This window comes from Cibotium barometz, chromosome 6 (genome assembly GCF_041138505.1).
Source record: "Cibotium barometz isolate CiBa-2024 chromosome 6, ASM4113850v1, whole genome shotgun sequence".
NCBI classification, from domain to species: Eukaryota; Viridiplantae; Streptophyta; class Polypodiopsida; order Cyatheales; family Cibotiaceae; genus Cibotium; species Cibotium barometz.
Window position 1 is genome coordinate 42,427,047 of NC_141051.1, and position 144,179 is coordinate 42,571,225.

Below are 144,179 nucleotides of genomic sequence, written 5' to 3' on the forward strand. Positions count from 1 at the left end.
TGAATCTGAGGTGATGAGATGGAAAATGATGTGATTGGATGACAATGAGTACACATATGAATGGAATATAGAATAAGTAATGTGGACTAATGAGGGATAATATGGAAAGACAAGAGTTCATTATAGAAACTGTATTTGGAAAATGATGTGATTGGATGACAATGAGTACACATATGAATGGAATGTAGAATAAGTAATGTGGACTAATGAGGGATAATGTGGAAAGACGAGAGTTCATTATAGAAACTGTATTTGTGACCTGTTTGAAAATGACTGTTTTATGTCAAGAATGCTGGGGAAGCATTTTGACCGTCTTGTATTTGTGACGTGTTTGAAAATGACTATTTTATGTCAAGAATGCTGGGGAAGCATTTTGACCGTCTTGTGATTAGGGTCGTGGAGACCTAACTGATAAAGTTGCAACAGCTGACGGAGAGTCAACGGAGGACGTCTCGCGTAGCATGGTCGGTCGAGGTCTTGACCATCCTCGGTTCAATTTAAATGGTGAGCTTCCGGTACGGTGGATGAGAGGGACCAAGGAAGCGGCCTATGAGTGAAGCACTAGGTGACCTGCGAAGGATCCTCGAGGGTGTTGACTATACGGTGCTCGGGCTTTGGGTCGCCGAAGATACCCACACGTGCGTCGGGGAAGATATTGGATCAAGGAGTAAGAGTTATTTTTTGAATTTGGGTGTGGATCTGGTTGATTGAACTTGCTGGTCCTCAACGGATGAGTCCATGACTCTTTTATATGGATCTGTTGGTTGATCTTGCTGATCTTCCACGGAGATTCCATTTTGTTATGTGAATATATTGCCGGTTACTATGAGCTAGGAACTATCAAAAAGGCCCCTGAGTAAATAGGTGGTGAGCGTTTTGATTGATGCCATAAGTACACCGATGAAGGAATGATTGGAAATAAGGATTCAACCAGAGATTTTGAGGATTGTGATCAGTGACACAATGGTTTCACATTAAAGGATTGTTTTAAAGATAGCTGATGCTGAGAGAAAGACAATATCATATTGGGTGTGTAAGTGGTGTGACTAGTTTTATGTTTGCATGAACATCCGGGCAGGGGACCTAGGAACTCTTTTCCCTGGTACCCGGGACTAAACCTAACCAAATTTCTAATTGGATCCCATCACTACAGTGGTTGGGCGGTTGGCTAACCCATGGGATTAGATGGGGTTACGCTGGATGATGGATCCGTAAATCGAGACTCAATTTCTGTTTAGTTCGATAGATGAAGTAAATTCCGGACAAAAATTGTTCTATGGAAAAGAATCAACGGCTGTGCCTTTCAATGAGGAAAAAAGCGTTGATCTCTATGATCTAAGTACAGTCTTTTTCCCTGATCTGACTATGGGACTTACGAGTTCGATCAGATGAGCTCAGTTAGTTAAGGCTTTTGACTACGTTAGGGAAAAATTATCCTGGTAGAATCGCCCGTGCTTTTCGGACAAAGGAAGTTTTTCCAGGTTCGGTTTTGGAAAAAACCGATGGATTAGTCTCTTGTCCGGATATCCGTGGGCAAGGCCCCGAGTGTGGGACCCTGCCCTGCGCAAGAAGTGCTACTTCCGCTGTTAGCACCCCTGAATTTGTTGCGCGGTGGGGACATGGATCTCACATCTCGGGCCACAATACAAGGCGTTCAAGACGTCTATTCAGACTCGGGAAAACATTCCCAATTTCACAGATTTGGTGTCTATGTTGATTATAGAAGAGAAGAGCTTGGGTAAAGACCAACAGTCTTCACAAAACAAAAACAGTTCAGAGCAACAAGCCTTCTACAAAAGTTCAAGAAGAGGACGAGGTAGAGGAGGCCGTGGACGCGGTCAAGGAGGTGGCCGAACAGGTAATCAGAATTATGGCCACCAGCAGCAGCAACAAACAACAGTCCCAGAATTCACAACAACAACAACAACACGCAGGTGAAAGAGACCAATTCAGAGGCAGGGGGAGTCAAAGAGGTCGTGAAAATTGGCAAAAGCAGTATAATGATACACGTGGATGCTATTATTATGGTAAGCCTAGACATGTGCAGGCAGATTGTTATAAGAAGCAGGCTGACATGTGATCATTATGGGAATCTATGTATCTAGGGCTCTTTTAGGGGGGAAAACAAGTTGAAGCTTTAGCTTGTTCAAATTCATCTCTGTGGATAAATAAATTATCTTATGGTTGGTTGATGATCAACATGAAAATTGAGCCTCTCTCCCTCCCTCTCTCTCTCTCTCACAGACACACAAATCAATCAACAAGACTACACAGTGAAGAACTTGTTCTTTTTAACTCCACATAACTAGTAATAATTTGCATACAAAGCTAAAAGCAGCTTAATGTGTATATTAATAATGCCCGCTTGTGCAAGCATTATTTAATGACCTTAGTCATAAACCAAGTAATTGCCTTCTCTCTCTCTATCTCTCTCTTCCGTAGTGTGTGTAATAAAAGAGGACCCTCGCACTCACCCACAAGTGCGAGGGCCCTTATAAAGGCCATGATCCACCCGAGTTCAAGTCCCGTCATTGGTCGTATATGCCTTCGTGTTGCATTCCACCGACGTTAATACCCCTCTCTCTCTCTCACTGTCTGACACACACAACACAACAACAAATAATCACCTGCTCTCTCATCTCCACCAACAGGGAGAGAAATGAACACCTGCTGCTTCAATGCACTATTCCAGAAATGCTGCTTATACGTCGCAATTCCACCCGTGAGCCATGTTAACAGTAAGATTTCTTACCTAATATTAATCTAAAGGAGATTATAATCAGCATCAGAACAGGCAATAATTCGCAGAAACCCCTCTCTCTCTCTCTCTCTCTCTCTCTCGATCAAAAGAGAGACGTGTGAAGGATTAATTAATGGCTTTTGATGCAGACACAATAATAATACCTGGAAATACATGTGCATGATTAATCAGCACCAGGTGATTAATCCGCTGGGCTGTAAATTTTCCTCAAATCTGATATGTACAAGGGCCATCCAACGCAACAAGCTGCAATCAGCCGCCATAGCATACTATGTACAAAAGAAGCTTGCAACAGGCACACAGCTAATTCCACCCTGTTGCAACAAAATTGATCAATGGGGCACAAGCTGGTCGCCCCGTGTTTTGATGTAAAACAATCTAATGGCTCGATTTGCCCTCAGGCTTGGCCAAGAGGGGAGGGGAGATGGGCGGTTGCCATTTGGGCGGCGGGGGGCGTTTCGCATTTGGGCGCCGCCATAGCTTCAAGGATGTCGTGGGCGAGGTGCAGGGACTCTGCACGCAGCTTCTGCACCTGGCGATGGAGGAATCGACACTCGTGGAGGAGGAGGAAAGAAGGGGGAGGGAAAGGGTTAGAAACCTTAGGAGAAGTCATTGAGAGAGAGAGAGAGAGAGAGAGACAGAGACAGAGAGGCACAGGAATTCAGCGATGGTGAAGCGTCGTTTTAAGAGTGCGCAGCGCAACCACCACCCTCGCCAAGTTTGGCGGCCCGTCGGGCCGAGCCCGCCAAATTTGGCCGCCCATGAAAAAACAAATATTATCCCCCATAAAATCGCCCTTGCTTCTCCACGTGGCACCATGTAATTTCTCCTTATATATAATAAGAAATAAGAAATATCTTTGATGATATCTTTGGAAAAGATTTTAACACCAACAAAATAGCTGATTTTTCTCACCTCAACACAATATATAACACTAACCATTGGTAGACTTACTCTAACTTATTATACTTCAATCCTTACAAATTACCCTCTGAATCCCACATTAACACATGCAAAGTATACATCTCAATGGGTGAGAAGGGTACTTGTTTATTACACTCTGTACACAAGCGAACTCTATATCGAATTAATGTATGTGTGTGCATTGTGATTGATATTAAGAATCGTACATGGCATTGTATAAAATCCATCACCCCTGAAAAATCACAATAGATCACAGTAACTCACAAGTTCATGATATATCCTCATCGACTTATGGAAGTATTAAACTACCATGAAGAAAAGCAAACAATTTAAGATAATCTTGTTTTTTAAAAGAGTTTTTTGGTAGATACTTTATTTTTTTAATTTTATTATATTGTGAATATTGGTGTGTGAAGAAACAAGTTATATCCCATCATGTCACCTTTAATCATCTTGAAATAATATGAGAGAGCCAAAATTATAAGTCTTGTTGACCACATATATCAATTTACCACTATCTTTCACCATTAACAAAAAGGGCAAGGGTTGCCAAAATCCACCCTTTGACTTGGTTAAAGGGCGCTTTGTTAGCCACCCTTTTGAATGTACCTTTTTAAAAAAGGTGGCCATGTATTGCTATAAAGGGTGGCTGGTACTAGATCACCCTTTCTTTTAACCTTGTGTGAAAAGAAAGGGCAACCTTGATGTTCTCATGAAAGGGTAACCATGCAGTGGCAATCCTTACTACTCCAAAAACCATTTCCTTACTGCTCCAAAAAACATTTTCTTGAACCATGTAAAATAAAGATAAACATCTTATGGAGAAATAACATTGTGTGAAAAGAAAGGAAAACTTGGTATTCAAAAAAAGGTAGCTATACTACTCCAAAAAACATTCGCTTAAACTATGTAAAATAAAGACAATCACCTTATGTAGAAAATAACCCTTGGTCAATGGAATGAGTGATGTTAGTGTGTGATTTTTGTTTTATTTAGCATGTTTTTTGTGTCGAAATACTTTTTTAAGCTCTCTATTAAGAACCGGCACCATAAGATAGTGATATTAATTGCTGGATTAATAAAAAATTAAACATGAGCATTGCATCTCTAGCTCAATTAGGCTTTCATTACTACCCAATAAACTAGTTTAGATTCATTAGATATTAATCATTCAAATAATTAAAATTAAACATGAACATTACATTTATAACTTAATTAGGCTTTCATTATTTTATTCCATTCTCGTTGGTTAAGCTTTGATTAGTGATTAATCAATTACTAGTCACAATCGTGTTTAATATTTGGCAGTTTTTCAATAAGCACTAAATTGCTCATAACTTGAGATTCCAGACTCAGTTTGAAAATCTGCGAGACGACCACCATTGGAATTGGGAGATCACTCTCTTTGATCTTATAACCTCAAATTGGGCAAATTAAGGCTATAACAATGTTTATTTTTAGACCCCTAATCATGATTAGTGTTGTAGGTCATGTTAAAATAGGTTGCATGAGCTTTCCCTTGGTGTAATTAGGCATTTGCTTTTTAGGATTAAATTAAGTTCTCTGTTATATTTGATTTTTGATTAGGCATTTGCATTTTAGGATTAAATGCAGTTATGTGTTATGCTCTGCATAGTTTATAGATAACAAAAGAGAATAGAATGAGCTTCTAGCTCGACACGTAAAGAACATTAAACCATAAAGATAAATACATTTTGGAGTAATGTTATAGAAGTGTATGATCTTCTCTTGTATTTTTCCAAATTCAAGAACATTTTATTCCCCTTTAAAACATCTTTTACCCTTACTCCAATCCACTCAACTTGTTAATTCAAGTTGGTGCTCTTTGCCATGCAAGTTTTTGTACTCCTTTATTCCATGATTGTGTGAGAATTTATGGAGCACTAAAGCAATTGTGATGGAAGATCATTCTTTGCAATTTTAGGCTCTCCACTTTGATTGAAGAGGCAGCTATTTTCTGATGGAAAGAAATAAGAGCAATGTCACAATACATAATACTAAGAAAGATATGGGTGAAAGCATAATAAGGTGACCTATTTTTTGGTAGTTTGAGTGAAAGTGGGACACGTTCAAGTGGCCAAAACCCATGTTCTGCATATCTTGGGTGAGATACCTAAGAGGAATCATATATTGCCACATCTTGCCGAGCCGATGCCTAAGAGGAATCAGCTACACATGAGCCCCGGAGCATCTCACACAGAGGACCATTGCCGAGTAGTATGTATGAGGATTAGACATGTTTTTGTATATGCCATCCACCAGTTCTATCTGACATCATGTTCTATATAATGTACTATGACATATTGGTGGTTTAACCTTTCATATATTTGTCTTTGATGTCTTCCCAAACCGGCTCTTTTTTGTATACGAGACCCCTTGGGCCATAAGCAAATAAGAGCGGCTTGCACCACACCACCACACCTCGATGTCCAATGAGGGTCAAACTTAGCAAGTTGGGGAAGAGTAGCCCCATGGACTCACTTGCCAAGTTTCACCCCCACCATTGGACACCGTGGATGGGTACAATGTCCCGCTCTTTTTTGCAAACGTGACCCTCTTGGGTTGTATACAAAGAAGAGCGGGTTGCACCACACCCATCCGATGTTCGACGGGGGTAAAACTTGGGGAGAGAGATTCCATGGACCCATTTTCCAAGTTTCACCCCCATCAGACACGCCGGATGGGTGTGATGTTATGCCCAAACCCGCTCTTTTTTGCATACATAACCCCTTGGGCTATATATGCAAAAAATAAAGCGTGTAGTTGGACTAGACAGCCACACCCATCTAGCATCGGTGGGAGTGTAACTTGGGAAGTGGGGGAAGAGAAACCCCACTTGCAAAGTTTCACCCCCATCGGATGCCGGATGGGTGTTATGTCCTACCCAAACTCGCTCTTTTTTGCATACCGGACCCCTTGGACCCCGTATGCAAAAAAGAGCGGGTTGCACCGCATCCAACATCCGCCGATGGAGGTGAGACTTGGAAAGTGAGGAAGAGTAGCCCCATGGACCCAGTTGCCAAGTTTGATCCCCATCGGACACCGGATGGGTGTGATGTCCTACCCAAATCCACTCTTTTTTTACATGAGACCCCTTGGGTAATATGTAAAAAAGGCCGGGTTGCACGACACTGCCACACCCATCCGAAGTCCCGATGGGGATAATTGGCAAGTGGGGAGAGAAACCCCATGGAACCACTTGATAATTTTCGTATGTCGGGTGGATGTGATGTCTTGCCCAAACCCAGCCCCTTGTGCTGTATACAAAAAAGAGCGGGTTGCACCACACCGCCATACCCATCTGGAGTCTAATGGGGATGAAACTTGGCAACTAAGGGGAGAGAAACCCCATGGACCCACTTGCCAAGTTTCACTCCCATTGTGGACACCAAATGGGTGTGATGTCCTACCCAAACCCACTCTTTTTGCATACAAGACCCCTTCGGGTGTATACAAAAAAGAGCGGGTTACACCACATCGCCACACCTATCCGACGTCTGATGGGGGTGAAACTTAGCAAGTGGGGGAGAGCAACCCCATGGACCCACTTTCCAAACCACTCTTTTTTGCATACATGACCCCTTAGGCCATATGCAAAAAAGAGCAGATTGCTAGGATGACACTCCCACACCCATCTGGCATCTGATGGGGGTGAAACTTAGCAAGTAGGGAGAGAGAAACCCCACTTGCCAAGTTTCACCCCCATCTAATTCCGGATGGGTGCGATGTCCTGCTGCCCAAACCTACTCTTTTTTGCATATAGAACTATGCAAAAGAGCAGGTTGCACCACATCGCCACACGCATCCGCCGATGTATGATGGGGGCAAGACTTAGCAGGAGAGAAACCCCATGGATCCACTTGCCAAGATTGACCCCCATCGGACACCATATGGGTGTGATGTCCTGCCCAAATCCATTTTTTTTTTGTATACGGGACCCCCTTGGACCGTATACAAAAAAGAGCGAGTTGCACCACAACCACACCCATCGAAAGTCCAATGGGTGGGATGAAACTTGGCAAGTGGGATATAAATAATATAAGAAAGATTGTCCCTGAATCTTTGCCAAATTATATATATATATATAAGAAACTTGGCAAGTGGAGGGAGAGACCCCCCATGGAACCACTTGACAAGTTTCACCCCCATCGGATGTCGAGTGAGTGTGATGTACTACCCAAACCCGGCCCCTTGGGCCGTATAAAAAAAAGAGCGGGTTGCACCACACCGCCATACCCGTCCAATGTCTGATGTGGGTGAACTTAGCAAGTAGAGGGAGAGAAAACTCATGGACCCACTTGCCAAGTTTCACCCCCATCAAACATCAGATCGGTGTGATGTCCTACCCAAACCCGCTCTTTTTTGCATACAGGGATCCTTGGGTTGTATACAAAAAAGAGCAGGTTGCACCACACCACCATACCCATCCAGCATCGGATGGGGGTGAAACTTGGCAAGTGGTAGGAGAGCAACCCTATGGACCCACTTGCTAATTTTCATCCCCATCAGATGCTGGATGGATGTGCTGTCCTACTCAAACGTGTTATTTTTTACATATAGGACCCCTTGGACCGTATGCAAAAAGAGCAGGTTGTACAACATCACCACACCAATCCAGTGTTCGCTGATGGGGGTGAAACTAGGCAAGTGGGGAGAGAGAAACCCTAGGACCCACTTGCCAAGTTTCACCCCCATCAGAGTTTGGTCAACCTAATGTGAAAACTAGTCACTTATAATATAAATCAGAGTTTGGTCAACCTAATGTGAAAACTAGTCACTTATATATAAATCATTTTTTATAATAAGAAATACACAATCATTCCCTTGTAATAGTTTTCTTGTGAGCTCTCCTTCTTCCCTTTTCTTGCTTACTTACATGCTATTGTGTCCTTACGTGCTTGATGGATGCTTGTTTGGATAGGTGTGATTGTAGGTTTCCCTCTTGCATTAGCCTTTCTTCTTTTCTCATCTTTTGTAGGTGTGAGAACCATCACGAAGGACCATCTCTTCTTGCCTCCATCTAGTTATTGAGAGCTCTCCCTGCACCCCTTTGGTAAGGAGCATTTGGGTGTGTGACATTCGAGTGAGGACATGATGGATGAGCTAGTGCACCCACATGGGAAATTGTAGATTACGGCTCCTAGGCAAGACCCAATGACACATGCTTTGACAAGGTTAACATAAGCTCTTGACTTGAACATCCATCAAGTAAAGGTAAGAATAAAATAGCATGCAAGCAAGCACAAGAAGAGGGAAGAAGGAGACTTCACAAGAAAACTATTGCAAGGGAATGCTTAGGTATTGCTTATTGTCAAAAATGACATATACAAATGACTAGTTGTTACAAGGCTCGCTGACCAAACTTATCTCCTCATCTCCCACTCTCTCTTCCACTTCCTTGCCTCTCCTCTCTCCTTTCTCTTTAACTCTCCCACCTTTCCCTTCTCCTCATCTCCCACTCTCTCTTCCACTTCCTTGCCTCTCCTCTCTCCTTTCTCTTTAACTCTCCCACCTTTCGCTTCTCTTTATCTCTCTCCCACTCTCTCTTTCACTCCCTTGCCTCTCTCCTCTCTCTCCCCCTCCTCTCTCCTTTATCTTTAACTCTCCTTTTCTTACCTTCTCTTTATTTCTCTCCCTTTCTTTCCTCCTCTCCTCCCCCCTATTTATTTTCTCCTCTCCCTCTTGTTTCTTTTCTTTCTTATTTTCTTCTCTCTCTCTTTCTTGTTCTCTTTACACCTCTCTTTGTTGCTTCCTCTCTTCCTTTTTCCCCTTTCTCTTCTCCTCTCTCTTGTATTTTCTATATGGCATCTTCACAACTTGAAAGAGACACATGGGTTTTTCTAACATTGAATGATACAAAGTAGCTATTGTTACCATGTCACATGTAAACTACAATCTTAATATCATGCATAGAGTTCCATTACTGTTAGGAAATGTTGGAGTATCAATCAAAGATGTCAAAGTAGGAGAAGTGCCTCTTCCTTTTTCTCTCGAAGATGGTGATATCTCGACCTTAAATCAAACTAAAGGGTACATCATTTTATGGCCCACAAGAGATTGTGTGAGTAGTTTTATATGTGTTCTTTTCTTGTGAATTATATTTATTTTTTAATTTTATTTAAACCAATTTATCTTATATATATCATTGTGTTTAGATTGATCCACACATAAAGGAAGCACAAAATATAAAAAAATCTCAAAAGCGTGGACTTGAACATCCATCAAGTAAAGGTAAGAATAAAATAGCATGCAAGCAAGCACAAGAAGAGGGAAGAAGGAGACTTCACAAGAAAACTATTGCAAGGGAATGCTTAGGTATTGCTTATTGTCAAAAATGACATATACAAATGACTAGTTGTTACACTAGGCTGGCTGACCAAACTTAAAAATGGTTTTGCCTCTATTACTAGTCTTAAGCAACTATGTACACTAAGGCCATAAAATTTTCCTATTTAACATTAAGTGCATGATAAGGCATCTTTATATGTTTTTGCATTGTCTTACAACAACAGATAAGTGCTCGTTCGTGTAGGTAAGATGGCAAAATGCCTTGCGACGATGACTTGAACATCCATCAAGTAAAGGTAAGAATAAAATAGCATGCAAGCAAGCACAAGAAGAGGGAAGAAGGAGACTTCACAAGAAAACTATTGCAAGGGAATGCTTAGGTATTGCTTATTGTCAAAAATGACATATACAAATGACTAGTTGTTACACTAGGCTGGCTGACCAAACTTAAAAATGGTTTTGCCTCTATTACTAGTCTTAAGCAACTATGTACGCTAAGGCCATAGAATTTCCCTATTTAACATTAAGTGCATGATAAGGCATCTTTATATGTTTTTGCATTGTCTTACAAACAGATAAGTGCTTGTTCGTGTAGGTAAGATGGCAAAATGCCTTGCGATAGCTTGGGGGAGCGAAACCATGTTAACCAACAAAGTGATTAACATACCCTCCTTCCTAATAGTGGTCACATACTCACATTACCCAAGTTGATGGTGGTGAAGTTCTGGTGAAGTTATTATTAAGAAATGGATGGTGGATGGTCAAAGATATGCCAACCAAGGTTATGTACTTAGTTTCGGGATCGATCCATGGCCAAATGGAGGGAAAAGTGATGATAGCCTTGGGCAACCTTGATGACAAAAAGCTTCTTGAGGCGGCATGGAAATTGATAGGCAATGTAGAGATGCTTCATATTGGGAGGATCCTTTAACATGAGGGGGTCTGCACTCTGTGATTTGTGGAATGAAAGTGCCATGACTCCATGGAATGATTAGCATTAGAGGTCCAGGAGGGCATCTTAGCATGACAAGGTATTGCTCACCTTTTGAGAACTTTTGAGCCTTGCAAGATACAGAGAAGGAGAATGCAAGGGTCTTACTAGCTTCCACCTCTAGCCACTCTTGGTAGAGTAACCCTCTCTTATGAAGAGCTAGGGTCCTCAACCTTGCCTCCTTTATTGTCACTACAAAGGCAAGTGGAGTGATTAAATTTGTAAGAGTTTGTGAATAGTGGAGAGTGAATGGTGGAAAATGACAGTGGATAAAATTTGCAAGTGCTTGTGAATAATGGAGAGCAAATAGTGGAAAATGAGAGGGGGGGCCTTCGTTCATATAGCTTTTTCCTAGGAACATACATATGTTCACATGCCATTCTTGGCAAGGGGCATACGCAAAATGACATACATATGTTCACAGGCCATTCTTAGGAACATGCATACACAAAACGGCATATGTATGTTCACAACTTTAAACATATGTGCGCAGATAGAATATGGAAATGGCATGTGCAAATGTGAATGTGGGTACCTAGACGAGAACGTGTGTAGATGGTAGAAATGTGCATGCGTAGATGTGAACGTGCATGCACTAGATGTGAACGTACGTGTGCTAGAAGAGAGCGTGTGTGTGTAGAAGAGAACATGCATGCACAAATGGTGGAAACGTGTGTGCACAAAAGATTCGTGAAACATGCATGCATAAATGTGAACATGCATGCATAGAAGAGAACATGCATGCATAGATGAGAACATGCATACGCAACTTGTACATGCAATGTTTTTAGAGATTTTACATATAGTTAGGCCCTTAGTGTATATGTAGGTGCGGTGTTGGGCCATGCTTGATGGAGTGCCATTATTAGTGGTATTTTGAGCACTAGTAATCAAGGCGATGCACCGTACCATGGACCAGGTTTTTACTCACCATGGCCCCCCATCTTGAGATGTACCTAGAAGGATAAAGACTAGATAACCTTTTTACATAACTAGTATTGACTTCCTAGTGGATTCCCCTTCTCAATCTCCATCCCTCTGCTTTCTTCTATTTCTGCATTCTTCTTTGCTCCATTCCTACTTTTTTTTTACATTCTTTGATAGTTTTTATTGGTTTTTCTAACTGGTGTGTCCCTTTTCATGTGGCGAGGGTGAGGTACCTATTTTTAGCCCATTTAGCAAGGCTTGCAAGGGATGCAAGTTTTACATTAGAGAAGTGGGTGGTTCTAGGACTTCAACTACATCATAGGCTTTTGAGTTCAATGTGGAAGGAATATCCTATTCATGGTGTGGTTGGGAATGGTCATGGGGCTCAATGAATTCTTCAATTTTTGCCTTACCCTTTGCTAGGGTTATACATGGGGTTTCAGTGGTGTTGGTTGGTTTGGGTTGCCATTGCCATCTCTCCTCGGTACTTTTTGTTATAAATACTAAAGAGGTTGGGAGTAACATTGGTGTGACTTTAGGTACCCAAATGCTTCTGCTACCTCCATAATACCCTTGGGCCACTAGAAGTGTGTTAGGTACCCACCATCCTTTCATAGTGTTCCTTCCTCTCAAGGTTGCCCTCTTTGACTGGTTGATTTTGACCGCATGTTGCCTTGGGTAGCCAAAGTTGTGTGCGACTTGCATAGTACCCTTGGGCTTCCAACAACTCCTTTTCGAGGAACCATGTTGTTGGTTTGGGATTGGGGTTTGGTGTTTTGCAACATGGTTTGGTTGGTGGTGTGGATGTGAGCTGGACCTTTCTCTTTGGTATCGAAATTCTCTTTTACCCTTCATAGTAACCTTGTGCTCGAAGCATTTCTTTTGGCATCCACCATTTATCACCCCCATCATGGAAACATTTGTGCTGGGAACTCATGGGTAACAATTGGGTTCTGATTCTACAAGGTTGGAAATGTTGGCAGTATTGGTGTTAGTTAGGTTAGTTCTTGGAGAGAGGTTGTCGGGGGGGGGGGAGTACTTGATAGCGAAAGTTTACCCTGCTTGGGTGAGGCTTTTGATGAATCTTGGTTACTTACCCCTACGACCAAGTAAAGGATCCTCTTTTTTATTAGCATGGTTCGAGTGTGGGTTACCTTCGGAAGCTTGATGGTTCTAGCACTTCTTTGATTAGAGAATGGTTCTTTGGTGTTAAGGTTTTGCAAGGCATGCGCTCCTCATCAGCTGCTATCATCAGAACAATTACCTACTGATATAGTCTTTGATGAATTCTTTCTCTTGCTAATTGACATTGTAAAGTTGATCAACTAGGTTCCATCGGGTTCCTTGACGAGAATGCCCAATCGTGAAAGCAGTCTTCAAGGTGTCAAAGCATGCCTTGTCTTTTGGTTTTAGCAATCAAAACCACTAACTTGCCTTCCCTTCCATGGGGAGGCCGAAGGTGCTCACCCTTACCAGGTCATCAAGTTGACCATATGTGTGGCACATTTAATCAAACACTTTCAAGTGTGAATGGGATCTTCATTCCTGTTAAACTTTGCTATCAATTTGGTGATTTTGATCATAATATTTTGATGTCTAGGGTTTGGCCCAACTATTGTTGTAGTTGGAGGTGGTATTATTGTGAGCCCCCATTCGTACCCCCTCCCTATACCTAGGCTGCTATCCTTAAGATATCTTCAATTTTTTACAGGTAGTGGTGTAGGTGGACGTTAAGGTAGTGGGCCTACAAGTGATAGTATGGGTACAGGTAAGCCAGTGTGGCATGACATATGTAGGATATTATCCTTTCCCTTGAGGCAAGTTAGGGTATTGCGAAGGGTATCCATGTAAGGTTGGGTTGTACTAAGGTGTGTACGTCCCTCCCGATGATGCTGGGTCTATTCCAAAGCTCCATGCTATAAGGTTCCCATCGTAGTGTACCCAATAGCTTGCATAAACTCTTTGGGCCTAGAATCTTGGGTTATTGCTACAACCTTAGTGATCATATTAAACCTGAATCCCCTTGCACTATTAGGTCTAATGCTGCTAAGCTTGAAGAGACTGTAGGCCTGTAGGCTATTCCAAGCATTCCAAGGTTTGTATTTTGAGGGCTCACTGAGTAGGTGATGTAACCGTTGTCTCTATGCCCATGCCAATTGTGGTTCTAGGAAGGATCACTCCTTCCTCTTCCGAGTCGGTGCTTCTCATTCCCGAATTAGACTAGTTAGGGTCCATATTGGGAATGGATGTCTCCATGTTTAGCCTTTCCAGTGTTTCCCTAGAGAGAGCTAGTCAAATTTGGACATCTAGATGGCCAATGATCGAGAGGATCGAGGGTACCATCCCCTTGCCAGGTCCAGCTTTGAGAGATCCTTTGGCGATGTGCACCACCCTGAATTCTGGACATAGACAGCGAGTACATAATTACAAGTACAAAGCCTATTTCCTTGTCAGTAGACCATCTCCAACACTTGACCCTACCACACACTTATTGCCCCCGTGGATTGTATCTCTATTTATGAGGATGTATTGCACTTTTACAATTGAGCCTCGGTGTAGCACATAGGGCTTTTTTAAACAATTTTAACAGTGATAGCTCAGTTTTAGTTTAGTTCTTTCATTTTCAGTTTGTTATTCCATGATTCCATTACTCATGGATTCATTTTACTTTTTGGTGTCATGGACCCTTGTGGTCTTTTGCAAACATATATATATATATATATATATATATATATATATATATATATATATATATATATCTTTCTCTCTCTCTCTCTCTCTCTCTCTCTCTCTCTCTCTCTCTCTCTCTATGACTATTCTTACAACTAGTTTGCCCTCTCTCTCACCACCACTTTCTCTCTTGTCTTGTTTCTTGAGACCTCTCTCTCTCTATATGTGTGTGTGTGTGTGCAAATAGAACAACAGGACCCTCTTTGTCAAGTGCAAGTTAATTGACGCTTCTAAATAAATAAATAAATAAATAAACCAAAATAATCAAGTAATGAAGTAGTGCAAGGTTCATAAAATAAAAAAGAAATGATTGAGGTAATTACTTTTATATAGTCTTGGATTGCAAAGAATTCATGAGGTGTGATGAAGGCCATGTAGTTCTTAAGAGTAATAAGTGTATGGTGAAGCTTTGGAGCCAACACAAAATCAAAGTTTGTAGGTATTGTACATGATACAACATATGGTGTATATAAAAGAACACTCACAAGAAGTAGGATCTTTCATAGCACAAAACTTTTAAACTCAAACCACACAGTAATAACAAAGATAGAGAATAATATTGTATGAAGTTATACAATAGATGACAAAGCCCAAGTGAGCTTCGATGATCCAAAATCGCTAAGATGTATGCTAGTAGAAGCTAAGGAGTAAACTCACGGTGATGTCTGATGAACTATGTAGTTTTGTATACATAGGGTAACCATGACATAATATTTGATGGTAACCATGACATAGTATTTGATGGTAACCATGACATGACATCTAATGAACTACATAGAGAAGGGGATGGCCATGTATCAATATAGGTTTGTGTATGCATGGTAGCTATGACGACATGACCATAATCGGTGTCATCATCCATATTAGTGTAAACTCGGCGGCCCATAAAGATGAACTAGAAACTGCTACACCATCTGCCACCTCCCATGGCCATCATGCCCATCTTGGGCCCCCTTGAGGCCTCACAATGTTAGGATTGGAGGTGTCCATGAGTAAAGCTACCTACTATATGTGTGGATCATTATGGGATAATGGTCTAGTCTAGCATGTAGCCGATTTCGACTATGCTTTGGGCTGCTACTCCTCACAATGAGGGCCATATAAATATAAGCTAGCCCCGGTGTGCCTGTAAAATACAACTTGAGGGTCGATCATTAATATCCAACACCCTCAATGTCCACCAAAGGTGAACTACCTCTGTGATCCGATGCCTCAATGAATTTATCACTCCATCTAGTCCCTACTCATCAGAGCCTTTATGTGCACAATTCTTTATTGGCAACCTCCAAAACATGATGAGCCCACGTAGAAAATGATCTTGTGTTATGTGAGTGAACCTTCTTGAAAATTGAATTATATTTATTCAATAAAAATTATAGTTAGAGATGAGAATATATGAATATCTCTAAACAATTAAAAAAATATAAAGAAAATAAATGTGATAAAAATAGCATCTTCATGATAGAGATCCCCAAAAGTAGGTCGGCTTTTTCATACAACCTAATTTAGCAAAACTGCTCTCGCGAGAAGTTGTAGACCAGGCTAATTCCCATAATTTTAAGTACCAACTCGACTATATTCTAACGAAAAACCAGAGAGATACAACAGTTGCAAGTTGTAAGCTTGTACTTATATACAGGGAGCCAGGATAGGCTGAGACAGGCAAACGTCTATAGGAAGTATTAGTTCTCTTATTGTTTTTCGTACATGGTTTAATTACTTCATGAGAGAGAGAGAGAGAGAGAGAGAGAGAGAGAGAGAGAGAGAGAGAGAGGCAAACGTCTAAAGGAAGTATTAGTTCTCTTATTGTTTTTCGTACATGGTTTAATTACTTCATGAGAGAGAGAGAGAGAGAGAGAGAGAGAGAGAGATTAAACATGGTTTGTAAGAATTGCAGGTTCCTTGGATGAAGCACTCTTTTCTTTCCATCTTTTATTTTCTCCTTTGATGAGAAGATGTATTGATTGTATCAAATTACTTCATACCTTAATATATCATTGAAATACTCAGATGTGAGATCTCGGGTCTCGCATATGGGGGGGCCAGATTGGACCCAATGCTTTTGTCTTATGTTGATAAATATTTTTCCAGTTAAGTTTTTTCGTTTAATTCTTCTTCTAAGATTGATGTAATTTGTGAAATTTGTTGAAAGCTTGTACTTGGAGTAAAGGCCCTATAATATATTGAATCTCAATGTGCATCGTGTGAATATGAAACACGCGATTCCAAGCAATGGGCCATGTAACTCTAACTATTGCATTGCAACACTGTCTACCTCAATGTATACCTCAACCATAATGCCTTGCATGGTACAAAGCATGTAGCTTTGTACTCGTACTCCAGCTTCTGTCAGATGAGAGTGTGGATGAGATTACAACAGTGTGTTGTTTCTTACTGATCCAAAGAAATGTATGCTAAACTAAGAGAAAAATGATACCGTGTTACTAAGCATGTACAAATTACCCACCCAATCTAAGTCATGATAGTAACCTCTGAGGGTCTTGCCCGTAGCATAAGTGATGCGGTACTTCTGAGTACTTTATATAAATCTCAAATCCCATATACCTAATTCTCCTAATGCCGTACTTCTGAGTACTTTAGATAAATCTAAAAACCCGCATACCTAATTCTCATGGGGCTTATTGGACAACTTGATCAAAACACCAATATCAAAACTAATGTGTCTATTCTAGTATTACTACCAACCAACTTCTTGTATATAAGAGGTCTCATTCATAAGGGATGGAATTTTCTTTGATGAACAACTTTAGATCAACCTCCATCAAGATATTACCCAACTACCTTACATTCAGCCATGCCAAATGTATCGAGTACCTCATCTTTATACTTCTGCTAAGAGATGAAAATGTTATCTAGCTCACCTCATCTGCAAACAATAATGCATAAGACAAAGATCGGTAATCTTAAACTTTGCATTAAGCATCTACTATGTGTGTGGATCCTTTTATGGTGATCCCCTGTAAACACGAGGTCGTCTACATTAAGAACAATGACTATATACTTTCCTTGTTTACGAAAGGTATATAAATTTTCATAGGATGGGATACATAAAAGACCAACACTAATAAAATAAGAATCAATCCTTTGAAACCATGCTCATGGGGCTTGTTTTTAGCCTCTAGAGTGCCTTTCGTAACCTGTAAACTTTACTTTCGAAATCAGGAGAATCATGAATCCTAGTGGCTACTCTACATATATCTCTTCCTTGTGGTTCCCATTGAGGAAAGATGGTTTTACATCTGTTTGGAGAACATGCCACTCCCCTGTACTATCAATGCAAGGATGGTGTGGATTATGGTTAACCTAGTTATAGGAGAAAAAGTATATTAAAAATCAAAACCCTCCACCTTTGAAAAACCTTTTGCCAAGCCTTGTACTTTTCTAAAGTACCATCAAATCTCTATCTTGCCTTGTAAACCCACTTAGTGCCAATTACCTTGCATCTCGAAGGGTAATACACAAGATCCCAAGTGTGGTTTTCGAAAATAGAGTCATATTTTACTTGTATAATTACCATTCCTTAGTCTTGAGAGTGTTATTCTTGGCATCTACCTACTTTTTCATGCATTCTTTGACTGTGTCCTTTCTTACAATAAAAGCATTTAATCTTTTTCTTTTGGTTCAAAAAGTTAAAACCCTTACTTCTTTGTGTTAAAGAAGATAACCTTGTTGCCAAGCTTGGTTACCACCATTGCAACTCTGTATTCATATATCCTTATCATCCTAAAGTTAGAGAAGAATGTCGCCATCATTGTGACTCTAGAAATGTCATGAAGTAATGAACTGAGAGGAATAGGCCTCGTCATCTTGAAGTAATGAGCTAAATGTAAGTAAACACAATAGTGGACCTAAATCTTTGTAATACAAAGCATTGATTTATAGAAAGAAGTGGAGAGTAAACAATATTACTCCTTGCAAACTTTGATTACAAATTGATAGTTATTTGCCCACCCATGTGCTCTAGGTAAGGAGCTTTGATGGCGATCTAGACATATTATGCATAGAGGATGTCTTGCTTACAAGAGTTTTTGAATACAACGCTTCACACAACCAACTTGAATATGAACAAAGGTTGCCAAACTAGTCTATATATAATGCCCAAGGTTTGTATGGAGGTACGTTGGCAATATCGATGTCCAAAATGACCAACTAGCCATATCATCCAACTAGGACCATATTAGAATTAATCATGGTCATATAGGGACTTAGTAGAGCTCCCATGACCATTTGAGACCGTTTGAACAGGCCCACAACCCGAGAACAATGTGTCCTTGGTTTGTTGCTCACAAATGCGGTCACATCGCTTATATGCTCTTGTTGAAGCGGATTTTCAAGATTTTGAACCCTTGTGGGATTCCTAGGCTCATACTGCCTCTGCCAATAAAGATCATGCTTGTGTATTTACGGAGACATGAATGAACTATGGTCATCTCAGCATGGTATCTTCCACGCTAGTGAAATGATAGCATAGAGAGCATCTGCTTCCCTTCATCTCCAAGCTTGGATAAAGTTGGTAGCAAATGGTACAAGGTTGCCATTTGCATCCCTCATTGGTCATCAACACCAATGAGACGATGTCGCAAAGTTCAAAGGAGGATAGGATAGGAGGATAAGATAGCCTTGATCTTGAACTTCCATAGAGGATATTTGGTGTCATTAAGCTTTCTATCAATATCGAATAGTGGTGGGCATGGTCTTGATGTGGGGAGGACATCGTTTCACCTAAGGGGACTGTTAGACACAATAACTAGAAGTTTTATACCATGAGCAGGAGATCTAATACCATGTAAGAGGATACAAAGTGCGGTGTATACAAGAGAACGCTCACGAGAAGTAGGATCTTTCATAGTACAAAACTTGAAAACTTAAATTGCACAATAACAAAGATAGAGAAAAATAATGTATATTACTCATGTGATACAATAGATGGCAAAGCCCCACACCTATCGTGTGCTCATATGAAGGGAGCTTCAATGGGTTAATCCGAAATTGCTAAGACAGAGGCTGCATATGTTAGTAGAAGTTAGGGAGTAAACTCATAGGTGATGTAGTGTAGAGAAGTGGCTGGCCATGTATGCTAGTAAAAGTTAGGGAGTAGACTCATAGTGATGTGGCTGATGCTGTGTAGAGAAGTGGTTGGCCATGTATGACATGATTGCGTAGGTCCATGGTCATAGTCTCTGCCCTGACCATGGTAGACAAAGATAAACTAGGAATTGCAACATCATTCCTAGTTCATCTTTGTCACTGTCATAGTTCGTGCCACCGGCCACCCATAAAGATGGACTAGAAATTGCTACGCCATTTTGCCACCTCCCACGACCATCTCTGCTCATCTTAGGCCCTGCAATGTCAAGACAAGTAGGATAGGTATCCCAGAGTAAAGTCTATCTACTCTATATATGGACCGTTATGGGATAATGATATAATGTAGCATGTAGCCTATTCGATAGCGTGTAAACCCCATTTCAGGTTAAATATTATGAGAAAGTTGGCCATATCCATGTAGCATGTAGCCTATTCGATAGCGTGTTAACCCCATTTCAGGTTAACTATTATGAGAAAGTTGGCCATATGCTTCCTCACCTAGTTAACCCCATTTCGGGTTAACTATAAAACAACTTTATGAGAAAGTTGGCCATGTGCATGCTCACCTAGTTAAGTTATGAGTTTTGTGTGCCCAAGTGCGAATAAGGGCCAGATGTATATAAGCTATTTTCTCATAATGTAAAGATACAACCCCCCTTTGTGCCGATAGAGTTGGCTCCTTGTCAAGGAGGTGGTTAGCCAACTAAACTCCTTCCACACTCCATTGAAACCTCATTTACAAAGTCCCTTTTCCCTTTTCCGTTGTTCTCTAAGTGATGTGATTGAGAATTGGATAAGATATGGGTGGAGGATGAGAAAATGTAAAAAGATTTATGTTTTGATTGTTTGTTGTTTTGTAAATTCTATTTGTGTTTATTGGGAGTCCTAGAGGAAAGCCAACATGTTTTTTTAATTTAATTTGTTCTATTTATTCATGAGTTTGTAGGCTTTGCTATGTATTTTATGTTTTTCTAAAAATCTAAAAATTTATAAAAATAGGCGAATAATTGAGTCCATAGCATAATTACATTCTTCACATTAAGAGGGCCTAGTCTGTACCATTTTCATTTGGGTAAGGGAGACTTCATAAAATGCCAAATGTTTTTTTTTTAGCTTGATTTTTTTTTGGGGGGTTTTTGAACTTTTTCTTAAAAAAAGGCTCGCGTGCTTACGTTTATTCTCTTACGTCTCTTAGCTCATAGCTCACACTTTCTGGCCTCACGTCTTTTTTATATGAAATAGGCTCACATGGGTTAGGTGAGCTAGACTCACGTCATGCCTGGAAGGATAGCATTTGTTGGCTCACAACTAGTAGACTCACGCATGTTGGCTCATGCCTTGTGGGCTTATGGCTCACACACCTAGTTGGGCTCATGGATTTTTTAATGAAATAGTTCACCGATTTTGATTTTTTGAAATGGACACACTTGGGCATATGATTCCAAGTGGTGCAAGGGGCTCTAAGCCCTATGATAGCATTGGTGAGAAATTATTGGCTATTATTGGGTAAATAATAATGCTCTCCATTGTCACACTGGAACGCTTCCTTTGCTAAGGGGGTGAAGGTAGAGCTTTAATCATCTTGGAGGTGAGAAGAAGGTTGCCTACTCTATGGATCAATCACACAAGAGGAGAAACTCATGCAAGAGAGATTCTACAATCAAACCTATCTAAGCAAACCTTCTTCTCACCTTGGAGGTGAGAAGAAGGTTGCCTACTCTATGGATCAATCACACAAGAGGAGAAACTCATGCAAGAGAGATTCTACAATCAAACCGTTCATCGAGCAAGCAAGGTTTAGTAAAAGAGGGTAGGGAGAAGAGGGAGAGGTTAAAGTATTCTATTGCAATGTGTATTTCTCAACGTAAAAAAATGTCTTATATATAAATGGCTAGCATTCACACTTGGCTTAGCCACCATAACTTATATATAAATGGCTAATATTCACACTTGGCTTAGCCATAACTTAAAAATAGTCCTGGGCCCCTAGTTCTAGCCTTAAGCAAGTACGTACACAAAGTTGGTGACTTTCCTGTTTGGCATTAAGCTCGGGTTAAGGCCACTTTATAAACTCCAATGCTGTTTTACAAAAGTTGGCTTTTGTTTACAAGTGGGTAAGATGGTGAAGCATGAGTGAGTGAAACCATGTTAACATACAAAGTGGTTAACAACCATTCCCTCTTTTTTTGCATTTAAAAAAAAGTTGTTTTTATAAAGGTGGCTTTTATATTAAGAACACAAAAGGGAGAAGAGATACACAAGAGAAATAAAAAGGGAGAAGAGATACAGAACTACCAACTGATCCTTAAAGCCTAAATCCTGGCCAATACATCTTGGTATTCTTTATTCAAGATCCATAGCTAGATTGCAGATGTACGAGACCACTACGATGTTATTCCTTCGATCATTGCTTGAGTGTTTGCATAGATAGCTTCTCTTTTGTTGTTAAACCCTTCTTGTGCTTCCCGGACTTTGAGAATCTCTTTAGATTTGTTCAATAGCTTCTGGGCTGTGTGGGATGCGAAGGATACCTCTATGTCCTGAAGCATCTACACAAGATGGCCTTCTCTGAGACTCACGGCAAGATTGACTTTAATCTTACTAAAACCTTTAGCATTCCTACTGATCCACATTGCCCATAGATACTCAGATCTGATCAAATTCTCCCAGACTCATAGCAATATTGACTTTAACCTTATTGAAAACTTTAGCATTCCTATTGATCCACATTGCGCATAGATACTCAGATTTGAACAAATTCCATATGACTAATGATATTCCTTTAGATTCTCCTAAAAGAATTTCTTTTGAGTGTAACTCAAAGTCAAGTGGTGGTCTAATGTATTTATGGAGTAGCCTGAGGCCATTTTGGTTCCCCTCACATGTGATGAAGAGATCACTGATGGTTTCCTCCTCCCTTTTCCAACTTGTGGGCCTTAGCATAGAGCTTTGTGAAGAGTGAACCACAATAAACACCACTTTTTCAGGAGGATAATGGGAGCCCAGATTTGAAATTTCGTTGACTTCTATCCTAGAGGATGTGCCATCGATTGTTGTGGAGAGGGAAGGCATCAGCCTAGAGTTGGGGTGAAGTTCCCTCTCTTTGTTCTCACTGCGTATTCTCTACAATTCTCTTTCTCCAAGATTGCCTTGTGTGTTTCTTCTAGCACTAGAAAAATGGTGGAGAAATAATACTTATGTGTGTGTGTGTGTGTGGGATTTAACAAGAGCAATACGTTGTAGCCGAGAGTCCTTGCTGCCATTGGCAACAAGGTTTTGGAGGATTGGGAAATAATTCTTATGACATCATTAATTGCTAATTTTTCTATAGATAAAGCCACCGGTTTGATCGCGGTGGTGGTATGATTAGGGATGGTGATGATATTTTTACTTATCATCATGGTATAATCAATGAAGGTGTTGCTATGATTAGTAGTTGTTGCTCTCAAATAAAAAAAGTTATATAATTATTATCAATGCAAGTGAAAGTAATATGGGGGGCAATGATGATTAGCAAATCATGTATTTACTTCCCTATTGTGCCATCGCTTGATGTGGTTTGGAGAGCAATCGTTTGCTGATTAGCATAATTTAGTTTGTACTCCACAATTTCTTAAGCATTTGGAATTGCAACAATTCATATAGATTAATTAGTGCTAATTAATTTTATCCTCCACAATTTCTTAAGCATTTGGAATTGCAACAATTCACATAGATTAATTAGTCCTAATTAATTTTATTCTCCACAATTTCTTAAGCATTTGGAATTGCAAGAATTCACAGAGATTAATTAGTTACTAATTATTCTCCACAATTTCTTAAGTATTTGGAATTGCAGCAATTCACATAGATTAATTAGTACTAATCAATCTTATTCTCCACAATTAAGCAATGATAACAAGTGCGTGAAGTTCACTTAGATGGATTAACACTAATTAACTTTCTTCTCCACAACTAAGCAAATTAAGCAATTGTAAACAAGTGTAAAGTTTATAAAGATATATATAAAGCTTTTCTGAGAAGGTTTTTTCTTGCAGTAGGGCGATGTCTGCAGTGGCCACGCCAGGAGACGTGGGTTCCCTCACAGGCTCGCAGCAGGTTTGCTGTCTGGTTTCCCTTCGCCAGCCCCCACTGCCCAATGCCCAACGCTACAAGGCGCCTCACTTCTTCCAGGTGTGGTTTCACTCTCTTTCTGCACTTCCTTCTTGTACAACTTGTTCACTTTGCAGGACCAGGCCACAAGACACAGTGCCATTTTGTTTTTTCCGTTGGAGATACTACCTTCACATGCGTCTTGTACTGCCTCCGAATGCTCCACAGTGGCGGACCTTTGCTCTCAGGCATCCAGGCATCAGACCAGCTTGCAGCTGCCGTCTCCCAGACCACCTGCAAGCTGCTCTTCTCAGAAAATAGGGCTGCATTACCGACATCGAACCAGTTGGCTGTGGCTTTATATTGGTCTAGTTCACCTCCACCCGGTTGTACTGTGGTGGACCAGGTGCAAGCTGCTTGCCCAATGCTTCTCGAACTTCGAAGCTACAAGCTGCATGCAACAATTGCATTCCTGACATCCAGTTCATTTGCCCCTGCTATATCAGGTTTGAGTTCAACTCCGCTCGCTGAAAAGAGTTTGCAGGTCGTCCCTGAGATTGGGTCTGCTGCCTGAGATTCTGCACGACCAGGTGCTGCTTGGGCATGCCAAGGAAACTAACCACAAATCCAACATTTGCGGAGAGAAAGGATTGTTGTCGCATGTGACATTGTGCTTGTCTAGAGCAAAATATGATAGGGCACTGAGAAATGAAGTGGGGTTTCTCTGGAGAAGGGTACTGGATGATAAAGCCTTGTAGTCGAACTCAACCAGACATAGCCTTGGCCAATGAATTCAATGCAGTGATGCATCCCTGCAGCTGCATGAGCTTTATCAGTCTTATCTAGTCCATCCAAGTCCAAGTACTGCCACTTGCATCTGCACCATCATAGGATCCATTCATTCCACTTTGGACACAGTCTGCTTTGAGGGAAACAAAGCTTCTCGTGTGAGGTATTTACATCTAGCTCCTCTATTGTGTTTCTTAGAGTGGCAGAAAAATGTGTTGTGGGCTCAGATAAATGTGATGAAAATGAAAATGAAAATGAAGATCCTCTGGAACACATTTTCTGTTATGTGATGCTGGAACCTCTACCATGGAATATCACTGATGTTTCAGAACAACTTGTGATCGCATTCTTTGTATGTAAATTAGTTTGGTGACCGCCCTTGTGATGGATGGGGAGTTGAATGGGCAAGACTGCATATTCGTCTCTAATGCAAGCAGCTTGGACAAGGCTGTAGCCATATACCATCTGGGCAGTGATGTGTGTGAACGCACTTAGTAGCTAGGGCACTTTTTTTCCTCACTAGGAGGTTTTTTCTCCAGCATCTGAACATCCTCTTATTTCAGATTATTGGGTATTCTTATCACATTGTACTTGCACCACTCATAATCAAATGCAATCACTATCGAGTTGTGTGCTTCTCTCTCATGACTGTGCACTTGCTGAACTGTGTGTGTGGGTGTGTGCTCCTGCTGCTGCAAACCCTAGCCCAACATTTGGTATTAGAGCTTCGGTCAACATCCTGATTCTGGCTGCCACTTCAGTTCCCCTATGTGATCTCATCAATGTTGGCTAACTGCTCACAAAGGTCTTTTAACCTTCGTCATGTACTCATCCATAAAGTCTCCCTCATGCAACATGTCCAGCTGCTTCTTCAAATAGGCCACACGCGCCTCATTGTGCACTTGATAAAGTGCTGCAAGTGCATTCCAAGCCAAATTAGGTGTACGCACAAATGTGCGGTATAATGCTCCTTTTCACCGAAAGAGCAATCAGCACATGAGTTTAGGCATCTCGGGCATCCCACCTTTTCTGGTCCTGAGAAGGAGGTGCAAATGGTAGGCGAGACTCATCACGTGAGACAAGGCTCCACAAGCCTTTAGCAAATGCCTCATCATGTAAGCTCACAACAGGTAGTTAGTCTTGTTGAGCTTTTGCTCAGCTGTAAGCATACCAAATACATCATTGCCAGCCATTGTTCGTGCAAACAACTTCTCTAGCCCACACACTACAAGTGTCCAAATACACTGCAACCAAAATGCCTACTAAATGCAACCTGTATGGCTGGCCAGTAGCTCACTGAAAGAGCAAACACAAGGGAACACTGATTGTAATCTCATGACTGCAAGCAGCTCACTGCCAAAACAAAACAGAATAGTGTAGAGATAGAGAGCTCACAAGGGCTTCACTGCTGCACACATACACGACAGTTCCCTCATCATTTCCATTCTCAACACATTACCTGATTCGTATTAGGGTTTTGCCACCACACTCAGGTTATTGATGAAGGGCAATCCCAACACATTTTCTTTTGTGGTGTCCTTACCCTTGCAAGAGGAGCAATCTAGGGTTATCATGTCTGAAAGCATCTGGTACTAGTGGCTATAAGCCAAAGGGTCCCCTCTTCTGGTAAAGATGTTGACAAGGGTGACAGTGAGAAGCCCAAAAAGAAAGGAAAATGCAATTACTATTGGAAACCAGGTCATTACATCAATGAATGTAGGAAGTCCCTTGCAAAGGAGAAGGAGAATAAAGAATTAGGCATGGCTGTGGTGGTGGCTGATGCATCAGCACTAGGTGCTAAGAAGAAGGAATCTGCGAACTATGTAGAACGATTGGACTTTCAATTTGTGATGTAGTTTTTTTTTTCCTAGGGAAAAGATCCTTCAATTAGTTAAAGAAAAAACAGCCACAAAGGGCTAAGTACAACCTCAACGGGGGCTAGATACAAACTCGCCTCGTATAAGGGTGGGAAACAGGAAGAGATGCTTCTCCTCCGGCTGGCCACTCTGTGAGGAGAAGGCTATCTCATAAGAGGAGGGGGGGGGGGGAAACAACCACAGGTGGTTTGTAATGCCAAATGGGGTCCCCCATCCTCCTCATAAGTTATGACCACTCCAGTCTCGGTGGCCCAAGCAACAGTACCCCAAGTGATGATCCGGGTTGATGCTCTGTCCATAGCGAAGATGCAGAGAACTTGCTTCCAAATGTGCTGAGCCTTCGGACAATCCCAAAGGCAATGTCGCTGAGACTCCTGGGGGTGGCCGCCCCTCGGGCAAGTTGCTGACCGACCTCCAACTGCCAGCCAAGTATCGACTGCCAAACTCCTGTGTGCTATCAGCCAAAGAAAGAGAGTGATCTTCCTCGGCCGAAAGTTGTCCCAAAGCCTCTTCCAGAAATCTGAAAGAAAGCACTGTGATAGGCCCTGAGACTTCCAATGTGCTGTTGGTCGGTGTGCCATCTATCTCAGGCATCTGGATCCTGCCCAAGCCGCATTGTATATGCAAAGAAGGGGGCATCCAAAGTCTCCTCCCAATCCGTAGGATCATGCCAAGTCCTCTCTCCCGGGTCCCACTGTAGCCGCGTGAGAGGTTAGCACTCCCAAATCCATAGCCGCCATAGTCTCTCCCTGGCCACCTTGGCCGGCGCTGGATCTATGTGCCATTCGCATGCCCGAAAATCAATCACTCTCACCCTCTGCAAGGTGCAGCCTCTGAAATCCTCCAAGGGAAGCTCTGATCTCTCTAGTCTGCCATGGGATCCAATAGAAAAAGTGAGTAGATCACTGTCCTCATCTGCTCCGTGGACTGCCACGAGGATATCGTGTCTGGTAAACACGTATAGCCACAACGGAGGGGGTTGGGTCTGGAATAGGAGGCAGCCACTCCTAAGGAATAGCTGAGTCAATGTTGATGCTGAGCCTGTCTCTACCTGGATCCCTGTCAGGCCTCTCTCTTGCTCCTCCTGAGGTAACTGCCTGTGTGCAATCCGATCTCAGAGAGACCTGGCTGGTCCCATTCTCAAGGCGCCCCAGGATATATGTGGTCGGGCCCCTAGCATGTGGCCACTGGGTAAACGGATTAGGGGGTTCCAGACCAAAGGCTGCCGAAGCTGCTCCTCTAAGGCAACTGGAACAATCTATCTGAGGGCTGGCCTGAGATGATCCCAAGCACGAAGTAGACTGGCTGCGAATCTGTCCTAAAACCACAGGCTCGCATCTCTGTGAAGATCCATCTAGTACTTTGCGGCCACGGCCCCCCAAGCCTTGGAGTGCGGGCTGAAATCCGGGCCAAGAGGAAATCCTTCCAAGGCTCACCACCGGGTAGGAGTCCTCTGACAATCAATTTGCCTAGCAGGGCACAGCTCTGTATAGCGGGATTGATGAGGCCAAGCCCCCCTCTGCTACGTGGCTGAATGATCACTCTCATGCCACCTTTGTCCTTGTTGGCCTCCTAGCACTTCCGGCCCACAAGAAGTTCCGGATCAAACACTGTACCTGGCCAATACATGCCCAAGAAAAAGCCCAACACGAAGTGATGTACCACATGGTGGCAAGCAATACTTGGTTCGCCACCACCACTTTGCCTGCTAAGAATAGCCTCGCCGAGCTCCAGTATAAAAGCTTCTTCCAAATACTTAGAAGAAACAGAGCGAGTTGTTGCTCGGGAGAGATATCAATGCCAACTTGGCAACGGAGGTAGCGGATTGGAGTGCCCCTCGGGATCCACTGGATTCTGGAAAGTCTCAATTGGTCGCCAAGTCGGGGCGGGTGCCGACCCTACCCAAAAACCACACGACTTGTGCCAGTTAATCTGTGCTCTCGATGCACAACAGAAAATCTCGATCGCCTCCATGAATCTCTGGGGATTCCCAACATCTCCTGCAAGGTAGGCTACTGTGTTTGCAAACTCTGAGTCCAACAGCTCCTCTTGCGTTTGGAGGGGAAGGTGCAATCCTTGAAGTCCGATCTCTTGGGCGGAGAGAAAAGTACTCATGGTCTCGACGACAAATAGGAAGAGGCACAGTGGTAGAGGACAGCCTGTCGAACCGAGCGAGAAAGGGGGTCATCTGTCACCTCGGGCTCCCTGAATGAGAACCTGGCTGTGATGCTAAATAAAGTCTTGAGACTCCACGAATCCACTCCATGGGAAATCCCATCCGGCTCATTGTGCCCTCCAGAAGCTCCAATCCACCTTGTCATAAGCTCTCCCAAAGTCTAGGAGTAGCAGAATGTGGTCTTGCTGCTGCATCCTAGCCGAAGTTGTCGCCTCCCAAAAGGTAAAGATGTTGTCTAGAATGCTCCGATCCTGAACAAAACGAGTCTGAGTGTTGTGGATCAAGTCTAGGAGAGAAGGCTGAAGTCACCTGCTGATGGCCTTGGCCAAAATCTTATAGGCCGTCCCTAGAAGGGTGATGGGTCTCCACTGTCGGATCTCCAATCTATCACCACCCTCCTTGGGAATCAAATGTATCAAGCCCTCTGTGAGCCTCTTTGGCGGCATGGCACCTGTGAGCTTAATCTCATTGAAGGTAGCGCAAAGGCCACCTTCCGTGAGGTCCCAATTGTGAAGAAAGAAAGAGACCAGAAGCCCGTCCGCCCCCGGGCATTTGCCCTTTGGTAATGCTGTCATCGCCTCCGCCAGCTTCTTTGAAGTGAAAGGGGTCAATAAGAAAGGCCGAAGGAAGGAGGGAACCACCTCTCTTGCATGCTGCCAGACTCTCGCGTGCGTCCATCACGTGCGGAGATAATGGGGCACCAGTGAGAAGAATTCGGAAGAAATCCGTGGCGATGGCTCTCACATGTGGGAGAGAAACCTTTGAGGTGATCAAACAACTCATCTATCCTGGGAATAGGAAAGTTATTTTTTATTGTGATTGCATTCAATCCACGATAATCTCTGCAAGCGCATAGATCCATCTTTTTTCTTCACCAATAATATTGGTGAAGCCCAAGAAGACTTACTTGGTTAATAAAGCCTTGTTCTAAATATTCAGCCAACAGCTTTTGAACTTCTTGTCTTTCAGTTAAACTTACTCTATAAGGTGGCTTACTAATTGGCTTTGAATCCTTTAAAACTTCTATGGGATGATTTATCCCTCTATCCGTAGGTAAACCTTTTGGCAATGTTTCTATGGGATGATTTATCCCTCTATCTGGAGGTAAACCTTTTGGCAAGGTTTCCAAAAAAAACATCTTTAAATTCTTCTAATAAATTGTTCAAAGAAGAATTAACTACTTCACAAATACTTGAATCAAACTTTTCGCAATGGTTTTTAAATTGAGGCATTGCATAACAGAAAAAACATTTGTTCTATTCCATTATCTTGATGAAGCTTTTGGAGCTCAATATTACATATTAAAGGAGAAGATGGTACATTGTGCTCTCCTTGCAATGTAATAAATTTTCCTTTATGCTCAAATGTTAGTGTATTATGCAAATAGCTTCTCGAAAGTGTTTCTCCCAATGAAAATAACCATTCTCTCCCAAATTACATCTGCGGTCGACAGACGCATCACTTGAAAATCCAAAAGTGCTTCATACTCTTGAAATCTATCCCAACTTGGTTTACCACAACGTCCCACTCATCTTTATCATAACCATTGGCTAATGATACTATATACTTATGAGAGCTTGGGACTTGAGGCAACTTAAGTTTCTTAACCAATTTGTAATTTAAAAAGCTATGTGGCCGTATTATCTATGAGAATTGTAACTTTTTTATCTTTAATATTTCCATGCACTCGAACCAAATCATGTGGTCCAAATAATGGTGCCCACATAGATTTTACCACCATACAACAATGCTTTTCATCCAAAATGGTAAACCTCGACCAATTTATACTTAGGAGAATCTTTAAGTGTTAATTACCATTTCCAGTAAGTTCTTGTCCCTGGGACTTAGGACAATGCAATTTATCATGTCCCGGCTCAAGACAAGAGAAACAAAGTTTTTCTTTAACCGTTCTCTCAAAATCTTGCTTTTTTAGAAACTTACTAGGATTGGATTTTTGCTTTTTTGAAGGTTCATCGACACAATAGCTCCATCCTGGCCACGCAGCCTGTGAAAATACTCTCTCCTCTTGTGGGAGCGAGCTATCTCAAAGAAATCTCTAGCAACTTTGTCACCGGCCTGAGTCCAGAATGAAGCCCTGGCACAGTATCTGCACTCCACCCTCCTCTCCTCAATGGACCGATTCCGTGTGGGCAATAGCAATCTGACTCTCAATCCACGGGCTGTCTGGGGAACTCTCCTGAAGATGCTGTAAAGAGGCTAGGCCCCTCCTCAGACTCCTCTCTTGCTCCCGAAATCCCTCCAGTCTAGTCTGGGTTGCATCCTATAAGAAAACACTGATCTCCCCTAGGCCATCATCCAAAGTGCACGCTGCAGAGCCCGAGGAAAAGTCGAGTCCCGTCCATATCTGCTCGATCCGGCTGTAGATAAATGAGGCTGTCTGGAATCCTGGAGCTCGCATGCCTATCATGCCTCCATGGGTCCTCTAGGGAAAAAATAACTGGGGCATGATCCGAAAAGGTAGTGCCTGCCAATCCTCCTACGGCTGCAAGCCCACTCGTCGACGTAGAACCTGTCTAGCTGAGAGAGGTTGGGGCCAGTGCTCCTCCTATCTGATCGAGAGAAGCTAAGACTCCCAGGGCTACGCCCAAACTCTGGGAGATGCCAAGGGTCCTGTCCCCTAAGTATCAGTATCATCTCCTCCCAGGCAAAGTACTCTGCGCCTAAGATTGTGGCCGTGCCACCTCCAAGTCTGTCCTCTGTTGCCTTTATCATATTGAAGTCACCGCCCATGCACCAAAAATCAACCTGGGGCAGGGCCTGTCGAACAGTGCTCCAAAAGATAGCATTCAGGGCATAAATGTTGAGGAAGCCAACGCTATCCTCACCAATCAGAATGGTAACCCATTGAGTACGTCCTGGAACTATGACTCCTGAGCCTGTCACAAACGGTAGAAGCTACTCACTGACAGAGAGAGACACTCCTCCCTGCATCCCTGAAGGGCCGAAGGATTGAGACCAAAAAGTATGACGCCTGCCTGGTAAAATCTTCCCGTAGAGCAGCGGGTGTGCCCCTCAGTAAGGTGATGCTCTTGGAGGAAAAGAACGTCGATAGGTCCCCCCACCATAGCTCGTTGAAGCTCTCCTCTAAGGGCGCCACGTCTCTGAAAGCACTGAGGCCCCCCTAAACCCTGAATGTTCCATGAGACAATCCCTTGATGTACCTTTTGTTTCACATGTAGTACTTGTTGTACCTAAATATACAGCATTTGTACCTGCTGTGCATAGGTAATTTGTAAAATTTGGGGCTTTTTGTTAATTTCTGCTTAATTGCAAAATTGAAGCTGCAGGATACACAAAAATTTGGGGTTTTTGGATTTTTGTGCAATTAGCACACATTACAGCCCAATTGCATACAAAAATTTGGGGCTTTCCTGTTTAGGAGCCCCATTGCTGCCCCTTTACAGGTTTTTGGCACAAATTTGTTGTGTATAGTTAATTTGCAGACATTTTGTGGGTAATTCATTTGCACAGGATCAGCTGAGTTGCTTGGCACAGCACATTGGTGATTGGTAACTTGATTTTGAACTCTTATGCCATTGGCCATTTTGGCCTTCGACGACTTGACTTAGTACCCACTTCCTTACACAGAGCATGTATTAGAAAGAGTAGCAAAAGGAAAGATACCTACACTGGGGAAAGAGACCTTACACAAAGCATGTATTAGAAAGAGAAGCGTGGGGAAGGAGAACTGCTCATCAAGAGGATTTAAGAATCTCTCATTTAGGCACTTGAGGAAATAGTCAAAGTCCCTACCAGATTGATGTTCTCACCTCTTAAAGTAAGACTTATAGATGAAGTTCATGAGATTTTTGAAGAGCATCATGACTCCCATGCCAAACTCATCCATGAAAACTCCACCAAGGTGCCTTACCACATAGTACAAGTGGCCCTTTGGATTGAGGTCTGTCGGAGGTGGAGAAGTGGCTTTATCACTCCCACTCCCAAAACATCCACCTAGGCAAAACCCTCCCCCACTCCTACGTGAGGACCTTTTATAGGAACTACTACTACGCCTACACTTACGGAAACCTACGGTTGACAATCTCAAAGTTTTTGGTTGCCTTGCATATGCTCATGTGCCTTCACACCTTAGAGGCAAGTTAGATGAAAAGGTAGTCAAATGCATATTTGTGGGCTACAATAGTGGTAGCAAGGGATACCGTCTCTACAATCCATGTAGTCAAAGGATTTTTGAAAGTAGAGATGTTGTATTTGCTGAAAATTCAGCACAGCCACTTGCAGAGTTTAGCAAACACTTTGAAAATGGTCCACATGATATGTTTTGAGGGGCTGATCCCACAGGGCATAGATGGAACATCAGACCAACCGCAAGAAATGCATATTGGACAGCCTATGGGTGCTGAAAACCAGCCCCCAAATCAGCCTATTACTCCTCATGTTGTACAGGAAGTTGTTCAAGAAGAGCGGACAGCCAGGCAAGAAGCTAGAACAATGCCTCGTTGGTTGGTTTGTACTTTCAAGAGAGCAAAATTTCAGCTCCTCTATTTGGGAGGACACGGGTTGGCTCTAGAAGTGCTCAAGAACAGGCAAATGTATTATGCATGAGTACTATTTGTGACGTAGATGAGCCATATTCATTTGAAGAGAATGAGCATTGGATGGAAGCCATGCAATCAAAGATGGGTGCTATCAAGAGAATGAGCATTGGATGGAAGCCATGCAATCAAAGATGGGTGCTATCCAGAAGAACAACACTTGGGATTTGGTTGACTCGCCTTTAGGCAAGAAACCCATTGGCACAAAATGGGTGTACAAATTCAAACGGAAATTTGATGGTACTATTGAAATTTGATAGGTACAAGGCCCATCTTGTGGCCAAAGGTTATGCCCAACAAAAAGGCATAGACTATGATGAGACTTTTGCACCTACTTCTTGGCTTACGACTATTAGATGTGTTGTTGCATTGTATCATGGATGGAAAGTGCATCAATTGGATATAAACACAGCTTTTCTTAATAGGGACTTGCATGAAGAAGTTTATGTAAGTCAGCCTATTGGATTTGCGATGCATGGTCAAGAAGGCAAAGTGTGCATGTCATGATTGTGACTTAATCTATGTTAATTATCCCTAATTACTCTTAATCATTGAAGGGACACCAGTGAAGGTGTAACATGCAAAAGCTTCGAGGGAGATCGGTAACTTCAATGCTCAAAAATCAGCACATGTTTCACGACGAGAATGATGCACAAAATTGAAAATAGATGTGGAGAAAATAGAGAGAGAGAGAGGGAGAAGAGGACACAGTATTGGGTCCCGAATACCCTCTGTAGGGCCCCCACCACGAATGGTGTATTTGCTTTTATTAGAATGATGCAAAATCTGAAAAAAAAGACTAAACCTGAACCTTCTTGGTTGAGATAGATCTCTGCCCTTGACCTTCAATCCTTCACCCTTGCGTTAGCTTCTCCCGTGGCTGTCCTGGCCTTGAGTAGCTTCAACACCTTGTGAATTATGAGATGTTTGGACTGAATTATGCCTTGGGTTTATATACCCCTTCCTAGACTTGGTCGGCTGGTTATCTGGGATCGGTTTGCAAAAAAAAGATCCACAACAAGTGAAAATAGCATTTTAATGCTATTAAAGCCAACGTTTTTACATTGGCCCTTCAGACTTGGCCTGGCTGCCTTGTGGGCTGTTGTCCAGGCCTGTGCAGGTTGTTGGGCAGCCCTTGGGCATTGGCCGACTAGCTGCTAGGCAGCCCTTTGGCCTCGCCGCCCTGCTGGGCTGGCCCAAAGGCCGTGTTGGCTGCCTGGCCAGGCCCCTTGGGCTGGCTGACAGCCTGCCCAGCCCATACTAGGGCTGGTGGGCAAGTCTTGGGGCCTTCTTGGCCCCCTTGGGATGGCCCATAGCCTTCCCCAAATACACGACATCTGGTCGCAGACCAAATACACAGAGCAACTGACATCATTCCAGAGGGAGACTCACAGGGCGGACTAGCACCTGCTTCATGTGTAGGACAATGCACACCTGACCTTGGACGCATGTGCAAGACAATGCACACTTGACCTCAGACGCATGGAGTGGAACCCTGGCTGACTCGTCCCGGACTGGGCTCACATGGGACCAGTTTTCCACCCCAAGTCTTGCACCACCTTGTTCAGATATGTCTACGTGGCGTCCATGTTGGTCATGACCACTCCTTGTTAGTTTAGGTGTGAACACAGCTTACTCACGGGCACTTTTTCCCTGTGAACACAGGTTTTTTCCCGTGTGAACACACTTATGTGTGTTGGGCACCTTGCCCTAGGCTACTTTATGTACTCACATTGTACTTTCATTAATTATTGAGTACGTCTTTTCCAGCACTCTTGAGCTTCACTCGTTTTCTCTCTCTTGCAGCTGTGTGTAGGCTTCTCCCCCCATACCCAACATTGGTATTAGAGCTTGGCTAGGGTTAGCATTAGGGTTTGCCCCCCTGCTACCCGTCAAAGCTTTAGCTTATTGTCCATACACGCCCCTCCTTGAAGCGCCTGTACCTGCTGCCCGTTGATTGTACCTGCTGCTAGTCGACTGTACCAGCGTCGTTGACTGTACCAGCTGCGTCGTACAAGCGCCACCGTCGTGCGCCGCCCTACCCTTGCCTATTGTACCTGCTACCCGACTGCAGCCGCCCCACTGTACCTGTGCCGCCCGTCTGTACGTGTTGTTTGTTGCCCCAGATCTGCGTCGCCTACACTTCGCAACCCCAGATCTGCTCCGCCCTGCACTTCGCCGCCTTAGATCTGCGCTGCTGCCGACTGTACCTATTGCCCGTACTGTTGCCTCATGCCTGTACTGCTGCCCACTACAACCTCAGTAATTTTCTTACTGATTTTTTTTGCAATTTCTTAAAAATTCAGAAATTGCTAGAAAATGAGCAAATTAATTGCAGTATTTTTGGGGCTTTTCACCATTGAGCCTACAATTGCAACATTTGCACACATTGGCATTGATTTCAGCAGATTTGGTGCGTAATTGCACTAGAAATTTGGGGATTTTGTAGAAATTGGTACTATTTTCAGGCAATTGTGGGTATTGCAGGCACATTTGGTTGGCATTGGAGCATTTCCTCCTATTTTTTTGGGAGTTATAGCATAATTGCAGCATTACTACTTGTTTGAACACAGTTGTGACCACCATGTCTGGGAATACTGGTGATTTATTTGGTATGCTTTCCGTTGAGGATAAGTTGGATGGCACCAACTATCCTATGTGGGCATACATGATGAAACATGTACTTGTTGCAAAGAATTTGTGGGTTTATGTATCAGGGGATGATGTTAGGCCCATTGCTCTTGCACGAGCAGCAAGTACTTCAGGAACCATGGATGCAGGTGATGATGTATCTTCAGGTGGTGCTACATCTTCTACACCTTTGCCACCCACTCCAGAACAGCTCAGATGGGATGCCAAGGATGCTCAGGCACATGCTTTGATTGCCCTCTCATGTAGAAGGCAGGTTATACCGCACATTCGTTCATGCACCTCTTCTAAGGGTGCATGGGATGTACTTGCTTCTTTGTATCAGGTTTGCAATGATCCGTGTTGCCTATCTTCACAAGAAGATTGAGTCTGAGCATATGGATGAGGGTGACTCAATGGACAAGTTCCTTACCTGTATCAAGGATTTGCGAGAGCAGCACATCAATATTGATGAGGTCATTCCAGATGGTTCACTTGTATCTACAGTGCTTCAGGGTTTGCCAGAATCCTATCAGGGTTTTGCTACTACTCTTCATCTACTCATGAAGGGTAATCCAAACTTGTATACCTTTGATGAGTTGGTGACTCTCTTACTCTGCAGGAGGAGCAGTCTCGTTCTAATAGGACCACTATGCTTTCTGCTGATCAAGCATTTGGTACCTTTGATCGAAACAAAGGTAAATCTTGGGCTTCATCTAGTGGTTGAATGGGAGAATTAGGGTTAGGTTTTCATGTGGGAGACATACACAGAGAAGGGAGAGAGAGAGAGAGAGAGAGAGAGAGAGTTGTGGGGATAAGTCAACTCATGATATGAGTGTGTGACTCCCCTATCACACATGTATATTGCACTAGTACACATAGTGCACTTAGTACATTAAAAGTACTAAGTGTACTATGTACTATAACTTATGGGCTTGTACACACTACAAGGGTGGGCATAATGCCTTTACCCCAACAACCTCCCACTTAAAGGCAAAGTGCCCTTAAATGAAGGAAAAGAAAAAATCAGCATGTACATGATAATATACAAGGCCATATCAAGGCTGAAACTGGCCTCATCCAATGCCCATCAAGTGTCTGCAATGAGCAAACCGCTCTGGAGGCAAACTCTTTGTCAACAGATCAGCCGGGTTGTCATCCGTATGAATCTTGACAAGCTGAATTTGCTTGTTCTCTATCACCTCTCTGATGAAGTGATACTTCACATCCACATGCTTCGTCTTTGCATGAAAGATAGGGTTGTCTGGTCTGCGATTGCTCGCATCATCTGCTGGAACATGTCTTGTACACTCAAGCCGGGTGCCCTAGCTGGGCTGCCTGGTGCACTCTGGTCCCATGGTTCTGGTTCTCTCTCGTCGCCGAAGTTTGCCATAGCGGGAAAATGCAGTTCCTTTCCGGAACGCAATCTGACCATCCACTATCTGTGTGGGAGACTTCCGGAGGCTTCCGGAGGCTAAAAACCAACCGTCCTTCGAGGGACAGGAGTCACTCTGAAAGGGGTAGTCCACCGGCGTCTAAAAACCAACCACACGAGCGAAAAAATTTTCTGGTTTTCTTTGCTGAATCTTCGTCCGTGAAGTAGGCTCTGATACCACTGTAATACGCGGAAGCTCTGGGTAGTCTTCTTTCAGCCCTAAACACTCTTGAAGACCTTCTGATGCAAAAACGCACCATGATGCAAAAACGCAGGTAGAGAGAGAGTAGAGAGAGAGTGAGAAGTGCTGGAATTTCAGTATATACTATGTACAAAAAAGGTACAGATCTTTGCAGCCATGGGCTGCCTTCATAAAAAGGTTCCTAACCCTAAATTCTGTCCCCTATGGGACCTCTAAGTGACCCACACCCCTAGTGGGTGGAATGAATACAACATAGAGCAAAGGTGCCCTTTTATAGGCCTTGGAGCTTGTGGGGAACTGGCCGACTGCTGGTCGGCCAGTTGTTAAGTCATAAAATCAATTTAAATGCTGCCGACTGTCTTCTGGATGCGCCTGCTGCCAGCACCTTCAGTCCTGCAGCCGACCGCCTTTTGGTACTGCTGATGTCAGCCTCCATGCAGCCGACAGCCCTTCTGATCCATGCTTTGCTACAAGTCCTGCTCCATGTCCATCTTCTACTGGTTCATAGTCTTTATCTGCTTGCCTCTTCTGGATCTAGCCCTGGAAATGTCCATGGCATCTGTGATGCACATGACAGTATGAATCTTGACAAGCTGAATTTGCTTGTTCTCTATCACCTCTCTGATGAAGTGATACTTCACATCCACATGCTTCGTCTTTGCATGAAAGATAGGGTTCTTTGCCAACTGGATGGCACTCTGACTGTCACAATGCAACAATGGAATATCCCCTGTATAGCCCAAATCAACCACTAGCCGAGATAGCCATAATGCCTCCTTGCAAGCCTCTGTGGCTGCAATATACTCAGCCTCTGTAGTAGATAAGGCAGTGCACTTCTGCATCCTGGATATCCATGACACAGCACCTCCTGTGAATGTAAACACATAACCGGTAGTAGACTTCCGGTTATCTGGATGACCGGCATAATCCGAATCCGTGTAACCATGCACTAATGCATCCTGTTTGCCAAAGCAAATGCACATATCCTGTGTGCCCTTCAGGTATCTCATGACACCTTTCACTGCTTCCCAATGCTTCTTGCCAGGTTTAGCCATGTATCTAGAAACTACTCCCACTGCAAATGCAATGTCCGGCCTAGTAGCAACCATGGCATACATGAGACTGCCACAAGCTGAAGCATACGGAATCTTGGCCATGTCAGCCCTGCCACTGTCTGACTGTGGGCTGTCCATAGCACTGAGTTTCACATATGGAGGCAAAGGAGTACTAGTCTTCTTCCCCCCGTCCATATTGAACCTCTGCAAAACTTTGCCAATGTATTCCTTCTGAGACAAATACAACACACGCTGATTTCTGTCCCGAAGTATCCGCATACCCAAAATGTGATTTGCATCACCCAAATCCTTCATATCAAAGGTTTCATGCAGCCTCTTTTTCAAGGCATCCATCTCTTCACGAGATTTTCCAGCAATCAACATATCATCAACATACATGATGAGAATCAATAGACTGCCATCCAAAGCTTTCTTGGTGTATAAGTAGTGATCTATGTCACTTCTCCTGAAATCCTGAGATTTCATGAATGTATCAAATTTATGATACCATTCCCTTGGTGCCTGTTTGAGCCCATAAAGACTCTTTTTCAGCTTGCATACAAGCTTCTCCTTTCCATTCACTGCATAACCCTCTGGCTGTTGCATATATATCTCTTCATGGAGATCACCGTGAAGAAAAGCAGTCTTCACATCCATCTGAATCAAATCCAGATCATCATGAGCAACCAAAGCTAATACAGCTCTAAGTGTGGTCATTTTGACCACTGGAGAGAAGATCTCATCAAAGTTCACACCATATTCCTGCTTGAAGCCCTTAGCCACTAACCTGGCTTTGTATCTTGGCTTTGCATCAGGTGCAACTTTGAGCCTGTATACCCACTTGCATGGCAAAACCTTCTTGCCTGTAGGCAAATGCACCAACTTCCATGTTCCATTTTTGTGCAGAGAATCCATCTTTGACTTCATAGCACGCTCCCAAAGAGCCTTGTCTGCCCTCTGTAAAGCCTCCTTATAACATGAGGGCTCCCCACAGTCAGTGAGCATCAAGTAGTCAACCCCTGGAACAAACCTGTCAGGGGCTCTGGAGGGTCTTGTGGACCTCCGTACCCAATGACCATCATTTGCAGGTTGCTGTCCAGCCTGCATATCACCTATTGGTGGCTCCTGTTCCATGCCATAAGGTTGAAAAATCATACCCGATATCTCCTCTAACTGTGGTATATCCATAGGGATATCTTCTGCCATCTCTTGCTGTCCATGTGGACCATTTTCAGCACCATTTAAGGGCTGGTTTTGATGCTGTAATGGCTGATTTACAGCCCTTGGATGTTGTCCATGATGTCCATCATCATCAAAGATGACTCTGCCATGCTCCTGTTGCCTTGCAGGCTCCTTATACATGCATGTTTCATAAAAAATGACATCATTGCTGCGTATAATCTTTCCATTCACGGGATCCCAAAGTCTATACCCCATTTCACCTCTGTCACCATATCCTAGGAATATGCATTTGTGAGACTCAGGATCAAGTTTGGTGCGCATTTCCCTGCGTATGTGCACGTACGCAACGCAACCAAACACTCTCAAGTGCTTGTATGACGGAGGCTTCCCTGTCCATACTTCTTCTGGCACTTTCCCACCAAGCCTCGTGTTAGGTGACCTATTTATAAGATGAACGGCTGTCATAACAGCTTCAGCCCAAAAACCATGAGGTAATGCAGCATGTGACAACATAGAACGGACCTTCTCCTGAATGGTCCTGTTCATCCTCTCTGCTGTCCCGTTTTGTGGAGGATCATAAGGAGTAGAGAGCTCCCTCTTGATGCCTTTAGCATCACAAAAGTCCTGAAATTGTTTGGACATATACTCTCCACCATTGTCGGAACGCAAAGCCTTCAGTGTTTTGCCAGTTTGATTCTCAACAAGAGCAACAAACTTCTCAAACACTGAGAATGTATCACTCTTCAAACGAAGAGGATAAACCCACACCTTGCGTGTGGCATCATCAATAAAAGACACAAAGTATTTTGCCCCTCCCAAAGAAAGCTGAGGCATCTCACATACATCTGTATGCACAAGCTCTAACTGAGTATCTTTCTGTCCAAGAGCTTTCTTGTGGGGGCACTGGAGTTGCCTGCCATATATACAATGCTCACAAAACTGAAAACTTGAAAACTTTAGCGAAGGCAAGTAACCAAAACGAGACAATTGCTCCATTCCTTTGACACTCATGTGTCCCAACCGGCTATGCCACATAGAGATTTCCGGCAGCTCGGTTGCATTTACATTAGCATGGTGACAAACACCTGCATGCATGAAGTAAAGAGTGTCCACCTTAGAGCCTCTGGCAACAACCAACGAGCCCTTACTAATCTTCCACTTTCCACGACCAAATGTGGTAACATAATCAGCATCATCAAGCTGTCGAGTAGAAAGCAGGTTCTTCTTGATCTCAGGCACATGCTTGACATCATGCAACATAAGCTGTGAGCCATCTGAAAACACAAGCCTCACATCACCTCTGCCAAGAATCTTGCATGCATGGTTGTCACCCAAATAAACTACTCCTTCATTGCCAGCAGTATACCTGACAAACAAGTCTCTGCAACCTGTGACATGAAAGGAGGCACCTGAATCAATGATCCATGAGTGCATACCATGACCATCTCCTGTAAGAAGTGAATGGGCATCAAGTGAAGACGTGAATAGGACTTCATCCTCACTGTCACCTGCATGTGACACATTGACTTCTTCAATCTTGACTCCACTTTTGCCCTTTGGCTTTGCATCTTTGGCTTCATCTTTGTCTTTGTCTTTGCCTTTTCCCTTTTCCTTTTGATCATTCTTCCATTTGTAGCATTGCTTTTTGAAGTGTCCCTTCTTGCCACAATAATGGCATTCCAAGTCCTTTTTGGAGCGGGACTTGCTCCTTCCCCGTTCTTGGCTTTTACCCCTTTGCTGGGATCTCCCACGTGCATTCATTGCATTGGACTTTCCAACATAGTTGTTTTTCCTGTTCATCTCCTCTTGAAGGAGAGCACCCTCAACATCTGTATATGACAGCATAGCATTTGAATTGCTAGTGGCTGTCCTGAATGTGTCCCAACTCTCTGGCAAAGTGCATAAGAGAAAGGTGGCTTTGAACTCATCGTCCATTGCCAACTTTTGATTTATAACTTGGCTGACAATACCATTAAACTCATTTAGATGGGCTGCCATAGATGCCCCTTCCTTCATATGAAGACCTATGAGTTTCTTCAACCAATACACTTTGCTTGAGGCATTTTGCTGGGCATACAAGTCCTGCAATCTCTGCCACATTCCCCAAGCTGTCTTCTCTTCACGAATGCTGAAAAGTAAAGAGTCTGACACAGACAACATGATAGTAGATCTTGCCAGCTCATCCATATCTTCCCACTCTTCAGCAGTAAGAGAAGCGGGCATTACACCCCTTTCTTTGATAGGCTTGTGCTGCTTCTTCTGGAGCAACACATTATAGCACTGGGTTTGCCAAATATCATAGTTATGTGAGCCTTCAAGCTTCTTGATGTGAAGCAATGAAGAGCTCTCACCTGTGGTTGCCATAGCAATATGCAATCTGTCACAGTCAATGCCTGACTCCCCTGCAAGATGTGCAAACACTGCACCAAAAGCACACAAAGTGCTCACAGTTGTTCTCCCAAAGTTTATCTCCCACTGCGGAAGCAAGAATGCAACTTTTCTCCCACTGTATGTGATGAAATCACCAAAATCTGGTTGCTGCAGATTTAGGACAGCACCTTAAATGTGCTCTGTTCCCCTTCCAAAGTACTGTACAGCAGTACTAAGTGCTCACCAATGATGTACCAAACCTGTACTGGCAAGTACAGCAGCTGAAATTGAGATTTTTGCTCACTCAAATCAATGTGCAGCCATGCCAAAACTTGTACAAAGCTGTACCAAATCTGTACCAGCAAGTACAGCAGCAATAAATGCTCTCTTGGCTGTCCAAATGAGTGAAAATCAGACTTTTACAGTCCCGAACACTGCATACAACAGTCCCGAACAGAAATTGGGCAAAAGCCCCTTGACTGCAAGCTGATTTCTGAGGATTCAAGGCGTAAAAGTCTTGCCTGCTGCTTTGCCAAGCTCAACAAGCATAAAATCTTGAAAAACCCCTTGATTTAAGATCAATTTCTGATCATACATGGTACATTAACGCACATGAAGGCATCCAGAGTCTTCACAGTGCTTCCCCCTGGCCACATATACATCCAGTACATAAAAGCCCCTTGATTTACAGGCACATTGAGTGCTTGACAGGCATCAACACATTGCCCAAAGCATCAAATGCGAGTGCCTGCATGCAAATCGACCCAATCGGCACAAAAGCCCTTTGATTTGCACTGCGATTTCCAGCAATTTTGGCCTGAATGTGAGATTGCTCACATCATACAGCATGTATGAATGCCCAAGTGCACAATTACATCAAAAGCCCCAAATTTCGACATCCAATTTCCTGCAAATTGATCCTGATTGTGACCAATGTCACCCAATTTTGCCAATTTCGCTCAAAATTTGAGCAATTTGGCACCTGTACCTGCGCAATTGATTGAATTGATAAGAAATTCCCAAAGAATTGAAGCAAATACTTCTTAATTTTTGAATTTCTCTGAGATTTGTTGACTGAATTTTGTTGTTGCAGGAGAGGGGGGGGGGCACGTCTGATGCTGATGCTGATGCTGATGCTGATGCTGATGCTGATGCTGATGCTGATGCTGATGCTGATGCTGATGCTGATGCTGATGCTGATGCTGATGCTGATGCTGATGCTGATGCTGATGCTGATGCTGATGCTGATGCTGATGCTGATGCTGATGCTGATGCTGATGCTGATGCTGATGCTGATGCTGATGCTGATGCTGATGCTGATGCTGATGCTGATGCTGATGCTGATGCTGATGCTGATGCTGATGCTGATGCTGTTGTACGGATACGCCTGGCTCCTGCTGCTTTGCAAGCGCTGGCTGCGCTTGGTGTTGCTTCTGCTGCTGCGGGCGCTGTAGGCGCCTGGCTGCGCCTGGTTGGCTGGGCAACCTTGAACTGCACAAGGGACGAGCTTGGTGGCAGAGAGCAAGTGGCGACGCGAGAGAAGGGGCGGTAGGCTTTGATGGGCCACCACTCGAATCCGGATACCACGCCGATGCCCCCCTGGAGGATTTCGACGAATTGGGTTGTGATTTCGGAGACAAACGACGAAGGCTTCTCGGCCACGCACGCCACCGTATGGAGGTTTGGGCGCAAATGTAAACTCCGCTCGGTGGTTTTACGCCGTCTAACGCCCAACTCGTTTGCTGCAAGCGCACGAGCGGTGACTTCCTGCCTCGCTTCTTTATTACGCCTTGTGGCCAGAAAGTTCCTCTGCTCGTGCCAAGCTCAAGGCTCCATAGCCGAGCTTCTTCTTTGCGATGAAGATGACTCCGCACACCCGCACACACACGGACACAACCGTGGCTCTGATACCAGTTGAAGGGGAGAATTAGGGTTAGGTTTTCATGTGGGAGACATACACAGAGAAGGGAGAGAGAGAGAGAGAGAGAGAGTTGTGGGGATAAGTCAACTCATGATATGAGTGTGTGACTCCCCTATCACACATGTATATTGCACTAGTACACATAGTGCACTTAGTACATTAAAAGTACTAAGTGTACTATGTACTATAACTTATGGGCTTGTACACACTACAAGGGTGGGCATAATGCCTTTACCCCAACAGTGGTAAACCTAAGGGCAAACCACATGCCCATTCAGATTCTACCTCGTCTAAAGAGGGTGACAACAAGAAAAAGAAGAGATGCAACTATTGTAGAAAACCTGGCCATTTTATTGAGGAATGTAGGAAGCGCATTGAGAGTGAAAAGAAAAAGAAGCAGCAAGGTTTGGCTGTTACTGTGGACACTAAAGAAGAGGCAAACTTTGCTCATGAGGGATATGCATTAGTGGTTACATGCAATTTGCCTGTTTCTTGTATGTCTATCTCAGCTGGAGATTGGTACTTTGACAGTGGTGCTTCTAAGCGCATCACTTGTTGCAGAGATCTCTTTGCCAATTTGCAGGATTCACCTCCAGGTGGCATAGTTATGTGTGCCAATGATGCCTCTTACTCCATTAAAGGCATTGGCAATGTGGAGCTAACAGCATGTGATGGGGATAGCTTTACTCTTTGTGACACTTTATATGTACCGGGCATTAAGAAGAATCTCATTTCTGTTTCAGCCCTTGCATTATCTGGGTTTAAGGTTCAGTTTTCTCATCATTGTTGCTCAGTGTATGACAGCAGAGATTCAGCTTCTCTTATGCTTTCTGGGACATTATGCAGTGGCTTGTATAAGCTTGATATGTATGACAGGAGTACTTATTCTCATGATGCTATGATTGCCTCCACATCCCTTGTGATGAGTGACACTGAGTCATGGCATGCTCGGTTTGGTCACTTGAACTTCCCATCTCTTGTACGCTTGCAGAAGCAAGGTCTGGTGCATGAGCTTCCTCCTATGCAGGTTCCCTTCAAGCATGTATGTGAGGGATGCATCCTTGGAAAGATGCACAGGAATTCCTTTCCTAAAGATGGGGCTATGAGGGCTGTCCGACCATTACAGCTTGTTCATAGTGATCTTTGTGGCCCCATGAGGGCTCCATCTTTTGGAGGACACTTGTACTTCATCACGTTCATTGATGACTACACTCGGTTTTGTTAGGTGTATGGTTTAAAAATGAAGTTAGGTGCCTTTGCAGCTTTCAGAGACTTCCGTCCCATGGCTGAAAAGGCTTGTAGACACAAGCTTGTCACATTGCGTACAGATCGAGGGGGGGAATATTTGTCAAATGAGTTCACAGCTTACGTGCAGTTACATGGTATTTCTCATCAGTGTACTACCCCCTATACTCAGCAAAATGCAGTTGCAGAGAGACGTAATCGTACACTCATGGAGATGGCACGTTGCATGCTCAAAAGCAAGGATCTGCCCAGTAAGTTTTGGCTTGAGGCAATTATGTGTGCCAATTATGTGCTTAACCATTGCCCCATTAAAGCCTTGAAATCTAAGACAAGCATGGAATGGCAGGATTTCAGTGGTGACTCATATGAGAGTCTTTGGGTGTTTGGCATATATGCATGTGCCCACACAACAAAGACACAAGCTTGATGCAAAGGCAATCAAATGCATTTTCATTGGTTATAGTACTGAGAGTAAAGGATACAGACTCTATGTGCCTAATACAGGCAAGATCATTGTGTCAAGAGATGTTATCTTTGACGAATATGCATCTCAACCACTTGTCTCATGTACCAAACAGCCGTCTATTGGGCCGGAAGATGTCTTTGATACTTTGTTGCCTTTATTCAATTCAAATGTGAACAATGTAGAGCCAGTTTCAGCTCATTTACAGCCACCTATGCCTGCTGAAAACCAGCAAAATCAGCAGTTGAACTTGCCCCAAATTGATCCTGAAATGCCTCAAATTCATCAAGATACCTTGGGTGATGCATTGGCAGAGGAAGATGCAGATACTAGGAAGTCAAAAATTGTTCCTAGATGGCTGGTTGACACTTTGCGTGATAGCAAACAGTCTACATTTATGCCAGGTCGTACACGTGCTGCTTCTCGCCATGCATCTTCACATTATGTGGATACAGCTCTTGTTGCCACCGCTTGTAATGAGGAACCCATTTCTCATGTTGATGCATTGGAGGATGACCATTGGGTGGCAACCATGTGTTCGGAGTTAGACTCCATTGACAAAAACAGTACTTGGGAGTTATGTGACTTGCCCTTGACAAGCGTGCTTTTGGCACAAAATGGGTTTTCAAACTTGAGCGTAAGCGTGATGGTTCAGTTGATCGCCATAAGGCTCGCTTGGTCGCCAAAGGGTATGCCCAATGTGAGGGCATTGACTATGAGGAGACCTTTGCTCCCACTTCACGTATGACTACCATACGTACTGTTATTGCATTGGCTGCCCACAAGCAGTGGCATGTACATCAGTTGGATGTTAAAACTGCTTTTCTGAATGGCGATTTGCAGGAGGAAGTTTATGTGTCTCAGCCTCCTGGCTTTGTTCAAAAAGGTGCAGAAAATAAAGTATGCCGTTTACATAAAGCACTGTATGGTCTTAAACAGGCCCCTCGTGCTTGGTACCATGTTCTCATCCTTATTCTTTATGTGGATGACATGCTCGTCACTGGCCCTGAAGAGGGTGATATTTCAGCTTTTAAAGCTGATTTGCAGCATGCATTTGATGTCACAGACATGGGGCATTGACATTACTATTTGGGCATACAGTTTATACCTTTTGAGGGTGGTATCATGTTATCTCAGTGCAGATATGTTGAGCAGCTCCTTGAGCGTTTTCACATGATAGATTGTAAACCTGTTTCTACTCCTATGGAACCAGGTCTAAAACTGTGACTTGAGCATGCTGGTGAGCCTTTTGATGTTGCCACCTATTAGCAAGCTGGGGGATGCCTTATCTACTTATACTCTACTCGTTTGGACATACAGTATGCTGTTTCCCAGTTGAGCAGATTCATGCATTGTCCGAGCACTATGCATTGGCAAGCGTGTAAGCGTGTCTTTCGCTATCTCAAAGGCACTGCAAACTTTGCCTTGTTTTATGGCAGTTCTTCTACACTATGCTTGCTTGCATTTACAGACAGTGATTGGGCAGGTTGCTATGACACGCGAGTGTCAACCAGTGGTAACTGTTTTCTTCTTGGTGACTCATGCATCTCATGGCTCAGTAAGAAGCAGCCTACAGTGGCCACTTCTAGTTGTGAAGTTCAATACAGGGTGTTGTGAAGCTGAATACAGGGTAGCCTTTACAGCTACTGTGGAATGTGTTTGGCTACGACGCCTTCTAGCCGATCTTGGTGTTGGACAACAGTCCCCTACCACCATTTACACTGACAGTCAGAGTGCTTTGGCAGTCGCACGAAACCCAGTATTTCATGCCCGCACAAAGCATATTGAGGTTCACTATCACTATGTCAGGGAAAGGCTCCATGCAGGAGAGATTGACTTGGCTTATGTGTCTAATATAGCAGATGGGTTTACAAAGCCTCTTTCGAGGGAAAAGTTTGAAGCTTTCCGCGAAGCTTTAAGCTTATAGCCTCTTACAGGGTAGTCGGCTACACCCTGTCCCCGTTCACACCATTCACTTGAGGGGGGTTTGTTGGTCATGACCACTCCCGGCTAGTTCAGGTGTGAACACAGCTTACTCACGGGCACTTTTTCCCTGTGACTGGATACAGGTTTTTTCCCCGTGTGAACACACTTATGTGTGTTGGGCACCTTGCCCTAGGCTACTTTATGTACTCACATTGTACTTTCATTAATTATTGAGTACATCTTTTCCAGCACTCTTGAGCTTCACTCGTTTTCTCTCTCTTGCAGCTGTGTGTGTGTGTGTGTGTGTCTCTGTGTAGGCTTCTCCCCCCATACCCAACAGTCCAAGTGCGGGATGCACGTGACAACTTCTGCCTAACTTGACGGAAGCTACATAGCCTCCAAACAGTCCGTTAATAAAGCCGGATAGTCGTCGAAGAACTCTTTGTCAAGCCATACCGCTTCGTGGGTCCCTCAGTCCCGAAACTTTGTGAGAAACTGTCTTTGTCTTCGGCTTCAGCCATGCTTGAAGCGGTGCAAAAGGATCCATTCTCGAACCATCACTTCAGCTTCATCAATGATATCTGGTTCTGCTTCGTCTTTCACTTTTGAAAGAATCGGACCTGTATATGGTTTTAACCAACTGACATGGAACACATCGTGCATAGTCCAGCTTGGAGGTATCTTCAACTTCACTGAAACCTCATTGATCTTTCTCTGGATGGAAAAAGGTTCGAAGCTCCTGAATGACAACTTTGGGCATCGCTTGCCCACCTGTTTCAACCTTTGCTTCATAATCTGAAGATAAACCCAATCACCTTCCGAAAACTTCATATCCCTTCGGTCTTTGTTGGCATGTTGAGTGTAGGCCTCTTGTACCTGTCTTTTACTGACTCCAAAATCTCTTGGTAAGATTCCGTCAATTTGTTTGCTTTAGGTACTAAAGACGAGGTCTTGGTCAATAGCGACTGGAATGGTCTTCCAAACGTTGCTTCATATGGAGTCCTACCAATAGCTGAAGAAAAAGAATCATTCAAAACAGCTTGAACTAAAGGCAAATATGATTCCCACTTACCTTGCTGATCGTGGACCTAACACTTCAGCACATCAAAGGCCAACTGGTTGTAGATTTTTGTCTGACGGTCCGGCTGTGGGTGAAATGCACTGGAAAAATTCAATTTAGTACCAAAGTTATCAAACAATGCCCTCCAAAAATGATTGGTAAACTTGGCATCTTGGTCTGACACTATGGTCCTAGGGATCCCACCAATCGGGTACCAATGCGGAATGAACAAATGGACAACATCCTCGGCGGCCACATTGGCCCTGTACAGAATAAGCATAACAAATTTGCTAAATCTATCAACTATAGTCAAGCACTGAGTATTACGCTTACCCGAACTGGGAGGCAGGTTCGTGACAAAATCCATCGATATATCTTGGAAAGGTCTCTCAGGAATTGGCAAGGGTTGTAACAATGTTATCTTCTTCCCACGAGGAGCTTTCACCTCTTGACAAATATCACAGTGTTGTACATATGAAAACACATCCTGCCTCATCTTTGGCCAATATTATTTCCGTTCTAACTTCTCCAAAGTCGAATTCATGCCTCTATGACCACCAATAATGGCATCATGGGCGTCATGGAGAAGAGCTGTCCTGAACGATTTCATGACACACAGTTGGCCTTTGTAGAAAAGCCAACCATCACGTATCAAAAAGTGGCATGGTCCTGTGGCTCCAATGCCTGTTCCTATTGTGTACTGAATTCCTCGGAATCCACGTACACGTGCTTCATGTCGTTTAGTCCCGTACCAACAAGGTCGAGTCTAGTGGTTTGAATCAATGTCACCTGTCCCTTCCGGCTTAAAGCATCGGCCACTGGATTAGCCTTTCCTGGAAGGTACCCAATCATACCACCAAATTGCTAGAATATCTGGCTCCAACGGTGCTGTTGGTCACTCCATTGTGCACTTGGCATTGTCTGAATCCAGCGTAATGCCTGATGGTTAGTGCGAACTTCAAAGTCACGGCCATAAAGAAAATGTTTCCAATGTTTCAAGGCATGAATAACTGCGAGGAGTTCCCAATCGTAGACCAAGTAATTCTTTTCCGCGGCCAGTAACTTACGAGACATTGCGATGTTACTCGCATCGGTGATCACTTGGAACGGCTCGTCCCACGTGGCAAGCGCTAGACAAGGCGCTTCTGACAAAGCCACCTTGAGGTTCTTGAATGCCTCTAACGCTCGTGGAGTCATTCGAATCCGCTGCCTTTTAGTCTTGTCACCCTTTAGCAGATCGGTGAGTGTAAACGAAAGGGCAACTGTACACGGAAAATCTTATCAATCATGAAAACTGAAAATACAAATGAGTATGCCAGACAAAAAGAGATGACAAATCTGCACAATACACCACACTAGGGGCCAGAAGATGGGTTGACCCTCCCCCTTTATGGTTAGATTACCAAAAAGGAGTCTGCTTCCAAATACAACTTCATGGGTGCCCAAGGATTCTCCACTGGCTAGCACTTGTCTCTTCCAGTACAATATGAAAGCAAAACAAAAACATATGCAAAATTTTGTTGACAATTCTCAACACAAGAAGGCACTTCCGGCGTCAAGCACATGCAGGACAACTATTGACAGCCCATAGCACTCCCGCATCAACCCGGAACAACCTTGTATCTTCACCTTTCTCTTGTATGGCTCACAGGACAAGTTGACCAGCCATGAGGGGCTGTTTACAATAGTCGATCAGCCTTCAGTAGCCACATAAGGATGCAACCAGCAGCAGTACACAAGCCTGCAAGCCCCCGATTCGAAGGAAAACTGTCCAGATGCACTCGACCAACTCTTTCTCTCTGTTTTTATGGTCTGTCCAATCTTTGTTCAAGCTGTAAATCAGCCGGCCAGCAGTGGAGAACATGTAGAAGGGGTCGCGGCCAACACCTCTCATGCACTTGTTAGGCTTTTGTCGCAGTAGAAGGCTGTAATAAACAGCCTGTAGAAGCAGTCGACCAGCTCCCATGCACCAGGAAAAGCAGGCGCCTACCCAAGAACTGGAGTTTTTCTCCCGTAATATGGTTTCCTGCTAAAATAGCCTACACGTGTGCTAGTCTGGTCTTGAAGGGGGCGCCTACCATCAGTTGGTTCAAATCTAGCCCGGTGCCCTCCTTATGGCTGCCACATGTATTAAAATAGTCCTACCCAGTGTGAATACCTTATAAGTTGTCCGGTCACTTATAAGCGTGTGTGAACCTACACCCATAATTATTAGTATATGAAACCATAAAGCTGTAAATTGGGTTTTTGGGTACAATTACCACTTGCAAAACACATGTAGACCACTGGTCAGTCCCAAACAGGTGTGCACATACACGTCCACAGGGTGCCCAGGTGTCCCCGGCCCCATGGACAACGTAGGCAGAAATCTCAAGCATTGTCCAAGGAAACAATACAAGTCATCCAAAGATAAAATCAAAGTCATGCACACACATGAGTGCAGCTAGACTGGTATGCTGAGTTGTATCCGATAAAATGTCTAGGGCTCATGATCCTTCCGGAACCTTCCCAAAACATAAATACAAAAGATCTCCAAGATAGCTAGTCCCAGAGAATTACATCATATCAGGCTCCATGAGCCATACGTGTACACCATGTCAGGCCCCACAAGCCACATATGTACTATCATGTGAGGCTACACCAGCCATATATGTACTATCATGTCAGGCTCCATATGCCACACAGACACACCATGTTAGGCTACACCAGCCATACATGTATGTCATGTGAAGCTCCACATGCCACACATGAACAGTAGAAAAATAGAAGTTGCAAAGGAATTTTGTGACAGTGAGATCCGTCGAGAGGTTAGAAAACTTGTCTATGTGGGTGGAGTATGCCTGGCATATACCCACAAAGGATCTGATGTCATAAGCAGTCTGTGGTACTTCCCAATTGACAATCTCGGCCACCTTGGCCGGATCAAGTCGAATGCCTTTTGCACTAATTATATATCCAAGGTAATGAACCTCGAACAAATAAAATTTCGACTTCTTCTCATTGACGTAGAGCTCGTTGCTTTCTAGCAACTTCAGAACTTTCTCCACATCAATGTCATGTTGAACTGTAGCTGAAAATACTAGTATGTCATCCAAAAATATGAATACACACTTTCCAATCAATTCCCGGAACACCCGTATCATCATGCGGTTGAATGTGGCTGGGGCGTTCGTCAAGCCAAAAGGCATGACCACAAATTCATAGTGGGCCCGTTCCGTACGGAAGGCTGTCTTAGGGATGTCTCCCTCAACAATCCTCACTTGGTGGTACCCACTCTTTAAATCGAGTTTCGAGAACACCTTAGCCCCATTTAGCCTCTTGAGAATATAGTCTATTCGAGGCATCAAGAATCTACTTTTGATAGTCAGCTTATTGAGTGCACGATAATTGACACACAATCGAGAAGACCCATCTACTTGACAAACATGATCGGTGTGCCCATTGCCTTGGAAAGGCGATATGGAAACTTGCTCAGGGGTTCCGAGCTTGGGAGGAGGTCGATCTTGTGGTCCTCCGGTCTGGACGGGGGAGCTGGGGAGGGAGATTGTCCTGAAGAAAAATCTTCTGGAACTTTTCATGGAGAGCCAAATACTTTTCGGAAGCACTGGCCACCGTCTGGGAGTCTCAATGTAAATCATTGCACAATGTGTGTCTTTCTTGATTGCTCGTTTAGTCTGCAAGTGGCTGATGCGGGAAAGTTCGGGATTCCTGGCTCACACTTAGTGGTCACTGGGGTGTTGGACACATTCCGGCTAATTTGGAAAGTGTGCTTGTCCCACGTGACATCAGGAAGGAACTTGTGAAACCATTGAATGCCCAAGATTATGTCGGCTCCTACAATAGGGGCAACCATAAAATCACGCACAAACTCTATGCCCTGAATAACCAACTTAGCACCTAGAGCTTCATACTTGACGCTCGTCGTCATGCCTGTGCTAAAACCCTCAACTTGCTTGTCCATCGAAGTTAGGACGAAACGGGCACGCCGAGCGGCGTGTTCCGTGACCACATTCTCCGAGTTGCCGCTGTCAAACAAGACGACTACACTCTAGCCACCTATGTAGCCAAAGGTCTTGAGCAATTCGTTGCACTCATACTCTTGGTCATGGGCACCCTTCTGCTTATCTTCGAGCTCCCGGCTAATGATTGCTCCAACCGAAGCATTGGGATCCGAAGAACTAGGGACATCCACTGGGGTCTGTGTGGGAGCTAGGCTCACCCCACTGAAGCCGTGGAGGTTGAGGCGGCGGTCTTTGGAGCAGTTGTTAGAAGTCATCTCCTGTCTTTCTGTAGACACCAGGGTCTTTGTTGTGGGTGTGCCCGCCCTTGTAGGCGTTGTTCTCATTTTTCCCCACTCTCCATATTTTTTTCCCATTTTTCCCTATTTGTCCACGGTTTGGGTGGCTGCCCTATGATGGCACCCAGTGGCTGGCCGACTGCACTAGTGTGCACGTGTTCACCTTCTGGAGCAGGTCGACTGGATTATACAGGTTGTGGACCTCTTTGATGATGGCCGACTGGATGACACGAGTCGTGAGGTAGTCGGCTGCCTTTAGCACAGGCCGACTGGGTATTTGGGGCCATATAAAATGGCCCCATGGCCCCCATTCCATTTTGTATCATTACGGGATTCTTCTTGTGTATATAGAGCAGAGTCACATGCCTCTCTCTCTATCTCTCTCTCTCTCTCTCTCTCGTGCTGTTATTTTCTGCATTGCGTTTTGCTCGTGTTCCCGGATCTGGTCATCATCTCCGCTGCGTATTCTGACATGGTATCAGAGCCTAGGCTCTAGATAGTTCTTGGGATTTGTGTGAGCAAGAGGGGGACTGTTGTGTTGCTGATTGGTGGACTGTTCGGGACTGTTTGGGAAGAGGAGAAGCAAGAGGACGGCGGGCTGATTTGCTGGACAGCCACTTGCAAGTGTAAGTTCTTCTTTGTTCCCACCCACCCACCCTTTTTTCAAAGTACATCCCCACAATGGCAGATCTGTTAGAGATGGCCGAGAGGCATGTGAAGATCGCGACACTCCCCACGTTCTCGGTGGACCGTCTGTTTTGGACGGGAATAACTACGGCATATGGAAGGTTATGATGGAATCTGTTCTGGAGTCTTATGACCTCGTTGATTTTGTCGTTGTTGGGGTTCCACGGCCGGAAGTAGAGGAAGGGAAGTTACTGTCGATCCGAAGAAGGGACTGGGAGGCACAGGCACAAATGTGGGATCGTGTCAACGCCAGGGTCCGTTCGTTTATCTTCCTCAACTGCACACCGCAGGTAATCAATCATGTAAAGCATATGACACTGGCCAGAGGTATATGGTAGCATTTGGCTTCTCTTTACAACAGGGTATCGCCCATGAAGAGGATTTCCTTGGAAGTACAGATGCGGGTTATGAGCCATGCAAAGTTGTTGACGATGCGGGAGCATATTAACAAGCTGTAGGCTCTTCAGTAGGAAGTTCTTCAAGCTGGGAAGGAGATATCGTCAGAGGACATGGCCATAACGTTGCTGTCGCATTTGCCCTCTCAGTACTCAGCATTTTACTTGTCTTTGATTACTAGTGGCAGGCTTAGCACCATCACGTAGGAGGAGCTTGTGCCCATGGTCTTGGACCAGGAGGAACGATTCACGAACCCTCCTCAGGGTGGAGGTTCGGAGGCCTTAACTGGCCAACGGTTGAAAGGCCGTAACACGGGCAAAGGGAAGGCTTCATCGGAGAAGTCTTCTGAGAAGAAGTCCGTTACTGACCGCGAGAAACTAAAGGCAGAGAGTACCTGTAATGATTGTTTCGATGTATGTTCCGTCACTTGGTTTTCATGTGTTGTCAGTGCATCAGGTTTGCAAGACTGGCGTACGGGTGGAGTTTGATGAGCATTTTGTTGCTCTTCGGGACAAAGCAACAGGCCAGGTGGTTTGGGAAGGCGGAGTGGAGATTGGAGTTTACAAGTAATGGCCACTTAAGTGTGGATACGTTGCAGGTGCAGGCTTTCCGAGACCAGATGGGGGATAGCTTGCCAGTTGATGGCAGTAGTTGGCAGGAACTTTCCAGTACTGATGTTGGTAGTTCTTGTGTTCGTTAGTCAGAGGAAACTGAACAGGTAACTTATGCTCTGATGTCTCGTTGTATTCGGGACAAAGAAACTCCTGTAGATGAGGATGTTCTTTCCACCACGGGGACCTCTCGGAAAGCCAGGCAGGCGGCAGTTGATTACTTGCAGAAGAAGGTGCATACTCCAGGCTTTGTGGTTCCGGATTCAGAGGGGGTGGTTGACAAGTTTCAGAATGCCTTGCGTGGTCTTCAGCAGGTTTCCAGGACTAGGCTTTGCACTGTAATAGGTGTTGATCCTTGTGAGCACTGTAATGCCTCTTTGACTCAGAAGCAGAATGGTTCATTGATCTGGTTGATGGACACCAGATTGGACGGGAGCTTCCTGATGAGGCAATTGCGCTCATGGTTGTAGATGACTCTTTGGGAGGCAGGATTGCGTATCTTGTGGTTTCTGCGGCATGCGAAGGATCATGGACTCTTTTACACAGGAGGGGGATTGATGGATGGAGTCCGACTCCACGGTTGGAGTGACTCAGTTTGGGGAGGAGATCCGGACATGAGGAGATCTACTTTAGGCCTAGGAGCAGTTTTATGGAGTAGTAAGAGGCAGTCATATTTTGCCTTGTCGTCGACAGAGGCAGAGTACCGGGCTGCTTGTGACGCTGCTTGTGAGGTTGCAGAGGTTGCATTGCAAGATTGGGCTTCCACTGGAGGAACCCATGGTCATCCAGAGGCACTTTGTTCGTGAACAAATCGTTGGTGATGACATCTTGCTAGAGTTCTGTTCGACGGAGGACAGTACGGTGGACCTCTTCACGAAGTCGCTATCTCAGGATTTGCTCAGGCGGCACCCTAGCTCCCTGTGGTTGGTTTCACAGCCAGGAGCTGAGAGGGGTTGCTAGTAGTCATCTCCTGTCTTTCTATAGACACCAGGGCCTTTGTTGTGGGTGTGCCCGCCCTTGTAGGTGTTGTTCTCATTTTTCTCCACTCTCCATATTTTTTCCCCATTTTTTCCCATTTTTCCCTATTTTTCCATGGTTTGGGTGGCTGCCCTATGATGGCAGGATGACCTTGTGGCTGGCCGACTGCACTAGTGTGCACGTGTTCACCTTTTGGAGCAGGCCGACTGGATTATACAGGTTGTGGACCTCTCTGATGATGGCCGACTGGATGACACCAGTCGTGAGGCAGTCGGCTGCCTTTAGCACAGGTCGACTGGGTATTTGGGGCCATATAAAATGGCCCCATGGCCCCCATTCCATTTTGTATCATTCCGGGATTCTTCTTGTGTATATAGAGCAGAGTTACACGCCTCTATCTCTCTCTCTCTTGTGCTGTTATTTTCTGCATTGCGTTTTGCTCGTGTTCCAAGATCTGGTCATCATCTGCACTGCGTATTCTGACAGCAGTAGTCTTCTTAGGACATTCCCGAGAAGTGTGTCCTTTTGTATGACAAAAGAAACACCTACCCTCCTTGTACTGAGCGATCTCCTCAGCACTCAACTTGCCACGGGTCTTGCCTGTGTCGGCTTTCTGGTCTGGAGTAAGCTTGGGCGCATTGGTCGAGTTTTTGGAGCCAGAGGCTCCCGTGCTCTGTCCTGGGGAAGATCTCGTCTGGTTCTGGTCTTTTTCCCCTGAGGTGTTAGCCTTGGGAGTAGCCGGCTGGGAAGTCTTGGGCTTTCCGCCATTGTGCTTCATTTCAACACTGATTGGTCTAAATATACACACCTCCCATTGGATTTGCGTGTCAAGACCATACAGGAATTGCCTTTCTTGTTTGTATTAGATAAGCCCAACTGCAAACATAAGTTTGAAATTTTATTGGCAAATTGAAGGACTGGTTGCGCGTTCTGACGCGCTCCCCTAAACTCGTCTTTGAGTCGTTCAAGGTAATGGGACAGTAGAAACTGTTGCTTAAGATCGCGGACAAACTGGTCCCAAACATAAGCTGCCATACCTAATCTGGTGTGGGCATGAACCCACTGGGTCCACCAAGGAACGGCCTCACCTTCCAAGTACCAACTAGCTGAGATCACCCTATCAGTATCACTTTTTAAAACTGCAGCAAAGTAAGCTTCAAATTGATGCAATCATGAATAAAGAGTTGTGGAGTCGAGTTTACCATTATACTTACTGAAATTCATTTTCTGAGGAAAATGATTTGAGGAAGCCGCTGGTGTCAGTCTTGCATCCAAAGCTGCAAGGTATCGCTCATGTTCCACGCGTCGCCTGGCGTCGTCTTCACATTGTCAAATCTCCCATGCACGCAGTTGCAACTCAAGCATCGAACTTGGCTGTAGTCGCGTGAACCTTCGAAAGGGTCCCTGTGTAGAGGATCTGGAATCTGGGAAACGGAAGGAGAGGGAGGAGGAGACGGAAAACGCGGAGCTGGAGAATGGGTGCGCTCTTCCAGAGCGAGTATCTGCGCCTTTTGCTCTTCCAACTTGGTACTCTGGTCTGCGATTGCTTGCATCATTTGTTGGAACATCTCTTGAACACTCATGCCTGATGCCCTAGCTGGATTGCATGGTGCACTTCTGTCCCAATGTTCTTGGTCTCTCTCACCATCATAGCTCGCCATAGCAAGAAAATGCACTACCTTTCTGGAGCGCAATCTCACAATCCACTGTGTGTGTGCGAGACTTCCGGATGCTGAAACCAACCGTCCTTAGAAGGACAGGAGTCACTCCGAGTGGTCAACCGGAGTCTGAAAACCAACCACATGAGCGAGAAAAAATTTATGGTTTCTTGCTAAATCTTTACACTTGAAGTAAGCTCTGATACCACAGTAACACGTGGAAGCGTCGGGGGAGATCGGTAACTTCAATGCTCAGAAATCAGCACAGGTTTAACGATGTGAATAACGCACAAAACTGAAAATAGATGTGCAAAAAATAGAGAGAGAGAGAGAGAGAGAGAGAGAGAGAGAGAGAGAGAGAGAGAGAGAGAGAGAGAGAGAGAGAGAGGGAGGGAGGGAGGGAGGGAGGGAGGGAGGGAGGGAGGGCACAGTATTGGGTCCCGAATACCCTCTGTAGGGCCCCCACCACGAATGGTGTATTTGCTTTTATTAGAATGATGCAAAATCTGAAATAAAAGACTGAACCTGAACCTTCTTGGCTGAGATAGATCTCTTCCCTTGACCTTCAATCCTTCACCCTTGGCTGTCCTAGCCCTTGAGTAGCTTCAGCACCTTGTGAATTATGAGATGTTGGACTGAATTATGCCTTGGGTTTATATACCCCTTCTAGGCCTGGTCGGCTAGTTATCAGGGTCGGTTTGTTGAAAAAGACCCATGACAAGGGAAAATAGCATTTTAATTACCATTTCTGGACGAGTTCGTGATTATTTATCTGGATGATATTCTGGTATTTAGTGCTTCAATCGATGAGCACAAAAAGCATCTACATGAAGTTCTCCAGGTTTTGCGAGATAATGCACTTTTTGTCAATCCAGATGAATTTTTCAAGACATCACTAGAGTACCTTGGACACATCATTTCAGCTGATGGCATTTCCGTGGATCCTAAGAAGATCCAAGTTATTCAAGATTGACCAACACCGCAAAACATTCATGATGTCAGATCATTCTTGGATCTTGCCAATTTTTATCACACAAAGGTCTTTAAGTTTTTAAAAATTGGAGCACCTTTGACAGAGGTTTTAAAGTCAGTCCCTGCATTTCGATGGACAAATGATGTTTCTCACGCCTTTGATAAGCTAAAGGTTGCTTTGACAACAACACCAGTAATGGCAATTGCAGACCCCAATCTTCCTTTCAAAGTCATGACAGATGCTTCTGATTTTGCAACCAGCGCAATTCTCATGCAACAAGGTCGTGCCATTGCCTTTGACAGTCATAAACATTCAGCAATTCAAACACGCTATCCAGTATATGATAAATAATTCTTGGTAATTGTTCATACTTATCGAGCTTGGAAACACTATCTTCTAGGAGCAGACTCTGTTGTGAAGACAGATCATCATTCCTTGAAGTATATCTTCACTCAACCAGACCAGTTATGAATGCACGACGACAAGGCAGATGGGTGGAGTATTTGGTTAACTACCACATGGCTATTGAATATGTTCCTGGTCTTTCTAATGTGGTTGTCGATGCTCTTAGCAGAATGCCTCAGGCCTTAGCAGTGGCGATTTCTACAGTTTAAATCGACATTACAACATCTATGGTGGATCATTATGCAAACGATTGAGATTTTGCAAATGCTTTTCGAGTGATTACGACTCCGTAGTCTACTGCTTTTGATTTAAAGATCTATGCAGCTTATTCTCTCGTCAATGGATTATTATATTATCAAGATCGCAAATGGGTGGAGTATTTGGTAAACTTCCACATGGCTATTGAATATGTTCCTGGTCTTTCTAATGTGGTTGCCGATGCTCTTAGCAGAATCCCTCAGGCCTTAGCAATGGCGATTTCGATAGTTCAAATTGACATTACAACATCTTTTGTGGATCATTATGCACACGATCGAGATTTTGCAAATGCTTTTCGAGTGATTACGACTCCGTAGTCTACTCCTTCTAATTTAAAGATTTATGCAGCTTATTCTCTTGTCAATGGATTATTATATTATCAAGATCGCATTTGTGTGCCTCATAACACAAGTATGCGTAAACTCTTGGTAAAGCAACATCATGAGGTTCCTTATGCAGCTTATCGTGGTATCAATAAGACTTATCGGTTGCTGACAATTTCTTATTATTGGCCTCAAATGAAGCAAGATGTTATAAAGTTTGTTATAGCATGTTTCTCTTGTCAAATGAAAGCAAAAGCTCCAGCCGGTCTTCTTCAACCACTTCTAGTACCAAATGAACGTTGGGAAAGTATCAGTATGGATTTCATTACATCTTTACTTCCTTCGTCAAAAGGTAATACATAGATAATGGTGGTGGTCGATAGATTATCCAAAATGGCACATTTTATACCATGCAAGAAGATAGCTCAAGCTCCGGATATTACTTCGTTATTTCTTCAATATGTTTTTAAGATACATGGGTTGCCAAAGTCCATTATTTCAGATTGAGATCCTAAGTTTACAGAACATTTTTGGACTTCACTTTTCAAGTCACTTGGCACAAATTTATTGTTCAGTTCAGCATATCATTCACAGATAGATGGCCAAACTGAAAGAGTTAATCAAATTCTTGAAGAGATGCTCAGACATTATATTCAATCTTGCCTAGCATCTTGGGAAGATTATCTACCATTGATGGAATTTGCTTATAACAATTCTCATCTCACAGCAATTGGAATGAGTCCTTTTCAAGCCGCTTATGGTCATACACCAATTGTGCCATCAAACTTCGTTCTTCAACACAAGGTGGCATTAGTAGATCAGTTAGTTCAAGAAATGCAAGATGTTCTTCTTCAAGTTCGAGATTAGATGATTTGAGTTCAGGAACAATTTCAACAAGCCGCTAACCGACGTCGCCGTCGCCGACATGATGAATTCAAAGAAGGTGATATGGTTCTTTTGTTCGTGGCTCCTCATCGATATAAAACAGTGAAATCAGTTTTTCCAAAGTTACGACCACATTACTATGGTCCTTTTCTTAAGAAGAATTCTCCTTTGAGTTATAAGTTGGAGCTACCACTTTCATGGGGAAAGATTCATCCGACTTTTCATATATCATGGATCAAGAAGTTTGTACAAGGAGATTCTCCCAATTCTAGACATTTCCGATTATGTTCCAGAGATCGAAGATGAGCATATGATCTTAATTCTAGAAAAGATCTTGATGTACGACAGAAAGAAACTTGACAGAAGATTATTATAGAATTCTTGGTATAGTGGAAAGATTTGGATGATTCAGATTCAACTTGGCAAAGTGATGAAGATCTACAACAGTATCCATAATTACTTCAAGAGTTCTTTCAACAACAACAATCGCTTATATAACCATGGATCTTATTTTAAGTGGGAGGGAATGCCACGATCGTGACTTAATCTCTCTTAATTATTCCTAATTACTCTTAATTATTGAAGGGACACCAGTGAAGGGTCACACCCTGCCACATGGGTCATTATCAAAGCACACATCTCTTCAAAGAGACACATCTATTGATCTAAAGACATCTCTACATCCAAAGGACATAACTATTCATTCAAGAGTCACACACTTTCGTCAGGGATGTGCCTCTTCATTTGTACCTCTTCAGGCTCTATTTAGCAAGGCCTTGTCTCTCAATGCAAACAACACTTAGCTTTCCGCTCTGTCTTTAGTTCTTGTATTCAATCTTAGTCATGTCTCTTAAAATATTAATAGACTAGGAAGTCCTCACAGTGCAAGCTTTGCAAAGCACTTTATGGTCTCAAACAAGCTCTAAGAGCTTGGTATGAGAAAATTCATGCATACTTGACCAGCCAGGGATTCAACAATGGTCCAACTGAGAGCACCCCCTATGTCAAAGAGGATCATGGTATTTTGATTATACTCATACTCTACGTGGATGACATGCTTTTGATTGGAAATAATGAGGATGCAATTTCAGCTTTCAAAGCTACATTAAAGACCTCATTTGAAATGTCCAATTTGGGTTTATTGCACTATTACTTGGGCATACAATTTGTGCAGATGGATGAAGGCATTTTTATGCTTCAATCGAAATACATATAGAACCTCCTGCATAAGTTTGGCTTCCAAGATTGTAAGCCAATTTCTACACCTGTAGAACCTGGGCTCAAATTGAGCATGTATGATGCAGGAGAACCCTATGACATGAGCTTGTAGAGCCAGGCAGTAGGCTGCCTCATATACTTGTGCAATACATTCCCAGATATTCAGTTTGGTGTGTCCCAGTCAAGCAAATTCATGCACAGGCCAGGGACAGCATTGGCAAGCTGTGAAACACATTTTTCGTTATCTTCAGGGCACCGTGGATCTTAGATTGTTCTATCTTAGGGGGGCAGTTTGCAGCTCCATGCATACAGTGATTCAGACTGGGCTGGTGATTATGACACTCAGCAATCTACCAACGGGAATTGTATTTTTATGGGAAATTCATGCATATCATGGTTAAGTAAAAAGCAACCCAGTGTTACCACATCTACCTGTGAAGCTGAGTACAGGGCAACCTTCACTACTACGGTAGATTGTGTATGGCTAAGAAGGTTACGTGCAGATCTTCGTGAGTGTCTCTTGTACTTGTACTTCATATTCTTATCACTTAATATACGTGCAAGTACTTCTCCCACTTCTGCCCCCAGTTTTGTTGCTTCCTGTGAGTGTGTGTGCGCTTCATTGCTATCCATACCCTAACTCTAGCATCCAAGAGGACCAACAACTTGGACAGTGGTGCCAACAAGCACATAACTTCTTAGTGTGGTTTGTTTTCCTCTCTTGACTCTGCCCCTCAAGGAGGTACTGTCACATGTGCAAACAACTCCTTCTATCCGGGTGAAAGGAGTTGGAAAGGTTGTGCTCACTGCTGCCAATGGGGGGACAACCACTCTCTCAAAAGTCTTGTTTGTGCCAGGCATTCAAAAGAACTTTTTGTCAGTCTTTGCCTTTGCTAGGCCCTCCCCTTGCACGGGCAAGGATTTTTGTGTGTCCGGCCTTGGTGCTTGGCTGGCCCTTCCTTGCCACCACCTGTTTCTGAAAGTTTTGGTGGTTGTTTTAGCTTCTTTCCCTAAGATACTAGCTTAAAGGACAGATCTGATTTTAGGAGTTTTCTTTTTGGTCTTCTTGCCTTTTTGCTTGTTGTTTGTAGTGGTGTGTGCCAAATAGTTCATCTTGTCATGACCTTAGAATGAGAAAAGATCAAGGATAAGCTGTTTGAAGGAGGCCTCATATTGTTTCCACTGGGTGGCTGCACTACCTATCATGTAGATATCGGCATTGCGCATGTCAGTTGTTTGTGTGCTCCTGGCCAGTTTGTAGTATCATACAAATCGACTGAGTGACCTCCACATGAGTTGCTTCTCTTGAGAATGTGTGGAAAGTAACTTTGTTTGGGAAGCTTTGGAGCATCTCTTGCCAACGACCAAAAAAGCCAGTCTCACGAGGGCTTGTTTGGGAAGCTCTAGATTCCTTTCGTCTTCTGGTGGTTGGCCTCTTTGGCTTCTAGCTGATTGCGCTTGGCCTCTTCTATTTCTTCATGTCCAAGCCTTTGCTTCCCTCTTCCTGTCGTCTGTGATGGTCTTCTTCTCTTTTAGGCTAAAGTGTATGGTCAGCTGGATGGGCTTGTCATGCATCCCCCCTCTTTCGAAATTCTTGTGCCCATCTAGCTTCCCATTTCCTCTGATCAACGGCTTCCCTTTGTTCTTTGAAGTGTTTGGCCTGTTGTTCCTCCAAGATTTATTGGTTCTGTTAGCAGTCAGCTCCTGTTTGTAAAGTGAGGGCCTTTGTTGTGGGTGTGCCCGCCCAGGAGCTCTTATCTTTTTTCCCCATTTTTTCCCATGTTTTTCCTATTTTTCTGGTTGTGGGACAGTTTTGTGCTGGTCGACTGGTGTTTGTGTCTTGGCCGACTTGATGTCCTCTGCTGGCCAATTGTACCTTTGCTGGCCGACTGCTTGTCTTCAGTCGTGGACATCATTAGCACCTTGTTGGCTGTTTTGACCTGGCCGACCAGCACTGGAGGGTGGTAGCCCCCACACCTATTTTTGTATCGGTTTCATGTGTATATAGCAGAATTTATACAGCTTCTCTCTGTCTACACTTCTGCATTTTGTTCTCCAGAGCACTTGTCTCATTTTCCGCTGTGCATTCCGACATGGTATCAGAGCCCCAGGTGGCTTGAAGCTTGGAGAGACAGTGGGAGCTTGAGGGTTTGCTGATTTCTGATGCTGATTGGAGATTTCTTGGGCTGTTCGGGACTTGGAGATCGGGTAGAAGGCGGCCACCACCGTTGGACAGCCACCTTGCATATTGTTTGCAGCCTCTTCTTCATTTTTTTCCACCTCCCTTCACAAGACCTTGTGAACCCTTGAGATGGCAGATTTGCTTGAGATGGATGAGAAGCACGTGACGATCCCTACTCTCCCCACATTCCCGGTGGCTGGACAATTGGACGGGACCAACTACGGCATCTGGAAGGTAATGATGGAGTCTGTCTCCCCTTGATCTCATAATACACCGGGCACTAATAAATATAACGCTCCTCAGAAGGGAGTGAATGAATCTGGTTTTTTTCGCTCGCTGAAGCTCCCCGCCTCACCCTGCTCTGCGCACCGTCGCTCCCCCCCCCTCCTCGCGCCTGTTTGCCTTCCGCCCCCCGCTTGCTTCCCTCTGCTCGCCGCTGCGCCCCCCCTCTCCTTCTTCGCTGCTGCGCCGCCCCCCCTCCTTCCTCGCCGCTGCCCCCCCTCTTCGCCATTTTGCCACCCTCCCCCCGCTGCCGCCTGTTCGCCTCACCCCCCCGCTGCCGCCTGTTCCCCCCCGCTGCCGCCTGTTCGCCTTCCCCCCCCCGCTGTCGCCTGTTGCCATCCCCCCCCCCGCTGCCGCCTGGTCGCCCCCCCGCCTTTTCGCCTGCTCTCGCCGCCTCCTATCAGCAGCGCCCCGCCTCCCTCCTCCTCCTCGCGTTGTCGCCGCCCCCCCCTCTGGGCCTTTCCTCTTTTCGCCGCCCCCCCCTTCCCTGCTTCTCACCCCTTGGGGGTTTTTGTGTTTTTTCCTCTTCGTCTTCCATCCTTCCGCCTCTTGGTGTGCAGCCCGCTTCTTGCAGGTTTTCCGCTTTCGCCTCGCCTTCGCTTGAGCTTCAGACTCTGATGGAGACTCCTCCCGCCTCGTCTCAGAGGGACTCTTCCGCAGCCCCCTCGCCCGCCACCGAGGTCCTCCCCATCAGGCTTTCTCTTTCGCCGGAAGAGGAAGCGAGCCTCACCGCAGAGGTGGAACGCCTTCAGGCTCACTCCACCATCTGCCGTATAGTCGGCACTCGCCCCAGCAGAGGGGAGATCAGGGATCTACTTCAGGCTCGCCTTCTTGCAGATGTGGGCAAGATCCTTGATGTACAGCTCTTGGGCCGGGGACATTATCAGATCGAGTTCGAGGCCGCCCAGAGCGTTGCCAAGGTCATTGCCATGAGTCCTCTGGATATCAGGGGTGCTCGGGCTTTCTTCAGGCCTTGGCAGCATGGATTTGACCCAGCTGCGGCGGAGCAGGGAGAGCGCCTCTTCCACATTACAGTTTGTTTCCCTGGTCTCCGCCGGGAGTATCTTCCGCTCCTCTCCAGGCTCGGAGCACTGGTGGGCTCGGTTCTTGAGACGGGCCCCTCAGCAGCTTCAGTGGTGGCCAGAGCAGCTGGGCTACCTTCGGTCAGAGTGTTAGTATCTGACATCTCCTCCCTTCCTAAGGTCATTCAGCTACCTAGGATAGGGGGGGGGTGGATAGATCAGAGAGTGGAGTTCTCGGGGCTCCCGAACCAGTGCTTCATTTGCAGGCAGGTCGGTCATTTGGCCAAGGCCTGCCCTCGCAGGAGACCTCGGCCCTCACCACAGCAGCAGGCCACGGATGGCCCGCCCACAGATTCGGCTCGGCAGGCTGCCTCAGGGACACCTGCTCAGGCCACAGAGACCTCGGAGTGGCAGCCTGGACAGGGGCGCCGTCGAGGGAGACAGCCACCGCAGCACGCCCAGGTACCGCTGCAGCAGCAGCCACAGTCTCAGCCTCACTGGGTTCCCGTGAGGAACAGATTTGCTCCCCTTCAGGAGGAGACCCCTGCAGCGACCGAGGACCAGGAGATGCCAGCTCCCCCTCCTTCACCTCCTCCACACCCATCCCCTCCCACCGCCTCGCTTCCACCATCGCCTCCTCCCGCCCCCGCTCCGGTCTCGGCAGCGGCTCCCTCTCCTCCTCCCTCGCCTCCCCCTCCTCCCCCTCCTCCCGCCTCGCCTTCCCGGGAGGTCCTGGCAGCTCCCTGGCGCTCACCTGCAGTCCGGAGGGCGCTGAGCACTGACCTCGCTCGAGCATCACAGAGGAGACCTATGCCGATTAGGGCCTCACGGATTTCTTCTATTCGTAGTCGGCTGAGTCGCCTCGGCATTCGACAGCGCTCGGCGGCGTTTGATTATACCTTCACACGGCTTTTTGGAGCAGAGGGCCCCCATGAGCCAGCACCCATCCGAGTGCATGTAGTGATACCTCCGGCCCGCGGGGAGGAGGCACTAGACTCAGCAGTGGCCTTCTCGTTCCCTCTATGTGGACCTTGTGACCGGGAGTGGACTCTAGAGCTCGCTCTCAGCACGTTGAAGACTCAGGCAGTTGAGTTTTCACATCACATGAGCGATTTGGAGGTTACAGATGTGCTAGGCCGACTTTGGGAGTTGGCTCATTTTGTCTTGGATCCCGAGGGTGTGGATACATCCGGGATTCGACATTTGGTCGTGCGCATAGTTGCAGATTTGGCGCGCGACCCAGGATATGTGAGCATTCACGAGGTTACTATGTCAGAGGAGGAGGCAGTCGCCATGGGTCACAGCCACTGGCGCCTGATCCGGGATTCTTGCAGTACACCGGGTGGGCAGACTCGCAGCCGTTCGGATGGGGACTACTCTCCATCCAAGCCGCTTGCGAAGGCCCGCCGTACGGCTGAGACAGCATCCACCTCAGTAGGACATCCATGAGGATCATCTCATGGAATGTACAGGGCCTTGGCGGAGCACACTTTATACGCTATCGAGGCTGCTTGAGGCAGGAGCTACAGAGATGCATGGTTGGTGGCAGCATTGACATTCTGATGATGCAGGAGCACCACTTGGGTGAGAGCAGGATCCGGAGATATGGTTCGGTGATGCCTGGTAGATGGGACACTTTCTGGTCTGCAGGGTTTGGTCCGTTGGGTGGACAGGGAGGAGTATGCATGGTTATTGCAGATGCATGGCGGCAGGCCATTGTGGACCGAGGGATCATTGTGCCTGGTAGAGCACAGTATGTCATTCTGAGGATGCATGATGAGCTATTGGGTGTGCTCAACATCTATGCGCCCAATCATGCTAGTGCCAGAGCAGAGTTCTGGACTCAGGTTACAGATGCATTGCCAGAGGCCGCACATTGGTGTGTTGGGGGAGACTTCAACATGCTTGAGGACCCGGCAGATAGGGTGGGAGGCAGTCATGTTACAGTGCACGGCACGGAGCTTGCAGCTTGGGACCGGTTTTGTATGACACTGAGGATCACTGATGCATGGCAGCATGGGGCTTTCTCCCGGTCTCAGGACAGTCTTAGTTTCTCTCGGTCGGATCGCCGGCAGGGAGGGACTAATCTATCTCGGATTGATCGCTTTTATGTGGGCGATTGGTTGGGGGAGCGAGGGGGCTCCGTCGGCATTCTTGCTGGCACCTCATTTTCAGATCATGCGCCAGTTATACTGACTTTGGAGGAGGGGACACGGGAGCCCAGCTTGCAGTTGAGGATCCCAGAGAGGGTACTTGCAGACCCCAGTCTCGCTGAGGACATTGAGAGGATCTGGCATGATAGTCAGTGCTCTGACCAGGATGCAGCGGGCCAGTGTGCCCAGGGACTCATTGATCTTAGCTCCTTTCTACACGCTGCAGCTTTGACACGACTGGGAGAGATTCGCGAGCGGGAGCAACGGCTGAGACGCAGCCTTGCTTCGCTACAGCGCCTTCAGGAGCAGCAGCCTGCATGTGAGTGGGTGGCGTCCCAGCTGAGCCAGGCACGCCAGGAGGTTAGAGAGGCAGAGGAGCAGAGACATGAGTTTTACTATCGTCGTCAGGCCTCTCAGTGGACGCAGCTTGGTGATAGAGTGACTGGGGAGTTTTTTGAGATCACTGGACCCCGTCATGCGCGAGCAGGGGTTCGCCAGCTTGCTAGACCGGATGGATCGATAGCTACTGAGCTCGGGGAGATCAGAGCCATTGCCACTGCTTTTTATCGTGACTTGCTTTCAGCGGAGCCAGCCACTGAGGATCGAGATGTATGCAGACAGACTGTGTGGGCCCATGTGCAGAGGAGGGTCACAGACCATATGCGCACAGTTCTAGGTGCGCCTCTGTCAGAGATTGAGCTTGCCGAGGCCTTGAGGGTCCTGCCGCGACATAGTTGCCCAGGGGAGGACGGACTGACGCCGGCCTTTTTTATGCGCTATTGGGACCTTTTGGGGCCAGGCCTCCGCAGGGGCTTTCAGCATGTTTTGGACACTGGGGTGATGCCGCAGAGCTTTTCAGAGGGCTTGATCTATCTTATCCCCAAGGGGGAGGGAGTATCGGATGACATTCGGCATTGGAGGCCTATTACGATCCTCAATACTGTATACAAGGTCTTGGCAAAGGCCTTGAGTTTGAGGATCCAGCCCTTCCTGGGGGAGTTGATTCATGCTACTCAGACAGGATTTGTCAAGGAGCGCAGTATCCTTGACAACATCTTTACTTTCTGGGAGGCGACGGCCCGAGCTAGGTTTCTTGGCGAGGACTTGGTCGTGATGCTTCTCGATTTTGAGAAGGCATACGATAGAGTTGATTGGGGATTCTTAGAGGGCACTATGCTACGCCTGGGCTTTGAGCCAGGATGGATCAGAGGGGTGGCAGCTTTGTATTCCACAGCTCGCAGCCAGGTGCTGATTGCAGGAGGTCGGGGGCCGAGTTTTGAGCTGACCAGATCAGTCCGTCAGGGGTGTCCTCTCGCCCCTTTCCTTTTTCTCTTCTTTGCGGAGGCTATGAGTATGTATTTGACGGCAGAGGAGGTTGGTTTGAGAGGACTTCAGCTCCCAGTCCGGGGGGAGGATTTGCTTGATGCTGAGTTTGCAGACGACACGGGCTTATTTTTGCATGGCCAAGAGGCCAATCTTATTCGGGCAGAGCAGTCGCTCCAGGTTTTTAGTGCAGCTTCGGGAGCATTGATCAATTGGCGCAAGACAGTGGCCTTTTGGATCAGTAGTGCTCCCACTCCGGCATGGAGTCCGGACCCCGGTTTTAGATGGATTCCTCCCGGCACAGCAGTGCGGTATTTGGGATGCCAGATTGGCCTCGATTTGTCACCTGAGCAGCAGATTGCCCCGCTTCTTCTGAGCATTCGGAAGAAGCTATTGTATTGGAGTACAGCTCGACTATCCTTGGCTGGGAGGGTGGTGGTGGCAAATCAGGTGCTGTTAGCGACCATGTGGTACATTACGTCTTGCTGGATTTTTTCGAGCTCTTGCATCAGCCAGGTACAGAGGCTGATCAGGAACTTTCTGTGGTCTGGGCGGGACGGTCAGCCAGCTCGGGCAAAGGTTGCATGGGCAGTTATTACACTCCCGCTGGCTCAGGGCGGTTTGGGCATTATAGATCCAGTTGATCAGAGTAGAGCCTTATTGGGGAAGCTTATTGTTCGGGGGTTGCTTCCAGGCGCTGAGCCTTGGAAAGAGCTCCTCTTGCAGCGATTGCAGGCCCGGGCGCCTCCTGCAGGGGGTACTTGGGCACCAGAGATTCGCTGGATATTCATAGAGATGAGGAGGACAGGCCTCAGTAGAGGATGGGAGGACAGATTTGCTTTGAGTATCCTGAGAGCTTGGGAGTTGCTGAGACCGGGGCTCTCTCAGCGGCCTCCGTCTTGTGTTGAGGAGCGGGCCAGGCAGCCGCTCATCTGGAGCCCAGCGGTTCGTACAGAGCAGGGTCATATGCTGGGTTCTCGGCCTCGTCTAGCCTGGGGACCTTTAGCGGCAGGCCCAGCTCGTAGTTTTGGAGACTGGCAGGCTTTCTGCAGTCTACCAGAGGAGACCCAGGTGGAGAGGCTGAGTCACTTCAGAGGGGGGTTGATTATGCGGGATGATATTCAGGAGGCACTTTCAGAGGAGTGGTTCACACCTCTCGAGCCAGTGGCCCCACGGTGGATGGGTGCCTTCACACAGTTGGAGATCCTGATTGCTGTCAGAGCTAGCACTGAGGATGGCAGATGCCTCTATTATGAGATTCAGGATGAGGGCCGACTCCAGAGAGTGGAGGTGGAGTCGCCCTTGGTTGCAGAGTGCACCTTTCAGAGGATTCGGGTAGTAGCTGCCGCTTCTCGGAAGTGGCATATTGACCCCGACCCTGCTGACGTGCTCCCGGATTGGCGTATATGGGCATATGCAGCACGCCCCTTGGCCCGGCTACAGTGGGACCCCGGAGAGTACGAGTGGCATGATCCTTATGCATCCCTTGAGGCCACAGAGATCACTTTTTTCCAGTATACTGTTCGGCTGGGACGGCATATTTTGACGGCGAGGAGGACGGTTTCTCCAGCGGCAGCTGGGCATTGGCGATTGCAGGGACTATCACAGGAGTTCCTGGAGGATTTCTGGGCTCGACTCTGGGCTAGTCGACAGGCCCGCAGGATCTCGGCTTTTCAGTGGCTGGTCGCCCACAGGGGCTCAGCAGTTGGCACTTGGCTTGTTTATAGCGGTCTTCCGGCGGCCTGCGTCCGATGCGGCCACCCTATGGAGACACAGAGACATTGCCTTTGGGACTGCCCTCAGGCACAGCAGATCTGGCTGCGGATGCTGCGTATTCTAGCCCCCCTCTCTCCAGAGGGTATGTTTACGTGGGGTGCCGCTGCTTGGTCGACTTTGTCAGGGCCTGCTATGGGCTATGAGATGGAGCAGGGCAGTCAGGCCATCAGATTTATTAGGGGCCAGCCTCGCCTGGTTCCGGCACCGGATTTCTCGTCCGACAGCTGGACACAGGAGAGGGATTTACGATGGGAGCTCCTCAGCAGCCTCACCATCTGGTTCACCTGGAGGGCCCGGTGCTTCACGGCCTTTGAGGGGAGATTAGAGCCACCAGCAGAGACTGTTCGGGGGATTTGGCAGGAGTTGATCCACACCCTGCGAGGACAGTACGACCGCATCCGGGGAGACTCGGATGAGGCGATTTTACGGCGCCAGGCCTTTCATACCACTTGGCGCTGCGGCCCGTTCTACACCCTACACACGGGATCCCCCCGTTGGCACTACAGGCCACCTGTTTGGCTCTTCCCCCCCCCCATTGTATGATTTAGCCGCTCAGTCCTTTAGACTGATGCTTGTATTTTGCAGCACCTAGGGAGAGTCTCCCGGGCTGCCATGATGTATTCACTGCTCTTCTCTCTGTTAGGAGCAGGAGAGATCTCTTTTGTAGCCCTACGGGCGTTTTTTCTACATAACTAATGAAAGGATCTTTTCTCGGAAAAAAAAAAAATAAAAAAAATGATGGAGTCTGTCTTGGAGTCTTATGACTTGGCTGATTTCATTGTGGTTGGTGTTCCACGGCCAGAGTTGGAGGACGGGGAGCTTTTACCCTCTACTTGGAAAGAACGAGAGACTCAGGCACATTTGTGGGATCGTGTCAATGCCCGTGTGCGTTCTTTCATCTTCCTTAATTGCACACCATAGGTGATTAATCATATCAAACATATGACGCTGGCCAGAGGGATTTGACAGCATTTGGCTTCTCTATATAATAGGGTATCACCCATGAAGCGGATTTCCTTGGAAGTGCAGATGCGGGTGATGAATCCTGCAGAGTCTTCGACGATGTGGGAGCACATCAAGAAGTTGTAGGCTCTTCAGTAGGAGGTTCTTCAGGCTGGGAAGGAGATATCTTCAGAGAACATGGTCATCACTTTGTTGTCTCATCTAACCTCTCAGTATTCATTTTTACTCCTCTTTGATCACCTGTGGGAGGCTCAGCACTATCACATGGAAGGAGCTTGTGCCTATGGTGGCTTTATGCATTGTGTGAGAAGGGAGATGGCTTCCCTCTATGGTTAGGGTTTGCAATATACATTAGGGTTTGCTCCCGTGTGTGTCTCCTCTCCCTCTACCTGTTTTTCATCATGGTATCAGAGCCTGGTGCTCTCTATTAGGGTTTATGAGTGAGTGAGAGAGAGAAGAGGGAGAAGAAGCTGTGAAGCTTGCCATTGATCCTGTGAAGGTTGGAGCACACCGATTTCTATCAGATCTGAGAGCTTGGCCTACCGGGTAAGGACTACTAAACACCCTTGAGCGGATTGCAGGTGATTCAAGTACAAACAAGGCAAATTAGGGTTGCCCAAAGCAAAAGAAAATTTTGGTTTTTTGCAAGCTTTCCATTGGAGCTTGAAAGCGGTGATGTATTGTGAAAATAGATGCAATCTAGCAAAGGAACATGTATGTGACAAGGATTAATGTATTGGCAACTCATGTGCAAGCCCTAAATTGAATTTGGAGCCAAGACGGCACTATGTGGTCTGACCCAGGAGGGATGAGTGAGAACCTCACAGGAGAGACATCATCGTCTACGCAGAGACACAACAGAGTCCTGAGAGGGGACTACTGTACATAGCGGGTTATAAGTGGGAGTCAGCCTTTCGGGGTGAGACCCGCATGCTAGGAGGGGTACGAGGCTCAGTCCTCGACAGATCACAGCTCAAGCCACCGATTCTTAGAATCGTCCGGAAGGACGAGGAGGCACAACACCTATGGGTGCGGCTACAACTGACTTGAGAGAGAGCTATCTATATTGCAGTATGCTTTTTCCCGCTGAGCCACTCCCCTTATGCTGAGCAGCATAGCTAGTCACCTTTCCTACCACTCTACATTGATATTATGGAGTTCTCTTGCGTGGGTGAAGTCCTCTTATTGGGCGACTTCAACACCAGGACCAGGAGCCACTAGGTTCGTCTCATGAGATCATCACATGATAGGGAGGTGACAACATTTGATAGATACCTCCTAGAGCTCGGAGCTGCACATGGTCTCGTTATCCACAGTGGGACACTGGCCCTCCTCGGGTGCCTTCCACACCAAGGGGGCTCTAGCACCGTGGATTACCTACTAGGATCTTCGGCTTTGGCACACCTTATGCCTGACTTCTCCACCCCACCACCCCCAATCAATGCCGACCACACCTATCTCCCCTTCACCCTCATGTGCACACTACCACTTTTGCCACCACCACCACTGTCACATGCACTCTGCACTGTAGTGCATGGTGACAAGATGGCTCATCATCAGTGCAACACTGTACAGCAGTAGAACCCTTTAGGATTTCATATTTGTCGTCCTCTTTCCAATGGTGCCCTCAACTTCTTGGTCAATAAAGTTTGACTTTTGCTTTTTCTTGCTTTTTGACCAAGACTGATGCTTTTACCAATGCCAACATTAGGAACTATGTTTCCATGTGTCAATCATCCTGTCCATGTGTCCGGGCATGAGTTCTATCATGTGAAAAGAGCTTCGAGGACCAAATAGTTACAAGCTCCAAATCCAAGACATGCTCCACCGCCACCACACCACCTTCTCATGTACCGTGAGAGAAGGGGATCTCTCGGCCTTACTCAGTAACTCCATGCTCGACATACTTGAGAGAGGTGTACCCTCTCGAGGATGATGTGCCCCTGGTGCTTCATACTCTTAGGCAATCCATGATGAGATTCTCTTGTAGTAGTGCTTATATATCCTATGTACCCCCACATGATGATCATTGTATAAGCCTCTACTTTCAAAGAGCTATGTTAGTTGTATTTGTTTTGTTTTCCTTTGCCATGATGAGACATACATGGATAGCTTTGTATCACTTTGTTCTCATAGACCCATTGGGTCTTTTTAGAAGACATTTAATATAACTTGCTTTCTATGCGGCTACCATCGAACTCTTCCACCATTAAAATCTTTTCTCTCTTGTTCCTTAACCACTGTATGCAGCCATAATTCACCTCTTTGTTTTTCTAACATCTTCTTTCTTGTCATCAAACCACTCTATGCATTCATAATCCACCTCTTCCACCCTCAAATCTCCTTTTGTGTTTCTAAACCACTTCTCTAGCATCAAACCTTTTTTTTCTTGTTTCATGCTGCCATAATCCATCTATTTCTCCACTAAACCTCTTCTTTGTGTTCCCAAAGAGATGACTTTGTTACCATTTCAATTATTTTGATTTGATTCTGAGCCTAGAGCTTAATCTTTGAGCTTTGATATCATAGTATCAATGGTATAATATGGTGATTGATGATCCATGTTAAGATTTACTATGGCATGGATACATATATTGTCTAGATCATTTTGTTAGGTTGTGGGTCATGGTCATCTATTTAGAGGCATACTGCTTATTCTTGTTATGTAGTCTAATATCTCCCCATAAATTTACTAAAATTCAAAATTACTAAATCTTATGTACCTAAATGTCTCGTATTTGAAGGTTCTAACCAGCTTGTGTGGTTTTTTTTTTTCAGGTGTACTTGAGTAGTGTTGAAGGAGTGTGTGGTTCAAGAGAGTTTGGAAGTAAACTTTCATACAGAGGTGCTGTACTTCTTAATACCCCTCATCCAAAACCTGTGCAGTGCAGAGAGCTAATATAAGATCATTGCAAAAGTACTATTTGTTGATATAAGTATTCAAATGAAGAATACTATCTGTTTTTCTGTATCATATTATGCAAAAGTTGAAATGCCAAGTAGGCACTTTCTGGTATGTGCCCTGTAGGACCAATTGAAGTAGATACTCCTGCTGTATTGTATCTCTTCTGTGTTTGAAAATCACTTAATTAAGATTTGATAGTAGCTTAGCACAATGATTGATTTATAAGTTGCACACATACCTCTGTGTGTGTGTGTGTGAACACAGTAATAAGTGATGTAAGAACTCCTTGGAATCTGTGCAATTTCATAACAAGTGTGGAATAGTCTCATTCAAGCACAAGCACCATACACATTTAGTAATAGCAATTCTTTTTTTTGCCAAATATGTGCCAATAGCAAGTACTCCTACAATACATCTCCATGGGAACAGTCTCTGTTTGATGGGGAGTTTACTATTCCATATCGCTTGCAAATTTTGCTTCCATTGTTTTTCTATTTTGTTCAATTGCCATATCCCATTTGCATGCTATGAAAACCATGGGTGAGGGATGATCAATCTGTAAATCTTTGATGCTGTAATTTGAGCAAAAGGAATTGTAGTAGAAGCCTGAAGCCCTACTTTTATGTAATGTCTAGTCTTGCAATCTTTTCTATTGAGGGTCATGCAATACATCTTGAAAGCGTTGCATTTGATTGTTTATATGCTTCCATGTAGTCCTATAATGCATATCCAATCCCCGTCTTATTTGTGCTTGTGGAAATGACAATATCCTTCCATCACAAGATATCACATCCTACCCAATGTTCATACCTTTAGTGGATAGAAAATAGCTCTTCTAGGAGTTGTAATTGCCAATGGAGCAGTAAAGACTTTACTCCAATATTTGTTTTCTTGTCTCATAGAATTTCCTATTTGTGGAGGTCTCCGAGACCAATGTGAGTATTGCAACACTTCTTTCCTATCAACAATCAATTTGCTTGTGTATGGGCAACCTGGAATCTTGCCTTGCACAAGCCCAAAGAATATGTCCCACTATTGTAGCTGACATTTACCAAAGGAAGTTGCTTTAAATTTTTTACACATTTCCACTACCATGAGCGTCCAAGGTTGTTCATGAGGCAGGAAAGTATGTAACATTGTTGCTTTTTTGCCAACACATGATAGTGAATATTTAGAACATTTAGTCCACCATACATTTTAGGTGAGCAAAGCTTCTGATACCTTAGCAGCCTCAATGTTTTTTGTGCTTTTTTTTAAAATCTCCATAATACTTCCATTGTCTATGACATGAAAGAAGAAATTTGCTTTTTTGACCATATCAACAGTGGCAAGAAAAACTGGATGTATGCCTTGAGAATAGATTGTACAATGTGAAGCTTGACATGAAGCGGCCATGTAGGCAATTTCCAATAATCTAGTTTCATTTGTATTTTTTGCATTACCCATTTAGTAGCATCCCGATGAGAGACATTCCAACCCACTGAATATCCAAACTGACAATTTAAGTGGGTGTGGGAGAATTTGCCAAGGCCATAAAATATTGTGCCAGTCTTCTTCCCTTAAAGGCAACAATTTCGATTATTTGAAGTTCATAAACAGCCCTGCAGCCTCACCAAATAGCTCCAGAGCCTGCCTAAGTATACATAGATCATTCCGGTTATTTTTCAGAAAGGTGGAGTCATTGGCATAAGCCTGTCAGATATCCGGGCATATGTTTTCTAGAAACTTTTGGATCTTTGGCAGATTGGCAAGGAAATTGACAGACAAAGCTCCTTCATTGGATGGACAAGATTTTGGGCACTTTGGACAATCTGGATTGGTCACAATCGGTTGGCTTTCCAGTCGCCTCAGATTGAGAAGTATTACTACTTCCGTCAACATTGCGTCACTCTTTATATTAGTGTGTTCAGCTACAACAGCTAGACCAATTGCAGTTGGACTTGTTTTTTCACTGCTTTTAGTTGTATAAGAAGTGCCCTCACCTTGGAAGCTCTTCTCTTTATACAGTAAAGAAATAGAAAGTGTGGTTTTACAAAAAAGAAAAAAAGTGTGTGTGTGTGTGTATTGACAGCACTTCTAATTTTGAAGCAGGAAAAAACAAGTTGGTAAGCAGAAATTATTCAGATGTTCTCTTGGGTGCCTTCATAAATTTTCCTGCATTCTTGAGCTTCACAGATGCTGCTCATGCAGAGTCTTCAAGGCAGGAGTTAGATGTGATATATGGTGACATAGGTGCTGGCTCAGAGCTGGGTGTACAAGCATTGTATCTTGCAGCCCTACTTGGCTTGGTCGGAGTGGGCAGTTTCTTTGTTGTCCGACAGCTTTTGATCCGCAGAGAACTCGAGTCAGCAGCGAAAATCTTGCAGGTGCGCTGGAAATAGCAATTGGTTTTGCATTAACTAATCATTGCCAAAATGGATCTCTTCAGATCAAAGGTGGTGAGTACTGTAATATGAGTTAACCTAGTGGGGGGATATATGCTAAAATTTAAGTGCATGCACATGTGCACACGCCAGCCCACCCGCCTGACCACATCCACATGCACCGCACGCACGCCCAAGCGCTAGAGCCTGGCACCATGTGCACACACCCGCACCCCTGCACCACATCGACAAGTGCATCAGGGGGTTGTGCACGCGCACACATATAAGCTTGATCCTTTACATAATGCTGTACTTTTTATTGCAGGACCGAGTTCGGACTGGTGAAGCGGTGCCTGTGGAATACTTTGAGCTTGGAGCAGTTATGCTGCGGAAAAAGTTCTTTGTGCTTGCTGCAAAATATTTGGAGCAAGCAATTGAGAAGTGGGATGGAGACCCCCAGGATCTTGCGCAGGTCTTGTGATCTTTTATTTTGTCTGCTTAGCCTTTCTTTGCAATCAATTCCTTTCTGCTGTATGCAACTGATTTCTGTATTGCCCTTGAACTCTGTTATCAGTTCAGATTCCAGTACAATTGTTTGTGAGTCTCAAGCTTTCACTAGAATGGTATATGTATGAGCTTTTAGGGTTGCAGTGTTGCTCACAATTGCAGGGGTACCTGTTTTTTTCTCCAGGTACACAATGCTCTTGGATTTAGTGTGGTTAGTGATGGAAAAATTGACAAGGGTATAGCAGAATATGAGAAAGCTGTGAAGCTTCAACCAGGCTATGTTGTAGCATGGAACAACTTGGGCAGTGCGTATGAGAAGAAAAAGAATCTGCCCAAGGCACTGAAAGCTTATGAACAGGCACTTTTTTTTGATCCAAATAATAGTGTGGCCAGGGAATATCGGGATGCTTTGAAAAAACGACTTGACCGGCTTGTAGGAGTCCCTGTAAAATATGATTGAAGCTATTAGCGATGTGCATTTTCTCATGCCTCTCCATTATCTTTTGTTTCTAAATGTGCCCACAACTAAAAGAAGGTTTTAATATGTGGTCAAGAGCATGTATGGTGTGTAAGGTTATTAATGAGTTTTTTTTACACACCTTCAGCCTTGTAGAAAGAGCTTTCAACCCTTCCTATAGTTATGACAGATTATAAAGCATTTGTGTGCTAATCGTTTGTGTTGGTTAAATAATGTGTAACCTTCATATGTGAACTATGCCAGCACATTGAGGCATAAATCTTTCCACATGGGTCTTAGGCGAGGTGGGTCCGCATCAGCCCGAGTCCAAGGTTGGTCCACGGATCCACCTTATGGGTGTCCTCCTCCTTCTGGGTCCGGAAGAAGCTGGTGATGGTCGGCTGGTGTGAGAGGGGTCAGGGTGGTTTTGGGGCCGAAGCTCTCTCAAGAAAGTGTCCCTGTGTTTGCAGCAGAGCTTGAGCAGGAAGAGCCCTAGGTAGTACTGGTCCGGGAAGTCGATAATCCTGAAAAGTGGGACAAATCCTTCATGGAACCCACAGTGAAACCTCATAGTATACTTGGTAGTGATATATGTAATGCTCCTTTGTCTCAACCTTGTGTGGCATAATCGGCAATCCTCTCCTGCTGCCTAGGTCTCCATATGAGCTCTCCAGCTTTGGTGCGCATTGAGGATATTGTGAGATAGATGGGCATTCTATTTCTTGACTAAAAATGCTGCAGGAGAAGAAACTGTTAACTGGATCTAGGGTTGACAATCTGTTGTTAGGTCGAAGACCAGGATGAAACTATGTGATGTATGTAGTGTGCAATACTCTTGTCTATCTTGTGGGCACAACAAATTGAAGTTACAAACAATAAGGAAGCCTCCTGCCTATAGTTGCCTTGAGGGAGCATACAGTGGTGGAGGGGGCACACAGAGATGCTCTTGTGCATGTCCTCCATGTCTTTCTGGTGTAGTGCTGTCTGGCCCTGACTGTTGCAGCTGCCCTATGGTTGCCTTGAGGGAGCATACCGCAGTGGAGGGGGCACACAGAGTTGCTCTTGTGCATGTCCTCCATGTCTTTCTGGTGTACTGCTGTCTGGCCCTGACTATTGCAGCTGCCCACTGCTCTGCGCTGTCCCATCTAGCGACAAAGGAAGAATTCAGCAGGGTCGAACTCTCTTTCACAGAGAGACACACAAGCAGCAGATCAAGAGGTGCCGAGGAAGATTCTCTGGTGAGGGTATGATCAGTCAGATGGATGGGAGGCCTGCAGCTCGAGCCATGACAACTGCTGTTATTTTGGGAGTCTCAATCACCCGAGAGAAGGTCATGACACACTTGCAGGAGGCTTGAGAAGCAAGCCGTGGTGCCACCTAGCAAAGGAGTGCATGCATTGCGTACTGCGATGGGGCTCAGATACGATCCACAATCTGTTAGGGCGTCCATGTCAAACTCAACCCGTATGTATCCCTTGCTGAGGAACTGAATGTTCAAAATTTGGCAGGTTGTAGGAGATAGCAAATTTGCCATTGGGTGAGTCTTCTGCCAGCAGACCTGCAGATGATGGTGGTGGCCTCCAAAGAGGCAACTAAGGGAGACAGGAGCTGGAGGTCTGCTTCAGAAAAATGGCAAAAGAGGGTCGCCTTGGGTGGTAAAGATGGAGCAGCTTCCGGGGGTTGTTTGGGGGTGCTCTTCCACAAAGGCCTAAATAGGGAGCACCCATCGCAACTGGGAAGCAGCAAGAGGCATGACGAGGGGATACGGGCAGGGTGAGGGTGATGGCAGCAGGGGCTGCTGAGGGCGAGAAGGAAGGGGAAGCGGGGCAGGAGTGGGCATGCGAGGCAGGCAATGAGGGTTGGAGAAAACACACATGGCAGCGGATTTCGGCGCTGAGGATTGTGGTGGGGCAAGGGGCACAGCAGGCAACTGTGTAGGTGGTGCAATGGGTAACAGGGAAGAATACACACCGTTGTGAATGCCAACTGCCCCTTCAATTCCTGAGGCTGTCTGGCCAGTAGTCTCTCTTACCCTATTATTTATATGTAAAAGGTTTGTATATACATAAGGTTCAGGGGATTTGAAATTGGAAATGCCTAAAGCAATGGTCGATGGGCATTAAGGTTAAAGTAAAAGGGAAGTAGATGGTGCAAGCCCAAAGGCCACAGAAGTAGGCGTTCCAAGCCCAAAGGCCACAGAAGTAGGCGTTCCCTTGAAAGGGTAGTTGAGGAGGCATTGGAGAGTGAAAAGGCCATGCCCAGTCAATGAAAGGTCAAGGGGCTGAAGTTGGAAGGTCATACATCACTTAGGCTTATATAACCGTGTGTTTAGGGTCCATTTGGGATATTGGTAGGTGGAGAATCAAAGTTTTAGTCTTACAAGTTCTCAAGCTTATAATGCAAAGAGCATTACATTGGTATCAAAGCTAAGTTCTATCTCTTCCATGTTTCCACTGAGCTCTTCATTGCGAACTTTAATCTCTTTTCTATTCATTTTCATAAGCTAATCCTTATAGTTTTCAAATCTTCTCCATACAAATATCTATTGCTTATTAGATTGGGCATGTCTCTTGCCTAATAGATTGAGTATACTTTTTGTCTAATAAATTGGGCATACTTTGGAGATTTTACATGAAGCAAGTGGAGTATATGAAAATCTTAAGGAATCATTGAAGCAAATATCAACAAGGAGGAATTAACGGAATTGTTCTTCACATCATTAGAGATAATTCATAATTACCCAACTAAGTAAGGTCGTTGTGTTGTATCTTTTTTTGTTTGTAAGAAATTTTTCATTTTGTTATCTTTCTTAAAGAAATATCTTCTTGAAAATGAAGAAGATTGGAATTGGGAGGAGTGGGATGATTGTTCTATGGAACAAAAGAATTTAAATTTCACTCAATATATATAGCTTGCTATAGAGAAATTGTCTTAAAACTTAAGGGTATAGACAATTTTTAAAAAGTAAGGCTTCATTAGAGGCCTAAAAAGAGAGCATAAGAAGGAAGTTCGCTTCAAAGGGCCAAAAAACTTAGATGAGGCTAGAAGATTTGTAAAAAAAATTAACGATACCATGAGTAATAGTAATCATAAAGAAAAAGATAAGAATTTTTCATATAAGCCTCATGGAGAACATTTTGGCTTTCAAAAAAGAAATGGTTTTTTCTTTAAAAGAGAGAACCTTCAAAAAAGCAAAAATCTAATTCTAGTAAGTTTCTAAAAGAGCAAGATTTTGGGAGAACGGTTAAAGAAAAACTTTGTTTCTCTCATCTTGAGTTGGGTTATGATAAAAAGCAGTTCTAAGTCCCAAGGACAAGAACTTACTGGGAATGGTAATGATAAACTTAAAGAAAAATTAGTGCATACTATTCAAGTGTTAACACTTAAGGATTCTCTTAAATATAAATCGATCGAGATTTATCATTTTGATGAAAAGCATTGTTGTATGGTGGTAAAATCTATGTGGAAACCATCATTTGGACCACATGATTTGGTTCAAGTATATGGAAATATTAAAGATAAAAAAGTTAGAATTCTCATAGATGATACAGTCACATATAACTTTTTAAATTACAACTTGGTTAAGAAACTTAAGTTACCTCAAGTTCCAAGCTCTCATAAGTATATAGTATCATTAGCCAATGGCTATGATAAAGATGAGTGGGACATTTTGGTAAACCAAGTTGGGATAGCTTCAAGAGTATGAAGCACTTTTGGATTTTCAAGTGATGTGTATGTCGACCACATGTAATTCTTGGGAGAGAATGGTTATTTTCATTGGAGGAAACACTTTTGAGAAGCTATTTGCAGAATACACTAACATTTGAGCATAAAGGAAAATTTATTACATTGTAAGGAGAGCACAATGTACCATCTTCTCCTTTGATATGTAATATTGAGCTTCAAAAGCTTCATCAAGATAATGGAATAGAACAAATGTTTTTCTGTTATGCAATGTCTCGATTTAAAAACCATTGTGAAAAGTTTGATTCAAGTATTTGTGAAGTAGTTAATTCTTCTTTGAACAATTTATTAGAAGAATTTAAAGATGTTTTTTTGGAAACATTGCCAAAAGGTTTACCTCCGGATAGAGGGATAAATTATTCCATACAAGCATTGCCAAAAGGCTTAGCTACGCGGATAGAGGGATAAATCATCCCATAGAAGTTTTAAAGGATTCAAAGTCAATTAGTAAGCCACCTCATAGAGTAAGTTTAACTGAAAGACAAGAAGTTAAAAAGCAGTAGTCTTTATTAGGCCAAGTACTTAAGTCTTCATGGGCTCATCAATAATATTGGTGAATGTTATGGCTCACCCTAACTCTCCTTGAAACACATCAAAAAAGAGATCACCTGGTGAACCGCAACTGTCGTGAGGATCTTTCCAATGGCCGAGCTCGTAACCCTTGAGGTCTCCAAGCTCTACAACTCCTTGAGAAGCAATTCTACCGCGTCTCCCGCGAGCGTTGTCACATCGTCGTATTGCACTACAGGTTCTCGTCCCTCCTCTCACCTCACTTCATTCACACACACTCACTAGCATGCTTTAGGGAGAGAGATTAGCAAGAGGATTAACAAGAGCAAGACTCAATTGCACAATGGGAGAGTATGTTGTATTATGAGAGAAATTCACTTATATACATGGCCATAAGTGTTCACACTCACTTAAACTATGGCTAGCAAGCACTTTAGGCTCATAGAGGCCTAATGCTATTACAATGACTACTCTCACAATATATCCATGAAGTACATCACTTAGGACTTCATCCTAACTTGCTACCACATGCTCTTGAAACGAAAATTGCCATAAATACTCCGTCAGACCATTATTACGGGCGCCCGTCCAAGTTGTAGCTTTGGATACTATTGCTTCATATCTTGAATGTATGACCCTTTGGTGTATCTACCATGACTCCTTGATGTAAGATAATGGTGGTAGCTCTTGTTAATCCTAGAATTGGATTAACAGTGAAGAAAAAGATGGATCTATGCGCTTGCATAGATTATCATGGATTGAATGCAATCACAATAAAAAATAACTTATCTATTCTCAGGATAGATTAGTTGTTTAATTAACTCAAAGGTGATAAATATTTTAGTAAGATAAGAATATTATCAAATAAGAAGTAAAATTGAAGATGTGCCAAAAATAGCATTTAGGAAATCTTTTGGGCGCTATTTTGGTCTAACTAATGCTCTTGCTACTTTTATGACCATGATGAACACTATACTTCATCCTTATTTAGAGAAATTTGTAGTTGTTTTTATTGATGATATACTAGTCTTTAGTCAAAATGAACAAGAACATATTGAACACCTTAGAAAAGTATTTCAATTATTGAGAAAAAATAATTTATTTGTTAAAAAATATAAATGTGTTTTTTTCAAAAAAGAAGTGCAATATCTTTGACATAGTGTGTCTGAGGAGGAAGGGATTTGTATGGATCATGATAAAGTTGAAGCTATATTGAGATGGAAGGTCCCATCTAATATAGATGAGTTACAAACCTTTTTAGGACTAGCTGGGTTTTATCAAAAGTTTATAAGGAATTATGTTAAGATAGCTATTTCAATGACGAACCAACTTAAAGGAAAAGGAAAATAATTTAGTTGGTGTTGAAAAATCAAAAGTAGTAATAGCTACTGCTCCTATTTTGCAAATAGTGGATCCAAATGAACCATTTGTATTGGAAACGGATGCTAGTAAATTTGATGTAGGAGCAGTATTATTGTAGAAGGGAAGGCCAGTTGTATTTGAAAGTAAAAAGTTCGACAAAGCTCAAAGTAACTATTCAACTTATAAGAAAGAACTGTTTGCAATTGTGCATGCTCTTAAAAAGTGGCGTCATTATTTATATGGTGCCAATTTTGAAGTATTGTCTGACCACGAAAGTATTAAATGGTTAAGTACTTAAAAGAAGTTAAAAGGTAGGAAGGCTAGATGGGCTAAAATCCTACAAGAGTTTGAGTTTCAAATCAAATATAGAAAAGAAAAATTTAATATCGTGGTAGATGCTCTAAGCTCACCCATGATAAATGAGTTGAGTTTTACTCAACTAGAAAGTGAGTTGCTGGCTCACTTAAAAGAAAAATGTGCTAATGGTCATAGCTATCAAGTAGTTTGGAATTACTTGATTAAAAAAGATAACTCTCAAATAGAGAGTAAAGAAAATGCAACTGCTAGTAATAAAAGAGTGTCACTTAAAAAAGATAGTGGTTTAAAGAAATCACTTAAAGAAGGGTCAATAAGTGAAAAAGATCGTTGGAAATTTTTTCCATTTATAATGGTTACTTGTTATATACATCTGTGTACCCAAAGAAGAAATTATTCTCGTGAGAATATTTTACTAGAATGTTATGACAATCCAAGTGCGGGGCACCCGAGAATTTCTAAGACCTATGCACTTGTTAAAAGACAGTTCTATTGGGCAGGGTTAAAGAAGAATGTCCAAAATTATGTTATAAAATGTCCTAAGTGCTAAGTCAATAAAGCTAAGCGTCTAAAAGTAGGTGGAATATTACAACCACTACAAATACCTGAGGGTAAGTGAGAAAGTATTTCTATGGATTTCATAGTAGAACTATCTCGAACTAGTCGAGGGCGTGATTCAGTGTGGGTAGTAGTGGATAGGTTAACCAAGTTAGTATAATTTATATAAACTAAAATAGAAGTAAAAACACCAAAATTGGCTAGAATGTTTATCCATCATCTATGTAGATTGTATGGAGTGCCAACAAGTATAGTAAGGGATCGAGATACAAAATTTACAAGCCATTTTTGGAAAGAAGTGTTCAAAAAGTTGGACACCAAACTTAGTATGAGTATGTCTGAACATCCACAAAGCGATGGATAGACGGAAAGGGTTAATCAAGTCCTAGAAGATATACTTCAAGCATATGTTAATCATAAACAAAACAATTGGGATGAGTATCTTCCATTATTGGAATTTGCTTATAATAGTGTTAAACATTATGCTACTGGTTTTAGTCCATTCATGGTGCTAATGTATGGATTTCAACCTAGAGCACCCATAGCTGTTGGGTTACAAAAAGAAAAATTATAGGGTGTAAAAGACTTTCTCAAAGACATGCAAGACATGTGAACGTTACAAGAAGCAAGGTTAAAAGAGCGTAGGATCGTTCTATTAATTAGGAGAAAGATAAAAGTAGACCAATTAATTTTGAGGAAGGTGATTTAGTCTATGTAAAAGTTTCTGAAAAGTCAAAAACTTTAAAAAGTGGAAAAGTTTCAAAGTTAAGTCCAAGATATTGTGGTCCTTATACAATACTTAAAAATGGAAGTATAGCTTACAAGGTAGCTTTACCTGAAGGATCCAGAGTGCATCTTGTGTTTTACATTAGTCGACTGAAACGCAAGATGGGAAACAATGACAACATCATTGGAAAAGAAGCAATAGTTGATTTCATAGAACCACCTATTCTTCCACATGAGCCTGAAAAGATTCTCGAATATCGAGAAAAGAAAACTAGGCATTCTATGTTTAAAGAATGTTTAGTAAAGCGAAAAGATAGACTACAAGAAGGATCAACTTGGGAAAGAGTGGCTACACTAAAGAAAAGGTTTCCTGTGTTTGTTTTCGAGGACGAAAACTTTTCTCTCAAGGGAGAGGAAATGTTATGAGACTGACAGGAAACACTATAAGGTAAGACTAGAAAATATTATTTATATGTAAAAGTTTTGCATATAAATAAGGTTCAAGGGATTTCAAATTGGAAATATCTAAAGCAATGGTTAATAGGCATTAAGGTTAAAGTAAAAGGGAAGTAGATGGTGCACAAGGGAAGCCCAAAGGCCACAGAAGTAGGTGCCCCCTTGAAGGGGTAGTTGAGGAGGCATTAGAGAGTGAAAAGGCCATGCCTAGCCAATGAAAGGTCAAGGGGCTAAAGTTGGAAGGTTATACATCACTTAGGTCTATATAACCATGTGTTTAGGGTTCCAAATGATTGGGTGGAGAATCAAATTTCTGGTCTTACAAGTCCTAAAGCTTATAATGCAAAGAGCATTGTATGCCCCCTCTCCCTTTTCCCTCCTACATTATGGGGGACCTGAGTTTTGGTCCTTCCAAGTCCCAGCGACCCCAAAGGACTCCCCTCCCTAACTAGAAAGATTGAGCCACCCTACCTCTGTTACCCCCTTGTGTAGTCAGTTCCCCTGTCTATGTCACCTCCCTTCCCATTTGCTAGTGCCAAAGTCCTCTGCCAAAGTCCTCTCCACTTCCTTTCTCAAGGCACAAAAAACAACATCTCCCCCTTAATTATTAGCTTATTCTCTTTGACACCCATTGAATCAACCACAATTCAGGAATCATCATCTTTCAATCAGAATCCAAATTAACTCATCAATTCTCAACCAAAATTCTAAAATCATATCAACCAGCATTCGAATTTATCCTCGGATACCATTTTTGCTTATAACTTAAAGGTCTTAGATTTACTCATTTATATTGTCACTAAAGAGCTGTAGATAACTTCACTTTTCCAAGAGGTTTGGTAAATATATTCAGTCCCACTTCCTTTGCTTGCACTTTCTCATGAACAAAATGATAATGAATTTCATTGTTTTTTGTTCGAGCATGTAGAAATATTGTATTTTTTGCAACCTAGATGCAACTTTTATTGTCTCACAATATGTGGGAGTGGCTCATTTTCAATCAAAAGAGTTCTCCAAGTAGTCTTATCAGCCATAGGCATTCACAAACCACATTCTTTGCTGAATTATGCTCAATGTTCATAGATGGTAATGCTATAGTTGATTGCTTCTTACTTTTCCATGAAATGGCTCTCCCGAACCAAGAGAAATGATATAGGCTAAGATAGATTTTCTATCATCCACATTTATTGTGCCCAATCGGCATCACAAAACGAGATTATTTGACATTCAATGCTAAAATTATATGTTCTTAAATGCTCAACAAACGTTTGGCTACTCACCAATGATAATTTTTCGGATTAGCCATGTGTTGACTAAGCTTGTTCATTGCATAAGAATTATATGGTTTGAGTGATGGTTAATAAATGAGACTTTGAAGGTGCTGCTTGCATAATGTTCCATCCGCATCTAAATCATGATTGAATGCTGAAATTTTCTAGTTTGGCTCCATTGGGTTATGCAAGTGGCTTGCAATTATCCATATTAAACCTTTTCAATAGCCCTTTGATATACTTGGATTGAGTAAGAAGTAAACTAGTTTGCTATCTCCATATCTCAATACTAAGAACGTAATGAGATCCAAATCTTTTATATCAAAATAATTAGAAAGCATTATTTCACCTCACTTGTGAGTGATTTGCTGCTACTATTAATGTCACGTAGGCTGTAACGCCTGTGAGTGACCGATGGCAGACCGGATGGCCATGTCCGGGGTTCAGTGGGAGAGGACGCCCATGCGGAGTCGTAGGTGGCCAGGCTAGTGTGGACGGTAGGCCACACACTATATAGCCTGGGGGATGAGGGGCAATCCTCATTCTTCCTCTATGGCTGGGTGGTGAGCCAGAGGCCGTCCCCTCCTGTGGTAGCGCCCGTAGCGGCGTTACGAGTATTTAACACTGGTATCAGAGCGTCGGTTCGATTGGGTCGTCAGAGTTCGCGCGTGACGGGAGCCCACTCAATGGTTTTCAACCATTCATCTTCTCATCCTTATCTCCAATGGAGTGTGTGGAGGGAGGCAGCTAGAATTGAAGGAAAGAATTCTCTCTCTCTCTCTCTCTCTCTCTCTCTCTCTCTCTCTCTCTCTCTCTCTCTCTCTCGGTAGCACACACCAAAGCAAAATGGCAGGTAAGCAATTTTCGTTTTTTCTGCGTTGAAGCTTGTCTACGAAGCATTTTCGTTTGGTAGAGAGAAAGTCGCCTAGTGAAACGTTGAAGCTGTCTGCGAAAGACGTTTTCGTTGAAGCTTGTCTGAAGCAAAGAGAGAGAACGATGCTGCGTGAGGAAAGTCTACGTTGGCAACACGCTTTCTCTCTCTCTCTCTCTCTCTCTCTCTCTCTCTCGGCTGTGAGACGCCGGCTGCGTGAGGAAAGTCTACGTTGGCAACACGCTTTCTCTCTCTCTCTCTCTCTCTCTCTCTCTCTCTCTCTCTCTCTCTCTCTCTCTCTCTCTCTCTCTCTCTCTCTCTCTCTCTCTCTCTCTCTCTCTCTCTCTCTCTCGGTTGTGAGACACCGGTTGCGGCGGCCAGGCCAGCTAGGCGCGCGGCGGCCTGCGCGGCCAGCCAGGCCAGGCGATGGCCAGCCAGGGGAGGCGGCGGCCAGCCAGGTGGTGGCCACCAGAACAGCCGGCAGCCAGGCCAGCCAACCAGCGCAGCAGGCGGCCACCAGAGGAGAAGAAGAAGAAGAAGAAGAAAAAAATCATTTGTTTTTTAATATATTTTAATTATTCATTTTTAATAAAATTAAAAATGAAAGTAACTTCAAACGGATCCTCTCTCTCGCCTAGGGAGGAGGGATAATCCCGGCAAGGGATAATCCGACTATTTCAGGCACAGCCTCCTGAGCAAATTTATTTTTGTTTTATGAGTTGCAGGCATTTTTTTCTCTCGGATGGGAGCATCCCGGAGAAGCGGCGCTGTCTGGAGGCTCACAGCGCAACACAAATCGACAGGCGACCGTAAAGGGGGGTGACTATTCTCTCTCCACCACTGCTCATTTTATTAGCGTTTTTTTTTTGTAATTTCTGAGTTCTCCCATTGTTTTTTGCAAGAATTAAAGATGTCTGCTAGGCGTAGTGTGTCCCCACCACCTTCTACTTCTCTAGGTTTTTTAGGTCTAGAGCTGATTGAGGACAACTGTCAAAAGATTTGGTTATCTTACAAGGTGTCTGTGTCAGCAGTCTGACACTGGTGATCAGCTAATTGATTCCAAGGCTGGGTTTTGGATTTATTTAAGAGTTTTGAGACTGCTGTGGTGGTAGCTGACTCAAGGGAGAGAGATTATGTGTCAGCCAGGTCAGTTTGGTTAATTGGGTGAAAACAGTCCATATAGAGGCAGCTCTGAGCTTGTAATAGTCAGCACAGAGCTTGGGAGGTGATATCTGGTTAAGTTGAGGGACATCTGAGGGTCTGTAGTTATCAGAGGACATTTTGGGAAGTTTCAGTTTGACTGTAGATTTCGAAAGCAGACGATTATGTGGCAGAATTCGGAAGCAGAACTCTGTAGGAGAGGAAGGTGAAAAAAAGGTCAGAGGAGGGTCAGCAGGAAGTCAAGAAGGTCTAGGGAGTGTGTCTATAAGTCCGCAGATGCTGGAGGATCAAAGCAAATACTACAGATTTGGACTAGAGTAAGCTATTTGATTTCAGAAGTAGAAGACAAATAAAAACTAACTTGTTTATGGTAGCTAGGAGAGTTTATGGTCAGACAGTGTTCAGGTGAGGGAAGCTACTTAGTTCTGAGGGGTTATAAGACAAGGATTTAAAGCTATTTGACAATGGAGGACACTTTGGAACTCTGGAGAGCAGATTTCTGATAGGATACATAGGACTTTGAAGGAAGAATCTGAGCACTTCTGCATCAGCTAGAGATGAGTTTAGTCAGCTGGATGTCAGTTATGGTCAGGAGAGGCTATTAGGTGGTAGGTCAGAGTCATTGGAAGTAGGAGCTAACCTTAGAGGACATTTTGAGTCACATGCTGCTAAATTGATTTGGGAGGTTGGGAGGGTCTCGAAGTATCCCGTTGGGGCAACTGAGGACCAATAGATAGTGGCTGGGTGTTTTGCTACCTTCTATTGTTATTTTTGATAGGCTGTGGTGTTTGTGATAGACTTCTCTCACGGTGGTGTGCTTCAGAGATGGAGCTATAGAGGTAGTATCTCCTGAAGCCATCAATGTTTAATTTGTATTATTATTGGCTCAAAGGTAGTTTATAGATGATGAAGTAAAAAAGAGATGTTTTTTCACATGGTTTGTGTAGGGGTCCCGTGGAGTGCGCTTACACATGGAGTGTGTGTGAAGGTTATTTCTTGAGATTATCTTTATCTTAATCTTTATTTATATGAATTTATTGATTAAATTTGACCCACCATGATATTTAACAAATAAAAGTCTCGTTTAAGGCCACGTTGTGGAGTACAAAATGTGAGTAAAGAAGGAGAGAAACTTTTCCCCCTTACACCTCCATTAACACCCTCTTCACCCCCCTTACACCCTCATTAATCCCTCACCCTCATTTCATCTTTCAAGAAATATATCAAATATATACATATAAATATTAAACCAACACCCCCTTGCTTTCTATTAAAAAAAACTAGCCTCCCTTTTTTATATTTTTAGCTTTTTTATGTTTTTAACTAACACCCTTAGCCTTTATTTTAAAAAAATATAAAAAACATATATATATATATATCTTAAACTAACCCCCTCCTTTTTATCTTTCAAAAGAAGCAAAAAATTATATTTAAATAACTCCTCTTTTTTTTAGCTATCCCTAGCACTAACTAAAAAAAAACTAACACTAAAACCTTTTTAGTTTCTAAACCCCCTAATTAACTAACCTCCCCAACTAACCCTTATATATATATATATATATTCAAAACCCCCCTCTCTTTTTATTTTTATTTTAAAAAATAAAATAAATAAATAAATTAAAAACTCCAAAAAAGGAGTATTCTTTTTCGTGCACACACACCCAATCTTTTACGTGTATTTGTGCCTTGATTTACCATAGGCACATTTTTTTTCATCATGGCACATCCACTAACACATGTTCTCGACACCATCTCGTCACCATACAATGAACTTCATGCACATTCTTCAGTGGTACGAGGATGGTGAGGTGTTTTCTCATCCCTTCATGTGTACATACTTTATCCTCTTTATCGACTTTTGAGGAGGCTCCCACCTCTACTTTCGTTACATCTTTCAAGGGGGAGACTCTTCATCCCTTCTATTCCACATCACATTTTGATACATTAGCTCCACCTTATTCCATAGTCCCTACCTTGCATATTTTTTCTTCATCATGGGACTTTTCTCAAGCACCTGTCTAGAGCCACTTTGTGTGTGGGATCGTGGATTAGTCAACATTTACTTTCCATGGGCCTCATTGATGCCACCATATCCATCGACATAATTTTCCTTGGCGTTTCCTAGAGCTCTAACTCTAGCCTCGTACACTTGAGATCTCGGCATATACCTTTGGGAGTCCCTTGAGTTACCTATTTTCATTTGGAATCATGGCGGATGGATCAACTTTCAAGGTGGGGGAGCACCTCTCACTTCCATGGTCTACACTCTCAAGGTGGGAAAGTTTCCCTTGCTGGTGCATGGAGGATCCTCTTCACCAACACATCTTTAGGCTTGGGGCATGCTCTACATTAAAACATCTTTGGCATGATCCTTCCTTCCTTTTGGGCTTCATCAACTTTATCTCCTTTCCCCCTCCATTTTTATATTCATTGTATTACATATAATCCCTCTATGATTCATCGAGGACGCTTGATGTGTCATTATGCTTAAGCAAGGGTATCTCGGGTGACACCAATTTAATACTAATTGTTGAGTATATGCTTGCACACCTATTGACACTAACAAAGTATCATGGGTGAATCCATTTTAATACTTTCTATAATGGGTGGCCTTATGTTCATATGTTCGTGTTTATACCTTGCTATATGTGAGAATTGATTGTTGAGTGAGTCTAATTGATCCAATTGTTTGTGTTTATACCATGCTATATCTGAGAATTGATTGTTGAATGAGTCCAATTATTTATATGACACATGTAATTGTGAGTGATTCCAATTGTTAGCACATGTTAGAATTAATTATTGAGTGAATCCAATTGAATGATATGTGCCAATGTGGATTTAATGAGTATAGGCTATTAGGTGTTTACCATATTATTATTTCTCGCCACGCACATACGAGCTACATTTTGGTTTTACATGGCTAGGCCCATTTGTATATATAAGTTTGGGCAACGCTTTTATTTACACTTTTAAACATTGGAACAAGGGCTAATTTTTGTATTCATCATAATTAGCCCTTGAAGCCAAAATTAGCCCTTAGACTATGGTTAATTTTTGTATAAGCCCAATTTTGGAAGTAACAACTAATTATGGCTCCAAGGGCTAATTTTGATGAATACAACTTTAAATTCCCACATGAGAAAGTGGAGATGCTCATGTTGAGGGGGGAGATTCAACCCAATGCTTTTGTGAATTTATATCTACTATTTTACTTATATTATATTCATGTCTATGCTTATCTCAAGTTATATGATTATCTTATTCATAGTTTATTGTGAAAAGATGCAGGGGGGAAGAGAGCTTGAGCTCTTGCAAGCACACACACACACTCACAAAACCCTAATAGAGAACACACAAGGTGAGAGGCTGAAAATCTTCTCCTTCTTCACTCAACACTCAACACACCATATACAAGAATAAGAGTACACACAATATGAAAGGTACTCAACCAAATACATACACGGGTTCTCTATAGTGTGAACCCGACTAAATGAGCTGGCGCTATAACTATGCCAGTCTCTAGAATGGCTGTCTCACAGCCGTCATCCCACTGGCCGCATATCACCCAAGATCTCACCAACCATGCCAGTGGTGTAAGTGTGGGGCCTATCCCCCAGGCGGGTCATCAGTGTCCACCGCCTCACTAGACGAGCTCGATATCTCAACACTCCCCCTCGAGCTCAACTCCATCTCATGTACACCAAGCGAAGCCCTGAATCTGCGGAGCTTCTCTGTACCCAATGCTTTGGTGAAGATGTCAGCTACCTGATCCTCTGTGCTGACATAAACAAGGTCAAGATCTCCTGCCAAGACCTTCTCTCTGTTGAAGTGGTAGTGGACCTCTATGTGCTTCGTACAAGCATGAAAGACTGGGTTCTTGGCCAACTATATACTACTAATGTTGTCACAGAAAATGGCAACTTGTCTATCCTCCACTGATAGACCCAAATCTGCAAGTAGCTTTCTCAACCAAGCTACCTCACATGCTGCCATAGCAGCTCCTCTATACTCGGCCTCTGTACTCGATAGAGCAACCGTAGGCTACTTCTTGCTGCTCCAAGTCACAGCAGCACTCCCCAAAGAAAGCATGAATCCACTGGTAGATCTTCTATCTGAGATACTACCAGCCCAATTAGCATCTGTGTACCCATGTACACATATCTCTGTCCCAGTCTCATAGAATAGTCCACAATGCAAAGTAGACCTCACATACCTCAGTATGCGTCTCACTGCATCCAAATGCGGTTTCCGTGGAACCTGCATAAACTGACTCACCAACCCAACAGCATAGCTCAAATCTGGTCTGGTGATTGTCATGTAGATCAAACTTCCTACTATGTGCCTGTACATAGTAGGGTCCTCTAAGATCTCTCCTGAATCTGCACTCAACTTGCCATTCTGATCCAATGGCACAGAAATAGGCTTACAGCCTATCATACCATACTTGGACAACATGTCCAAGCCATACTGTCTCTACAGCAATCCAATACCATGTGGTGACCTAATTACCTCAATGCCCAAGAAATATCTGAGCTCCCCCAGATCCTTCATCTCAAACTTCTGTCTTAGCAAGATCTTTACATCAAAGATCTCTGCATCATGGTCCCCCGTAATGATCAAGTCATCTACATAGATGACAACAAGCACAACTCCTCTATCACCATGTCTCACATACAGCGAGAAATCTGCATTGGCTACATGAAAGCCAATAGTGACAAGATATTCAGAAATCTTGTCAGACCATGCTCTTGGTGCTTGCTTTAAGCCATACAAGGCTTTCTTTAACCTGCAAACATGCTCGGGGTGACTCACATCCTCATAACCAGGTGGCTGCAGCATATACACCTCTTCTTGCAAATCCCCATGCAAGAATGCATTCTTTACATCCATCTGATGTAAAGACCATTGCTTTGACGCAGCCACTACTATCACAACTCTCACCGTTGCCATCTTGGCAACTGGACTGAAAGCTTCCTCATAATCAATCCCATATGTCTGCGCATATCCTTTGGCTACCAATCTAGCCTTGTACCTGTTTATGCTTCCATCACTGTTATGTTTAACTTTGTACATCCACTTGCATCCAATGGCTTTCTTGCCTTCAGGCAATTGCACTAAATCCCAAGTTTCATTTCCATATAGTGCATCCATCTCCTCATCCATAGCTTTCTCCCAATATACATTTCCAACAGCCTCATCAATGCATGTGGGCTCTACAACCTGCACAACCTTTGCCATATATGCATAGTGATGTGCCACATAACCATCATATGTAAATCTCTGCACAGGGTTCTTCACTCTCCCTGATCTTCATAGCTTTTCATTCATGGCTTCCATAGCCTTCTTTACACCAGGTGTTCTCATAGCTGGGATCCCAAGCTCCTCATCAAGGCTCATATCTGAGCCACTAGACTCTCCATCAACATGAGAATGCCCTGCAAAAATGTCAGGCATACCAAGGGGCTCAACCACTTTCTCTTTTCCTTTACGTGATGTACTAATCACATTTGCAGGACTGGTATTATGACGCAGTCTACCACTCCATGGTCTATCAACAGATCCACTAGATGAGGACTCTCTTGGTCCACTCAAAGACTGTGATTGCTGACCTGCATTCTGTGCAACCACACTTCCACTCACATCAGCCCCAACAGCTTCTTTTTCAGCAGCATACCAGCTGCTCATCTCATCAAAGACAACATCCCTGCTTACCCTCAACTCACGTGTAGCAGGGTTATAACACCTGTATCCCTTTTGCTCAAGGGAGTATCCAATAAACACACATTTTTCAGCTTTTGGATCCAGCTTAGTTCTCAGCTCATCTGGCACATGCACATATGCAATGCATCCAAAGACTTTCAGATGAGATAAATCTGGTTTTCTGCCAGTAAACCTCTCCTCTGGAGTTACATCATGTATGGCTGCAGTTGGAGTCCTGTTCATGATGTATACTACTGTAGAAACAGCCTCAGCCTAATAGCAATGCGGCATATTCTTCTCTTCCATCAATGCTCGCGCAATCTCAGCAATGTGCCTGTTTTTCCGCTTAGCAACTCCATTTTGCTACGGAGTGTATCTGCATGTAAACTGTCTCCGAATACCATTCTTCTTCAAAAATTCAGAGAACTCATTGGAGAAGTACTCTCCCCCTCCATCTGACCTTAGGCACTTTCCATATTTCCCTGTTTGCTTTTCAACCAAAACTCTGAAATTCTGAAAGTGAGTGAACACCTCACCCTTCTCCTTCATGAAATATACCCACACTTTCCTTGTGTGGTCATCAATGAAAGTCACATAATAACTGCAGCCTCCCATAGATATGGTCTTCGTAGGACCCCATACATCTGAATGCACAACATCTAGTGCATTTTTGCTCACATATTTGTTACGTGGAAACACATGCTTTGTTTGCTTCCCAAATTGGCATGCTTAACATATTTTCTGCATACCTTCCACTTTAAATTTTGGCAGCCCTGTCACAATTCCTTTTGTCTGCATAGACTTCAATCTATGCACATTTACATGTCCAATCCTTTTATGCCAAATGTCTGTGTCTGCAACAATTCCTGAACCATTTGCAAACATCGCAGCACTCATTTCAGGCATGTCTACATTCAATGTAAACATTCTGCCCACTCTGTTGCCTTTTGCAACCAACCTGCACTTGTCTTTAAAATCTTCAACATAAAACCCTGCTCAATCATCTGGCCAACTGAAACCAGATTTTTTGTTATGTTTGGTACATGAAGTACATCTGCAAGGTACTTCACTTTGCCATCCTGCATAGACAATGGCACATCTCCAACATGGGCAATTGGATGAGCAGTGTCATCCCCTGTTTCCACAAAACCTGGTCTTTCTGGGTTTTTCATCTCCTTGAACCACTCCCCATGACTCGTCATGTGGTTCGAAGCGCCTGAATCCACATACCATACATTATCTTTTTGTGCTGCATCAACATTTTCAGACATGGCATTCACGACATGCTGCATAACAAACAACCTTTCATTATCCTCATTATTTCTGCTTGAGGATGCATAGTTGTTTTGCTGCACTTTTCCATTTTGCATGTCAGCTTGCTTCTTATAACATTCTACCTGCACATGTCCAGGCTTACCATAATAATAGCATTCACATGCATCATTATATTGCCTTTGTCAATTTCCACGGCTTCTTTGACTCCCCCTGCCTCTGAATTTGCCTCTTCCACCTGCGTGTTGTTGTTGTTGTTGTTGATTCTGGGACTGTTGTTGCTGCTGCTGCTGCTGGCCATAATTCTGATTACCTGTTCGGCCACCTCCTTGACTGCGTCCACGGCCTCCTCTACCTCGTCCTCTTCCTGAACTCGTGTAGAAGGCCTGTTGCTCTGAACTGTTTTTGCTTTGTGAAGACTGTTGGTCTTCACCCAAGTTCTTCTCTTCGATAATCAGCATAGACACCAAATCTGTAAAGTTGGGAATGTTTTCCCGAGTCTGAATGGACGTCTTGAACGCCTTGTATTGTGGCACGAGACCACGTAGACAGACTTCCACCTTGTCATCATCATCTACTGACACACCAATAGATGCAAGGGATTCCACAATACCCTTTATCTTCAGCGCATAGTCATTCACAAACATGCTCTTTTTCTCCATAGTATGAAGTTCATTCTTCAACTGTATCTTACGTGCCTTGGTATTTGTTTCATAGAGCTTTACCAAGGTGTCCCACGCCTCCTTGGGGGACTTGGCATCCTGAATGTGCCCAATCATGGTGTCCTGTATACTAATGGAGAGCCAATACATAACCTTCCTGGCTCCTTGGTTCCAGTCTTTAAACTCTTTCACGTCTGCAGCAGTCAGATTTATATCCGGTATCTCCGGTGCCTCTTCATGCTCACCTTCTATGTAGTCCCAATAGCCTTTTCCCATCAAGAAATTCGTCAACCTGAACCTCCAAGCATGGAAGTTATTCTTATCCAGCTTCTCAGCCACAATCTGTGTTATGCCATCATTAGACATCTTGCCAAACACACAATTTTACCAGAAACTGCACTCTGGTTTTTCCTGCACAACTGCTGTATTTTCTGCACAGCGGTACTGTAGTACTCTCAAGTGTCGCGACCAGTGACTTCAAAGTGCATACATACACCCAATGGCAACTGTAGACCTCTTTGCAGCACCCACAGTGTCTGCACAGGCAATCTGTCTTCCTGCAGTTCTTAAAACAGAGTTCTGCAGAGAATCGATGACTTATCCGCAGTGCCAGTCTCTAGAATGGCTGTCACACAGCGTGTCATCCCACTGGCCGCATATCACCCAAGATCTCACCAACCATGCCAGTGGTGTAAGTGTGGGGCCTATCCCCCAGGCGGGTCATCAGTGTCCACCGCCTCACTAGACGAGCTCGATATCTCAACATATTGATTCAATCCTTATCTTGGAAGAGAGTGTGTGTTAACCACTTATGGCTAACATGCTTCTATGACAACTATATTCGCACACTTATGTAATGGGTGCCCTTACTGTATTGTAAATCCCATCATTTAATGAGAGAAATGCCCTAAAGACGCTCCCAAGTATTGAGCTTTGAAGGACAGACAAGAGGATCTCGGTCAGTTCGCCAAACCATAGAGAAAAGCCTTGTAACTATGTTTTGGGAGCCTCAAGTCACTTACTCCCGGGCGGCCTAGTGGAAAAAGGCTTGGAACTATAAAAGCTATTTTCTTTTGTTTGTAACTCATTCTCCCATTTATGTAATAGAAGTGGAGTGTTCTCTCTCCCTCTCTCTTACAACTCTAATCTAGCATGTCTGGTATGCTTAGGATTTGGGTTTGGGTGTGTGATTAGTGCTAGTCACTCGTTCTCTCATGCTTCCCTCTTGCTCCTTCTGTCCCTCTTGCTCGAGTGATTAGGCTATCACCGCGATCATCTTCCACGGAGATCCCACATGATCTTCACGAGAGGCACTACCCGTAGTATTTGGAACCACCTCGGTGTTACAACGAGTGCAGGAGGATTGTGGTGACGAGCGGCTATCCACCACACCACACATGACAGTGGAGCTTGTATCCATGTGAGCAATTACTATCTGTGATATCCTGGAATGTGGATGGTGAGAAGTGAGAGAAGTTGTAAAACAGACATGAGAGTCTCATTGCTTTGCTTCGTGGAATTGGAGTGGAGTGTGTCATCTTTTGATTGGCATGAATAATGGATCCACTCATTGTGTTGGCAGGGAGCACTACTACTGAAAATTGTATTTTGGGACCGTCAAATACTACTTGCACCAATCCGGCATGTATGCCAAAATCCACTAGTCAGGGGTTGGTATCATCTATTCTGATTGCTATATAGCCTCCCCCCTTGTATGTATTGGGTATTGTTTGCACCATCTGCGAAAATAATAGATCACGAATGTTACAATTCAGATCTCCAGCAGATCGGTCGAGTGCAGATTGGCCAGCTTGGTGTGACGAGCAACATTCTCGCACAAGGTCCCCTCTCCTCCCATTGGTAACAGCTCTTCTAATTTTGGCATTGGGGCTCGGAGATGACATGGTACATAAGGCTGCCTCTATGATTGCATGTTAGAATATGCGTTTGGCATGATCCTTCTCGTAGGCTCAAATGGTGTGATTTGCACGAGCACCTTGAACACGAGTTTAGTCTTCAAGAGGGGGTTGCCTACCCGGATGAAGCTTTCGTACTCAGCAGAGCAGCAGCTGACAAAGACTCAAGAACATTTACATCAATAAAAGCTTGGATATCATCCTAAGGGTGATGATCATGTACCTCATCGACCGGCCTTGGTGGACATAGAGTTGGTGCCAGGGGCGAGAGTGTTAGTGGAAAAATCAACGGAGATAGAAGAGAAGCGAGAGAAGATACAATCACCTCAGTTTTGTTAGTAGGAGATACACTAGGAAAGGGATTTAATAACTTACTAGTGATGGAAGAGAACACTGGATAAGTAAAAGAAGTGGAAGTTTGTGGTGTTTCTTTTTGACCCTCCTCGGAACTTGGGGGCATTAAGATGGGCTTGTTAGTTTTCATAAACTCTTGGAGGTCAAGTATATCTATTGTGGTTATATTAGGATATTCAATATGCTCCTTATCAAAGATATAAACCACGTTAGTGAGTATAGCCTCTAAATGCTTATGGATCTTTCGATAAAGTTTTATATTACCAAAAGGATGACATAATGTGGATTCTGAAAGGTTTAGATGTAGATGGGTATTATAAACTTCAATCCAGCCGGGGCTAACAACCCATTGGTAGCTACATGCAACAACTTTGGAGTTGGCCAGTGTTTTTGGAATATCATTTGGTAGAAATAGGTCGAGTTTATCACGACACTATCATCTAGGATGTCCGATTGTTCGTAGCACGTGACACCAACTACGAAGGTTGAGCACTATAGGATGTAAGGGAAAAAAGAAAATATCAATTGGGTCAGTTAAGAACTATATCCCCCCAAGGGATTCCCATTACTATGGTTGGGTCTGCATCCCTTTCCGTGTTCTGATGAATTAGTGTTAGGTCTCCTAAATTGAGGTCTCAGGCTATGTTAATCTCATATTGAAGAAGAGAGAGGGTTGGTGTAGATTAAAACAATGTTAGAGTTTATGGAGGGGCCCGAGGAGTTACTGGCAAACGAACCTATCTCCGAGGTGCCTCCGAGGTGCCTTCGATGAGTTGTTGTAATTCAGGGCGAGTTGGCATTCCAATTCCTAAATCTTGGAATCTTTAGTGGTAAGTAGTGTGGAGATGGCTGCTTCACACGCATCTCAATCATCTCAATGGCCAACTCTTCATATCTTCTTGTAGCTTCTTCCTTTGCCATCCTGGAAGTGGTGGCTTGAGCATTAGCCTCTTCAACCTACTTTAGCCGCCCCTCTACCAAGCTTTGGCTACTAGTTAGTTGCTGGTGTACATGTTCAAGCACTTGTTGATGGGCTGACCAACATCTAATCTATCTCCATTGTCCTTGCAGTCACCTCATTGAAGACTTTCAGCTTCTCAGTATGTGCTTTGTTCAGTTGCTCTCTTTTGGTTGGAAGGCTTACCACTTTCTGTTTTTATTTAGCCATGGCTTCATTGAGTGCATTGATCTGCCCTGTATATCCTTCTTCCTTAGCTTGGAACATGACATGGGCTTCCTCTAACTACTGTGTATGTTGCTCCTCTTTCTCTTTGGTATGTGCCACTTCCTTTTGAAGTTGTTTCATTGCTTGGTCTACTTGTGCCTTGAGCTCTGCATTTTCCTTGGTGGTGCAGACTATCGTCTTGCTAATTAGCTTGTTATTTCCTCCAAGGTTTGGAGCCGTGCCTCCTGTTCTTTAGCTTCCTTTAAACCCTTCAGTATTACCTCTCTTTGTGTGGCATTAGCTCTGCAACTAATTTCTCCGTAAGTGCCTTCACTTGGTCAGTGTTATCTTGGACCTATTTCTAGAGTTTGGCATTCCTATCATGCAGCATATGAGCAGTAAGCAAATGACATTAGTGTTGAGGTGGCCTCTTCATTCCTTTTGCCCACATCTTCTTGTGGAATTGTTGTTCCACTGGAACTTGTGTTGCACCAATCTCTGCTGAGGTGGGAATATATGAGATTACTGAATCATAGACTGGGGAGAGGTTTTTGAAGACCAAATGGCTAGGGATGGAAGGTGGTGTGTGTAGTGTTGACTCTAGAGCAGCACTTGCTGTCAAGCTTATATTGTCCCTTTCTTTTGCTTCCTATTTCTCTAAAACCTGTTGAAAGGATGTGATGTCCTAGGCTACCTCTTCTTCTAGACACTATGTCTGTGGTTATACCTGTTGGAGGCTTCCTCGCATCTTTCTATTTTTCTTTGACTTCTTACCACCCTTTAGCTCTTGAACTAGCTCCTTAGTCTCCTTCAAGACTGCTTGTCCCTGCTACAGCTCTTTTCAAATGAGGGCGAACAGCTCCATGATTCCTTCAGCCGCTTGAGGTACCTCAGCCTCCTGAGTTCCTTGGGGAATGGGGAGATTTGCTGCATGGCTGAGTGCTTTGGTCACAGGAGGTAAGGATTACACACCTTTGATTGGTGCGACTTCTTCATTTCTCTATGTATATACCAAGCCCAATCCTCCTATTTCTCCTCATGTACCTTTGCTATGCGATTGAGAGGGATGTTGTTATATCTATCCACTAGCTTTACTTGCATGAGCATTGATATTTCTCTGCAAGCTCTCTCATCTTCTTCATCTCTTATATTTCGTACTCTGCCCCATTCGAGTTATAGGAAACCTTCTTCAGCATGTCCTCCATGGGCATCTGATCGATTTTATGGACATGTCTTGGTATGGGGGGGGGGAACTATAGAGATTCCTGGATCATTTTTTTGTAAATGAGGACTTGGTCAGTCGATCCATCAGACTTCGTGACTATACCTCTCTTGGTATTTCTGTTGTCTAAGACTTCATAAATTTCACACATAAGGTTGGGTTGATGGTGCGGGGGAGGACCTCTGCCATTCTGCCAAGTCCCGCCTTCTCCAGCTTGCACTTGACATCGATATCTTCTAAGATCTTCAGACACTCTGGGTTGCGATACTAGAACATGATCTTCCCTTAAGTTGTCTGGATGTCAGAGTGGATCATTGTGCCTTTGTAGCTCATGTGCATACGGACAAAGGCAAGTGAGCTTGGTGCTACGCGGTGCTCTTTTCCTCTTTTCCTGTCGCGGTGACCTTGTGGCACTGGCCTGAGTTACGGCCAAGTTTCCCTCAGAGGTTAGAAGTAGTGGAGGAGGCCATCTGTAACATTTGAAAAGAACATCAATCATTGTGGTTGGTAGGAGCTCACGGCCCTTTTTCTTCTATTTCTTCTTTTTTGTGTGTCAGTGAGTGTGTTAGTTATTTTTATACATGTATGTATGATGGGGAAGAGTGTTAGTGTGGTGATGAGCAATGAATCAAGAAAGGATGTGTGTGAATTAGTGTTTGTTGTGAATTAGTCTTATTTCGTGAAGTGTTAACTCATGAAGTAGCAGTGCGTGAGTTGCTAGTTCGTGAAGTGGAAGGGCGTGAAGTATTTAAACCTGAACTAGCAGTCCATGAAGTGTTAACATGTGAAGTGTTAGTATGTGAAGGGTTAAGTCATGAAAGCTTAACCCATGAAGGGTTAACTCGTGAAAGCTTAACCTGTGAAGGGTTAAAGCGTGAAGTGTTAGTATGTGAAGGGTTAACTCGTGAGGTGTTAACCTGTGAGGTGCTAACCCATAAACTAATAGATTTTTTGTTCGTGGACTAGTATATTGTGGGGTTCACGTGATTAAGAGTGTGGTATGAGTGTTAGTGGGTTGCCTTTGGTGTGAGCAATATAATTTTAGCAATTCATGCATTATCCCCCAAACTGAGGTTTTAGCTTTGACTTCGTGAAATAGCAGAATGCTATTTCATGGGTCCATTCCCATATGCCTTTGTGAGGGAATTTGGTGGGAGATGTCACTTTGAAGAATGCAAGTGGAGTGATGATGAAAACAAGAAGGAAAAGGAACAGATGCAATTGATTCCAGTTTGCACAAGCGAAGAGTTGTATTCAATGTTTTACAAAAGAGCTTCAACAATGGTTTTATGCTTAATGACTGAAACAAGCAAAAGTGCGTGTTGAGCTCCTACCTGAGAACCAATGGTTGCACACAAGCAATTGATGATGGAGAAGAGCAAGGCGAAAGGCGCGCTGATGATGGAGAAGTGCAAGAAGACGATGAAGGTGGAGAAGCTTGTGAAGAAAGCCAATGAAAAATGCACAAAGAAGGAATAAAGAAGTATTTATGATCTATCCATCGACACCAACAACCATCTTAATTGGGTATGCCACATGTTCGCCTACGATTCGTGGAGGTTTTTTGATCGTTTCATGGCATGAATAGGCATGAGTTGGTTCACGACGTGAACTAGCTTGAAGTGTTTCATGATGTGAAATAGTCCGGAGCATTTCACAAAGTGACTAGCCCAGACCAGTTCATGACGTGAAAGCATACCCCTTTACCTTGTACCTAATTGCTTGGAGTTGGGTACCCCTCATCATCGTCCTTCCTTTTATTTCCACGGGAGCCAATGTTGTAATTTGGAGCCTGTGGGTATGTGTTGTTTGTAACTACTTAAGTTCTAAGTGAGAACTTTTGATTTTTCCTTCCATCCAGTGGAGGAGTACATCCACCGAATCCTGGTGAGCCTGTTTTGTGTCCTGTGAATGTGAGTGCACATTTTCATTGCCCTGGTCCACAACTTGGTTCAGCTTTTTCTCCTTGGTGGATGACATTGGCATGTCGCACTCCCTTGTTTACTTGGTTGAACTGGTTTCTTTCTCCAGACCAATGTTGGTGCTTCCTTAGCACTTGATTTAGCTAGGATTTGGACTTGTCTGTGCTTATAGCTTTCTTCTGTTCTTCTGGAGGTACATATGGAATTGAGTTTTGGATTGGTTTTCGGTACCCATATTGTTTCATTTCCTTGATAGTAGCCCTGTGTTGCTAGTAAGTCTTTTCTGACTCACCGCCGCTGATGAGTGTTGAGTTGTGTGTGCGGGCTTGCTTGGAATATGGCTTCATGTCCTTGGTTGGATTTCCTTCTCTTGCCTATAGCATGGCTTTTTTGCCTTGATATCCATGAGGTTTTGTTTGTATCAGAGTATCCTTGGGCTTGAAGCTGGGCTTTGGGAACCCACTATTGTTGGACTAGATACTTTTGCTGCCCTTTTTGTGGTTTTCTTGAATGGAGATGAGGTTTTGACATGGACGCTTGTTCTGTTAAGTCCTCTGTTTTTCTTGGCATTGGTGGTTCCATATGCCACATCTGCCTATTTTTTGTTATTCAATGGACACCATAATGGCACGGTGATAGTGTTCTTGCCATCATTGAGTTGTACGGCCCGTTTTTCCCATTGGATATGACAGTTTGCCTAGCGCAAATCCAGGATCATCCAAGAATCATCTCCTCTTCCATGGATCTTGTAGGCATAACAAATACCTTTCCAACCAAGGGATTATTTCTAACAGAGATATTAACATTAAAAAATCCCATGGTTTTTGTAGTTGATAAATGCACATTGCTTGAAAACCTGTGCATTAGTGGCCTCAAGGTGGGGTTTGTTTAGAGCTACCCATGTTTCATAGGAGATCAAGTTATGACTTGATCCCATATCAATCAATGCAATGCTCTTAGTGTGACTATTCTTTGTAAAGACTTTTACATTGAGGTGTGCAAGCTTACTGTCCAGGTCATCCTCATCAAGCAAGGTAAGTGAAGCCATGTTCACATGTAGCATTATCCCTAGGAGTCTCTGCTTTGCTTTGGTTTCCCTTGCCTTGGCTTCCTCTTGAGCTTGTCTAATTTTTTCCTTGCCTAGCTCTTTCTTTTATTTTAGGAGATGCTCTTGTGTGAGCACTTCCTAGGTCAGGGGTCCATAATATTTCTTGAGTTTTCTTTTGTTGATATATCCTTCTATTTCCACCCCATCGATAATTTCTTGAGTTTTCTTCGTAGTTTTTCAACCATAAGCCCATGTCATGCAATCATCTAGGTTTCATCTAGGTTTTCTAAGTCAACCAGCCTCTCGGATCTCATGCATTTTTTAAAGCCTTTAATGTACGCAGGCTTGGAACTAAGAATTCCATAGGCATTTCCGCATCAATGCCATAAGCTAGACGAAAGGGAGTGTATCCAATCGCTACCTTATACGATGCACGATAGGTCCATAGTGCTATAGTCAGCTTGTGTTCCCAATCCATGCGACTGAATTCTGTCCTTCTATTGTGGAATAGCAAATTGTTGACATTCTTTGCATCTTTTCACAAATTCTATGGCATCCCCGAATAATGTAGGCCACCATAGTCCTGCTTGAAGCACTTTGTGAGCTATAACTTCTCCAACAAAATGTCCTTCAGCTATTCTTGAGTATGCTTCTTCTTATATCGTGACAAACTCATCTTTCGCACACATCTCCTAAGGATATCATCCTTGCCTAGCTTATATAGTTATCCCGTAATCAATTGATATGGTGCAGCTAGCTTAATAAGCCGACGCATCTTATCTTTGTTCAAAGGTCGATCTTGTGGAAAACCATGAGCTAGATAGTCGGATATTTCCTCACTCCATTTAGACACCATGTTAAGTTTGAACAAATAAGCATCTAGGAGGTCATCATCAATGCCGGTTTGCAGATTCTCCATTTGGAATTCGAAACATATGGTCCACCAAAACATGTGTTCCTTTTCTCACCATGATCGTAAAGTCGAATTCTAGGAGTAGAAGAAAAACCAGTGTGTGATTCTCCCCATGGTGCATGGTTTATTCACTAGATATAATAAGGTGTGGTGATCAACAAAGAATACAAACTTGTTGGCCAACAAGTCATGTCAGTACTTCTTTTACAGCATAAACCATGGCCAACCCTTCACGCTCAGTGGTGGTGTAGTTTATCTTTGCATCGTTTAGTTGACGAGACTGGAAAAGCAAACTGGGTAATCCAATTTGAACTCCCCAAGTTGCGCCAATACGCATCCTATCGCAAAATTTGATGCATCGATGTGCATGTGGAATACAAGATCCCAATTGGGTGGTCTCAAAATTGGTGCACTAGCTAATGCTTTCTTCAACTTATCATATGCCTCTCTTGGCATTCCTCAGTCCATTTAAAGATGATGAGTAGTCTATATAATGGCCTAGAAATTTCAACATAGAATATGATGAAGTGTCGACAATACTCAACGTGTCCCGTAAACTGCCTTTGTAGTTTGTTGGTGGGGGTATTCCAAAATTAATTTTACTTTGCTCTCATAAGTGGGAATACCATTCTTAGACAAAATGTGCCCTAAGATTACACCATGTTTGACCCAAAATTGACACTTTAAAGGGTTTAACGATATACGATATAATCGACATCTCTCAAACACCTTCCTCGAGCAAGCCAAGTGTTTAATTGACACTTTAAAGGGTTTAAGGATATACGATATAATTGACATCTCTCAAACACCTTCCTCAAGCAAGCCAAGTGTTTAGTCTAGCATGAGTGTGCACACAGATTGTCAATGAATACCTCTAGCCAATTTTGCAACAAGTAGTCCTTGAAGGTCATGCACATTAGTCATTGGAAAGGGGACATTGATGAGGCCAAAAGGCACAACCTTATAAGAATATGTCCCTCACATTGTATTGAAAGTTGTCTTCTATTGGCTTTTGGTGCGATGGACACCTGATTATGGCATGAAAACCCATCTAAGAAGATGTAGGCTTCTTCACCTCCGTATATGGCAGTGGGTAGTGGTCTTTCCTAGTAGGGCTGCACTGACCTTTTTGAGATCAACACATACTCTCAATTTTCCATTCTTCTTTGGCACAATCACGATTAGCGAAAGATAATCTGTGTGCTCAATTTCATAGATGAAATCTGTAACAATGATGAGTTTATCAATTTCCTCCTTTACAACGCTGCATATTTTGGATTCATCTGATCCGGTTTTTACCTGGAGGGTCTCGATCCTTCCATGATTGGAATAGTGTGTTGAACCACCTCGAGTGGTACACCCTTCATTTTCGTGTATTTCCAAGAAAATAGTCTTTGAATTCTTTAAGAGAGCAATGAGCTCTTCTTCTTTAGTCATAATTAAGTCCTTAGTAATGTAGATAGGTTTGGTATCCTCCCTTGGCTCTACAATATCAACCTCCTTAACTTCTGATGGGCCGTAAGATGTGGATTAGCCATCTTCCTTTACTCTTTTAGCCATCAATTGGACCAGTCCGGCACTGAGAGAGGTTTGGCTTGTCTTACTTCTCATCTTTTGTCTGAGCCATTGCCTTCTTTGCTTCATGCTCGGCTTCGGCCGGAGCCTTATTTTGTTTTCTACATCCTGCCTTAGAGAGTTTTGGCATATTCGGCTCTTGAGACGTGGCTTTCTACTCTTATTTCCCTGCCAAGGTTATCTTACTCGATTCCTCATCCCAGTTCTTAGAAAAATCCTCATGCACCTTAGTTACTTTGAGATATCTTAGCCACTGGGCGTTCGTGGGTTTATTGCGCAAGAGGTCATTTCATCGAGAGATATACCTCTTTTGTTTCTGCCATTTCTTGAGGCGTTGGGTTTTGTTGTTGCGACCTTGTGGCCTTGACCCTTCTGTGTTGAAGGCTTCATCCTTGCTATTTTCTCTTCTCTTGGTTGCACATCTACCATGTGCACGGAGGTGGTAGGAATGTTTCCCAATTCAACGTACTGGGTTCCTCTAGGGGGCAACACATCTATAGTGGCAAGCACGTGCATCCAGTTTTCACTAAAATCCGGAGGTGGAAGCGACACGTACATTTCGGCCTCTTTCTCTTCTCATGAATTCTCCTCAACTGGTTTGACAGACTTGTAAGGATGTGATTCGTTCTGTGGTGACCGAATCATTTCCAAACAATTTTCCTTCCATGGGGTGTGCCTTCCATGTATGTAGATCGATTTTCAGAATCTACAAATTCTTTCAAACATACACTTGATCTAACGCCTAATCATACACCGATTTGGCTTCCCTCATGAAGGGTCTGCCCAAGATAATGTCATATGAATCCGACTGGCGCAAAAAGTCCATTACAACAAATGCATGATGGTAGCGGAACAAAAAGACCTTAAGCCTAATGTTTTTCAACAGCCCCATTGGTCTTGAGAATATTCCATCTACCATCTTGACAATTAGATCCACTCTTTCCAATTCTGGTTTTCCCCAGTTTTCCCAACATGGTTTGGTAATAATGCTCACACCCTCACCTCCATCCAGGATAGCCAGTGCTTGGTACCCGTTATGGTGAATTGGAATTGTGGCATTCGTATCATCACTCTTGTAATACCGGCCCAATTGGTTACTAGGTATTTTGACGAATTTGGGTGTTTCTTCTTCCTCATGCACTAGGTATTTCTCTGCCACCATAGGTAACTGGCTTTCCTCTCTGTAGTGGAAGTTGGGTTCAATCTTCCCTCTACCCAGTCCTTGACATCTTCCCACAATTCCGGTGTGTTGCGTAACAATGGTCCCAGCGGCATTTTAACGGTTGTGGACAATATTGCTGCGAGACTACCTAAGTCTCTAGGTTCTCTAGCAACTGAGGGCTCCTTCCACATCTTTGTCGCGTATTCAATCCTTAGTGAATGAATGGATTGACAAATGTTGATCTGCTTCTCAAACATTCTTGCCATGAGGTCACTATGGGTCCCTTCCTCGAACACTTTTGGAATTGGAGTAGGCACATCCAATCTCCTTTTCTTCAACAGCTCATTTCTTGTGGATACATTATCCCTAGCCTGATTAGCGCTCATTTATTGTGGATACATTATCCCTAGCTTGATTAGCGCTCAATTTGGCTTTGTGATTGCGTTGACACTCCTCAACGAGGGCCTTAGCTTCTTCAAGCCTCCTTATTTATTCTTCAGCATTTGGATATTCTCCAATCCCCTTAGGGGTTACTGGTCTCTCCCTTGCAGTTTCTTGGGCATGCCCATCCCGTTTCGGCACTTGGTCATCTCCTTCCTTTGATTGGGTGGATCATGTGTGTCAATGGTAGCTTCTTCGGATTCATCCTAAATTATGACCATGGTATCACCCTTGCCCACCTTTTTCACTCTTCTCCTTCTCCCATTCTTAGAGGTTGCAACACTTGCTGGGTTTTTCCCTTTGTCTACTTGTTTTGCTTGTGCGTGTGTTAGGACATTCAATCAGTGGTGTGATGTTTCCATGCTGCACACTTATAGTCTTGATAGTAGCATGGTTAGAAGTAGAAGCAGAACCACTAGCACGATATGGGCAGTATTTGATCAAATGATCAACCCCACATTTAACACACGACAGTGTTGGCATGGCGATGGTCTGTGTTGCCATTGGTTGAGCTTGGTCAGCATTAGCCACATTCTTAAGAGGGCACTCCGCTATTCAATGAGGTCCATTACAATGAAAACATTGTATGGGTCCCCTTCTCAGTTGAGTTTATGTCTTTTCCTTTCCATTGTATCGTGGTTTGAAACATTGGTATTGGTGTGTTGTTTTGTAAGATATAATACTCTAGTGTGATCTCTGTGGGCTCCTCGTAGTAGTCGTTATTGACTTCTACCTCACGCATGATTTCTCTCGCATCTAAGGGCTCCTCAATTAACACCTGGTTAATTTTAGCCTCTGGTGGTTGTGGTGGTAGGACAGGTGGCGGGCAATGGCGACATATCTTGCATTCTAAACATCCCTCTTGGCAAGTAGGAGGTATTCAGTTGTCTTGCAGTCACATTGGTTTGCACTGGTGGTGCTGGTAAGGCTAGCGGCACTCTAGGTACTGGCAGTTGTGCTAAGGGATGGACCCTTGGATATTTGCACATGGCAGTGTCATGGTTCCCCAATCTCTGCACAGTGAGCATAATAGAGTAATTACCTTAGTCTTAAGTGAGGGCATTTGGTGCTCGTGTGATTTTGTTTGCAAATTGAGGACTAAATTAATTCTCTCCAGGGGGTAGAGATGAGCATTCCTTGATGCTTCTCATTCATCCCTGACTTTTAACTTTTCCAAGATGGCATTACTAAGTTCCTCAATGTCATGTTGCCAACTTTCTTGTTCTTGGATCCTGTATCCTGATGACTAGATACTTGATGTTGCCACTACCGAGGATGCCTTGGCACCTTCCGGTTGTGCAACTCAAGCATGTTATCCTCATATTCAATTGCCAACTTACAACACGTATCTAGAGTGGTTGGTCAGGCTAACACCAGATAATCATGCAACTTTTGATCTCGAACTCCTCTCCAGAAATAAAGCAATAATTGATCTCATCACTTAGCCTTTCCCTCAACTTGCATCTTGAAATCACGTGCTTGAGCTAAGAAACATAATCCCGCATGGACTCATTTTCCTTTTGCTTGATATTGTGGAGCTAAGCCACAAGATTGCATCTGTCACCACTTTGAGAAAAGCTTAGTATGAACACATTTTTAAGCCAAGTGAAGTTGACTTTATCCTCCGACTTTAAGGTTCAATACCATTGGTGAGCCTTCCCTTCTAGGGTTAGAGAAAAAGCATGTATCATGGTTACATCTCGCTCACTGGCCCACAAGTTTCACAAGTAGACTCAAAGTCCTCTATATGTTGGATCGGGTCCCCATCTCCCGAAAATTTTTGCACAAGCTTTGAAATGATATGTGGCTTCATCTGGGATGGTCTAGATTCCATGGCAGTGCGTAGTTCCCTAACCATACCTCGGCCCATTTTCGCAGTAATATTCAGCAGATCCGCCCTTGTGACTACGTTTAGATCTGTGTTGGGATCTAGAATTGGCCTCTGAGGAGCTACCCCCCTACCTAGACCTCATCCCCTTCCTGCATTGGTTCTTCTAGTCTAGGGCTGGGTCCTGGCAATTCCTTATTTCTTGGCTCAGTATTAGTGGCCTTAGCTTACCTATGTTGGATTAGGAGCTCCATGCTCTGCAAGAATGTGGGAACATTGATCATTTCTTGTTTATCCTCTCTTGTATAGAGATGATCCTCACCTCCTGTAGGTGCCCTAGGTAGATTGTCCTCTTTTTCTTGTGTTTCAAGGCTTTTGTCAGCCTTTGGTTCCTCATTGATGGGTTCTAGAGTTGGTATCCCTCCTTCTGTTATTCCCATCCACATGCTGTCAGTGGCATTTCTAGATGTTTTTGGTTCTTTGCCACATGGTTGAAATGGATTCAAATTCTCTATTTCCCTCTGTTCCACCCTCGTTGAACCCTCTGTTCCACCCTGTTCTTCGCATATCAAGCTCTTGTTTTCTCAAGCTCAATAGCAGTGATTGTCACTGTGCCTCAGCCATCTTCAAGTCCGTTTCCACTTCCTCTGATGTTTATGGGGAAGAAGACTTGACCTATCCTAGCGGCGTTTTCCTTATCCCTCCTAACTCGGGGGGTCATCCCACTAATCCTCGCTATGTTAGCATTCCTGGGACCAGAAGGTTAGGTTGGTAAATCTGGTCAGACCATGTCCCATGCTTGTTGACAGGCCTGTGACTTTGCAGATTACACTTCTTCCATGCCGTGTGCTGGAGACCAAAAAATCCCCTAGCGATATCAAAGATTCCACTAGATCTCGCAAGAGAAGAAGGTGTTTCTTCCTCTTCAAGGCTAGAGAATCTTAGCCCTTCTTCCATGGATTACTCACTACTTGTTTCTTTCTGCTTACTAGAAGAAAAGCCAGCTTTACCTTTCCCGCTTCTCTGACTAGCAACGAAAGCTTGATCTGCGACACGCATAATATTCCTGTTTTGCCTTGACTGGTCTTCTTGTAGCAAAACAGAAACTAACTCCTCAAATGATAAGGCATTGGGATTGCCTTTCATCATCAAGCGAAGAGTGGAAGCAAAACCCTGATAAGAATCTGGTAGACCATTCAAAACAGTCTGCACAAGTGAACTGTCTGACAGGATTTCATCTGTAGAAATGAGCTGCTCTTTGAAATCCTTGATCTTTGTCAAAAAGCTATCCATAGAATCACCTTCGTTCATATGCTCACTCTCCAACTGTTTTCGGAGGTAAGCAACACGAGCCTCATTTCTTGCCTGATACAATGTGGCAAGTACATCCCAAGCATCCTTAGAAGTCCTGCAGGAGCGAATATGTGGGATAATGGTACGTTTGACAGACAGCGCAATCAAGGCATGAGCCTGCGCATCTCTACCATCCCAACGAATCTGCTCTGCTGAAAGTGGTGGTTCTCGAACAGCTGCTACAGCACTTGTGCCTGCACCATCATCAACAGTACCTGTTTCTGATGTGTTTGCAGCATTCCCAGCCACAATAGGACGTGCATCAATACCCTGCACAATGTTCCATAACCCCTTTGCTACCAATACATGTCGCATCATATATGCCCACAATGGATAGTTGGTGCCATCCAACTTATCCTCAGCAGCCAACATGCGGAATACATCATTGTTGTCAGCCATGGCCAATGACTGTACTACTAGATGTAAATGCTGTCTGTAAGAGGTAAACCTGTATAAAATCGACCTGTGCTATGTAGCACAGCCCAAAACAGACGAATGGGCACCTGTCCTGCAGATTTTAATCTTGACAGAAAATCTGCACAGTAGGACGATTTTGCCTGCGCAGTACTTGGAATGCAAAAACGGAGGGCGAAATGACTTCAGATCAAAATTCTGAAACGACCAAGCCCTACGGGCCCTCCCACGGCATATACTAACCTGCAGACGCTCGTGAAACCTCGTCGCAATCGGAGGAGATGAAGCGGCAGGTGCCGGTGATGCTGCCCGGGAGGAGGAAGCCTGCTCTGATACCAATTGTTGGAATTAGGGTTGCAGGAATGCACACACAACTTCAAGAAGATGAGGAAGCTTGAGCACAACACAGTAGTGTATTATGAGTGCCAAAAATGAAAGATAACAAGCCCTAGAAGATAATGGGCGTATATACAATGCACGGGGGAAAAAACCTCCTAGTGAGGGAAAAAGTGCCCCGGCGGTCCTAAGTGTGTTCACACACATCACTACTATAATATGGTAACAGTACTATAACTTACAAAGGTCGGTCCATAGTGTGAACCTGACTATATGAGCAAGTGCTATACCTATGCCATAAGTCTAGTACTCCCAAGTGGCTCTCACATAGCTTCTCACATAGCTTGTCATACTGAGTGGCATAACAACCATAATCTCACCAACCATGCTAGTGGCATAAGTGTGGATGCTATCACCCATTTCATAGCACTATTTGATCTCAACATCTCAACACTCCCCCTCCAGATTTACTCCACACATTGTACTCCAAGTAAGCTCCTAAACTTGCGAAGCTTCTCTGTACCAAGTGTATTCGTAAAGATGCCAGCCACTTGATTCTCTGTGATGATATATACCACATCTATAGCACTTGTTGCTCTATATACTATGCTAGTAAGATATACTTGCTTCATTCTAGTAAGATATACTATGCTACTCATGTTGTCACAATAAATAATGGACCTATCCATGGGCTCACCCATATCACCAAGTAGCTTGTGAAACTAAGCTACTTCATAAGATGCCATATCAGCACCTCTTTGTACGCCTCTATACTTGACAAAGGCAAAACCTGCTCCGACTCACATCAACACTCCCAAAGCAAAACATAAAGCCGCTAGTAGATCTCTTATCTATGACACTACTAGCCCAATCAGTATCTATGTACCCATGTAGTTATATCTCTATGCTAGCCTCATAGAAAAGTCCATAATCAACTATGGATGTTATGTACCTAAAAATCCATCTAGCCACATGTCAATCCCATTTTGGATTAACAAAGATTCTCCTCCAATTGAGGACATTAATAAGTGTTATGTAAAGGCACTATAAAAGCTATACATTTTGAGATACTAGCCACCCAAGGCCTTAGTTAGTAAGTTTTGGGCACCCAAGTGTGAATAAGGGCCAGATGTATAAAAGGCAATTTCCCATAACAAAAGAACACAATCCCCCTTTGTGCTATGAGAGCTCGTGCTTTGTCTTGTGTGTGTGTGTGTGAGAGAGAGAGAGAGAGTGAGTGAGTGAGAGTGTGCTCTAGTGCATGTTCCTCTTCTATGCATGTGTGTGGGAGAGTGAGAGGTAGATTGCCTTGCATTGTGGGTGAGAGCGACTCTACGGAGCATGGAGGTGAAGCTTCCAACAGTGAGCTTGGGGAGCCTAGGGATGTGAGCTCAAAGCATTGGTAAGTACCCAATGATAGTTGTTGTCTTGGCAGCCCCAGCCTGCTTCGGCGAGCAAGGAATTGCCAATGCTCATCAGGCGGGTGGGAAACCCCTTCCAAAGCTAAGTCTGGTGGAGCGGTAGTTGGGGGAGAGAGGGGGAGAGGGAAAGGACAAGGGGGCTCGTGACGTCGGGCTTCCCGAGCAGGGGCTGGGGCTCCTAAGACGTCCCCTCCCTGGGCACGTAGAGCAGCCTCTTACCTACGCGGCAGCAAGGGCAAGCTCTTTGCGAGGTGCCCCATTTGCCGGGAAATGAAGCACTGGCCTGATAAGACCAAAAATTCAAGCCTTTGAAGGCATATGGTGTTGTCCAACCTAGTAATCAATGCAAGTAACATCTTAGGGGATCCCCACTGCCTTGCAACCCCGGTAAAAGCCATAGGGGGGAATCCAGAACCTTGGGTGTGAGCTCAAAGCATTGGTAAGTACCCAATGATAGTTGGGTAGAGTTCTCTCCTGGGAGGTGTGGTAACCCATAACATTTTTCGTGCCACTTGCCGAGGAAACACCATTTTTTCTTCCATCCCTTAGAGCTCCATCTCCCATTATACAAGATTCACTATTGCCTTTGCATTTCGAAGGTGAATTGTGATAAAACTTGTAGATAAGGTTTGTGTGGTAGAGAAGGAATTAGAGTAGTGGAAAATCGTGTGTTGGAAGTGTGGGTGAGTACTTGGTAGTACCTAGAGGAAAGCTACACTTAGTTTTACTTTCAATATTTTTTTTTCCATCACCAATTTCTAAAGCATGAGCTAGCAATTGGTGACATGCCTTGTACTGTTTTTTCTAAAAATCACAAAAATTACAAAAACAAGGAGCCATTGGTTGTGTTCATGACTTGCATTGCATTCCTAATCCTTGGCACAACCTTTTTGAATCATTTGGATAGGGAAATCATCCTCTAACCATCATTCTGTTGATGCGGATGTTAAACATGTGAAAGTACAGGAAACAGTTCATGACGTGAACTACAATCTACCACTTCACGACATGGAACACTTTTCGTAAAATCAACGCGGCGAGAATTTCAAGATTACCTTACTAAAATTAGGGCATCTTATCCTGACACATTGACACAACGAAATAGAAAAATCTTATCTCATGAAATAGGAGCAAAGCACTTCACGACGTGAACACTCTGTTTCATAAAGCATAGCCTATTTCACGACGTGAACCATAACCTGCTACTTCACGATGTGAACTATCATTTGCTAGTTCATGGAGATCTACTAGTTCACAGAGACCTTCCAGTTCACGGATTAGCATTTCACAAAATAACATTTCACGGATTGCTAGTTCACGGATTAAGGATTGTCAGACCAGTGGTAAGATAGGTTCAAAAGTGCACCATAGGAGGTGCCCCGACTCGAATTAAGGAAATTCTAAGCTGAAAATTCGAAGCATGAAACATAAGTTGCTGGCAGCTTGAAACAAAGTTCACAAAATGCTGCGCAACCAAAGAAGGAAGACAAAGATGAGAAGAAGGGTGACAAACAGAAGACATTTTGCAAGTACTGTAAGGGAAATGATCATGTCATCAAAGCGTGTCCTAAGCTGGCTGCGAAAGAGGCTAAGAAGAAAGAGGCTGGTATGGCTGTTGCAGATGCCTCTCCTTCTAACAATGAATCTGCTAATGTTGTTCAAGATACAGAATGGGCATTCAATGTGCAGTGCAGTTATGACCCATCTTTGCATGACACATGTATGTCTGCAGTAGATTCAGATGTATGGTACTTTGACAGTGGTGCCACTAAGCATATCACCTCGCAGCGCAGTTTATTCACTTTCCTTGAGTCTGCTCCCACAGGGAATACTGTCACTTGTGCCAATAACTCCTCTTATCCCGTTAAAGGAGTTGGACAGATTGTGCTGAATGTTGCAAATTGCAACACCTTTATACTTTTTGATGCATTGTATGTGCCAGGGATCAAAAAGAATCTGCTGTCAGTCTCCGCATTTGCCAAAACAGGTTTGGTTGTAAAATTTGTGGATGACAGATGTACTGTTCATGATCTCTCTTGTGGTGACATCATTGTAGCATCTGGTTCACTATGTCGAGGGCTGTATAAGCTCAATATGGATGGCAAATGTGTAGAGGATTCAGCATGTGCTATTATAGATACGCAGGCTATTTCAAATGCAAAACTGTGGCATGCACGTTTTGGCCATCTGAATTTTGCAAGTTTGCTGCGCCTGCAGAAATCTGAAATGGTGTCTTCTTTGCCTAAGCTTGAGGCACCTGTCAAGCATGTTTGTGAGGGCTGCATATTGGGTAAAATGCAGCGTGCTTCCTTTCCCAAAGATGGATCAATGAGAGCTGAACGCAGATTGCAGCTTGTTCACAGTGATGTTTGTGGTCCCATGCAAACTCCATCATTTGGAAACTACCTTTACTTCGTGACTTTCATTGATGATTTTACCAGGCATGCATGGGTATATCCTTTGAAGGCAAAGTCCGAAGTGTTTTTGTGCTTCAAACAGTTTTTGGTTATGGCTGAAAATGTGTCAGAAAGTAAGATGGGCACCCTCCGTTCAGATCGAGGGGGGGAGTATATGTCTTCAGAATTTAATGCATTTCTGGCTGAGCGTGGGATAAAACACCAATGTACAGTGCCGTATACACCACAGCAAAATGGTGTGGCTGAGAGAAAAAACAGGTCTCTCATGGAAATGGCAAGATGTATGGTTAAGAGTCAAAGTCTACCACATGGTTTTTGGCTTGAGGCTGTCATGTGTGCCACTTATGTACTAAACAGGTGTCCCACCAAAGCATTACAGGTTGTCACTCCATATGAGGCTTGGCATAGCCGCAAGCCATCTGTTGGCCATTTACGTGTTTTTGGTTGCCTGGCATATGCATTAGTGCCTGTGCAACATCGCAGAAAATTGGATGACAAAGCTGTCAAATGTATTTTTGTTGGATATAGTGCTGAGAGCAAAGGCTATCGTTTGTATCATCCACAGACAAAGCGCATTTTGGTTAGCCGTGATGTTGTATTTGTGGAAGATGCAGTTCAGCCCTTGGTTTCATGTACTAAGGAGACAGATATCAGCTCACGTGATGTCTATGATACATTGTTGCCTCTTTTCAGTGGTGCACAGTCAAGTGCAATACCTCATGAGGCAGTTTTTCAGCCTATGCAGGTTTTAAATGATGGCACAGATCAGCCTATATCTGATGCAGATGTGCATGATGCACTTGAGGATGAGAGACAAGAGATTGAGGGCTCTAGGAACATGCCTAGATGGCTGGTGCAGACTTTGCGTGACAGCAAGTTGGATGCCCCTTTGTCTAGTCGCACTCGTTCTGGCTCTCATGGTGCCTCTTATGCGTCAGATTGTTATGCATTGGCTGTTTCTAGTATGTGCGATGAAAGTGAGCCTGTTTCATTTGATGAGGCACAAAGTTCAGAAAATTGGATGGCTGCTATGCAAGCAGAATACGATGCTATTATGAAGAATAGTACATGGTCTTTATGTGACTTGCCCCCTGGCAAGAAGGCCATTGGCACTAAGTGGGTATACAAATTGAAGTGTAAGCCTGATGGCACAGTGGATCGCCATAAGGCTAGGCTTGTTGCAAAAGGTTATGCTCAAGAGAAGGGCATTGATTTTGATGAGACTTTTGCTCCCACATGTCGTATGAACACTGTTCGTAGCATCTGTGCATTAGCAGCTCATAATGGTTGGAATGTACATCAGCTGGACATAAAGACTGCGTTCTTAAATGGAGATTTGCATGAGGAGGTGTATGTATCGCAGCCTCGTGGTTTTGTTCAAAGAGGGCAGGAAAACAAAGTGTGCAGGTTAAAAAAGGCTTTATATGGTTTAAAGCAAGCTCCACGAGCTTGGTATGAAAAAATACATGCATATTTGACTGCACATGGGTTTCAGAATAGTCCAACAGAAAGCACTTTGTATGTTAAACGTGTGGATGGTGTACATCTAATCATTGCTCTCTATGTCGATGACATGCTGCTCACAGGACCAAATGAGAGTCATATTGCTGATTTTAAGGCTGATTTGAATGCCTCTTTTGAGATGTCAGATTTGGGGCATTTGCATCATTATTTGGGGATACAATTTAAGCAGTGTGATGGAGGTATTGCTTTGTGTCAGACAAAGTATATTGAAACATTGTTGCGGAGATTTGGCCTTGAAGACTGCAAGCCTATTGCTACTCCAATGGAGACAGGTTTGAAGTTGAGTCTTCATGATGCTGGAGATCACTTTGATGTCACACTCTATCAGACAGCTGTTGGTTGCCTCATTTATGTATGCATTACGAGACCAGACATTCAGTTTGCAGTCTCACAGGTGAGCAGATTTATGCATAGCCCAGGCATTAAGCATTGGCAGGCAGTGAAGCGTATCTTTCGCTATTTGAGTGGTACTCGGCATCTTGGGTTGTTTTATCCCAAGGGGGGATCATTGCCGCCAGATTTACATGTTTTTTCAGATTCTGACTGGGCTGGTTGTTATGACACACGCGTGTCCACGAGTGGTTTTTGCTTCATGCTTGGAAGCTCATGCATATCATGGTTGAGCAAGAAGCAGCCTACTGTGGCCACTTCTAGTTGTGAAGCTGAGTACAGGGCAGCTTTCACAGCTACGGTTGAGTGTGTGTGGCTCAGACGCCTTATGGCTGATTTGGGTGTTGGGCAGCCATCTGCCACCACCATCTTCACTGACAGTCAGAGCGCATTGGCAGTTGCGCGGAACCCAGTGTTCCATGCTCGTACGAAGCACATTGAGGTGCACTACCATTATGTCAGGGAGAGACTCTCTGCAGGAGAGATCAGTTTGGCTTATGTGCCAACACAGGATAACCTTGCAGACCTTTTCACAAAGGCTCTGCCTCGTGAGAAGTTCGAAGCTTTTCGCAAAGCTTTGGGCTTACTCCCTTTTGTGGATTCGTCCACATAGCTAGACACTTCCCTATACATGAGTGCTAGCTCTTGTTCACCGCATCACTCCAGGGGGGATTTGTTACCATATTATAGTAGTGATGTGTGTGAACACACTTAGGACCGCCGGGGCACTTTTTCCCTCACTAGGAGGTTTTTTCCCCTGTGCATTGTATATACGCCCATTATCTTCTAGGGCTTGTTATCTTTCATTTTTGGCACTCATAATACACTACTGTGTTGTGCTCAAGCTTCCTCATCTTCTTGAAGTTGTGTGTGCATTCCTGCAACCCTAATTCCAACAAGTACGAGAGTACTTTCCCTTATAGTATGTACTCTTATCTCTTTAGGTTAATGGTTGTAGAAAACAGAAGAAGATAGAAGAAAATTCAGCCATCCATCTCTCTTATGTGCTTGTCTACTCTTGTGTGTGCGCATGTTTGCCTGTAATGAACTCAAGCTCTCCCTCTCCCTCACATTCTCTTTACATGTCACTGGGGCACCAAAGCCATTGGGGCCTCTAAGCCCTCCAGAGCTCTAGAGCCTTAAGATCTCTCTGGCTTTTCAATGATCAGCCAACTTAGGGGAAACGAAGCATAATGTGGCCTCGATAGACACTATTTGTGGTGTCATGCCCTCTACTATGGGAATTTACATAGACTAAAGGTGACACCTTCCACTACTAGAGGATGATATGACCCCTAGAATTGATGTGGAGAAGAGACATGAACAACAACTATGCAATGTTCTCAAGGGGTGCCACCACTTGGTACCACCCGCAGATTCCAAATACAAAGGTGGGAGAGGGGAATTGTTACCTCCTCAAGATTGGATCATAGGGTCACGTCTATATACATAGCAATTGATGTATTTCCAAAGCAGGAGTAAGGGGAAGAGACATGGTAGTAGCTGGCTCCATGGGTGGGGTAGGTATGATCTTGGTATGATAATAGAGGGAGAGGAGTTGTAGCGAGACTGGATGGGGAGTAGTGCCTCCAAAGGACAAGGGATCATGAACTATCACAAAGTCACCTAATGGTAGCTCCTTCACTAGCAAAGCTTCTTCCTTCATTGGGTGCTCATGACTCAATTTTCCTCCTTGGTATGGTAAGAGGATGGGGGAAGGGCAAGCCACTAATGGTTCTTCTTACAAGTTCATCTCCTGACCCCATGATCTACATTTGACATTTGACAACCAAATGATTCACTACTTCATCATCCCAACTGTCCACAAGAGCATCTATTCCTTTCTATCTAAAACACCCACATTCTTATGATAGCCATCAGAATGATTACCCATGGCTACATCACCCTTATATGAAACATGCAAGCTTGCATAAACCGTAGCATAAACCCCACAAGTAGCACCGATACTTTGAGATGTCCTTTGACTAGTACCTATCGTGGTGGACAAGTTAGCCAAAACTCTGCCACATACCATCATCACTCTCCCCGTGGTGGGTTGTGGAGTTCTCCTCCTCCACAATGTCTAGGGTCTTCATCTATATCCATTCCAAAACTAATCTAGTGTCATCCACAACCATCTCCTCCTCCACACTCTCTATGGCATTCATTTGTATCTTTTCCAAAATGGATCTAGCATCATCCAACAACCATTGGCTACTCTACCTCCTCCAAGGCTATTGTATTGGTAAGGTAGGCTGGCTCCTATGGCATCGGTCAACCAAGATGACTACTTGCAATGGGGATTTAGAGTGGACTCTCCCAGAGTGGCCAATGTAAGTAGAGACTCTGCCCACTCCACCAAAAATACTAGAGAGGTCTCATCCAACACTTCCTCTTCTAGACACTATTCCAAGGGTAGTTCTATCCCATTGGGATCTTACTCTAACTCAGCTATGTCCACCATGTTACCCTCGAACCCTTAATAAGACTTCAACATTAGTGGTCCTACACTTTTGCCTTCTAGCCCTAACATATTCCTAGTTCTCATCCAAGGGTATTCCTTGCTACTCCTTTGATGGATACTCATACCATGATATGGCTAACTCCTCTAAAGAGAGCTTCTCTACATCAGTTACCTTCCGTATGGGGATGGTATCATGTCGGGTGGCTCCAATGGAGGCCTCATTAGTACTCTTCTCTAGTGATAAGGTCAATGTGTGGAAACATGTAAGTTGTATTAAGTAGTGTGCAACCACTAAGTAACTCAATAAACCATGGCCTACCTATCAATAGACTATAAGTTGTCCTTGACCCCAATCATGCGCACCAGCTCACAGAAACAATAGAGTGTATGCTCCTCTAGCCAAGGGCTAGTCTCAGACCATGAACTTCACTTAGAACATCAAATTTTCAAGGTCAACTAGGAACCTTGCCATTTCAAGAGGCATGACTTCTATTTTGTCGACCACTCTTATGGGGCAAAGGAGGTTGGGTTGGTGATGCGAAGCCCCACCAATGCTTTCCTAGTTTTGCCAATGGCATGATGTTAACTCTTGACCTGCCATCTACGATGACTCCAAAGACTTGGGTTCCACTGATGGTGGCTGGAGGTTATCACCCTTGGGTAGCACTAGTCCACCGCCGCTACTCCTATCTACATGAAGAAAAATCTAGCTTGCTTTAGGGTCGCCCACCTGCTAGGAAAGCTTTACTCTGTATGCTTCTTAGATCAATCCACCTATGAGGGGCCTATGAGTTAAGCTTTGAAGGTTCTTGGTGGCTTTTGAGATTAGATGACATAACCGAGGAAGGGGGTCTCCATATTCACCCCTGATAATATTTCTTCCCACCTTGACATGGACTAGAAGGAACCTTCAGGTCGAACAGTGCCTTCGAATGGTTGAGAGGTATGCTTGGGGGAGGTGAAGGGGGAAATATGTACATGAACTTTCATTGGGGGGGGGGGGGGGGTCGTCATTTGGCTCAAGTCCTCTCAATGCTTCCTTAAAGGTCTACTCCACTATGTTTGGAACTACAGTTCCATCAAGGGTGGGAGAGGTGAGGGGCCTTTCAAATCTCATTGGGACCGAGTGACTACGACCACTATGGGAGTCTCTTGTGGATTTATAAGTGTTACTACATCAACTATGTTGGCTATAGGGGTGGTAAGAATGGGTTTGGGGAAATCCCAGGCATTGTGATCTCTGCTCTCTGGGCGAGCATGGTGGGGGAGACTTTTGGTACTACTTAACATTGCATATGATTTCCACTCTCGCCACATCTAAAGCAAATGATAGGCTCAGTGGGGTTGTCTATGGGGTCACTTTTTTGGTGGTTATCACACTGGGGTTGGCTATGGGGTCACTCCTTTGGTGGTTATCTAAGGTGGCTTGGCCCCATATGTAAGATTGGGGAAGAAGCTACATACACCATTCGATTTGTTGGTAGACTTGGGCTAACTGAGGGACCAACATGGCCAAAAGATAGGGTTAATAGGTGCATAGGGTACCAACTTGGTATTTCTAGAGGGGGTGGGGTAAGTACCCCTAGTCGTGGAGCATGGGCATATGCAAGTGCTGCCCCACCGCCTAAGGTGTAGGATGAGGGGGTTGGGCATAAGTGGTTGCACCCAAGGCTCAACAGTGCAAAGCCAACTATCAAAACTGGATAGTGTGCTAAGAAGGATACCACTAGGTTTGCCATTGGCAATGAGTAAGCAGTCAGCGCGTGTGCCTATGATAGTTCTAGTGAGGGGCCCGGGTGGTGTGTAGTGGTTGGAACCACCATGCAGTATTTTGCAAGGGGATCTACAGGCGTAGCTCCTTGTTGGTGCATTAGCCAAATACCCTTGAGGTGATAGCATTCCTTATCCTTGTGGGCACCTTTTGAGAAAAACAAGCAAAACTTCTTGGAAGGAAACTCACTCTATAGATGGCCTTAAGAGTTGCATACAGTAGTGCAACATGGGCTAGCTTTGGCACCTTTGTTCTTGAGTTCTTCAATCTCCTTCCTAAGGGCCACCCATGGATACATTCTCTTGTTTAGACCTCTTATAACCTTAAGCTCCTCCTTGAGCTTTTAGCCATCTCATCCAAGGACGCCGATGTAGAAGCTATGTTAAGGCCATACTGGGGATAATGAGAGGCCATGAGGTACTGCGCTTTGGTATGAGTCGCGCATTCTCTAGTTGAGTGGCCAGGTCTCTGCAAGGTGCCGTATGGAGGGAAGGTTTCTCTCAACGTTTGCTCCATGTTTACAGGGAGGGCTCTGTGTGAGCAATTTTTGCAGCATGTAGCTATTGAGGTCTTGAGGTAGAGCGCCGAGCTACCAAAACCTTTGCTAGAGTGATGGGCTTGGCCATTGACTCACTGGCCTCCACAGAAGGCTGATTGAGATCTTGCTTGATAAGGTCATAGTAGTTCCTTGGTTTGAAGGTAGCCAAGAACTACTTAATCTAGGAAGTGGTTAGCGGGAAACTAGTTTTTCCATTGGTTTGCACTTTCTTCCAAGAAGGTAGTTGGGAACAAGACCAGACGCACATAATCTCAGTTGAGCCCATGGGACACTATGCAAAATCGGCACACATGGTCTTCAACACCTTTTGTGACATCCCCTTTGAAGGCTGACAACCTCACCTACACACAATTGAGCATAGTTATGAGAGGCTCTAGCCCTTTGGGATCAGCCGCCATAGAGGTAGGAGAAGTAGCTGGTAGGGGAAGGGTAAGAGTGTGGGGAAAAACCCTATGGCTAATTTGGAGAGGAGGCAATAGAGGTGAGGTACCACCAAAAGCTCTAGTTTTTGGGGGCATACACTATCCTCACCACTTAGCACTCGTAATAGAAAAAAGAGAGAAAAAAAACTATACCTTGACCTCTAGGAGAGTCCCACCGTGATCACCAAAGTTTTAGTTATTAGTTGGTAGATGACTTGGTTGGTCTCAGATCACTCAAAGATTCCAAGAGAAGGATAAGAAGGAGATGAAGATGGAGTTAGGGATCTCTCTGATGGGAAGTATACCCACTAAGGACTAGTCTCTCTGACTACCTAGACTTGCAAGACTTTTGCTTACACCATCTACTATACCTTGCATTGCATAACCCTTCAGGTTGGCCATACTCCTGCTTAAGTTGGCACTTAAGTTGATGGTGTGGTGAGTGACTTGATTGGAGAACTCACAGAGCATCAATGATGGTGACTATGCCGATGAGGTCAGAGAGCTCAAAGAGCACAAGCGGTGATGAAGGGCTAGTGAGGTTAGAGAGCTTGAAGTGGTTGTTGTGGTCGGAGAGCTCGGTGAAGATGGCAAAGCCAAGGATGGAGTGTGGAGGACCTGGCTAGCCACCATCTACAATGATGTGATGTTGATTCTACTATGAAGCTAAAAAGTTAATGAAGCAATGATAATAAGAAGATGATGTGATGCTAAAGATGTGATGTCATGACATGAGTGTTTAGGAACCCTAATGACTACTAGATCTCTAGGCTACACCACTTGGCTTGCTTAAACATGTTTGCTTTTCTAATGCTTGCTTAAACATGCTTGCTTTTCTAATGCATGGCATGGCACAAATGTGTAGTGTTCAAGCCCTACTTTGGTAAAGTTTATTAAAGTGTCTCCAAATGACTTTTATACATCTTCCCCAAGGTTTGGGCATTGTGGCAAATTGGAACCGTCTTTCCCCAAGGTTTGGGCATTGTGGGGCAAACTGGAACCATCTTTAGAGTAAGTGGATGAAGGTAATGCGGTTTCTTGAATTCAAATAATGGGGGGGGGAACATGGTCTTACTGGGGCATGTAATGTCCAAGGATGGATTGGAAATGGATCCTGCCAAGGCGGAGGCTATTGTTACATTATCTTCATCCACCTCTTTACAAGGTGGGAAAGAAAAGTGGTCTTGCAGGGAGGGGCATGTAATGTCCAAGGATGGATTGGAAATAGATCTTGCCAAGGTGGAGGCTATTGTTACATTATCTTCATCCACCTCTTTACAATATGGAAAGAAGCCCATTTGGCAAAATAAAGTACTATGTGTGGTTTTCCCATGACTACTTGATGAAGTTGCATATCCCATTAATCTATTTCTTAGACACAATAACCCATTCTTTTGGGAAGGGGAATAGGAAGAACCTTTCAATACCTTAAAGAGGATAATTAAAAAGAGTTCATACTTGTGCTGCCCAATTAGGAGGAGGTCTTTTACATCACTATCAGTGTGACAATGCATACCCTAGGGGCTATTTTGATGTAGAAAGGAGAAGGTGGCTTATCTATTATTCGGGTTGGAAAATCACAAAGGTAGAGAAACGATATGAGCCTATGGAGGAGCATGGATTGAACTTCATCTATGTAATTTTCAAGTTTAAGCCATTTATTTTCATCACCAAAAAAAGCATGTGGTGTTTTAACAGTTGTTGTATGTAGGTGGCCGGGGGAGCTTTAAGAAATCCCTAGTTTTTTCAAGTTATAGGATTTCACAAGAGTTTCAGGCTAGTTGGGCTTCTCACAAGACATGACAATAAACCTTCTAATAAGCTATGACAAATAACCATCTCTTGTTGGATATTAATGTGTCCACCCTCACAAACCACAATAATAACCATCTCTTGTCAGATATCAATGTCCATCCTCAATATATTTTGTAATGGGCTTAGTTAGCTCATGTTTTGTAAGGCTCCCATTATAAGGAGAAGCTATGGTTGAGAAACTTGACACATAGGCCTAGTTTGAACACTAGATTAGCAGATGGCTAGGGTAGAGGTAGGTGTGGACCAAAAAAGGGGATGCACTGACATAGGTAGGCATTACTCTTGGACACCCTGACCAAGCCTATATATACTTACTACTCATTAGGATCTAAATGCAACACATGGCCCTAAGTAGTTTATGGTAAAGAAGTAGAGGTGATGATGAAAGAGAAATGGGTTTTATATATTAGTAAAGTGACCCCTATCTTAATGTTTCCTCCCGACTTGAATTGAAGAATGTATGGAAGTTGCCATTAAAACTTGAGGGGATGCTTCCAAATGAAAAATTCAAAATTGATGCATTTTGGTCAAATATTTGTTGCATATAATCACTGGTTCATTATGTCTAGCATACTAATAATTCAAGCCTTAATTGTGGTTTAAGGCCATCACTTTATAAACATGTCACCATTATCTTTACTCGATCATTTTGTCTAGCATACTAGTAATTGTGCTTTAAGGCTATCACTTTGTAAACATGTCACCATTATTTTCATTTGTGATTTGAGACATGCATTATGTTAAACACTCATAATGTATACTAAGTGTAAAAAGAAAAACTTAAATATATTATTTCATGCTTTATGAGCGTGCTTAGTTTCTAAACTTTTATAATTAAGGAGACTTGCTTACATTTTGCCAATTTAGACAAACTATAGCTTTGAAAGATGAGATGTATTAGTGCACTTATGAGGATATAAAAACCTTTTGCAATGGTCAATGACACTTCATTTTAAAAAAAAGTTTTATAAGTAGATTTCTCTTATGAAGCTCCACACCAATGATGATTAAAAAGCAAAACCATTGCTATCAAATCTACTAACATCTAAATCAAAAGAAAATGAAGAGTCGATGAAAGAATCAAATCATTTTCTTTTCAAAAAGTGAAACAATAAAGAGAAGTCTGAGTATAAAAGTAAACTTTTACTTTGATTAGAAGCACGAGTCTACTAAATTATTTGCATCCCCTTAAAAAGAACTAAGAGAATCAAATCTTAAAATGGAAGGCTAGATCATTTAGAACTTTTATAATTTTTATGTGCTCCCTCTCTCTCTTGTCTTTATTTGGCAGACAATCTCAATCATTCTTTCAAAACTGGAGCCATGTAAAATAATAATGTGGCCACATAAAGTCGAATCATATGTTAAGCATTGGATTAAATTATGGAATGTCACCTTCTCCCCACAATATTGCTCTTTCTAGAAAAGACACTTCATTAGGTGTATTTTATTCCTAGAGCTGAAATCGAGAAATCTTTATTCCCTTTTCCTTTTTCCTCTCATTCTTACTCTTTCTAGAAAACCCTTACATTGTGTGTATTCTATTCCTAGTTAAAATTAGAAATCCTGATTATCTTTATTTAAATGGATTGATTTTTGCATGGTGTAATGAAAACCCTTCCATGTTGTATCATTTTAGTTGTTTTTTAATAGATTATGTAGGTTAGCTTCCAGGACTATTTCTTTTATCAAGTTTTAAAAAGGGTTCCTTTTTAAGAGGTACGTGGGCTTACTTCATTCTCCTCATATTTTACCCCATAATATTTATCCTCCCTTCGTGGCTCTTCAATCACCTCATTGGTTCTTTTGAGGGGGCTTCACCTCCCCATGCATGCATTTGATATGCCTTTGATCTATCCATGTCCCACAAGCACCCCTTCCCAGTCTTCTCTAGGACTCACCTCCAATTTTCACAAAACTATTTTTATTGAACATAACAACAATCCTTTTGGACATGGGTTGAAGAGGAAATTGCAATCTTGAGCAAGTAATTTTTTGATAATTTCATCCATTTACAACTAAAACTTGGAAACTTTGAGGAGGTATTTTAGCTTCTCCTATTATTTTGACAAGGATTTTTAAAATTTTGAATAGACTCTACACTAAAGCTAATCTATCTTTAAAAATTGACCCTTCTACAAGCAAAAAACCTCTTACTCCTACAACTTATTCCTACCCCATTACCATTAGCCTAGTGGTACTTTAAAGTATCTTATTCCTCCATTAAAAATAAAAACTCCCACATGCAATAATTTGTGAATGACGTCACACGCTAATTATGTAACAACTTAACGAGGCCATCATTGCAAGGGCATAACAACCACTCGCTTGTAAGAGTTGATCTTATAGCATCTCATATATATTGAGAGGTCAGGATTATAGGAGGGGATGAAAGCAATGATCCATAATTGATCACAAACTACTCTTTTATAACATTGTGTAATGTTACTTGTGCTTTTTGCACATACTATTTACTTGTAAAAAAAGCCAAATAGTGCTACTCTACTATAAGATTGTGTAATTTTATTTGTGCTTTTCGCACATACTATTACATGTAAAAAAATGAAATAATGCTCCAAGATTTGATGCTCTATGTATCTTTATTAGTAATAATTACATTGTGCTTATGTATTAGCTATACCACTTTTCCATCTCACTTGTAAGTTTAGCACATACTATTACTTGTTTTTTTAAAAAGCTCCATAATTTGATGCTCTGTGTATCTTTATTAGTAATAATTACATTGTGCTTATGTATTAGCTCCTCCACTTCTCCATCTCACTTGTGATTTTAGCACATACTATTACTTGTTTAAAAAAACTAAATAAGGCTCAATAATTTGATGCTATGGGTTCATTAAATTTTTTTTACATTGTGCGTATGTATTAATTTCCATCTCACCTGGTGTGAAGGTAAAGGTGGTGAAGAAAATTTGATATTGAGGGTTTAAAAATTTTACTTGGGAACGAAAGATATTTATATTTATAAGATGAAAGCTACCATATACAGAGGAACTCTTTTTACACCTACCATAACCGTTGGTAGGAAGGGTTAATTTTTTTTGGCAAGAGAGGCTAAGGCAATAATAATAATAATATTATTATTATATGTAATGGAACGTGAGGGCGTGGGGATGGAGCTAAAAAAAAAACATTAGAATTAGAAAGAAAAGAAAGGTTTTGGAAGGGGGGCGCGTGCAGGGGAAGGAAAGGGAAAGGTTGAGAGGAAAGGGAGAGGTGGTGATGCGATTTCAATTTTCATAAGGTTTTGGAAGGCGTGCGCAGTTTTTGAAGAAGCGGGCGGGCGGGCGGGCGGGCACCATGCTATTTTTTTTCAAGGCCGGTCACATTCACCGTTTTGCGCGCCCCCCCCCCCCCCCCCCCCCCCCCCCCTCGTTTAAAAGTTTGGATATGCCTCCAAAGCTTTTTTCTAACACCAAGCTTCTCCTCAAATTGGAACTAAAACTCACTTAATCCACTCCAAAGGAGAAGACTTGCAAACCAAAGCATAATTAGCCATATTTGGGTTCTGTGAGCCCAATTTTTGGGCTTTTTGGGCATCTCACTCTACATGAACATTGACCACTCTCCTATGTGCGCGACATATACATATGCTTCCCAAGTTTTTTTTTCCTTAAACAGATTTTCGAATTAGACTAAAACAAAGCTCTGTCTCCAAATTGTAACTAAAATTCACTTAATGCTCCTTTTCGGGTTTATTCAAAGAAGACTTAAAAAATAAAGCATAATTAGTGATATTAGCTACAATCAAGGTTGTTTTTTTGGGCATTTTGGCCATGAAATACAACCACTTATTTTGAGTAGCCTCAAAAAATAAGGTAAAGTCGTCATTTTGAAAGGTGACCCGGCATGTCAAAAATCATCTTTGGTTGCAATCAACTTTTTCCCATAGACTAAATTCTTGACATGTGTAAAATGTGACATGGTGTGTGTTTCAATAGACATTGTTAATGCTCTACCACTGGGTTAACTCCCCAGCCCGAGTTCAATACTTAACCCCCTCCCCTCTCACTCTATAAAATGCGTGTGATAAAAAAACGTATCTCCTTTAAAAAAAGGGCATTGCTGATGCTGGATTAAAAAGCATGCATTGCACACTGAGTTGTGCCAATTTTACTTCTAATATAGGTGTAAATTCTGAAAGAAAAACAAGCCAAGGTTCAAGATAGAACCTTATTTCAATGGTTCAAAGAATGTTTATAAAGAAGAAGAAAAAGGCATTTATTTGTGCCATAGAAAAGTGACAGAAGAGATGCTTGAGTGAAATTTTGAAGGAGAGGTTTTCTTGCACCACACACATGATTCCATCTCCAATTTATAGTTGGTAGAAAGAAAGGCTCTCTCTCTCTCTCACACACACACACACATTTATTGGGAGCATTGAAAGGTTCACACGAGTCTCCATCATGCATTGCTGATAATGGGTGAATGATAGAATTTGACTTCTAAAGTAGAGAAAAGAAGCACATCACATAAAAAGATGAGAGATGATGTAAGTGCCCAAAATCAGCTTGAAGCCCCATGAAGGCTAACAACTTTATAAATTAGGAAATGCCATAGTAGCTCACTTTGGGGGAGGGGTGGGGGGGGAGGTTAAAAGCAAAACTCAAACATATAATTTGATGGGAAAAGCCACAATTAATTGCTCCAAAGTCCAAGCTAAAAGTTTAACAATATAGAATAATGCCAAAAATACGTGCAAACATTATTACAAATACTGACTTAGCTAGAGCCTAGACCCCCCGAAAGTGAAAAAAGACTTGGATTGTTATTTTTTTTCGTGGTACAAGGAATTTTTGTTCGGGGGGGTGTTCAAACCCGGGCTCTCTACATGAGAGCCAACATGCTACACTAACTTTCCCGAGTGTTCAAACCTGGGCTCTCTACTTGAGAACACTCTACACTAAAGTGTTCAAACCCGGGCTCTCTACTCGAGAGCCAACGCGCTACACTAACTCACCTGAGTGTTCAAACCCGGGCTCTCTACTTCAAACCCAAGACTTGGGTTGTTGCCAAAATATAGACAATCATCTAGTTTGCTCTCCAAGTAACTGTACAGAAAAGTTTCAAAATTTGAAACTTTTTAAAATATTTTAATTTTTTTTTGAGGCATATTGCTCAAACGCTAGTATTTTCCATTTCTTTACTGTATAACACATTAGAAATTAAAAAAGTAAGGTGCCTTTTTCTCTGTGCAAGCATGCAAGAAATCAAGCAACTAAAAGGGGCATGTCACACCTTTTCTTGTTCATGGGATACATAGAGAGGCTGGTGCAGGCATGAATGGGCTAGTAATACTTTTTCCTAAAAGCAAAAGTGGCCGTGCAACTTATAGTCTCAGTACTCGCCTTTTAGATAGTGGAGTTTAGTGTTCACACCAGAAAAATGGCCAGCTTGAGCAGATTCGGGCCGGTTATTAGCCAATAGCTGTTTGTGTGTATTTATCCCACGTTGTAAAATGCAGAAAATAGGTATCTACTTTCAATGTATGGTCGTGCATCAGCTGCTTTTACATGGTGTTGTCATTTGCCTGGATGAATGACCCACACATGCCAATGCCATGGATGATTATTGACCCATGGTGTTGTCATAACTCATGCGGCCATGAAAAGGACAGATGACCCATGCCATGTGGCATGGACAATCATGATGTGTTGTTATTGCAGAGATTGATGACCATGCTGTTGTCATAGCAACGAATGATGACCCGCAGTGCACGCACACCATGAGCATGACATTTTGGGTGAGCACTCGCTTAGCACTCAAAGCAGGGATGGATCCATGAAAGCACATAGCCCATGAATGACTCATGGTCATGGATGATGGTGCTGCCATCCGAGGGAACACAGATGGATGACCCACACTTGCTAATGCCATCATGGCCATGGAGGACCGTCCTGGGACTCCTGGCAGGTGCCTAGGCTTTTCCGACCCGTCTTCCTCTTTTTCATCTCCTTCATCTTCCCCTCCTTACGCGCTCGTGCAGTTATGTGTTTGGCTGTGCTGCCCACCCTCTGTAACCTCACCCTGCCCTCTGCCATGTTATGAAACCTAGCTCACCGCGCCCTGCCCAACGTAGTCATATATATACTTGTAAACCTGACTCGCCCTTCTGCAGCTTCATTTCAACAGAATTGGAGCCCAAAATGGCTCTCTGCCTTGAAATCCCAATTGGGTTCAAGATGGCCAAGCAAGTCATCCATCTGGGCAACCTCCACTCTCTTCTTCACCAGCGCAACTTCTCCTCTTTTACCTGCTTCCAATAACACTAATCACAGGTGGTCCTGTTCCCCTTTCACTGCGCTGCACAGCTGTAACTCTCTCTCTCTCTCTCTCTCTCTCTCTCTCTCTCTCTCCCTGTGTGTCTCTCTGTGTGTGTTTCAGTTTCTCTACAGATTAGGGTTTCTAACTGCAAGAACCAAGCTTGAGAATAGTTAGAATAGCTCTTTCTTTTCCGGTGAGGATTGCACATAACCATGGCATGGAGTGGATCTGCGCACAAGATGAAGTTGCGTAAAGATGAGCGTAGTGAACAGCTACTGGTCTCTCCCGGATTGTCTCCAGTTTCCCAAGGTTGTTGCACTTAACATCTGCACCCTTTTGCTAGCATCTCAATTTTCTCTAATAGTAAATGATTTTACTGATAAGAGCATGCTCTCTATGTTTGTATCTGGGCCATTGATTGCATGTTTTGCAGGCCTTAATCCTTGGTTGATCCATATGGTTGTGTGATGGACTGCCCCACCTTTGTGAGGTGGCTTGCTAGAAATCTAGATGCTCAGCTCTAAGTATGTTCATGTAGCCATGCTGCTGATCATGATGATTAAAGCTCCCACCTTGTTTCCATTCTGCAGATTTTGTTCGAGGAGGAACTCAAAAGCGCCACCATCAAACCATGGTGAACCGGCAAGATGATCCTGATGATGATGATCTGGGCGATGAGCTGACTAACCCAACTGAGAAGAAACGCCGGTTAACCATTGAGCAAGTGAAGTTTCTGGAGATGAGCTTCAGCATGGATCTTAAGCTGGAGCCAGAGAGGAAAGCCTTGATTGCTAAGCAACTAGGGTTACGTCCTCGCCAAGTAGCGATTTGGTTCCAGAACCGGCGAGCCCGCTGGAAAAACAAGCAGCTGGAGCAAGACTATGAAGCTCTCAAAGCAAAGTATGAGACAATAGTGAAAGAGAATGACAACATGGTGAAGGAGAACAAGGCAATGCTAGAGGAGAACAAGAAGCTGCAGGCAGAGGTTAGATCATAACATACGTCTCATTTTTAAGAATGTTGGAACAAGTTTCTTTGGGGCTTCAGTTTGTTGCAGCATATCCATATGGTGCTAAGATGACTGTAAAATAAGTGCCTTATATACCTTTTGTGGAGCATGTTTGTTCTATGTCCATGCTGTCTAAGCTGGAGCCATTCACATCTTTATTGGGTGTTCTGTTGCATGATTCATGGTCCTCTTCATGTCTGTTTTGCAGGTTGCTCAGTTGACAGCCAAGTATTCTCATCTCTATTGGGGGTGTTCTGCTGAAGGAACTGATTCATGGTCTTCTCTGTTTTGCAGGTTGCCCAGCTGACAGCCTTGCTGAAAAGCTCTGAGAATCGTGTCATTTCTGATGTGATGGACAGTGGACTGGCAAGGGTGATACCATCACCGGATTCCGACTTTGACTCTGAAAGCGGGTCGAAGGAGGAGCTTACATCTCCTACAAAATCATCAGATGACCAAAGCGAAATGCAAGACTCGGGCCATAGCTACCCAACATCAGAAGAAGCTGTGGTGGCCATTGTCGACCAGCCTATTGCAGAGCTCAATTCTCTCGTAGCGTGTATGGCCCTGAAGCTTGAAGTTGAGCAACAACATCTTCCTCAATCAGATGAGCTCTTTGGGAACATCATAAACCCTCAGCTGTTCCAACAGTTTGTGAATGGTTTCTATGTTGAAGATCTCTTCCTAAGCTGGGAGGATCAACATGGATTCACATGGGGTGAGTAATGAGGGTACTCCACAAATCTCTAGCATCATTGTGCAACTTTTTGAACTCTCTAAGCTATACATATTAGGTGTATATATATATATATATATATATCTATCTATCTCTGTGTTTGTGTTTTGCAGTAAGAATACCTGCAAAATGCTCTACTTATGCAAAATGCTCTGCAGAATACATACTTACAGATGTATCTGCATCAGAATCAAATGTGTTGCAGGCTGCGCCTTATTAAACAAGCTATCTTTGCAATTCGCCAATATTCCTACCGAGCAGCCGTTGAGTCTTGGGAGAGACAAGCTACAGATCAATGTAAAACAACTGTATATATGTCTAATCTTATGTGAAGTTGAGCCAAATTATACTTGAGATCTACTTGCCAGACTGGTGGAGTATGTCTAATCTTATGTGAAGTTGAGCCAAATTATACTTGAGATCTACTTGCCAGACTGGTGGAGTATGCTATTCATTTAATTTGACTTTGTTAGTCTAGCTAGCAGTTCTGACACTGTTTTCTTCGCATGTTGATTGGAAGTGGGAGAGATTATCAGCTTGTATTAATTAACACTGACAATCTTTAGCAGACATATGTTAGTTATGCTAGTTAGCCAAGGGGGTTTCACTTGATGAATTAATTAATTACTCAAAGAAAAGATCTTGGGTCGACTCGCACGCTGCCATAGCATTATTGTTTACAACTTTTGGAGAGATTTCTTGTCATACAAAGCTCATTGATCTTTCCATTTGGGTATGTATTTTGTAATATTGCCTTCAGCAAATGAACTCACTTTCTTAACTCTTATCTCTCTAACTTTTCTTAATTCTCTCTCTCTCTCTCTCTCTCTCTCTCTCTCTCTAACTCTCCAACTCTATCTTTCCATTTGGGTGTCTATTTTGTAATATTTGAACTCTCTCTCTCTCTCTCTAACTTTTCTTAACTCTCTTTCTCTCTCCCTCTCTCACCGATGCTAACCGAGGTGAAGGGCTTGGGGTAAAGCAATCTTGGACTTGCCTTTGGTGGGTTTTTGGACTGCTTTTTAACACGCACAAATAATAGACGTGTGTTGTATGAATTGTAAGTTTCTATGAACATATGTATGTTTGTGTAGTGCATAATCGTAGCCTCTATACACATGCTTGCGTCTATGCTACATGCACATGCACATATAACACATGCATATAGAACACACACACATGAAACACACATACATAGAAAACACACACACATGTACATAGAAAAAGAATATCAAGAAAAAGAATATCATTGAATAAGAGACGATACCTAAAGAGATGCAAAGAACGTCCTTGCTTTGAAGCGATGGAAAAGACCAATATCTTAAAAAAACAAAATATGGAAAGAAGTGAGAATCAATCAATCAATCTAACAAAATGAAGCTTGCACTTCCTATAGCCACATCAACCCACGGGCAATGCATGATGCGTGGCATGGTAGGATAGGGATGCATTTTCACTATATTGAGTATATAAATTGGATGTCTTTCTTATGTGGATCTACACACAAAAGAGAGAACTATTAATGAAAAAAATTCATATTAGTTAACCTTACAAAGACCTAGGCAAAGCTATGTCAATAGAGTGCTACAAAGAACTCATATCGAAATGAGTTGCTCATACATACAGTAAATAAGACCCAGTCCTCTGCTATAGAGTAACTCCTCATTGGGAATACATCTCTCTCGAAACCCTCATCCATAACTTTGACTATGAAAAAGTTCATCGTAGGTAGAATCCTAAACAAAGTAGAAATTAAGAAGGTACATAAAGAATCATGCAAATGTTTATATGATAACATTAGTTGTGGGATTCTTTAGCACATTTAGGGGTGTTTCCATATTTCGGGCATTGGCGAGATGACATGGGGATCTAGTACTACCTCTACCTTGCCTACAATCGCCATGCTATCCACCATCATCGTCGTTAACGTCACTATGTCTCTATCCTAGACATTGATCGTGTGACATTGGCCCATACCCTATCACTTTGGCTTTATGCCCGTCATCTTGATTTGCCATTTCATGTAGGGAGATGCATATCATTTGCCGAGTTCATGCTACATACATTTGGTACATCGCGGCTTCGACCTCTAGATCATTCTTCACCAACATCATGCTATGATGACACATCATATTCATGTTACTTATGGATGTTTGAGCTTGATATGTTGTTGGCTAGCCAGTTTCGACACTTATTTGATGAGGGGGATGTTCATGCTAGATGGTCCAAGCATTCTACATATGGTGATTTTATTGAGGATCTATGTGGTTATCTTCACAGGGATGGTTCAACATTGCTTACATGGGACGATGTATGTGGTTATCTTCACAGGGATGGTTCAACATTGCTTGCATGGGACGATGTATGTGGGGACTTGATTGAGTGTCCTACATTTGTGAGCAGAAATGAATATATACCTCAGGATAGGTATCATTATGACATGCATTGGATGATGATGTGGATAGTGATGATGATGTTCATGCTATGACTATAGATGATTATATGGGTGATGATGATCGTAGTGATCATTCATGGGATACATTTTTTGAGTTATTGCATGACAGGTTTGTATCCTTGGAGGATATGGATTGAGCATGCTGCCACTTTCTCGTTGCTATCATAGTGGTGTTTGCATGGGCCTTGAGAGCTTCTACGACTCACCCATGACATTGACTAGCCATCATCTCATTGATTCTTATTTACTTAGACCGACTCATCCATTGTATAGAGTCATTCCATAATCTCAAGGCGGCCTTGATAATAGCTCTAATTCATTCTCAGGGCACCAAGGTGGGATGCCATCTTCACATACACAGTGTCTAAGAATAGAATCTCCATAGATGAAGGAAAGACTGTGATTTTAGAACTCAAAAGACTTGACTTGAAACACCAAAAGTAGTCCAAAGATTTAGGGATTACACAGGGTATTATAGATGCTTCATATTTATGTATACAAAAATTTCTAGACCACTATATGCCCTATTGGTATGTTTTGTGTGGAGACTGAAGAGTGTGAAGAGTCATTCCATAAGCTCAAGGAGGCCTTGATAATAGCTCTGATTCTTAGAGCACCAAGGTGGGATGTCATCTTTCACCACACACATGGATGCATAAACTTACACTATAGGATGCATACGCTCAACCTGGCAAAAAGAACATGTACTTTCTTATTAGTTACACTAGTAGATAACTCAATGATCATGAGAGGAACTATACCACCACATAGAGGGAAGGCTTAGTAATGGCTTATGCAGTTGTTTTGCCATTACCTTTTGGCAAAGAAATTTATATATTTTTATAGACAATTAGGCGTTGCTCTACCTTATGAATAAACCATGTGTCACAATAGGGAAAATTACTTATGGTTATTACTTCTTCTTGAGTTTGATTTCATGGTGTCAATTTGCAATGGAATGTCACATGTTAGAGAGTTGATCACCTATCTAGAATTTCTAATGGGCATGGACCCCAATAGTAGAGGGCTTGAGGGCGATCTTCTAAATGCATCTCTAATTTAAATAAGCTTAATGCGAAGGTGGAGTTATGAGATTATTGAGTATTTAACCAATGGACTTCTCTTCGATGAGACCACATCTCTAAGAAGGAAACACCAGTTAGTGAAGGTGGCAGCCGTGTACACCTTCTTTTTCAGATAACTGTACAGAAGAGAGAAAGACAATGTCTTGATACTCTGCCTATATGAGAATGAGTATATTGATATTCTAGAACAAGCTCACGCAAGACTTGTTGGCACTTCAGAGGAGACATCAAAAAAGTCCTTTACGTAGGACTATGGTTCACCAACACTCATTGGTGATGCAATGGAATATGTCACAAAAGGACAAAATATGTTTATAACTAATCATGTCTGTAAGACTTTTTACAAATGGGGCATTGACTTTGTAGGACCCATTAGCAGTTGGTGGGCCGCTAGAAGCACACAAACGTGATACATCATCGTGGCTACCAATTATGTGACCAAGTGGGGTGAGGGCTAAGGCCACAATAAAAGCATATGCGAGAACAACTACTGCCAAGTTCATTTATGAGCACATCACTAGATTTAGATGTCCTTTGAGCTAATTAGTGAAAATAGACTGATGTGGTAGAGTTTCTCTTAGAAGAACTGATGGTGAAAATGCACCATAAGTCTTCCCTATACTACCCATAAACAAACACGGACAGGCTAAGAGCACTAACAAGGTCCTATGTACTATGATTGCAAAGATAGTTGAAGCATCAAGAATAGATTAGGACTAGAAGCTCTCATCCACTTTATGAACATATAGAACTACCTGGAAAACTTCGACTACTAGGACTACCCCATATAACCTAGTCTTTCGAATTGATGCTATACTCCCAATAGAATCCATGATCCCAACTTTGAGGATAGTAAAGCAAATGGAATGGATGGGCAAAATGAGTTTTCTAAATGACTCATACAACTCAAGAAACTTGATGAAGCAAGGCTACACTTTGTGGTGGACATATACACCAAGAAAAAGGAAAAAAACATGGTTCGAGAGGTTCAAGGAGGGAGACTTGGTACTACTTTATAAACTCAAGAAAAACAAAAAGAAATTGGTCCTACTTTATAACCTCAAGAAAAACAAAAGGAAATTCAAGTTAAGAGGGATGGGTTCTACGAACTCACGACAAGAGGGACAGCATGCCGCCTGAGACCCTTAATAGAGTCCAAATGGTACGATTCCTTAATGGGAGTAAAATTAGGAAGTACTATGGGCCGTTGTCCTATGAACGACTTCAAGCCATTCACAAGGCTGAAGAAAGGAGAAAATAAGAGGTTGAGATGAAGAGATGAGCCCAATAGGAAGCTAAAGTGCAGACAAAAAAGAAAAGAAAAGGAGGGGTATTATACCTATCTGCATGGCTAAAATGCATAACGATCACGAGGAGGAAGAGGTCAAACCTATAAGGCTTTTCTTAGAGTTTCTCGTAAAACACACAAACAATAGCCAAAATTTCTTTATTGTATATAGGAGTAGGAAGAAACTTAATGTCAAATGAGACTTAGGTCTCTTTAGGAAACCTGCCCTGATCCTAATCAAGCTCTTATACAAACTGTCTAAGAACTATATAATAAATGGATGTTAAAACTCAAGTTCCATATCAATTCTTACCCTATGGAAGGTAGTTTCTATATTATGACTATAGGTACAATGCTGAAAGTGATCATCGTTAGAAGGGGATGGATAGCCAAACATGACTACAACATATAATTGTACAATGAGAACAACCACAATCAAGCTTGTGCAACGGATTGTAAGTGGTCTTCTCGTGAAAGGAGAGTCAAGATATATCTATTGAGATCCAGAAGTTATTAATGCTAGTATATGCAATCTCTATTGAGATCCAGAAGTTATTAATGCTAGTAAAAGTAGGTGATCCCATCAAGCCGGTAAGTATAATTATCCATAAAGTCAAGGCCTCCTCCAACTAGCCCTCTCCATGTCCCATAAAACCAAAAGCCAAGAAGGTAAAAGTCCAATCAAAAGGGAAAAAGCTTCATTGAAAACCAAGGAGACATCACACAAGTAACTGAAGGCCAGCAACTAATACCTTTGATTTGGCAACCCTAGTCTCTCAAAAGGTCCCAAGAAACCATATGAAAAACAGTGAAGGCAGCCACAACCAATTGAAACAAATAGTGAGGGCATAAAAGCATGCCATATACAGGCGTCCCTGATATACGGTAGCATAAACGCATGAGAGGATGGCTTTATGATTAGTGTGGAAGACTAGAACTACACTAGAAGCATATGCAGTGAACCAATCAAATGAATGTATGCAAGACGAGTCTATGTGTCCCATACCACATAGGCACGTTGTATATACACACATAGGATGGTAGAAAGATAGAAGACATAAATGCATATGGAGTAAGTATATGAAACCAATTTGATGTCCCATACCACCAAATTAATTTCATACATTAAAGTTTGAGGCGAAGTGGCCAGCTCCCTCTGAGACTTAAATTCCGACATAATGTTTCTCTATCTAGAAATTTTGTTTATTTTATTGAACTTGAACTAATCTTAATGTAAGGTTTATTAATTAGATTATGAGGTTGAAAAGAGATTATAGAAAAAATTATGAAAAAGTTGTATAAAAGAAGGTGAATATGTATACATACCTTCATTGTTGGTGTCATTGAAATTATCTGTCAAAAGAATTTTGACACTCAAGGATACGTGTAATTATAAACTGAAAGTAGATAAAATAAGTCTGGATGATGAAAGCTTAATTTACTTTTGAAGTTGAAATAAACTTAAATAATAAACACGAAACTCAAGCGTAGAGAGTCGTACCTTTTTATATATTCGACGGTAATGATACTTTACATTGAGAAAAATGAGAAGAATGCGAATGGATTGAAATATAATTATTATTCTATACATAACTATGGTTATATTTAATTATGACTTTATAAGAAATAAAATCTTGAAGTTTTATCCATGAATATTTAAGCATGATCTTTGTAAGAATAGGGATGAGAAACTTACTTGGAATGTGTTTGAGCCACCGTTTGAAAGATAAAACTTATTTAGAAATATTTGAAGAATTATTTACTAAGCTATAAAGGATAGGAACTTACTTGCAAGTGTCGATCACCCTTGCTACAAAATACATCATAAAAGGTCACAAATATCGCAAGTATATGTGATATTTTAATTATGGAAAATAGGAGAACTTACTTGTGTTAGACTGCAAAATATCAGTTAAAAGAAAAACAAATGCAAAATATCGGTTAAAAGAAAAACAAATCGACGAGTAACAATTTTCATTTTATACAAGTGATCCAATTATAGAAGGTGAATACTTAGCTGGTAAATCATCAAAAATTTTACATTTACTGATCTCTACTTTAGTTTCAATTCATAACTTAAATTGTTAATCTCTAAAATTTAGAGGGTGTAGTTATTAGTTAGCTTCCATGGAGCCATCAGCTTGTGATTCTCCACACACTTCAGCATTATTTAACTCTAACAAAAGCTCCGCTAGCATCTTGTTAGAAAATAGCATACGATGGAACAGGTTCACAATTACATGAACCTTGGTCCACGAGTCCCCCGAGACACTTAGCCCAGTCAAGTGCAATACAAGTATCACAATTGCACTGTTCTTGCACTTCCAAAGAACAGGGTTCGTTTGGTCATCCATTGCTTTAAGATTATGTGCAACAGTTCCAACAGCAGGAATAAGCAGACCGAAGGCACCTGGAACTTCTAAAGTTACGTTTGTTCTTATAAATTGGCTATCATCCATAAGTGGAAAGTCCCTGCTGCGTTAAAATAAACATGTGATTTCAGATGGCCTGTACAAGAAATTATGCACACATTCCGCCAAAAAAAAAAAACTATTTCCACCAACTTGTCCATGATTGTAGAGGAAAAAAATTATATATATATATATATATATATATATATATAATATTTTAACCTTTTTGAAATAGGCGCATCACCTTTTTGGACAAGGGAAGGGAAAATTCTAAACCCTCCAATATAGGAATTGAACAGAGAGACAGCTTAGCAATCCTGAAATCAAGGTTCTAATCTCCTCAATTTGATGATTCCATCTATAAGGGCAAATTATGAAGAGAATTTTTTTTAAAAAAGTTTGGCATTAGAGAAGAGACGGGCTTAGTACCCATGGGACCCCCCTTATCCCACAAATCAGGAGCAAGGCACATCAATCGGGGCAAATTATGAAGAGAATTAGTGTTGAGTGGTTTTGTGGTTTTACGAAACCCACTAATGGTTTTTCACCTAGTTTTAGTGTTTGGGCAATAGATTGATGGAGATTGGTTATCCAATGGTTAAAAACAAGTTTTCTTTCAACCATAAATAAACATAAATCCATAAACGTGTTCTTCTTCAATTTAAATTCAAATAATTTGCCAAAGTAAATTCGAAAAAATTACCAAAGTCACCTTTGTTTTTGTCTCTTTCACCTCTTTGTCCACAAGTTTTTGACCACCTTTAAGAAGATTAAATTAAACCAAAGCTCTGATACCACTCTCGATACCACTGTCACGGGACCCTTTAATCTTCTTGAAGAAAAAATTAAAAACTCATAAATTATATCAAAAATTAAAACAAAGACTTGAATTAAATTGAAATCAAATCACATCGCATAAAATAAAGAAAGAGAGAAAGAATAACATCACCATCAAGACAAGATTGGGTGCAATCTCCTAAAATTGCTAGTGAGCCTTGTTACATAAATGACTATGTGCACATTTACACCTATACATTAATCTTGTGCCCACTTGCATATTCCATTAAATTGAATCTTTCACAAATTAAATCAAACATATTTTGTAAGATTATTAATTCATCAAAAATATGAATAAATATATAGCTATAACAATTGCTCAGTTTGATATTACCTTCAACGATGAGGATTTCACTCAAAAATCCATGATCTGTCATGTAACCTGTTCCAGAAAAGCACTGTTACACATTGGTGGCTTACTGAGAAGCTCTCCCCAAATCCTATTAGAACATGGGAAGTGTGTAGATGAGTGTCATCTCCTTCATCCACCTTTCCTTTATCCTTGTGTGAGTCATCTATCTTGTTCTCTTCTTTGCTTTGTTGGCTAGACGAGTGTCATCTCCTTCGTCCACCTTTCCTTTTCCTTTATCCTTGTGTGATCCATCTATCTTGTGATCTTCTTTGCTTTGTTGGCTAGAATCTATCTTGCCCTCAATTTTCTTGGCTTCATCTTTGTCCTCAAGTTTCGGCCCACTGCCCTCATCTTTCTTAGAGTTGTCTTCATCCTCTTTTTTTCTTGGCTTCTCTGGGCTCTTCTTATTATCACCCCATTCTAAACCTTTGTCCTTCCTTAGTGGCCCATTTTTCATTTCCGTCTAGAAAATCATCAAGGTCATAACGCTTGTCCACCACCAACTCTAGATGATCGAAGTATGCAACTTGCTATGTATTGGAAGAAGTAGGTATCAGTGTCTTCTCTTTGCTTCTCCAGTTGTTTGCAAATGAAGAAGTAGGTATTGTCTTATCTTTTCTTCTCCATTTGTTTGCAAATTCTTATACACATCACTAAAAACAACTCTGGAGGATATGCTAGTAGGTAATTAAGCATACTAAGATTTTGGGTACTGTATAAATAGCAAGCCTCTTGCCCCTATCTACTAGCCGTTCTATGTCTTTAGAGCATTGCTCAACTTGAAATGATGTTTGTGCATATTCACTTCTGCTGTTAGCACTATCTTATGTTCTTGGTCTTGCCAATCTGGGGTAGCATTATAAAATAGGTAGAACTAAGCCATGCTATTGATTATAATGGCATGTTGGTCAATGGTGTAGATGTCCATGGGCTCCTATAGTTTAATGTATGTGTCCATCAGCACAGGTGCTTGCTTATTTATTATCTTGTCACGTAGCGTGTAACGCATGTAAGGCTCGATTGGCTTCGAGTACGCATGTCGAGTGCGGGTGGGGAGTAAGTCTGAGGTTCAAGGGTGAGTCATCTTGGTTGGAGTACCGCGGGCGGTCGGGCTAGTGTGGGCAAGTAGGCCACTACATATAGCCCGACGACGGGATGGGGGGATCCCTCATTCTGCTCTATGGTTGGGAGGTGAACATGATCCTTGCCTTCTCCATCTTCGCATAGTCAGAGTGTGTCCTGTACATGTCCGTAGTGACATGGATGTCATATTAGTATTAGAGCAGAGGTTACACTCCCTCATGGCACAACCGGCTGGGGGTTGGGCCCACAAAGGACAAGAAACCTTATCGTTAACCTTTGGGTGGTGGAGAGGAGATGCCCTCTCTCTATTCGATTTTTTTTTTGGGTAATACGAGATTTTTATTTGTACCAAGCAGTGTCCTTATACGGATGAGAGATGGAAGTAAGACTCGATCATGAGGCCTTACCCCAAACACACACTCTCTCTCTATATTTGATTTTGGCCACCAAGGAGAAAGGCATGATCATCTCTTTCTCTCCCTTCTCGTCAAAAGTTCATGGCAGCCAAGAGGGGGAGGGTAGCGTCACATCATTTCTCTTTCTCTGTCTCTCTCTCCCTCTTTGCTTGATTGCGGAGCAGACAAGCCCTTCATCGTCAAGATGATGTAAGAGACACTTTTGTAACCGGGAGAAGTTAAACGCCATCGTCTTCTCTCGGGCAGCCGGGAGCAGTTGATTGAACCTCACCATTTGCTTCATGCATAGGGGCGGGCGAAGGTTCCAACCCTTGCAGCCTCCTGCGACCCACGCTGCCCACCTCTCCCGTCGGCTGCAGCACACGTCCCTCCTTCCCCCGCTACAAACATTGGCTGCTACAAATACCACTGTGTTGGCCGCTTGTCAACACAACAAGAGGAGCTTGAGAGAAGGAAATCATTGGCGGCTGAGTTACTGGCTGCGCGTGGAGACTTTTCCGAGAGTTTTTTTTGGGTACTTGCATTGCATTGTGCTCACGCCGAGGGCGACACATGCATGCATAGTCGTCCTGTCGGAGACGTCATCGTCACGCAGTGCGCACTTCATCACATTGGTCGTCACATTTAGGGACCGGTTACCTAGTTCCAATTCTCCGCCTTGCATTTCTTAATTAATTTACTTTGCCGTGAATATCTATTTTCATATATTTAAATTTCAAAGAAAGTGAATAAAAATGAAAAAAAAAACTTGAAAATGACATCTAGTGGGGGCAATCCACCAGTAGGAACTTCAGGTGGTTTTTCTAGGCTCTTGCCTCTATTTTCGGCGTCTCACAAGCCGAGCTTGGGCGTATGCACCAAGCTGCAGTAGCTCACTAGACTTGCGCGGTTTACCCGGCCCGTCGGTTTCACGTGAGGCAGTCGATCTCCTTCCACAAACCTTGTTTGTTGATAACCATGTCGGTCTGTCCGTAGCAATGAACAACACAACATTAGACTATGACCAGTCTGTAAAGGCTAGCGAGGCTGTGTGACAATAACGACCCCACCTAGGACAATCTCCTCGATGAGAAGAAGTATGGAGATGATGCTCTCCGTATAGACATGGATATGGATGATTTTGAGATGAAAATCTCGCATGAGTCCCTTGCCAGTTTATTTGCTAGGAACAAAGCCTTAGAAAAAAATTAGGATGAGATCTTATCCATGTTTATAAGCATTCATGCTCACTTGGATGCTGCCCCTGCCATGCCCCATGGGTAGCACTATTGCGTAAAAATCCATAGAGAGGAGGGTGCAATTTCCTACTCGAAAGGACGTAGGGCCTCGTGCGGGTAAGCAAGCCACATCACTTGCGAAGCAGCCTATAGCATCTACTAATTTCCTCAAGAACCTAAAGATGCCGACCTTTGGGGGGCAAGAGAAAGAGCAACAAGGACACAACGAATATATTCTTGTAGAAGTGGTCGGATGTTCATAAACTTAGGCAGTTGCTAGATGAGGTGAGGCTAGCTTGACAGGAAAGGCATACAAGTGGTGGATGAGGTGAGGCTAGCTTGACAGGAAAGGCATACAAGTGGTGGATGAGCTTGGCCGACAGTGCCACGAGTCCTCATACTTCAAAATGTTGTTTCAAAAGGAATTATTACCAGTGAACGAAGTTCAGAGATCATGACGGGAGTGGGATAAGTGCTCGATGCAAGGCATCTCCCTCACCCAATATATCTATAACTACCGCAAGATCATATTGAAGTTAAAAGAAATCGATGAATTCCAAACTTTATGCGGGTTCATAAGAGGTTTATCTCT

At 43.4% G+C, this 144,179-nt stretch overlaps 2 protein-coding genes across 9 annotated transcripts; both read left to right on the top strand.

Moving 5' to 3' along the window:
- The first annotated feature begins 23,754 nt into the window (after positions 1 to 23,754).
- LOC147637771 (tetratricopeptide repeat domain-containing protein PYG7, chloroplastic-like) lies at positions 23,755 to 77,584 on the top strand. 4 transcript variants are annotated; one of them, XM_086799590.1, is made up of 5 exons: positions 23,755 to 23,924; positions 73,918 to 73,984; positions 76,133 to 76,410; positions 76,733 to 76,879; positions 77,099 to 77,584. In XM_086799590.1, the coding sequence occupies exons 1-5, from the start codon at positions 23,796 to 23,798 to the stop codon at positions 77,372 to 77,374; spliced, it is 897 nt and encodes a 298-aa protein (XP_086655716.1). In that variant the 5' UTR covers positions 23,755 to 23,795; the 3' UTR covers positions 77,375 to 77,584. The 4 variants fall into 4 exon arrangements, with proteins under 4 accessions (XP_086655716.1, XP_086655718.1, XP_086655717.1 ...); XM_086799592.1 differs by having other exon boundaries at positions 76,220 to 76,410; XM_086799591.1 differs by having other exon boundaries at positions 23,756 to 23,924; positions 76,136 to 76,410.
- Positions 77,585 to 130,333: 52,749 nt separating this feature from the next.
- On the top strand, positions 130,334 to 132,787 carry LOC147637772 (uncharacterized). 5 transcript variants are annotated; one of them, XM_086799598.1, is made up of 5 exons: positions 130,378 to 131,007; positions 131,132 to 131,188; positions 131,289 to 131,683; positions 132,002 to 132,425; positions 132,557 to 132,787. In XM_086799598.1, exons 3-5 carry the CDS (start codon positions 131,330 to 131,332, stop codon positions 132,661 to 132,663), a joined length of 885 nt encoding a protein of 294 aa, XP_086655724.1. In that variant the 5' UTR covers positions 130,378 to 131,007; positions 131,132 to 131,188; positions 131,289 to 131,329; the 3' UTR covers positions 132,664 to 132,787. The 5 variants fall into 5 exon arrangements, with proteins under 5 accessions (XP_086655721.1, XP_086655722.1, XP_086655723.1 ...); XM_086799599.1 differs by having other exon boundaries at positions 132,632 to 132,787; XM_086799595.1 differs by lacking the exon at positions 131,132 to 131,188 and having other exon boundaries at positions 130,334 to 131,007.
- The last annotated feature ends 11,392 nt before the right edge of the window (positions 132,788 to 144,179 follow it).

Excerpts from the sequence above, each read along its gene's own strand:
- LOC147637771 (XM_086799590.1), top strand. The coding sequence starts at position 23,796 with ATGTCTGCAGTGGCCACGCCAGGAGACGTGGGTTCCCTCACAGGCTCG. Across the intron at positions 23,925-73,917 it reads AGGCGCCTCACTTCTTCCAG|GTGTACTTGAGTAGTGTTGA; the intron begins GTGTGGTTTCAC and ends TTTTTTTTTCAG. Across the intron at positions 76,880-77,098 it reads ACCCCCAGGATCTTGCGCAG|GTACACAATGCTCTTGGATT; the intron begins GTCTTGTGATCT and ends TTTTTTCTCCAG.
- LOC147637772 (XM_086799595.1), top strand. The coding sequence starts at position 130,911 with ATGGCATGGAGTGGATCTGCGCACAAGATGAAGTTGCGTAAAGATGAG. Across the intron at positions 131,684-132,001 it reads ACAAGAAGCTGCAGGCAGAG|GTTGCCCAGCTGACAGCCTT; the intron begins GTTAGATCATAA and ends TCTGTTTTGCAG. Across the intron at positions 132,426-132,556 it reads TCAACATGGATTCACATGGG|TAAGAATACCTGCAAAATGC; the intron begins GTGAGTAATGAG and ends TGTGTTTTGCAG.